Consider the following 144,179-nt stretch of genomic DNA (forward strand, 5'->3'; position numbering starts at 1 on the left):
GTTGGCATGACAGTGAACAAGTTACGTAAGCTGAATTTCGTGAGACTTGATGGGGCTATGCACATGTATGCCTATGGAAATCCAGCTAAAAGCTGCTTCCCCCACCATCACCTATGTGCTTCAGCAATTGCCACTAGATGGATTTGCTTGTATTTTGCTGTGGTTCATTTGGCAGTACTAGTTTGTTAATGTATGTTTATTTATGGATGTGAAAAGTTAGCATGATGCCAAAATTTTGAGTTTAATCTTCAATGAAGTAAAAATATACTTTGTAAAGTGGAAAAATGTTCTTAAACCGTGTGACAAGGCCTCATTCTAACATTCAGCAATTATTTATTGTTATGTATCACTTTTTTGCAATAAAATACATTAACATACCATTGCTTGAAGTGATCAAAAGGGCTCTAAATGTGTTACGATTGAAAATGTGAGTATTCTGAGGTTCATAATACCTCACTGCAGAGAAGAGAATATTGTAAAAGTATTTTTCATTTCAGTATAATGACAATAATTTTTTGCTTTAATCACTGAGTGTAAATATTACTGTGAAACGGAAATTATTTGTAGCTTTAGATATTTACTGCTACACTTGACCCTCATTAAAATTGTATATCAACACAACAGTGATTGCATTGGCGCTACTGTTGAATAATGACTGTTCTGCACAGTAGTAATAAACTTGATTAAAACATTAAGTAGTCTTATATTTACTACACCAGCAATCTGTCCAACTTTCCTAATTATAACAAAAAACAAATTTCTTACTATCCAATTTATATTCAATGTACTGTAGATATCATGTAGTATTCCCCCCCCCCCCCCCCCCAAAAAAAAAATTTAGAAATAGTTTCTTTTGAATGCAGGGTCCCCAGTGGCCAGATATTATGATGTTACCTGTGATTTAATGTGAGCAGGCATGACATCTCTTATATGGGTATTAAACACTCGTATACAGCCAGAAAAGTGACTCAAAAATATTACAAAGTTGCTATTACTCATATGGGAATGATATTCAAACGAAAATCAGTCCTCAGCAGGTAGCTCCCTTTTCAGTGTATTGAATGTCTCCAAAAGATTTCTGTGACCATCATTTGTGGGTCCATTTTTTTCGTTGTCGTTATCACTATAAGCTCTTCGTTAAAAGATGCACAATTTCCATGCAAATAATTTCACTTGGCACCATCTTGAAAGTCGTGTAAGTAGGGTTTCTAGCTTCGGTGACTGGAAAAGCTAACTTGCATGAAAGGATAAGGGGGGGGGGGGGTTACGAAAGAAATTGATGCCAATGGGAAGTCAGCTTAGACTGTCATGACCCCACCAGCACTCACATAAGTCAGCTTACGTGTGGAATGACTCTGCGTCTAAGCTGATATGCCAACTTGTATGTAAGTTGCAAAAAAATTAAAAGGTTTTCTTACACAATGCTGCCTCCAACACCATCACCCATGAGCTTCAGCAACTACTGCCAGGTAGATCTATTCTCACTATGCTGTCTCATAGATCTTGAATAGTTTGTTTGTATGTGAATCTACATCTCTACTATACAAACCACTGTCAGGTGCATGGCAGAGAGTACGTGCCATTGTAACAGTTATAAAGGTTTTTACTGTTCCATTCATGTATGCACTGCAGGGAAGAATGATTGTTTAAATGACTATGTGTGCTGTGATTAATGTAGTCTTGTCCCCACAATTCCTATGGAAGTAATATTTGGGGGGGGGGGGGTCTTCATAAATTCCTAGCATCCTCATTTAAAGCTGGTTCTTGATACTTCAAGGGTACGCCAGATCCTTGCTTTCAACATCTCTGTGACACTCTTCCACAGATCAGACAAACCTATAATCCTTCATGCTGTCTTTATCTGTATACCTTCCCTATCCTCTAATAGTTCTATTTGGTAGGGGTCCGAAACGCTAGTACAGTACTCTAGGATAGGTCACATGAGTGATTTGTAAGTAATCTACTTTGCAGACTAATTACATTTTCCTAGTATAATACCAATAAACTTAAGTCTGGTACTTGCATTACTCATGAGTGAGCCTATGTCATCGTTTCGTTTCATGTCCCTACAAAGTGTTACATCCAGGTATTTTTAAGAGTTTTCTTGATCCAACTGTGACTCGTTGATACCGTAGTCACAGGATACCACGTTTCTTCTTTTTTGAAGTGCATCATTTTACATTTCTGAACATTTAAAGCAACTTGTAATTCTTTACACTACTTTGATATCCTATCAAGATCTGACTGAATATCTGTGAAGCTTCTTTCAGACTGTACTTCACTGTAGATGAACTGCATCATCCACAAAATGTCTGAGATTATTATTAAAACTGTCCACAAAGTTATCAATTCACAGCATGAACAACAGTGCACCCAACACACTTCCTTTGCGTACACCCGACGTTGCATCTACATTTTTCGATGATTCTCCGTCCCAGATATGTGCTGCATCGCCCTGCCCACCAAAAAATGCTCAAACCAGTCACAAACTTCCCTTGATACCCCATAAAATCGGAATTTTGATAATAAGCTTAGGCTTGGAACTGAGTCAACTGGGTTCGGAAATGGAGAAATACTGCATGTAACCGACTGCCTTGATCCATGATTTTCAGTGCATCATGTGAGAAAAATTCGAGTTGTGTTTCACATGATCGATGTTTTCGAAATCCGTGCAGGTTGGCACGCATGAGTTCATTCTGTTCAATACACCTCCTAATGTTTGAGTTCAGAATATGTTCTAAGATTCTGCAACAAATGGACGTCAAGTATAATGCACTGTAGTTTGTGGGTCACTTCTACTGCCCTTCTTGCAGATGGGCGTCTATCGAAGATGTCAGGCTATTTTAGAATTATGGAACTTGTTTTATTCTCACCTGTTATGAAATGTTTGGAGGAATAATCACAGAAAGGTTTATTACTGAAATTCCAACAGAGTACCTGCCTGTGGAAGAGTAGTACAACATATTACTTCCTCCCATGTACGTCTCATGAAATGACCACAATGAGAAAATTCGAGAATTTAGAGCTAATACCGAGGTGTACTGGCAATCACTCTTCCCACTTGTCACTCGCAAATGGAAGAGGAAAGGGGGGGATCAGTTAGTGGTACCAGAAGTACTGCCTGCCACACAATGTCAGATAGATTGCTGAGTACTGAAGTGGATATCGATGTAATTAACAGAGGGCTAACTCAGCCACAAATTGACTATTGAATCGCACAGGGATTCCATCATGCCCTGGGGATTTGTTCAGTATCAACTATTTCAGCTATTTTTCAACGCCACTGACACTAATATCTATTTCACTCATCCTTAGTGTAGTATGAGAACTCAATTGGGGCAATTCTGTTGGGTTTTCCTTTGTAAACGAACATTTGAAAACGAAGTTAAGCATTTCGTCTTTTGATTTGCTACCCTCAATTTCAGTGCTGTCTTAGTCCATAGGTACACTATGTGATCAAAAGTTTCTGACACCTGGGTGAAAATGACTTACAAGTTCGTAGCGCCCTTCATCGGTAATTCAATATGGTGTGGCCCGCCCTTAGTCTTGATGACAGCTTCCACTCTCGCAGGCATACGTTCAATCAGGTGCTGGAAGGTTTCTTGGGGAATGGCAGCCCATTCTTCATGAAGTGCTGCACTGAAGAGCGGTATCGATGTCTCTCGGTGAGGCCTGGCACGAACTTGGCGTTCCAAAACATCCTGGAGGTGTTCTAGAGTATTCAGGTCAGGACTCTGTGCAGGCCAGTCCATTACAGGGGTGTTATTGTCGGGCAACCACTCCGCCACAGACCGCACTTTATGAACAGATGCTCGATCATGTTGAAAGATGCAGTCACTATCCCTAAATTGCTCTTCAACAATGGGAAGCAAGAAGGTGCTTAAAATGTGGGCCTGTGCTGTGATAGTGCCACGCCAAACAACAATGGGTGCAAGTCCCCTCTGTCAAAAACACATCCACACGATATCACCACAGCCTCTGATGATGCTGGCTGGGCTGGTGCAAGCCCATTTTGTTAGTGCGGGTTGTCTACATCATGGGCAGGTATGCACTCAGGGGCAAACCTATTGTTCTCCTTTGATTGACAGGTACCTAATCTATTGTTCTTCTTTGATTGACAGGTCCTTAACCTATTGTTCTGTTACATGGTTTTCCATGTCACCCCCATTTCCTTTTGATTGACAGGCACTTACTCTTAGGGGATTCAAGGCAATGTGTGGAATATATGGAAATTGGTGAAGAGGAAGGATCTCATGACAGGAAATTCAAGGGTACATTGTTTATTTATTTAAAAAAAATATATTTGGGGATGGATTTCTCTTGTTCATCATTCTCTGCTATTTGGAAACATGGAGTTCTTGCAAGAAGCAATTACATTGGGCAAACATGCTGCATAGCCTAATGTTCGGCACTGTACTCTGGGTTGTTGTTGTTGTTGTTGTGGTCTTCAGTCCTAAGACTGGTTTGATGCAGCTCTCCATGCTACTCTATCCTGTGCAAGCTTCTTCATCTCCCAGTACCTACTGCATCCTACATCCTTCTGAATCTGCTTAGTGTATTCATCTCTTGGTCTCCCCCTACGATTTTTACCCCCCACGCTGCCCTCCAATACTAAATTGGTGATCCCTTGATGCCTCAGAACATGTCCTACCAACCGATCCCTTCTTCTGGTCAAGTTGTGCCACAAACTTCTCTTCTCCCCAATCCTATTCAATACTTCCTCATTAGTTACGTGATCTACCCATCTAATCTTCAGCATTCTTCTGTAGCACCACATTTCGAAAGCTTCTATTTTCTTCTTGTCCAAACTATTTATCGTCCATGTTTCGCTTCCATACATGGCTACACTCCATACAAATACTTTCAGAAATGACTTCCTGACACTTAAATCTATACTCGATGTTAACAAAATTCTCTTCTTCAGAAACGCTTTCCTTGCCATTGCCAGTCTACGTTTTATATCCTCTCTACTTCGACCATCATCAGTTATTTTGCTCCCCAAATAGCAAAACTCCTTTACTACTTTAAATGTCTCATTTCCTAATCTAATACCCTCAACATCACCCGACTTAATTCGACTACATTCCATTATCCTCGTTTTGCTTTTGTTGATGTTCATCTTATATCCTCCTTTCAAGACACCGTCCATTCCGTTCAACTGCTCTTCCAAGTCCTTTGCTGTCTCTGACAGAATTACAATGTCATCGGCGAACCTCAACGTTTTTATTTCTTCTCCATGGATTTTAATACCTACTCCGAATTTTTCTTTTGTTTCCTTTACTGCTTGCTCAATATACAGATTGAATAACACCGGGGAGAGGCTACAACCCTGTCTTACTCCCTTCCCAACCACTACTTCCCTTTCATGTCCCTCGACTCTTATAACTGCCATCTGGTTTCTGTACAAATTGCAAATAGCCTTTAGCTCCCTGTATTTTACCCCTGCCACCTTTAGAATTTGAAAGAGAGTATTCCAGTCAACATTGTCAAAAGCTTTCTCTAAGTCTACAAATGCTAGAAACGTAGGTTTGCCTTTCCTTAATCTTTCTTCTAAGATAAGTCGTAAGGTCAGTATTGCCTCACGTGTTCCAGTATTTCTACGGAATCCAAACTGATCTTCCCCGAGGTCGGCTTCTACTAGTTTTTCCATTCGTCTGTAAAGAATTCGTGTTAGTATTTTGCAGCTGTGGCTTATTAAACTGATTGTTCGGTAATTTTCACATCTGTCAACACCGGCTTTCTTTGGGATTGGAATTATTATATTCTTCTTGAAGTCTGAGGGTATTTCGCCTGTCTCATACATCTTGCTCACCAGATGGTAGAGTTTTGTCAGGACTGGCTCTCCCAAGGCCGTCAGTAGTTCCAATGGAATGTTGTCTTCTCCGGGGGCCTTGTTTCGACTCAGGTCTTTCAGTGCTCTGTCAAACTCTTCACGCAGTATCGTATCTCCCATTTCATCTTCATCTACATTCTCTTCCATTTCCATAATATTGTCCTCAAGTACATCGCCCTTGTATAGACCCTCTATATACTCCTTCCACCTTTCTGCCTTCCCTTCTTTGCTTAGAACTGGGTTTCCATCTGAGCTCTTGATGTTCATACAAGTGGTTGTCTTATCTCCAAAGGTCTCTTTAATTTTCCTGTAGGCAGTATCTATCTTACCCCTATTGAGATAAGCCTCTACATCCTTGCATTTGTCCTCTAGCCATCCCTGCTTAGCCATTTTGCACTTCCTGTCGATCTCATTTTTGAGACGTTTGTAATCCTTTTTGCCTGCTTCATTTACTGCATTTTTATATTTTCTCCTTTCATCAATTAAATTCAATATTTCTTCTGTTACCCAAGGATTTCTACTAGCCCTCGTGTTTTTACCTACTTGATCCTCTGCTGCCTTCACTACTTCATCCCTCAAAGCTACCCATTCTTCTTCTACTGTATTTCTTTCCCCCATTCCTGTCAATTGTTCCCTTATGCTCTTCCTGAAACTCTGTACAACCTCTGGTTCTTTCAGTTTATCCAGGTCCCATCTCCTTAAATTCCCACCTTTTTGCCGTTTCTTCAGTTTTAATCTACAGGTCATAACCAATAGATTGTGGTCAGAGTCCACATCTGCCCCTGGAAATGTCTTACAATTTAAAACCTGGTTCCTAAATCTCTGTCTTACCATTATATAATCTATCTGAAACCTTCTAGTATCTCCAGGGTTCTTCCATGTATACAACCTTCTATCATGATTCTTAAACCAAGTGTTAGCTATGATTAAGTTGTGCTCTGTGCAAAATTCTACCAGGCGGCTTCCTCTTTCATTTCTTAGCCCCAATCCATATTCACCTACTACGTTTCCTTCTCTCCCGTTCCTACACTCGAATTCCAGTCACACATGACTATTAAATTTTCGTCTCCCTTCACTATCTTAATAATTTCTTTTATTTCATCATACATTTCTTCTATTTCTTTGTCATCTGCAGAGCTAGTTGGCATATAAACTTGTACTACTGTAGTCGGTGTGGGCTTCGTATCTATCTTGGCCACAATAATGCGTTCACTATGCTGTTTGTAGTAACTTACCCGCGTTCCTATTTTCCTATTCATTATTAAACCTACTCCTGCATTACCCCTATTTGACTTTGTGTTTATAACCCTGTAGTCACCTGACCAGAAGTCTTGTTCCTCCTGCCACCGAACTTCACTAATTCCCACTATATCTAACTTTAACCTATCCATTTCCCTTTTTAAATTTTCTAACCTACCTGCCCGATTAAGGGATCTGACATTCGACGCTCCGATCCGTAGAACGCCTGTTTTCTTTCTCCTGGTAACGACGTCCTCTTGAGTAGTCCCCGCCCGGAGATCCGAATGGGGGACTATTTTACCTCCGGAATATTTTACCCAAGAGGACGCCATCATCATTTAATCATACAGTAAAGCTGCATGCCCTCGGGAAAAATTACGGCCGTAGTTTCCCCTTGCTTTCAGCCGTTCGCAGTACCAGCACAGCAAGGCCGTTTTGGTTATTGTTACAAGGCCAGATCAGTCAATCATCCAGACTGTTGCCCTTGCAACTACTGAAAAGGCTGCTGCCCCTCTGGGTATCTTAACCTAATGTTTGGGCCTTTGTTGGCACTTAACCTATTGGTCTATTAACTGGTTTTCCATGTCACCCCCATTCCCTTAAACTACTGTAAGCCTTTGATACCAAATTAAGTAATCAGTTGTGTCCTCCCACCATTTTCTGGTACACTTTTCGAATTTCACATGCTTTTCAACGCCATTTCTGGGGCATTCTTCTTTGTCACCCACCCCCTTAAACTATTGTACTACGTTTTACATAAAAATTATGAAAATTAACTTAGTTTTCAGCACATAAACTGCTGTTCTGCACCATTTCACCCACTCACGCACACCCTCCCATTAACTACTGTACCGCTAACACCACATTGATATAAAAAATTTATACAAATTAATTAAATCGGTATTCTTCACATGTATGGAGTAGTTTTTCTTAATTCGCAGCATCCTACTGGTCAGTGAAATCGATGGAATATAGTTTAAACAAAAGATTGCTGATAAAAAGCACATCTGGCCACTCGATGCCCGATGCCGACGCCAGAGTTGGATGCACTGGCGAGCCCCACGAAGTGGCGACGCGGCCGTCAGCTGCCCAGCGATGCACAGGTGCCCTCAAGCCTGAGGTGCGGCATCCCTTTCATACTTGACACCTGAGAAATTCCTCTCAAAATACGTGATCACCTAGGTACCATTGCTGACGCGATAGGACAGAAGCGAAGACCTATTTGCAGAGTGCAGACGCTCCAAGAGTGCTCACACCTCAAGCCACCGCCGGATACAAGCCAGCATGAGGCAGTGTGAGCCATCGTTCCTACGCCGCTGCTACCTACAGCGAACAGGTGAAAGTTGGGGTCTATTTCCGTGTATACAGTTAGAATTCTTTGAGTGTTATACTGACGTCACAGACCTCCAAGGTGCGTTCACGCTGGTCCCATACACGATTATGCGTAGATGTGGTATGGTCCAGTGCCGAGAGAGATGGTCCAGAATAGCACAGAGTGTATTGTTCCTAGCGATCCTTTCGCCACTGTTTTCTGCAGGCGAGACTTTCAGCGGTAAAATTATTTTGCACAGATTGCTGAATTACACTGACAGTTAAACCCAGCGAAAGTTGTCTATAGGTCACCAAATACACACAACACTCACAAGAGTACTGGAAGCCAGGAACATATTTACCAGTGTAACTACAATTAAATATTACGATTTCTGCTACAGTCAGATACCGATCGATGTACAGGTAATCTCTTCTCTTGAAAGCTGTGGTTCTGGAACGAATCTCAGTATCTACATCGAACTTTCGGAAACCTGCGTAGTGTCCCAGAAATACTTAACGTGCGCTTTTGTAGGAGTTTTCGTGATGTCTCAACTTGTATGCATGGAAGTTCTTGCTCTAACACAACCTGTTTACGAAAATAGCGCAGAATAACGTCGAATGCATTCTTCCACGCGGTCCTGACTTGGCCGCCCGTCCATCACGTGTTACCCTTCCTGCTTTCAACATACACAAACGTTCTCACCACTACGTAGAGACTCCTATATCCCAGCACAAAGGAACTCTTGTGAATGAATTGGGCATTATGATTGGCTCTTTTCGAATTTACCCGCCGAATTACTTATGCCGCCAGTGTGGAAGCACCATCCACCTTTTTTTTCTTTCTGCAGAAGAGGCTTTCAGCGGCAAAAAATTATTGTACACAGATGGCCATATTACACCATCATTTAAACTTTGCAAAGTGCCCCTACATATCGTCAAATACCGAAAAACTCTTACTCAATTACATTCCTCACTGCCACGTTAAGTGGCCACACGGTTTGAGATGCCATGTCACGGGCTGCATGGCACCTCCCATGGGAGGTTTAAGTCTTCCCTCTGGCACGGGTGTATATGTGTGTTGTTCTTAGCACATGTTAGTTTAAGTAGTGTGTAAGTCTAGGGACCGATGACCTCAGCAGTTTGGTCCCTTAGGAATTCGTACACATTTGAACATTTGAACACTGTTCTCTCACTGAGGACAGGGGACTAAATATTAGAGCGTGAAACTGATCTCCAACACATTAATATATCACCGCATACCATGTCGATGTAGTAAACATACAAGTAGTATCCTACACCATACAAAAATCGCCCCTTTTACATCATTCGCACATATACCGTGAAGACAGACAGCACTGTAGATATACTCGCGGCACTAGATATTTCCCTGTGAGGTCGGTGGGCATCCACTTCTGATGGGTGACCAGAGCGCCCTCAGTGGGCCAAAGTCACTCTCAGAACTGTTCTACAATTTCAGGCTCATTTCCCCTTGACACAAACGCGTTTCTGGTCTGGACCTGCTTGCCTGCTCGCTTTCCTACACCCATCTCTAGACTCTGGATTTACAAGAACATACGTATTTTCGCATGGTTTGCCATAATAATATACGATTGTCGCGGTACTTCTCGATATCAAGCACCCAGCAGTATCCTACCGATCGCTCCCGCAACATAATTCCAAAGATATAGACTGGAAATTATTTCTCTACAAACCTGAAACTTTAGCTAGGTGGGGCATGCTGTAAACCATTGACTAACTAGAAACTTGTCACGTCTGCGAAGACATTCACGTGGAAACTGGAGAAAAATAGAGAGAACTGATATTTCCACTCGCGAATACTGATGCCGGTGAGGTAGCAGATTCCAAGTCATCAGTATAATTTACAAGGTCAACTAAGGTGTTTCTCATGTCTAGAGAACTGGTAAACGCGTCTTCCACATGCTAGATGCACACACCACAATCGATTTTCCCTCAACTAAATAAAGGTGCGGAATGTGCAGAGGTTGACAACCTGACAATTTACGTGGGAGGGTATAACGGTCCAGTGCAAAGACATGTCCATATTGAGTCTTCTCAAGTTTACATGCAGTCACTATAGCTATCTAACACATACTAAGTATTAGTTCGCTATTTGGCTGTCTAGAGGACAACAGTTAAGTGAGCTACATTCCTACACTCCAACAGGCCTCTGCATTTGGACGGCTCCTACAGTTAACAGGAAACGTGAATCGTTCCTGCCACAAGTCACTAGAGCTGCACGCCAAGCAAGCATAGACAGAATCGTCTTAGGAAAAAAACCGGCCTCATATATATTCTATCCCTGTACTTACAACTAAATGTAACGATGGCGGTCTCAGTTAAATGACATTCGGCAATGAGCTAAGTATTGGACATACACCCTGCTGACGGCTGTGGCTCTGTAAATAGAAATATCAATACCATTCTTATGACTTGACATGCTCTTCCCTTTGCTATCACAGTACTCCACATCAAATCCATACCTTCCTTACGACTGGACATAGTCATTTCCTTTGCGCATGTCGTAACACAAACACATACTTTATAAGCCTGATGCTCAAGGTGAACCGCCTCACGCCGCCGCCACTAGATATTTCCCCAGTATTTGTACACTTTCTGCCTCGATGCCATATCATATTTTTGGCATTTTCATATCCCAAAACGAGTCACCTTTCTCGAACCTGTCTGCATAAATGTTCGTACTGCACAGTCATCAATCTACATTCGTATTGAAATTCGCAAAGCAGAGAGGGGGGTCGGTTTAACTATGATACTGAAATTGGGAAACATGCTGTCACAGCATTGTTCGGTGTTGAAATTACTGTAAAATTGCTAAAATTGTTCACACTATCAGTTGTGATGCTTATTATTAGAGTAAATTGATGGTGTCTTTTCCTCTCCATCTATCCACTGGTACGCTGTTGGTTACCACATAATGATTGACTGACATCGCTTGTTTGAGTTGGAGAAAGAGCTTTGCTTGAGGAACAACACTTCCTGGGAATGGATAGCGCCGAAACAGCGATCACGTAAATGACTGAAATATGAGGAATCAATCGAAATGGATCGCACAGCCATCAGCTATTCTGGCACTGTGACATATGAGTTTAAATTTAGAGGTCGTCAATCACTTTTGGACAGCAGTTTGGAAACGCCGCACAAACTCTTCCAGTTTTCTTATGTTGTAACTGTCTTTTATTTAAAATCATCCTGTGTGTGGGGCGTGTTATGGTAGCCAGAGTAACAAGATGATTTACACAATGCGACACCTAGTTTTCTGCGAGAATGTGTTAATGTCAGTTTAGAACCTGACATAGACCGCTAAGTCGTGGTGGAAAAATAAAATGTATGGCAGTGTAGAAAGTGTGTTACACCAGAAAAAAACAATATTTCAAACAATGTCACAGGGTCCAAGGGAGTGTCTCTTGCGACTTACAGTATGGTCTGTGGGATATGGTCATCCTCCTACAGTACAGGTGATGAAACTTTAAACTGGTCAGTGCAGTGGATGGACACCTGTATATTTAATAGGATTGTCGGATCTGCTCAATGCTGGAATGCATGTGGCATTTGTTTTCGATGTATGGGAAGAGAGAGATGCGGTAAAAATCTTATCGAGTTCTCTATCAGATGAAGTTAGTGGAGCCTTTATAGTTCGTAATTTTTCCCTGTTGGATGGTACAGAATAACAATGATAGCATGTAGGGTTGATAGACGTGAATGGGGCCTGAGGGATGCAGATCTGCTTCGGATTGTAGTACCTGTATGTAGTTTGGGGACGCACCACAATGCGCCCAATTCCACCGAAAAGTCAAAACACGGTCCTGTCGCACTAACTCAGGTCGCTCTGTTTCTACACAGGTTGTAGAAGGTGGTGGATATTGCATTCTCTGACTTCTGCTCAGTTCCGACTTAAATTGGGACGATCACATGCGCAAAGCTGCAGAAATGGCAGAATTCGCAAGATGCATAGGTACTGACTAAAACCACATTGGACGTTTACTGTAGCAGACAGATTCGAGAAAGGTGACCCGTTTCGAGATATGAGTGAGACAGAATTATGACATGGCATCAAGGCAGAATGTGTTGCAAATACTGGGGAAATATCTAGTGGCGGCGGTGTGAGGGGGTTGCAAATACTTGTTTCATACCATGCATCTTAGCTGAATCACTTTCAAGATTCAGCAATTTTATTACAATGGTGCACCATCTATATTCAGTGTCATGGTATTTATCTGGAAAACTAATTCATTCATAGGTAATGCCATACTTCGATTTATAAAGCCAGTACAGCTTTTAACATGGATACTTGTGTGCACATGTAGAACCAAGACCGCATACATTGCCTTTAATCCTCTAAATCATTTAAATGAACTACATTCCACTCAATGTCTAAACTGTTTAAACAATATTCCATACACTACAACCGAATCCCCTCCAAATGATCGACCAACTGAGTCTTTTCCCACCAGTTCCTAGGAAGCGGTGGCAGTCAGATGACTTATGTTAGTGGAGGTAGCCAAAGTGTCCTTTTTTCCCACCATTTTCGTAGGTTAGTGGAGGTGTGTTGCATTGTCCTGATGGAACTTGAACTTCCCACCATTTTCTGAGGGAGGAGGGGGTTTACCAGTGGGTATGAGGTTAATTAATTGATCAATTTAATTAAGTAGTCAATCAAATTGATAAGAGTGAGAGGAGCTATTCAAATAACTCAGACGTGAAAGTGTACCTGTAGCAGCGAGCAGGGGTGGGGCATTGTGGGGGAGGGGGAGGGGGCGGGGTGGGCCAAAGGATAAGTGCCTCTCAATCAAAAGGAAATGGGGGTGACATAGAAAACCACTTAACAGAACAATAGGTTAAGGACCTGTCAATCAAAGGAGAACAATAGGTTACATACCTGTCAATCAAAGGAGAACAGTAGGTTTGCCCCTGAGTGCATACCTGCCCCTGATGTAGGCAACCCGCACTAACAAAATGGCCTCTCACCGGCCTAGCCCCACTACTGACGTTCACCAGGCATTCGCCATAACAACACCCTGCCATCAGATCGGCACAGTGTGTACCGTGATTTGTCACACCACACAATTTTTTTCCACTGTTCAATCGTCCAATGTTTAAGCTTCTTACACCAAATGAGGCATCGTTTGGCATTTACCGGCGTGATGTTTGGCTTATAAGCTGCCACTCGACAGGGAAATCCAATTTTTCTCACGTCCTGCTTAACTGTCATAGTACTTGCAGTGGATCCCGATGCATTTGGAATTCCTGTGTGATGGTCTGGATAGATGTCTGCTTATTACACATTACGACCCTCTTCAACTGTCGGTGGTCTCTGTTAGTCAACAGACGAGGTCGGCCTGTACGCTTTTGTGCTGTACACGTCCTTTCACGTTTCCACTTCACTATCATATTGGGAAGAGAGGACCTAGGGATGTTTAGGAGAGCGCAAATCTCATATACAGACGTATGACACAAGTGATACCCAATCACCAGACCACATTCGAAGTCCGTGAGAGCTACAGAGTGTCCCTTTCCGCTCTCTCGCAATGTCTAATGAATACTGAGGTCGCTGATATGGAGTATCTGGCAGTAGGTGGCAGCAGAATGCACCTAATATGAAAATGGCATGTTTTTGGGGGTCTACAGATATTTTAAATCACATAGTGTATGATCAGAATTTCTTTAGTTTTTGTGAAAGATCTTTTGAGAATATCCTCCTACGATAGTCACTGAAGGCTTCAAGCATTGTTCTGTTGACAGCCAGATGCATTTCATTCAACATCTCCCTATCTATAGCCCTACGTTTTGTTTTATATCTACGCTACTCGCCATTAAAATTGCTACACCAAGAAGAAATGCAGGTGATAAATGGGTATTCACTGGACAAATATATTATGCTAGAACTGACATGTGATTGCATTTTCACGCAATTTGGGTGCATACATACTGAGAAATCAGTCCCCAGAACAACCACCTCTGACGGTAATAACGGCCTTGATACGCCTGGGCATTGAGTCAAACAGAGCTCGGATGTCGTGTACAGGTACAGCTCCCATGCAGCTTCAACACGATACCACAGTTCATCAAGAGTAGTGACTGGCGTATTGTGACGAGCCAGTTGCTCGGCCACCATTGACCAGACGTTTTCAATTGGTGAGAGATCTGAAGAATGTGCAGGCCAGGGCAGCAGTCGAACATTTTCTGTATCCAGAAAGGCCCATACAGGACTTGCAACATGCGGTCGTGCAATATCCTGCTGAAATGTAGGGTTTTGCAGGGACCGAATGAAGGGTGAGCCACGGGTCATAACACATCTGAAATCTTCTAATATTTCGGCCGTGTAACGTTCTTAGTGAGCCGCAAGACTGCCGCTCCAGTAAAAATTAAGGATGGGGTCCCTCCACGCCCGCACCAACGTGGTGACCAAACCAAAAGTTCTACTGTCACCTCCGTAAACATGTTAGTTTGTGAATCAGGCGTCACAGGATGCAGGCTGTGATGTTATCCATGCGTCTGGGTAAGATTACTCATTAACATGGTCCATCAGGAGATAGAAGTGGTCGAAAACGATTGAAGGGTAGCGGTTGTAAGGGCAGAGGAAAAAAAGTGCCAAGGCCAGCGCCAAGGGAAAAAAACCTCTGCGACAGTAGGACGGGTAATAAGGGTAGTAGCGGCTTGCTAGCTGCGACAGAGTATGCAAGGTGAGGGAAGGTTAGCGTGAGGCATCGTGCAACGTTACCTATGTACTGCGTGGTCGTTAGCTGGGAAAGTCCGGTTGCTGCGGCTGGGCTCGCTTGTAGTCTCCTGGGCCGGCCGCAGTGGCTTCCTCCCTGTAACATAAAAGTTCGGCGCTGCAACGCATGCGCTGCTGTTAGGCCCTCTGCTGCGCCTTGTCGTCAGTGACTTGGTGCAGCTTCATCAGGCTGGTGCAGAACGGCGGCGATCGGCTACCGTTCGGCGTCCTCCTCTACTGCACGCCGCAGCCCTTCCGTAATGTAGCTTCCATGAGCTCCGCTTGTTCGGAGAGCTGCGCCAGTTCAGCGTCGGAGGAAGTGTTACCATTCGCTCGCGCTTGTGCGATAAAGGCTGCCCTTTTGGCTTCTCGATCCCTTGCGGGGCCCGCTCCCGCAGCAGTCGGCGTCTCCACCGGTTCCGCTGGGGCGGCGGTTTTCTTCTTTGCACCTTTCACCTGCGGTGCTGCTGGGGCAACCGCTGGGACAGGCGCGCGAACGTCCTTCTGCGAGGTCGCAGGAGTGTTCGCAGGTACGACTGCGCTGGGGCCTTAGGCGAAGACTGCTCGCAGTTGCCTCAGGGCCTCCTCCTTCTCTGCAGCCACGGCGGCTGCGAAGGCAGCCCTCTCCGCCGCCATGACGGCTTTGAGGGCTGCTGTGGCCTCCTTCACGGCGGCGCCGAGTTCGAGGTCACACTTCTTCACGGGAGAGCGAGCTGCGTCCTGGCTGCCCGTTTCCGAGCGGTCGTCCCTGCCCCTGGCAGGTGGATCTGCTGCTGCGCCGTCCCTCAGCTGCGCCGGGCTGTTCTGCGCACTACGCCGTTTCCGACGTCGTCTTCGCTTCTGCCGCTGCGTCGGTACGGCCGCGGCCGCCTCGCCGCCCTCGGCACGGTTGCAGCTTGAGAAGGCTGCACAACCGCGCCAACTGGCGACGTGCGGGCCGCCACACCGGACACAAGTCGGTAGAACGTTGCTGCCGCGGTCGCAGGCGCGGCTGTCGTGCTCGCCTGAGCACTTGACGCACCGCGCCGCGTTGCGGCAATACTTCGCAACATGGCCCTCGCCCTGGCACCTGAAGCACTGGGGCAGAGGGTCCATGGCGGTCGGGAGAGCCTCTGTCGTCACCGGGAAGCCCAGCAACTTCCGCAAGTCGAAGATGTCGCTCCCGCCGTCGACCGTTTGCACGGTCACGGCATAGAGCGGCGCCCTCTTCCTGTTGGTCCGGTTGTGCAACCTTGCGGTTGCACAGCCAAACCCGGCTCGCAGCAGCCCTTCCCGGACCGCTGCCTCGTCACAGCACCAAGGTAACCCCCTGAGGAGTGTCTTGGTCGTCTTCATCCTTCCGACGGAAGGTGCCTTATCACGCGCCAGCGGTGCGTCGACGACGTGGTCAGCCACTGCGACCTTGATCACCCTGTGGTCGGCCACGTTTGCAGCTCGAACGCAGATCAGCGAGTCTGTATCGACAGACTCGTAGACCACCTCGTTCCGAGCGCAATTCGTGATGGTGTCGAACAGCGCTGTCCACCCGCCTTTGCACTTGACGTACAAAGGGGGAACAGGCCGCGACTCGTCTTCACGGGAGTTCCTCGCATGGTCGGCAGACTCAGTGAGTTGCACAACCGAAGGACCCTTCGTAGCGGCAGGTTTCCTCTGCGCACCCTTCTTTCCCATGCTGCGAGGCGCGGAACACGACAATCTGCACGCATTGTGAAAACAACGCACGACAATTTGCTCCCCGTGGCGCCCACAGCACAGGAACCTCTTCACGAGCTCTCAACGGCCGAGTAAGCGAAGCGCGCAACGGCAACGATGCGCTCGCATCGCCAGCTCAGGCCTAGCCTGCCGCTCCAGTGCTCGCTTCGTCCCTTTACACTCGTGTACCGCGCGACTGCGCATGCGGCCACAGATGCAAATGCGCCAGAGACGTTGGTCGGCGGCCGAAGCGAGCACTGGAGTGGCATCACCATTCAACAACACAACTCCTCCGCGTCGTTGAATACATAACGCACGGATACAACACAAACAAAGCGACTGGGGCGGTGTTCCTGGACATCGAAAGGGCTTTCGATAGTCTATGGCACAACGGCCTAATACGCAAACTTAGCGACGCAGGGTTCCCCGACGGGCTCGTACGTCTCATACACTCATATCTCACGGACGGGAGTTTCAACACCGACGTGCAGGGCAAACAATCGACACGACATGGTATCCAGGCAGGAGTACCCCAAGGAAGCATCCTAGGGCCCTTACTGTTTAACCTCTACATTAACGACCTCCCAGCTACACATAACACGACGGTAGCAATCTACGCGGATGACACCGCCATCCTTGCGCAAGACTGGAAGCCGTCTAACATTAATCCACGACTACAGACTGCACTCAGAACGGCGGAGCCTTGGCTGGTGAAATGGCGTGTTAGAGTAAACGTCGACAAGTGCGAGGCCGTTCTGTTCACTAGAAGACCGAAGCAACTGCGCAAACATCAGCATTGCAACCCAATAACACTACACACACGCCCAATACGTTTCCGCGAGAAGGTCAAATACCTCGGTGTCTGGCTGGACAGGAAACTACTCTGGGGGGACCACATTCAACATGTGACCAACAAAGCTAACGCGAGGCTCAAACAACTCTACCCTACGCTTAACAGGCGTAGCACACTGAACAGGAGGGTGTCTAGGTCCATGTACATGACACTTATTCGACCCCTGATGACGTACGCAGCCCCTGTCTGGGGATATACTGCGCCAACTCGCCTGCGCCGTCTGCAGCTCATACAGAACAAAATACTCAAAATCATAAGCAACGCTCCGCGCTACACACGAATCGCGGACCTTCACCGGGAATACCGGCTAGATACTATCTTGCAGGTATTCCAAAAACTCTCCACACGACTGTACAATAACACGAGACACTCGCGCAACCCGTTTATCCTTTCTCTGGTTAACTACGACCACAACTATAGATGGAAGCATAACAGACCAAAGACACTACTGGCTAGGAACTAAACATCTATGGTCCATAGAACGCTAACACGACAGTACTGGCGAGCCCCTGCAACACAGCTATTACTGGCAACCCCAGATGTTCGACCAGCCGAAAAACAGGCAACCGCAGGGAAACCGTACTGTACACAGCACGCAAATCAACCACACACACACACACACCCTACACCGTCTGTGAGCCGATCTATGACCGATCGCCCACTAATGTACAACGACCTTGAACTGTTGCAGGGACGCAGCAACTGCAGCAAGTACCGCAACGAGCTCCAACAACGACAAAGGTAACGATGCACGATACCTCACACTAACATAACCACACCTTGCATGCACTGTCGCAGATAGCAAGCCGCTACTGCTCTTACTACCCGTCCTCCTGTCGAAGAGATTTTTTTCCCTTGGAGCTTGCCTTGGCACTTTTTTTCCTCTGCCCTTACAACCGCTACCCTTCGATCGCTTTCGTCCACTTTCTATCTCCTGATGGATCATGTTAATGAGTAATCTTACCCAGACGCATGGATAACATCACAGCACGCATCCTGTGACTCCTGATTCAAAAACTAACATGTTATACGGAGGTGACAGTAGAACTTTTGGTTTGGTCACCACGTTGGTGTGGGCGTGGAGGGGGCCCCATCCTATATTCTCGAGCGGCAGTCTTGCGGCTCACTCTGAAGATGGCTGAACGTTATACGGCCGAATTATTAGAAGAAGAAGGAGATTTCTTATCTGCAGACTGCCCACAGTAAGACACTGCAAAGTGAGAAACAATTAATTTCTGATTTGATGGTGATGCATTTAAAAATGAACTCGCATCGTGGAAGGGACAAAATCTGACAAAAAACACCGTACATTTACCTACGCTCACTGCCGATAGCGAAAATGTGAGGTCTGAAGAATTCATCTTGTCCTTGAAAGAACTGCAAGGATAGTTTTCTACAAGTTTTGAGGACACTACCAATATTACACCTATTTTTTAACTATTTTCGAGATTGTTTTTCGTTTCAGTTGAGAGCGGCCTTATACCTTTGCAGATGTAAACTATTGATCCGCAACATAATTCCCATTTAAAAGACAAATCATGTTACGGTAAAATAGTCTAGGAGGCCTACGTTGTTATCCTCGTAAAGAGTTTCCGCGTCTCCACAGTGAGGTAGCAAATGTAGTAATATATTTCGATTAACAAACGTATGTGAAAGGTAAATTGATTATGAAACTAAATAAGTCACGATTGAGTGGCCACCTGAGCGCGAAAATTTGTGAAATTGACCGGTTCTGTTCGTATGTCGACAGTCTGTACCAGATAAAAATTATATTACGTCTTGAAAGTGTCGAAAATAAGTAATTCAGGAAACTTGTTTTGTACGTGATCTATGTTGTTAAGAAATGTGAAACATAAAACCAAATGGTATGCAGTATGGCTGCATTGCCCTTTAAATGCGTACAGTCGCATTACTAAGTTTCCTGCCGATTCATACTCTTGTGTGTTAGTTGTTGGGCTGCCTCCCTGCACGGTTATTTCAACATCGACCAATAGAACTAACACAATTGGCGACCGACTTTCCAGGACAAAGTCATAGCTAAACATAAACAGACATTTTCTAGCGTATGTAAATGAACAGAAGCAAAAATTTTGTCATTATTGTGTAAAATAAAAACTATTTTTGTCTGTTTTCTTATTGCTTGAATACGAGAGGAACAAAAGCCATTTTATACGAAAACGAGGAGCATAATATTAAAAAAAAACGAAGAGCAGAGAATTAAAAAGACCAATTTATTCACTAGCGGAAGGCGTAAGTGAGCTACTTAACTACACAGAGAAGGTAGGAAATTTGCGCAATAACTTGCATGATTATGCTTAGTAGAGCCTCTCTTGTCGTACTTAGCTTCCTTTCTCTTTTACCCACCGTTTCCCTAGTTCAAAATTTATCAATCGAAAGGACTCAAAAACCATACCAAACTTTGACTCATCAGTAGAGTGTAAATTATTACGAAAATTTCAATCATTTGTGTCGTAATAGTTTTCCCAAATTGGCAGGAATGTTTTGAAACGCGATTTCACAGGAAATTGCACGTTTCAGGTGCAAGATTTACTTACATAAATATTTTTTCTACTGATTTTTATTAATTTTTTGGTAATTGCCAGCACGATCAAAATGGCTGACCAAAAATTACCCATTGTTGATCGTAATACAGAAGGTACAATCGGCCAAGATGGCGGCGATGTGCACAAACAGAACATGAAAACGAAGCGCCAGTCTCGCATCTAGCTGAAAGTCGACATAAATCAGAGATAGATGTAACAAACGACAGCACGGATACACAGATAAACTATGACAATACCATGATGTCTATCGATGAGACTGTTTCACGCATCTTCCGAAACGATATGTCTCTGCTGAACGATACAGAGGAACGTGAAACAACAATGTATTTTGACATCATAGAACGGACAGCGATTATCGGTAATCCGAATATTGGCATGCTTATAACAACGATAATAGTACCACCAATGTGCTGTTTCAGGAATTACTGACAACTTTGAACACGAAATTAAATACAGTTACACAACAGCTTAGTAACTTGAACACAAAATGTAGCGATTTGTCACAAGGTTTCTCAGATTTCAAAACAGAACAAAAACAAGTGTTGGAAGATTTCCGAAACAGTGTCACACAAAAATTCAGCGACCTGACGAAAAGTCTACACACAGAGATATCTGAAAATTCAAAAGAAATGAAAAAACAACTAAAACAGGATGGTTCAAATTGCTCTGAGCACTATGGGACTCAACTGCTGTGGTCATCAGTCCCCTAGAACTTAGAACTACTTAAACCTAACTAACCTAAGGACATTACACACATCCATGCCCGAGGCAGGATTCGAACCTGCGACCGTAGCGGTCATGCGGTTCCAGACTGAAGCGCCTTTAACCGCACGGCCACACTGGCCGGCAAACTAAAACAGGAGGTTATTTCTGACGTTAAAGAAAGTCTTGATGTTTTGAACGGAAAGGTAGGCAGTTAGTGACAATCAAGAACACGTAGAAAGTGAATTAAAGAAAATCACGGACACGAATAATAGTATAAGAGCAAATCAAAACCAAACGGGTAATACCGTAAAGAAAGTGGCCACTACTGTCAACAACCTACACAAAGCCTAAGGAGGTTTACCTTTCTCAGTAGAGTAGCTAACATTAATAGTAGAAAGCTTGGAATGTGCCAAAAGAGAAAGAACTCAGATAAGTAAAAATTTAGACGACATAACCAAAAGAGCAGAAGCAGGTACCTTAGATCAAAGTAGTACATTGGGGCAGAAGGTAGTATCTGAATGCAAAGTGTATGTAGACGAGGTAGAAGAGGCCATGAAGAAAAGGGAAAACGAATCACCAAATGAAGTAAGTGAGGCTGCTAATATTCAACTACCTGTGCCCAGGATGGATGGATGTAATAGTTATCCACATCTTGTCACAAGCCCTATAGCGAGCACAAGTGAAGATGGTTGTTGTTGTGGTCTTCAGTCCTGAGACTGGTTTGATGCAGCTCTCCATGCTACTCTATCCTGTGCCAGCTTCTTCATCTCCCAGTATCTACTGCAACCTACATCCTTCTGAATCTGCTTAGTGTATTCATCTCTTGGTCTCCCCCTACGATTTTTACCCTCCACGCTGCCCTCCAATGCTAAATTTGTGATCCCTTGATGCCTCAAAACATGTCCTACCAACCGATCCCTTCTTCTAGTCAAGTTGTGCCACAAACTTCTCTTCTCCCCAATCCTATTCAATACCTCCTCATTAGTTACGTGATCTACCCACCTTATCTTCAGCATTCTTCTGTAGCACCACATTTCGAAAGCTTCTATTCTCTTCTTGTCCAAACTAGTTATCGTCCATGTTTGACTTCCATACATGGCTACACTCCATACAAATACTTTCAGAAACGACTTCCTGACACTTAAATCTATACTCGATGTTAACAAATTCCTCTTCTTGAGAAACGCTTTCCTTGCCATTGCCAGTCTACATTTTATATCCTCTCTACTTCGACCATCATCAATTATTTTGCTCCCCAAATAGCAAAACTCCTTTACTACTTTAAGTGTCTCATTTCCTAATCTAATACCCTCAACATCACCCGACTTAATTCGACTACATTCCATTATTCTCGTTTTGCTTTTGTTGATGTTCATCTTATATCCTCCTTTCGAGACACCGTCCATTCCGTTCAACTGCTCTTCCAAGTCCTTTGCTGTCTCTGACAGAATTACAATGTCATCGGCGAACCTCAAAGTTTTTACTTCTTCTCCATGAATTTTAATACCTACTCCGAATTTTTCTTTTGTTTCCTTTACTGCTTGCTCAATATACAGATTGAATAACATCGGGGAGAGGCTACAACCCTGTCTTACTCCTTTCCCAACCACTGCTTCCCTTTCATGCCCCTCGACTCTTGAAGATGGTAAGTCTCGTAATTTACCTACAGTAGTACCTACAGCACATGCGTAGTTGCCACACAGTGCCAAACTTACTTGTAACAACACACCCATGTCAGATAATGCCGCATGTTTGACATCCATCTTCGCTGATGATGGGTTGCTTCGACATAGGCAGTTTCCCACGTACTCCACAGATGGAAAGCGAATGAACCAGGCTGTTTTTATCAATGCCTTCCGCAACGTACACTACTGGCCACTAAAATTGCCACACCACGAATATGACGTGCTACAGACGCGAAATTTAACCGACAGGAAGAACATGTTGTGATATGCAAATGATTAGCTTTTCAGAGCATTCACACAATGTTGGCGCCGGTGGCGACACCTACAACGTGCTGACATGAGGAAAGTTTCCAACCGATTTCTCATACACAAACAGCAGTTGACCGGCGTTGCCTGGCGAAACGTTGTTGTGATGCCTCGTGTAAGGAGGAGAAATCTGTACCATCACTGTTCCGACTTTGATAAAGGTCGGATAGTAGCCTATCGCGATTGCGGTTTTTCGTATCGCGACATTGCTGCTCGCGTTGGTCGAGATCCAATGACTGTTAGCAGAATATGGAATCGGTGGGTTCAGGAGGGTAATACGGAACGCCCTGCTGGATCCCAACGGCCTCGTATCACTAGCAGTCGAGATGACAGGCATCTTATCCGCATGGCTGTAACGGATCGTGCAGGTACGTCTCGATCCCTGAGTCAACAGATGGGGACGTTTGCAAGACGACAACCACCTGCACGGACAGTTCGACGACGTTTGCAGCAGCATGGACTATCAACTCGAAGACCATGGCTGCGGTTACCCTTGACACTGCATCACAGACAGGAGCGTCTGTGATGGTGTACTCAACGACGAACCTGGGTGCACGAATGGCAAAACGTCATTTTTTCGTATGAATCCAGATTCTGTTAACAGCATCATGATGGTCGCATCCGTGTTTGGCGACATCGCGGTGAACGCACATTGGAAGCGTGTATTCGTCATCGCCATTCTGGCATATCACCCGGCGTGATGGTATGGGCTATCTTTGGTTACACGTCTCGGTCACCTATTGTTCGCATCGACGGCACTTTGAACAGTGGACGTTACATTTCAGATGTGTTACGACCCGTGGCTCACCCTTCATTCGGCCCCTGCAAAACCCTACATTTCAGCAGGATATTGCACGACTGCATGTTCCAGGTCCTGTACGGGCCTTTCTGGATACAGAAAATGTTCGACTGCTTCCCTGGCCAGCATATTCTCCAGATCTCTCACCAACTGAAAACGTCTGGCCAATGGTGGCCGAGCAACTGGCTCGTCACAATACGCCGTCACTTCTCTTGATGAACTGTGGTATCGTGTTGATGCTGCATGGGCAGCTGTACCTGTACACGCCATCCAAGCTCTGTTTGACTCAATGCCCATTCGTATCAAGGCCGTTATTACGGTCAGAGGCGGTTGTTCTGGGTACTGATTTCTCAATATCTATGCATCCAAATAGCGTGAAAATGTAATCACATGTCAGTTCTAGTATAATATATTTGTCCAATGAATACCCGTTTATCATCTGCATTTCTTCTTGGTGTAGCAATTTTAATGGCCAGTAGTGTATTTCCGCGTAACTGCACAAAGGCTCAAAAGATAAGATTTGTTATTGGTTACAGCCATGGTGACGTTCTTTTGCGGACCACTGAAATGGCGGAACTTTGTCAAAGTTACGAGCAATCTGAACGGGTTTTATTAGACGACTACTGATCAGAAACCATTCAAGAGAGATTAAGACGTGAAATCTTTAACTCTGCTGCATTTAACAGCATGCATGGAAGCTTCAGGGGTTATTTCGAAAAGTATTTAAATAAGACCAGATACTGGACCAATCTCATATCACAGGTGGATGTATTGAAGATATTAAAGAGCCCACTCCAGCCACACATAAGGGAAAGATTAGTAACCAGACCAGAATACGACACTGAGCAATTTTTGTCAGTTTTGGATTCCATTGACCTAATTTATGAAGAGGCACCATGGCAACATAAAGCAGCAGATAAACAAACACCTCAACCCCGTAAATAATAATGTTACTACACAACAAGTATGGCAACCATATCCGACACAGAGCATACAAAAGGGAAATGGATTTGGTAATGGAAATGGAACAAACAAAAGATTTAAGCGAGGTTATCAGAACAACGGGAACAATTACAACGGACAAGCGAACTATAGTCCGCCAGCAGAAGGCTATCCGCCGCCCGTAAGTGGTAACAGCCAGCCGATGCAGTGGCAAGCGGTCAGCAAGAATCAAATGCCGCGCGCTGTGCTGCAGCCAACCTTTGGACAACATAATAGCGCCAAATATAATTTCACAGCTAACAACACGAATTCACGCGGAGATGCGACACGCGCAGCCAATGTCACGGATTGGCGTAACACAGCGCACATTGTACAGCTCACTAAAATTACTCCTGTCACCGAAGTCAGTGCTCCTGCACAGGTGGAAAACTCCAACTGGTCGCAGAGGCCCCACACTGCTGACCAGATAGAGAGTGGGGCAATACACTTATAAAATAAGGTGACATGAAAGATGATTTATACCGGCATGAGGAGGAAGTTCAGGAAAACTTGTACAAAGAGCAGGTACAACGATATTTGACAAGGAAGTACACTTAGTTCTAGACAAAGGTGCCACCACTAACTTAATGTCAACTGAATTTACCCAAGAGTTAAAGAAAAGTGATAAAATTCCCAAGTTCCCAGTGCAGAATTGTAGAATACAGGCAGCCACTGGAAACAAATCAAAAGTAGTGAAGCTACAAGCACTTACTCCACTTACAATAGGACACTTTACTGTCAAATGTAATTTCCTTCTCATTGACAAATTAATAGTAAACTGTTTGAGCGGAATGGACATGTTTAGAACTTATAAGATGCAAATTGACATAAGAAGTGGTAAATGCTACTTCAATGTAAACAAACAGGTATTTTCTGTCGGTTTAATAAGAATGTCAGACAAGAAGGTCAAGCAGAAGGAGGAGTCTGATGTGACAGATCGATTTGTATTTCCTATTGTATTATTTGTAAACACTCATTAGAATGAACAAGTACCAGAATCAAATGTAAACTATGAAATGGTAGAGCAAAAGGTAAGTGAGTCCAGCACCTTATTTGTACAGGAGCAACAGGAAATTACAGATCTGTTATTTAAGTATGCACATGTACTTGGGAAACAACCTGGAGTTATCCAGGATTATCAGTACCAAATGGATGTTTAGCTACATGAAACTTTTTGTGTATCATCATATCCTATTCCTTGGACGAAAAGAGCTGCAGTACAAGAAGAAATCAACTGAATGATTCAATGGGGGACCATTCAACATTCCTTTTCAAATTATTGTAGTCCCATATTGCCTGTAAGCAATCAAGACGGATCAGTAAGATTAGTTCTGGATGGTCGAGGTATTAATAAGATGCTAGTACCAGTTCAAGTCACGCCTGACAACCTGGATGAACAACTGTTGAAGTTCCGTAATAGCCAGTATTTTACCATATTGGACCTCCGAGTGTCCTACAGGTAAATCAAACTCCATCCAGAAGGTAGACAGTACACAGCTTTTTATTTGGTGTTAAGGGCTTTGAATTCTGCGTCCTGCCATTTGGCCGGAATACAAGTGCAGGTGTATTTATCGCAACGTTAGATGAAGTATTAGGACCAGAGCTACTTAGCAAGGTTACGGTCTATGTTGACGACTTGTTAATCACTAGCCCCACCCGGTCAGAACACATTCAGCTGATTGAGAAAGTTTTACAACGATTTTCAGAACAATGGGAGATAGCAAATTTTAAAAAGTCTGACTTTGGCAGAGAGAAGATAAAATTTCTTGATCACATTATCTCCGAACAAGGTATTCTCCCTGATCCTAAGAAACTCGATGCCATACGCAGTTGTCCTGCATCTAGGAATAAGAAACAACATAAAGCTTATTTAGGATTAGCATCATTCTTCCGTAAGTTCATACCCAAACAAATGATGAACAGTGACGCCCCGCTTAATTTATTAAGGAAAAACAAACCATAGCTGTGGGATGACAAGTGCCAAGAGGATTTCAATGATATTAAAGAGGTATTAGTGAATAGAAATATACTTAGTCACCCCGATATGGGGAGGGTTCAAAATGGTTCAGAAGGCTCTGAGCACTATGGGACTTAACTTCTGAGGTCATCAGTCCCATAGAACTTAGAACTACTTAAACCTAACTAACCTAAGGACATCCCACACATCCATGCCTGAGGCAGGATTCGAACCTGAGACCGTAGCGGTCGCGCGGTTCCAGACTGAAGCGCCTAGAACCTCTCGGTCACTCCGGCCGGCTATAGAGAAGGACTCATGTCTGTGCACAGACGTCTCCTCACAGGGTCTGGAAGGCATGTCTGTACCAGATGAGAGAGGAAGAAGGTAAGATATTGCCAGAGGTAATTAGTTTCGCTAGCTGCATGTTAACTGAGGCGGGAAGATCATACTCTGTATCAGAATTAGAAAGTTTGGCAGTAGTCTGGGCATTCAAAAAATTTGAGTACCTTTTATGGCGTAAGAGTACAAAAGTATATTGTGATCACCAATCCCTTTCACTTTTGTTGGCATGTAGATTACTGCACAGGGCATTGGCAAGTTGGTGTCTATATTTAACTTCGAAATTATTTATATCAAGGGCAGTCAGAACATCATTTCTGATGCTCTATCAAGGTTACCTCAAGGTCTAGATGAATTTAGTGAATTTCTGGAACAGGATTCTGAGATAAGAACTTATGCAAAGTAAAATACTGCAATTTGACTACAGTAAGTTTTGTATACAATTGAAAACCATGCAACAACAGGACCTAAGGTGGAGCAAGGTCAAACAAAAACCAACATAGGAAGGCAACGAACAGCTAAAAATGTTGTACAAGGAATATAAGGTGTTTTATTCCATCGCAAACATCCTGTCTCAGAACAATGGTGCGTTTGTCTTCCTGAGATGTACTTTGAGATATTCATAGTGTACACTCATGAAGTGTAGGTACGCTGTGAGATAAGTAAAGATACCATAAGATAGGTGAACATTGTTACTTTCCAAATCTGAGACGACGAGTACTTCGAGTACTACGAAAATGTATAATGTGTCAGAAGGCAAAACATTCTAACTCCTCTAAACATATCGAGTTTCACCCGATTTTAAATAAAAAACCTCTAGATTTAGTCTCTCTGGATGTGGCTGGTCCCTAGCCAAGAGGCAAGGATGGAGTAAGGTATGTAGTAGTACTATAGGATGTTTTTACGGAGCATATTAAGATGTACTCTGTACGTAGTGCAAAAGCGACTTCCATAAGGAAAAGGATCAAAGAAGATTACTTGAGGAGGATAGGAAAAAATGGTTCAAATGGCTCTGAGCACTGTGGGACTTAACTTCTGAGGTCATCAGTCCCCTAGAACTTAGAACTACTTAAACCTAACTAACCCAAGGACATCACACACATCCATGCCCGAGGCAGGATTCGAACCTGCGACAGTAGTGGTCGCGCGGTTCCAGACTGTAGCGCCTAGAACCGCCACATCGGCCGCGAGGATCGGAAACCCATGAGTAATACTTACTGATAATGCCTCATTTTCATAGGACAGAAATGGAAGCAATTTATGACATCACAGGGTATAAAACACATCTTAGTATTAAGAGTCCACTCCGAGGCATCGCCCATAGAAAGAGTATAAAAGGAATTTAATCGGTCTGTAAGAACATAACACACCCCCCACACACAAAATGTGGGTAGAATATGTCACACCTTTCATGCAGGCTATTAACAGTCTTACAACGTCTCCGACTGCTTTCACACCAAATGAATTAATGTTTTACACCAGACAAAAGGACGAATGAGAGTCACCCCTACCAAAATTTAGCAGTGGGAATGACATTGGCGGAGCAAATTAAAGAAGCAGCAATCACGCTGGAAAACAGGACTGAATACAGGAAGAAAATCTATGATCAGAAAGTGAAGAGTTTTACACAGTTTAGTGAAGGCTAACGAGTTCTGTTACGAAACCATCCCAAGTCAACAAAAATAGGAAAGTTAAACAAGATGTGGCAATTACTTTAAAAAGGACCGTATATAATTTCCAAAACCCATATCCTGGAGCTGATTTACGAGAGGACTGGTCGAGACAAATATCTCTACCCCACAGGGACTTAAAGGAATTTGTGAAATTAACATTTTTAACACAAGTATTTTTACTGAAAATGACTGTACGTAGTGTACAAAACAGTAATTAAATTTGTTTTCTCTTGGATACTAGTGTTAAGGAAATATGTTTAGATATAAGAGATTTAATTTGTATTTTGGTATATAAAATAGCAGGTAAGTGATATTGAGAGGGCTATTAAACGAGACAGCGCTTCGCTTGACGCGAAGAGCGGCGAATCACAACAGAACTCTCACAAGGGAACATCCCCATCGCACCCCCCTCAGATTTAGTTATAAGTTGGCACAGTGGATAGGCCTTGAAAAACTCAACACAGATCGATCGAGAAAACAGGAAGAAGTTGTGTGGAACTATGAAAAAATAAGCAAAATATACAAACTGGGTCGTCCGTGCATAAGATAGGCAATATTAAGGGCAATGTGAGGTGAGGAGCTCCGTGCTCCTGTGGTTAGCGTGAACAGCTGCAGACCGAGAGGTCCTTGGTTCAAATCTTCCCTCAACCGAAAATTTTAACTTTTTATTTTCAGTTTATGTGAAAAACTCTTAGGTTTTCATCACTTTTTTGGCCCCCATGAACCATGGACCTTGCCGTTGGTGGGGAGGCTTGCGTGCCTCAGCGATACAGATAGCCGTACCGTAGGTACAACCACAACGGAGGGGTATCTGTTGAGAGGCCAGACAAACGTGTGGTTCCTGAAGAGGGGCAGCAGCCTTTTCAGTAGTTGCAAGGGCAACAGTCTGGATGATTGACTGATCTGGCCTTGTAACAATAACCAAAACGGCCTTGCTGTGCTGGTACTGCGAACGGCTGAAAGCAAGGGGAAACTACGGCCGTAATTTTTCCCGAGGGCATGCAGCTTTACTGTATGATTAAATGATGATGGCGTCCTCTTGGGTAAAATATTCCGGAGGTAAAATAGTCCCCCATTCGGATCTCAGGGGCGGGGACTACTCAAGAGGATGTCGTTATCAGGAGAAAGAAAACTGGCGTTCTACGGATCGGAGCGTGGAATGTCAGATCCCTTAATCGGGCAGGTAGGTTAGAAAATTTAAAAAGGGAAATGGATAGGTTAAAGTTAGATATAGTGGGAATTAGTGAAGTTCGGTGGCAGGAGGAACAAGACTTCTGGTCAGGTGACTACAGGGTTATAAACACAAAGTCAAATAGGGGTAATGTAGGAGTAGGTTTAATAATGAATAGGAAAATAGGAGTGCGGGTAAGCTACTACAAACAGCATAGTGAATGCATTATTGTGGCCAAGATACAGTAGATACGAAGCCCACACCTACTACAGTAGTACAAGTTTATATGCCAACTAGCTCTGCAGATGACGAAGAAATTGAAGAAATGTATGATGAAATAAAAGAAATTATTCAGATAGTCAAGGGAGACGAAAATTTAATAGTCATGGGTGACTGGAATTCGAGTGTAGGAAAAGGGAGAGAAGGAAACATAGTAGGTGAATATGGATTGGGGCTAAGAAATGTAAGAGGGAGCCGCCTGGTAGAATTTTGCACAGAGCACAACTTAATCATAGCTAACACTTGGTTCAAGAATCATAAAAGAAGGTTGTATACATGGAAGAACCCTGGAGATACTAAAAGGTATCAGATAGATTACATAACGGTAAGACAGAGATTTAGGAACCAGGTTTTAAATTGTAAGCCATTTCCAGGGGCAGATGTGGACTCTGACCACAATCTATTGGTTATGACCTGTAGATTAAAACTAAAGAAACTGCAAAAAGGTGGGAATTTAAGGAGATGGGACCTGGATAAACTGAAAGAACCAGAGGTTGTACAGAGTTTCAGGGAGAGCATAAGGGAACAATTGACAGGAATGGGGGAAAGAAATACAGTAGAAGAAGAATGGGTAGCTTTGAGGGATGAAGTAGTGAAGGCAGCAGAGGATCAAGTAGGTAAAAAGACGAGGGCTAGTAGAAATCCTTGGGTAACAGAAGAAATATTGAATTTAATTGATGAAAGGAGAATATATAAAAATGCAGTAAATGAAGCAGGCAAAAAGGAATACAAACGTCTCAAAAATGAGATCGACAGGAAGTGCAAAATGGCTAAGCAGGGATGGCTAGAGGACAAATGTAAGGATGGAGAGGCTTATCTCACTAGGGGTAAGATAGATACTGCCTACAGGAAAATTAAAGAGACCTTTGGAGATAAGAGAACCACTTGTATGAACATCAAGAGCTCAAATGGACACCCAGTTCTAAGCAAAGAAGGGAAAGCAGAAAGGTGGAAGGAGTATATAGAGGGTCTATACAAGGGCGATGCACTTGAGGACAATATTATGGAAATGGAAGAGGATGTAGATGAAGATGAAATGGGAGATACGATACTGCGTGAAGAGTTTGACAGAGCACTGAAAGACCTGAGTCGAAACAAGGCCCCCGGAGTAGACAACATTCCATTAAAACTATTGAAGGCCTTGGGAGAGCCAGTCCTGACAAAACTCTACCATCTGGTGAGCAAGATGTATGATAATTCCAATCCCAAAGAAAGCAGGTGTTGACAGATGTGAAAATTACCGAACAATCAGTTTAATAAGCCACAGCTGCAAAATACTAACGCGAATTATTTACAGACGAATGGAAAAACTAGTAGAAGCCGACCTCGGGGAAGATCAGTTTGGATTCCGTAGAAATACTGGAACACGTGAGGCAATACTGACCTTACGACTTATCTTAGAAGAAAGATTAAGGAAAGGCAAACCTACGTTTCTAGCATTTGTAGACTTAGAGAAAGCTTTTGACAATGTTGACTGGAATACTCTCTTTCAAATTCTAAAGGTGGCAGGGGTAAAATACAGGGAGCGAAAGGCTATTTACAATTTGTACAGAAACCAGATGGCAGTTATAAGAGTCGAGGGACATGAAAGGGAAGCAGTGGTTGGGAAGGGAGTGAGACAGGGTTGTAGCCTCTCCCCGATGTTATTCAATCTGTATATTGAGCAAGCAGTAAAGGAAACAAAAGAAAAATTCGGAGTAGGTATTAAAATCCATGGAGAAGAAATAAAAACGTTGAGGTTCGCCGATGACATTGTAATTTTGTCAGAGACAGCAAAGGACTTGGAAGAGCAGTTGAACGGAATGGATGGTGTCTTGAAGGCAGGATATAAGATGAACATCAACAAAAACAAAATGAGGATAATGGAATGTAGTCGAATTAAGTCGGGTGATGTTGAGGGTATTAGATTAGGAAATGAGACACTTAAAGTAGTAAAGGAGTTTTGCTATTTGGGGAGCAAAATAACTGATGATGGTCGAAGTAGAGAGGATATAAAATGTAGACTGGCAATGGCAAGGAAAGCGTTTCTGAAGAAGAGAAATTTGTTAACATCGAGTATAGATTTAAGTGTCAGGAAGTCGTTTCTGAAAGTATTTGTATGGAGTGTAGTCATGTATGGAAGTGAAACATGGATGGTAAACAGTTTGGATAAGAAGAGAATAGAAGCTTTCGAAATGTGGTACTACAGAAGAATGCTGAAGATAAGGTGGGTAGATCACGTAACTAATGAGGAGGTATTGAATAGGATTGGGGAGAAGAGAAGTTCGTGGCACCACTTGACCAGAAGAAGGGATCGGTTGATAGGACATGTTCTGAGGCATCAAGTGATCACCAATTTAGTATTGGAGGGCAGCGTGGAGAGTAAAAATCGTAGGGGGAGACCAAGAAAAAAAATGGTTCAAATGGCTCTGAGCACTATGGGACTTAACATCTATGGTCATCAGTCCCCTAGAACTTAGAACTACTTAAACCTAACTAACCTAAGGACATCACACAACACCCAGCCATCACGAGGCAGAGAAAATCCCTGACCCCGCCGGGAATCGAACCCGGAAACCCGGGCGTGGGAAGCGAGAACGCTACCGCACGACCACGAGATGCGGGCGGGGAGACCAAGAGATGAATACACTAAGCAGATTCAGAAGGATGTAGGTTGCAGTAAGTACTGGGAGATGAAGAAGCTTGCACAGGATAGAGTAGCATGGAGAGCTGCATCAAACCAGTCTCAGGACTGAAGACCATAACAACAACAACATATTACATCCACAAGAAAACCTAAATCGGGCAAGGTAGAAGAAACTTTTCACCCATTCGCCAAGTGTACTAGTTAGGTGGGTCGACAACATATTCCTGTCATGTGACGCACATGCTGTCACCAGTGTCGTATACAAAATATCAGACGTCTTTTCCTGTGGAGGAATCGGTTGACCTATGACCTTGCGATCAAATGTTTTCGGTTCCCATTGGAGAGGCACGTCCTTTCGTCAACTAATCACACGGTTTTGCGGTGCGGTCGCAAAACACAGACACTAAACTTATTACAGTGAACAGAGACGTCAATGAACGAACGGACATATCATAACTTTGCGAAAATAAAGAAAGCAAAATTTTCAGTGGAGGGCAGATTTGAACCAAGAACCTCTCGTCCGCAGCTGTTCACGCTAACCACGGGACCATGGCGCTCCTCGCCTCACATTGCCCTTAATATTGCCTATCTTACGCATGGACGACCCAGTTTGTGTATTTTGCTTATTTTTTCATAGTTCCACACAACTTCTTCCTGTTTTCTCGATTGATCTGTGTTCAGTTTTTCAAGGCCTATCCATTGTGCCAACTTATAACTAAATCTGAGGGGGGTGCGATGGGGATGTTCCCTTGTCAGCACACACTACGGTGTGGTCGCAATGGTGAGCTACGTCAGCAGACGTGGTGAAAGCAAAACTCGCGCGCATGTGCATGTAAACACGACCACAGGAAATTTAATTATTAGACTGCTGACATGATAAACGACAGCCAGCTAACGCAGTTTAACGCAAGTTCCCCACATTCTTATTTATAAGAATTATATACATTAAGGAAGAAAGAAGGAAGAGCTATAGTATAACTGCAAACCTTAGGTGGACTACATCAAACATATATTCAATGTTCAACTAAGGAAATCTACAAGATACTACGAGTAATATCTACATAAAATGATAATGCTAACATACTATATATAGATATGTACAGGCGTTTACAGAAAGTGAACTATGGCATGTGTAACATACATTTAAGGATATGGACGATGACATCTAAGAGAAAGCAGGATACAGAGTTGAGGAGCACAAGTATTTCAGACTTGATAGAATTTTGTAGATACTTTTCTTTGCAGGGTAAAGGTAACTGAAGCTGGTGATGTACTGGGCAGAAAAGGCGAATAAATCGGCTGCATACTGACGTAAACGAATGACTAAGTCAGTGGCCACTGAGCTACTACACATTTAGGTTTAAGTTTTTTCCTTCTCAGCAGCCAGTGCATCGACACGGCGTGAAAGAAGATATGATAAGCTTCGGGAGTGGCATGGTACCATACAAGTTTAATGGGCCGCACCTCAAACGAATAAAATTTTGCTGTAAGTCAAATATATATATATACGAGTATATATATATATATGTGTGTGTGTGTGTGTGTGTGTGTGATATGAATGAACAGTTCAAAGTATACGCAGTGGCAAGAGTCCGGTAACTGATATAATGATATAGGTTTGACGCTACCGAACAAGTAAGGGGCTGACCTACACACAGGGTACAATCACTGCTTCAGAAAATCCACACACCCATCTTTCTCTTTACAATATGTATATATAAGTGATCATTATAGACAGGATTAACAGGATTATTATTTCTACCATTGAATGACAACATTTATGGCAATTAAAAACATGTCATCATACTTAAGTTACACATCGTCTGAAGTAAACAATGTCTATTTCACGTAGTAGGAACATAACAAGAATCTACCATGAACAATGCTGACTGAGAGTCTTCTTTTAATACGATACTATACGTCTTTTCCTTAGTAATCCGATGGGCCTGTAGTCAAATAGATTCCTTCTTTCATTCACAAAGGTGATGCTAAGCGTAGTTAGACAAGCAGCACATAGTGTATTTGAAGTAAATGCCGATGCTGTCCCAGCTGCTCCATAAATAAATAACAAGGAATTATGTATAATGTTTCTTACGTAAAGATTTGTGATACCCTAACATACAGATGTATATATGTATACAATGATGATCGATGTAACTGAAGTTATGCATATTTATTCTATAATATGAATGTAAATGAATCTGTTATTTACAAACTAAACTTGTGTGGCTGCCTATGAAGTAAATGTGAGTGGAATGTCAGCAATAAAATGTAATATATGAATGTCTTAAAATTGTAACTATGTAAATAACAATTTGTTTAAAGAGTAACAGCACACAAAAGGAGACACTTTAGGCAAAATAAGTGATAAATAGAGATGGACGGCAATTCGGCAAGGAACCTGTGGAAAAGTGATTTTTTTTTCAAAAGTGAAGTGCGTTGACGCTTAGTACGCTTGTGCAAACCTACAAAAATTTTTATTAAACTACACTCAACTCTGAATAAATGGAGAAGTGTTTTTATAAAGAACTTACCTTATCGTCGGGTGCTGATCGACGGATTTGTTGCTCGCTGAATAAGCGCGTTACGACAGGTAAACTATGGGTCCCGGACCGTAAAATTGGATGTCTTCTGCCACAGCATCGAAACTACCACGAGCACGCACACCGCTTCCAAGAAATGAACAAATATTTGTGGAGGAATCCACGGTGTAACACACGACGACTTCAATGTTTTACTCCGCGTGAAATGGACACGCACTAGTTAAAAGTATTCAGCGAGTACGCAACCGTTAAAGTCCCAGCGCCAGGCCGCCAACTACTTGCCACGAACGTGGGCGCAATAATGAAATAGACTTAATTTATGGAACTATAGTGGCTACACATACTATTGTTATCCTTTCAAGTGTATTTTTCCATGTGTGTCAACTACTTCTCTGTACCTGACGCAGTTAGTATCATGGCTGGCTGGGTGAAGCACCCTCGCCACAAAGACTTTGTTGTCGGTGACTGGTCCCGTGAAGATGCAAATGAAGACCTGAAGAAGAACAAGAAGAATGGAATTCTCCTTCTTGATAATATACGAGCAATTATTGTAGAGCCAGCCGGAATGGCCGAGCGGTTCTAGGCGCTTCAGTCTGGAACCGCGCGACCGCTACGGTCGCAGGTTCGAATCCTGCCTCGGGCATGGACGTGTGTGATGTCCTTAGGTTAGGTAGGTTTAAGTGGTTCTAAGTTCTAGAGGACTGATGACCTCAGAAGTTATGTCCCATAGTGCTCGGAGCCATTTTTGAATTATTGTACGTCTATCCAACTGTGGGAAGACTAATGTCCTCATGACTCTGCTAACACATGTAGATGGGTCCGATTTGAACATGTTTGCGTATTCTCAAAAACGCTTTTTCAACCAAAGTATCAGCTATTGCAGGAGATATTGCGCAGTGTAGATGGTGTTACATACACGACATTCAGTGAAAGTGGTAATATCCCTCCACCTGAAAAAGCAAAGCCAAACACAATCTTCATATTTGATGATGTTGCTGTGGAAAACCAAGACCAAATTCGAAAATATTTCTGTTTCGGCCGTCATATGGGTGCTGATGTATTTTATCTAAGTCAACCATATTCCAGAATCCCAAAACAGTTGGTTAGGGATAACGCAAACCTCATTATAGCCTTCAAACAAGACAATCTGAATTTAAAACACATTTACCAGGCACATGTCGGAACGGACATGTCGCTCAATGATTTTGTAAAGATATGTGCAGATTGCTGGAATCATTCACACTATGGATTTTTCGTTATTGATAAAACAAGAAAACTAAGTCATAGTAGGTAAAGGCGAAACTTTCAAGAGTTTTTGCATATATAGCACGGAAAGTGAATTTAGTACATCAGTCTACGCTACACCATGGACAAATTCGCGCGTATGTCTACCTCTCAACCCGAGAGGATGGGTGTACACAGACAGAACGTTTGCCTGTACATGGGTGCGAAAATTCAGGCTATGGCGCATAAAGTTGCAAGTATGCGCAGGGAACTAGAGACGTATTACCAGACTCTTCTGAAAATGGTGAATGCGTTAAATGAGCTAGTGAATCAAATCAGTAAGAAAGTAACCGACTTAACTGTAAAGGTCGATGCTCTTCAGGGAAAAATAGATGTTGACTTCCTTGTTGTTGAGAAGGGCGATGAGGATGATAGGAGGAAGAAAATGACCATATATATAGAGCCTCACGTTGCGGAGATATCTGATTAGTATACACCGAGATGTCAACGAAGCAGAAAGTGATTCAGGCGCGTAAAGCAGTTCGTGAGAAATGGCGGCTGCTGAGGTCAGGGCATATGGATCGACAGCAAACACTAAGAGAGACCTTTAAGCCGGTTACTGAATCTCTCCAACAGCTCTCAGCAGAAACAAAAGCACACGATAACGAGGGTGTGCCATTGATGAATTCATTAGTCGTCACACCTCCGGTCAGACTGATAGAACATTCGGCGTTAGCAGGGGAAGACCGTACATGTTAGGAACGCATCCTATAACTGTAACTGAAGACACGATACAAACTGGTGATAGACGGTTTGAGATAACACCCAACTTAATGAATCTTATTTTCCTAAGACCTACCAAAAAATCTATACATTATTCCCTTAATGATAGGGAAACGTACCGTGAAATACTGCACATGACTGGTGTACACATGATCACGAAAAGCCTGAGCAACAAGAAATATAAAACCATTATAAAACCAATACTTGAAGGCGAAAACAATAACAGCAGCAGCGGTGATGGTATTGACATTGAGCATACAGCAGTGAACAATCGAATCCCTCAGTATATGACAACCCCAACGAGCTAATATTTCGACTACGGCTGCTCATGGCATCAGCTGCTACAGGTAATACAGCTCATTCGAATGAGGTTGTTTCAATAACCTCTGAACTTAGAGAGAGAGGTATCATCGAATAAGTATGGAGGCAGTAGTTCGAGAAATGCACAAACCAGCACGTAAAACATACCCTCGCAGGCGTGTTATGATTAAAGGGTTGGATATCTTGTGGCAAGCTGATCTTGTAGATATGAGGGAATATTCACATGAGAATAACGGATTCAAATATATTTTAATGGTTATTGATACATACTCCAAATTTGCCTGGGCATTACCTGTCAAAACAAAAACGGGTCGAAATGTCGCCCATGTTTTTGAGCGTTTGCTACAGACAGGGACGAATCGATGCCCAGACAACCTCCCAGAAATAATTGCTCAGTAAAATCGAACCAAACATAGCACAATAAAAATGAGACCAATCGATGTTTGTGATAATCGACTCATGGATACGGTGTACTATCGCATTAAGATGCTGGATCCACGCAAACAGAAATTTAATGTAGTTGATTTGGTGCGTATCTCAAAACACAAGACGGCATTTTAGAAATCATACCTAGCGAAATGGTCAACTGAGATATTTACAGTTTCAGAAGTCCAACGAACGAATCCTAGAACTTATATATTGAAGGATAGTATAGGTGAAGAAATTACAGGCTGCTTCTACACTGAGGAGATGCAGAAAAGCTCAGAACCGGATGTTTTTCTCGTGGGGAAAGTCATAAGACGTCGGGGAAATAAAGCACTGGTCAAATGGCTTGGTTTTCCTGCTACATAAAACAGTTGGATTGATGCCGGCGATTTGCTATATAATGGGCGTGCATTGTCAACAACTGCCGCAGTAGCAAACATGCATGCTAGGAAACACATTATAGGAGGTGGTGATATTATAGACAAACTGACAGTGGAATTACACATCCCTGGGTAGAACTACCGTGGACATGGGACAAATCTTCAGAAATGCTTGGCGCTAGATGATAAGGGAATTTATCTGCTCGATGTAGCGTGTATGGAACACGACATTGCATATGCTGCAAATAAAGATCTATCAAGTCGTCACATTGCAGACAGGATTTTAGCTGATAAGGCTAAGGCGATACAGAGAAGAAAGGATATTGGTGTAGGTCAACGCATCGCAGCATTTGCGGTTGATAAAACCATGCGTGGAAAAATCAAGTTGGGTTTAGGAGTGATGAATTTCAAGCGAGTTATGAATGTTGCACGTTGTGCACTAAACAAGAAGAAGATGAACAAGAAGGGCTGTTTTAAGACCTGTATCCTGACAGCGATGTACGCAGCTAAAAACGCACTCAAGCAGAAATATGCGGGAAGAAGAAGAAGAGGATCTGTTAAGGCACCTCGAATTCTACCAATACCCAAGACATCTGGTGGTTTTCTTTCTTTTCCCATTCCGGCCCTCTCCGCGCTTTCGGTGGTAGTTTCCCTCGCTGGTGGTGCTGCAGCTATTGCTTGAACGGTCAAGAACGCGCAAAAATCCCCAGCACATTTAGAAGAGGCGAGAAGACATAACCGCATTATGGAAGCTGCAGCCATCGGAAAAGGACTATACTTGAAACCGTACAGGAAAGGGCTTGGACTATTTATAAATAAAAAAAGCCCATTAGCGATCTTACCAGATTGACCCCTCACAAATACAAAAAAATCGCTCTGAGCACTATGGGACTTAACTGCTGTGGTCATCAGTCCCCTAGAACTTAGAACTACTTAAACCTAACTAACCTAAGGACATCACACACATCCATGCCCGAGGCAGGATTCGAACCTGTGACCGTAGTGGTCGCGCGGTTCCAGACTGCAGCGCCTAGAACCACTCGGCCACTACGGCCGGTTCACAAATACAGATCATCTTAAGTTTGTTAGAGACAAATTCAAGATACCAAGATTCCGTTTTGTGTTTATGCGGGATACATTATCTAAGACTATGTGGAAAACTGGTGAATGCTGTATTGTGAATTTAGATGTTGCTGGAGGTCCCGGCACTCACTGGGTGTCATATGTTATGAAAAATGCCGATACCGTCTACTATTTCGACTCATTTAGAGACCTTCAACCACCAGAAGAATTACAATAATACTTTACTCACAGAAGACATGTGATCTAAAATTATCGACACTATCAGGACTTTAATACACACCTCTGTGGATATCTGTGCATCATGTTTCTCTTGGCATCTACAATACCCAAGACACCTGGTGGTTTTCTTCCTTTTCCCATCCCGGGAGGGATGCGTTCAAATTACTTCCCACCAGTTGATTTGAGCATTGGTGAAAAGTATTGCATTGACTGGACTGAAGACGTACAACAGCATCCCAAATATTACTGAGACTAACAATAAACTGCATCTGGATATTAATGGTGAAAAAGATATTGTGGAAACAGAACCGGGTGCATACGATATCGACGATTTAAACGAAGTCTTAAAACAGTATGGAAAAGGTATTGAACTCCGTGCAAACATCGATGCACTTAAATCTGAAATAAGGACTGTAAATGCAACGATTGACTTTAACCAGAAAGGTTCACTAGGGCGCCTGCTGCGGTTCACAAAATGACAGATTTTGAAGAAGGAGCCAAGTAAATTGTACAAGTCAGATCAGACAGTGGACATACTCCCCGTCAGCACAATCCGTTTCGAGTGCAACATTGCAACGATAGTCTGACTCACACTGTTTACACGGATTCTTCCACTCAGATGCAACGGGGTATAAGATTGTTGAGACCCTTGACAATGCAATATACCTTCCAGTGACAGCTCAATCATTGGACTATTTGGAGCTGAATATTGTTGACCAGAATAATCAACTTGTTGACTTTCGTGGTGAGGAAATCATTGTACGATTACATCTAAGGCAGGATGGGCGTACGGTATAAAATAAGTGCACGCAATCCACGGCATGCCACTTCTCTACCGAACAGCAAAGTGAACACGTGTGAACTACGAGTTTCTTAAATCAGTTGGCCTGAAACCGCGCAATGACGTCCTCACTCTATATAACCAGTCCGGTAGAGTGTGATGAGAGAATTATACGTCAGGAATACTTCTCTCATAAGCCTTACACTTCAATCACGTTTAACAAGAACGATGATATCAGGATTGTCATCCAGATTCAAGACGCACTCACGCTTCCATGCAAGTGTTTCATATAGAGGGGTCATTCAAGAAAACTGACGGCAGTGATACAGTGGGATCCAAGCTGACACGTAATGCTTTAGCATTCCTGTTCCAAGAGATATGCTGTGAACTCAGTGGATCTGAGATTGACCGTACACGCAATGTCGGCATAACATCAACCCTTAAATATACATCTCGGCATCACCAGCAGATTTGCATAGTTTACAAAATGCAGGATGGATGATAGACGATCCAGAGGATAGAACAGTTGCAGAATATAAGCGAATTACTGCATGCATACCTCTAAAAATGCTTATCGGATACTTTGAGGACATGAGGCAGATTATTATGAACGCTAAACAAGAACTCATTCTGTTGCAGAGTGTGATGGACAATAACTCATACATTCAAGGAGCTCAAGAGGAGAATATGATCACAATCAGTAAGATAATATGGAAAATGCCTCACATCAGTGTATCCAACATTTCGCTCTTGGGAGATTTTCGAGTACCCACTGTTGCAGATGGCGAGCAGACAAACATGGGCTATTAAAACCTCGAGCCATCTAGAAACACCTAGATTCATCAATCTTGCGTTTCAGACTGATAGAAGAGGCAATATAGCAAATGATACCACCGTATTCGATAACTGCAAGTTAACTAATGCCAAAGTCTAACTCAGTTCAGAATTCTACCCATATGACAATCTACATCTGCAGTGGAATCAAAATTCATACAGTCTATCATATGTTATGTATGCAAGATTTCGCCCTTCTTACTATGAAATTGCTGAAGTAGAGGGGGGGGGGGTCTACTCGGTTCACCTAAGTTCAAAGAGCTTTCACCGATCTTCATAATAGTCTACTCGAAATAGAGTGAGATAATTAAGTCTGGACCTATAGATGGGAGAATTGAATTTGAATCATCGACAAATTTCCCAGAACACACTGCCACATATGCTTTAGTTCTACATAACAGTGTGATCAACTACTGTCCGCTCACAGGTATCGTGCAGCGAGCTGTATAAATGAATAGGTACTGCTCCGTACCTAGAGCATTTCATGATGACGTGTCACAGTGTGAACATCATTGCGGATGCTCAAGGTTTCTATGATGGTGAGCATAGACACATTTGTAGTGTACACAGAGGATTCTGCAATAATAGAGACATTCTCTGCAAACATTGCATGACCAAGATCTTTCAAGCAAGTGATGTGTTCTAAGACAAGGGCGAGCACAAAGTGGTTAACACATTTCTACCATGGAATTCAATGAGATGATCCTGGCGTACCCTACAAAGATATGGTGACTGTGCTTAAATTATTCGATCACATGGACGCCATCATCTATGTGAAGGGAAAGGAGAAAATCTCATGGATGCGTCGAATATTTAAATTTGCTTCTATTCAAGACCTGAAATTCAATGACTGTCCACCTATCTATCGACTCAAGAACATGTATCAAAAAAGTGCTGTTGTATCTGCGTATGAAAATGTAAAATTACTTTTAAGTTGGATGAGAAATAAATAATTTTTTCTTCCCTAACAATCATTGTATAATTTTTTTTCTTTTTGACACCTACGTCCTTAGCAAGTAAGTTTATCGGTGATACTATACCTGCCTCCATCTATACACGCATTCCACTGGAATTGTCTGACCCACTTACCACAGCCTTTGCGCGCTATCACCTGGGGAGCAGCGCTACCTGTGCTTCTGGTGCCTTTCACATTCCTCGCCCCCTCGCCTGCAGCGAAGTCTCTGAAAATGTGCGTGTGTTCAAGGCGGTACATCATGTAGCGGTGTTCGCAATGCAGGTGTAACTGCAGTCAATTCTCTAAATTTGCATGTGAGTGCGTACATGCTCCAAGTCTTGTAGACCTGTGCAGTGCAATGCGGATGTAACCACCCATTGTACAGAAATACATTTATGATAAACTCACAACTGTCTTTGAAACAGTGTTTAAAGCAACAGGCCTTATAGACCTGTGCAGTGCAATGCGAATGTAACCGCCCATTGTACATAAAATACATTTATGATAAATTCACAACTCTCACTGAAGTAGTGTTTAAAGCAACAGACTTTACAGACTGGTGCAGTGCAATGTGGATGCAACCGCCCATTGTACAGAAATACATTTTTCATTTTAATCAAACGAATGATGATTGAGGTTTGAAATAATAACATTCTGCATTTTTACAAAAAAATAAGTGAATTTATTATTAAACTCAGATTTACTTGTGAATACATGATTTAGATTTACAAATGTTTTGAGTAATATCAGTTTAGAGACACATCATTGAGGTTTACATTTTTTTTTTGAGAAATATCAAAATTCTGCTGCTTACAGATTTGTGATTCAGATTTACATTATATCAGTTTGCAGATACATGATTCATATTTACATTATATCAGTTTACAACTAATGCAGAGGTACTACTACAAACTAATTACACTATCTTACAGGCTAAATACTGCCACTAGTGAAGTTCCACCCGAAACAGAAAAGACTTTTAGGTAAAGGTGAATTTTTTTTTTCAATACAACTAGCAGGTGAACATATTTCTTTGAAGTGGGTGGCCCTAAATATTTTCCACTAGCACAAGCAGTTGAACATATATTTCGGAAGTGTGTGGCTCTAAACATTTTCCACTACCACTAGTAAGTGAACATATATTTCTGAAGTGGGTGGCTCAAAACATTTTCCACTACCATGAGCAAGTGAACATATATATAAACAATTTAACTGGGTGGAACTCACATACTTACAACTAGTTCTAACAGGATGGCTAGCAGCAGTTGAAACTTACAAACTAAAATCTAATCTATAACCACTCACACACATGCACATATGTAGTGTGAAAACTTGGTTATTCCTTTTTCTTGACATATTAATTAATAATAAAGATCAAATATGTTTACATATAGACTTTTTTTTGTTTTTATGATTTTTCCTTGGAATATTAATTTCTACTAATGAGGATATATTTACACAGACATACACTTATTTCCTACACACAGGCTCCCACACTCATTCGCACACTCAAAAATACATGGAAGCACGCAGACTGATACACACCACATAACACAGTCATCCATTATTTACACCCCCATCACCCCAATCACACGCTCATTCTCTATCAACCAGAGTCCTCCACCCCCACTTTCACTTCAAGTAAATAGCGTATGGGAGGGTTTCCACCCCATCCACACAAATGAATCTTTTATCATCATGAGGAGACAATTGGACTTTAGATTGCAGCACAGTGTACACCTCGTGACCTCGCTATTGAATGCTAGTTTGCTGAATGATGTGTGAAGGAGCGCCTTGAATGCTGCGACCATACAGGCACTGCAAATAGTCTTCAATTGTAAGAGCTTGAGATGCCGCACGTCTAACATCCTTTGCCCGCCTCTGGGTGCCCCTGTCTATTGTACAGATGCATACATTTTGGACCTCAATCCCACAAACTCTACAATCGGTAAACCATTCGCCTTGTCTTTCATGAGACCAATAACTTTCTTGTTCTTAGGAACAATACCATAAGGATTATCAGCCAAATAAGAAGACGTGACGAATTCTTTGCAATTGCACCTAATTACATCATATGGATCACAGTTCTTGATCCAGTAGATAAAGCTGTCTGTATCCATATAAAGCAATTTTGGTTCTACAAAATGAGGTTTGGCAAACTCGTAGTGGAAGCGGTACATGTAGGATTTGTAGATATCCAGTATGCACATCCACAAATAAATAGGCTTCATAAACTCTACTACAGTCTTCGACATCTCCACAGCAACAAAGGTTTCATTGAAGAAGGTGGAACACTTAAAATTTGGCCTGGCGATACACTTTCACACGCCATTACGCCCTTTCCATTCGGTTCTAATCAAAATATCACGCTCATCTCTTACATTCTGCATAGTTTTCCCGAAAATATATTTGTTCATTAATTTATAAAAATCTATTTCAAAATCATTACTCTCCACTGCCCTCTTTATGGTATTTAGTTCAATATACTCCTTCAACCAGGGGGATTGCTTGAAGAAGATAGCCCGGGTGGTTCTAACAAGCTACAGCCGTAATCTGAGGCACTGCTGGAGGTTACGATAATGAATAATATACCTCTGCTTATCACCAGCAGTTTAGGGATGGTGCTTCCCCGCGGAATTTGTTGCTCTGGACATAATGGCAAGTCGCTTGTCTCTCCATACAAATTATTAGGATATGTAATGTCTGCCTCAAGCACATACCCTACATCAGAATCGGCCGCAGGACCCATTATTTTTCCACCTAATCCCCTCAATTGGTTTTCGGGCACCCATCGAAACCCACCAACCGGCAGTGGCTGCATCATGGTGTGCCCATATAAGTTGTTCACATCTAATGACATAATGTAACTCGAATCAAGGGATGCATTAAACCCAACACCCATATGCGGGTTATTTGCCTTGGCATGCCTGTGAATGCATTGACAAAGTCCCCCATGGATCCCTTGCTCAAAAAATAGAAGCATTGCAGCATCAGTCAAAAGTTCGATGCTGGGCCCCGTTTTTTTGAGCATAGTGTCCCAGGACAGTCCAGATGCCGTGTAATAATAGGTGGGGTCCAGAGAGTACGTGGCAATATATACACTCCAGAACTTTTCGAAAACATCTGCAAGCAAAATGCATGTCTGTGTCCATGTATAGTCTTGCATATTCTCCCCAACTGGATATGTTGAATTCCCGCCAGACATTCATGGAATGCTCATAATCTGCTCTGGTTACGGCATCGCCTGTGAGAGTACTGGTAAATGCAGTTATGTTGGGAGGCCTGGTTTCATTGAGTTTTGCCATACCATCAACGTACTTGTATGGAAAAACTCCTTTCCTAGTCGCAAGTTGGTTTTTCCTCATCAGGAAATGCAGATCGAGTGATATGCATATCATTCTGAGGTAAAGATTCAACGAGTTTCTGGAGTGAAGTCTGCATCAAGCGTAAAGAGTCAAGGAAGCGGAGCGTAATTTTTGGCGTCATTCGAAATGTACTTCTCAACACTTTCAGGAAGAACACTGGCCTGATCTTCCTGCATACCGAAATTAACTAAGCGCTCAACGAGAAAATGAGTGTCATACACACTCAAATTATGAAGAAATAAAGGTATATGCCATGGTAGCTTATACTTCAAATTGCATGCTTTGTGAGCTACATCGCAGAGCTTACTCGTAAGGTGGCAATGATCTCTAAGGGGAGTTTCCGCTTTTCTATCTAAGGCTAGCCCACCAACATTACAATTAACCGCCTTTTCATACAATTCATCATCTTCCTTTGATTTGGTCGTGGGAATTTTGGCGCTGTAGAGCTTATCAACTTCCCATGAAAGTTTTTCAAGCTCAGTGTGGAGCCAAACTGCAGGATTGTCCCTGACATAAGATTCGTAGAGGTTAAGTTTCGAACCATATCCACATACAACTTGGAATGCTGCCGCATAAGGTACGTGTTTTTGTGTGAAGGTTGCATGTGAGGCTAAGGGGTTGCCTTTACAACGAATAATAGGACTCAGCAGGCATTCAAAATCGGCATACACAACAAAAGGACATCGCTGCTGGTGGCGAGCATTTTGAAATTTAATGAAGTTATTTTTCTCAGTGGGCATAATGACACATACTGGTTCCTTCGAAGCACAATCTAACAGATGTATCGCTAATAACTCTTCTGATGAAAAATAATTCAGACACCTGAAACAAATATGCTTTTTATAGTGATCTTTTTATAGTTGGGAGGAAAGGAATCGCGACATGTCTTTGATCCAGACATAGTGATAATTTCACCTTCAGAGAAGAGCAGCATGTTTACATGCAGCTGTCGCTCACCTGCAAATTTTGAGAAATGGAGGGGGCCGACTATGGTGTGCTTGTCTTGCTCATCTGACTTGTTGTTATTCTCCTTCTCCAGGCCATAAACGTGAACCGATATTCCGGTATTCTGCGCCTCAAACTTAGGTATGTCCTGGATCTTTATGGGGAACTCCATACCATCAAAGTTATAATATATCTTAATGTCAGTGATTTTGTAAATGCTCTGACGCAGCGGATCTTTCTTGTACTTTCTCTCACAAGCCAGAATTGACCATGCAAAACAAGCTTGATCTTTTCTGTTTTCGACGTTAATGCATGCCTGCTTGTTAGCTATATCCTCAGGGAGCTTAATATAACTGGACCCTCCATTTACCGGATCACAGACATGTATATGGATGTCGAGGTGTGGTATACGGCTGAGCACTTTAGCGGACCCACATACTTCCATCTCAGACAATTGGGCCATAATAGCACTCAAGGTGGATTCACGATACCACTCAGCAATGGATGTACTCCGAGAAATAACGTCATTATCAACCCACATATAGTGCAGAGTTGTAGTCACTGCATCACCTGGATGTTTAGGTGGGTGATTCAACCCATAGCATAATACTGCACTGCACTTAATGGCGTTAAATCTCGTATCGTCTAGAACTTTGAGGAGCTCGGTCTCCAAGATGGGAAGGCACGCCTCTAAAAACCCAATCGGCCCGTGGTACCTTCCTCCCGGGTTCTCAATCCTTGTGAAGGAGATGCGCCCCTAAAAAGCCCTAGCAACTGCTGAGTATTCTAGGGGGGTCATTATATCATTATTGATGTACTTCACTATCAATAGGACGGGGGAGAGCACTACCGCTAGCCACAGGATAATCAACATTACTATTACTGCTAGAACTAGGTGCCCAGCCCATCTATGATTGGGGTGGTGATGGTATGTCAGCTTCAGGGAGGGGTATACCCAATGGTACACGCACCTTTCATTGTCGGTAGGGATGAGCTGTCTGAGTAGGTGGCAGAGGCAGTGATGGTCAGCTGGAACAACCGGGCTGCAGTGATGGCCCCTGGGGCCTAATGTTCCCATTACCGACTGGTGGGGTGGGAGAAAAATGCACCTGTTGCTCTTCTTCCGCCAGCTAAATTGCCCATGGCTGGCAGAGGGCTTGTGGTGGTGCAGGGGGAGCTGCTGCTGCTGCCTCTCGCGCAAATGTGATTGACGCAGCGTGTCTCTGTGGTGGTGTGCTGCCAATTCCCGCCCCCACAACCATCATTCTAGGTTTACGGTGTACTTCGTGTGGTATACCTGTAACATAAATAAGAAAAAAATAAGTTTAATGGTCTAGATTTAAAGAACAATAAATAATAAGACTAAATAGTAGTAACTATTTGCTGTAATCAGAAAGTTCAAAAATATAAACTTTCTCCACTCTTGCTCCATAGCTTGAGCAACTCATTGGCACATTCACTGAGGTCTCCCACCCACTCAGGAATATTCACCTCCTCATCTAAAAGGGCCATAATCTCGCGCCTTTCGGATTGTTCATTTTGATCCGCAGCGGCCGCCATCTCGTGAATCCAGTCAGGGATTTCACCCCTGCCTTGCTCGATATCCTCGGCATCCCACTCCCAATGCATGGAATCATCTAGCAAGAAAATAAAAGAATATGTCTAAGAAAGCTCAATCTAGACCCATGGAAAACCAATATATATTACACGAAATTATTTTATCTGAGAACTATGTTTTTTTTACAAATGTACTTACATTTGCGCTGTGCTTCAGCCCTCTTGACCTCTAACTGATGGTCTAGTTCGTCCAACATGTGCAGGATGAATTCTAGAAAGTTGGGAAAGACTGAGTATGGAAAAAAATCTCTGTAGCACACACATACATACACACACACAATCACTTAAAGGGTGCGGCAGTCTGCGATCCAAATACATATATAGCACACACACACAAACCGTTTAAGGGCTCAGCATTCTGTGTAGAGTGCGGTCCAAAACAGATATTTTACAAACAAACACATAACACAGACATAGGTGACTGGGTTCAGTCTGTGGACTGTGGCCCAAACAGATATTTTACAAACAAACACATAACACAGACATACAATCTGTTAAAGGGCGCAGAATTCTGTGTTGAGTGCGGTCCATGACAGATATAACATAGAGACATTGAATACAGAGACATTGAAGATATAAAATCCGTTAAAAGCACGCAGCAGTCTGTGTACAGAGCGGTCCAAAACAGATATTAGACATACCCACAAAATCAGTTAAAGGACGCAACAGTCTATGGACTGTGGCTCATACTAATATTTGAACACTGAAAAAGTACTTACCAGGTAACTGATCTTCATCTACTCGGCGACGCTTGCTGCTGCTGCTGCTGTGGCTGCTGTTGGTGTTGCCTGTAAGCTTCATTAAGCAATCGAAAGTACAGCTATTGAACACTGAACCAAGTACAGATGCAGACTGAGGAGGCGTTCGGTTGTGGTTTGGTTTATATAGTTTCTGTGACATCGAATCATGTCACTTATGCAGTAGCCAATAGGAGTGCAGCATTCTATGGGTGGGGGGTGCCTCGTCATGAATGAATGATCACTGCGCTCCTAGTGAGAAAACCTCGAACTTCTCATTTGATCATTGAATATCCAAGTGGTACATTCAGTTATGGAATATGATTAAAATTGGATTGGAACTAAGCACTTAGGTAATTCATACGTTAGATGTATGATCTGGGTGCCACATGTTCAGACTGGTTCAAATGGCTCTGAGCACTATGGGACTTAACTTCTGAGGTCATCAGTCCCCTAGAACTTAGAACTACTTAAACCTAACTAACCTATGGACACCACACACATCCATGCCCGAGGCAGGATTCAAACCTGCAACCGTAGCGATCGCTCGGTTCCAGACTGTAGCGCCACCTGGGTTCAGTTATAAATGTTTAGCATATTTGCAGAAGATGATCTATGGCGCCAGTACGAATGTGCAGGCTACAGGCTATGACGTTAGCATTCGCACACTTGCGGGCTATACACGCGGCGCATGTCCCGTTATAAACGCATGAGAGAGAAAGCATTGCACCATTTCTCTCGCTCAGCACCTGACTAGAGGGGTGACGCGTGTTAAACGTACTGTGAACGATGATCGTGGATTACATAATGGGATCGTGCTCTGGCTATGTCGAATACCACATGGCGACCAAAATGTTTCCTGCCATCTTGGATAACAGTACTCGCATCATCAGCTGACGTCATGGTAGCGCCCTTTGGTGGCGGTACTGGGTATTAGGCCACGTAGCAAACACACTGTTTGCCGCCATCTTGGATAACGGTACTTGCGTCATCACCTGATGTCATGACTGCTGTCTTGGAAGACAGCGACCTCTGGTGTTGGCGCTGTGTGCTAAGTCAGTTGGAGTCCTGACCACATGGTGAACTCACTGGTTGCCGCCATATTGGATTACATCACAGATGAGAGCACCCTCTGTTGGTGACAATGTTTACTAAATCAGTTGGAGTCCGGACCGCGTGGTGAACACACCGGATGGCCATATTGCATAAAATTGTTTAAATGAAGATTTATGTCCAAGTCCTTTTCACACGAATCCTTAGGAGTAGGTGCCGGTCGGTGACTGAGGTGAGTACGAGTGTTCTTTCTTTCGCGCCTTTTTCTTAGCTTAGTGCAGATACGTGAATTGATCTTTGTTTACCGCCAAAATTCAAACTTGGCGGTTGGGTGACTTAGGTTAGCCCAAGTGCCCTATCTTCAAGCGAAAATTCAAACTACTCGCCAAAAGCCACCATCTTAACTGATGTCATGGCAGCCATCTTGGATGATGTCATGCCAAGTCAACATGTCGTAGTCTTGGATGACGTCTTCGCCGCCATCTTGGATATATCTGGCAACAATGCAGAGTGCGCCAGAATGTAGGTTGTCCCAATACTAATATATATGTATGTGTAATAATCGAACAATTGACTGTTTGTCAAGCTCCAAGTCTGCCACAAAATAATGTTTGTGTGACTTCAGTATTGGTACTTAGCATTGCATTTTTCTTATGCTGTGGGGAAGACTGTTCATGGCACCAATTTCGTTACAACAAGAATTCATGCATTAATTCCAGTAGTGCAAGTGGTAATTATCTCTCATTAGGTAAATTTCATGCTGATTCATGCTCTTTGTGTTATCTGTTGGGCTGCCTCCCAGCACAGTTATTCCATCCTGACCAACAGACCTAACACACTTTCCCTACCTGGAAACTGGCGGCTCTGCGCTGGAGAGGAAGGCCCTCATGACAGGGAATTCAAGGGTATATTGTCTATATGTAAAAAAATCAGTTTGCAGAGGTTGGATTCCTCTTGCTCATCATTGTCTGCTGTTTGGGAAGATGCAAGTCTTGTAAGAAGTAATTACTTCAATCTCTTTTTATATTCTTAAAGCGCAAGGAGTACTGTCATGAAACTCTTATCACATGTGAAAATACACTCCTGGAAATGGAAATAAGAACACCGTGAATTCATTGTCCCAGGAAGGGGAAACTTTATTGACACATTCCTGGGGTCAGATACATCACATGATCACACTGACAGAACCACAGGCACATAGACACAGGCAACAGACCATGCACAATGTCGGCACTAGTACAGTGTATATCCACCTTTCGCAGCAATACAGGCTGCTATTCTCCCATGGAGACGATCGTAGAGATGCTGGATGTAGTCCTGTGGAACGGCTTGCCATGCCATTTCCACCTGGCGCCTCAGTTGGACCAGCGTTCGTGCTGGACGTGCAGACCGCGTGAGACGACGCTTCATACAGTCCCAAACATGCTCAATGGGGGACAGATCCGGAGATCTTGCTGGCCAGGGTAGTTGACTTACACCTTCTAGAGCACGTTGGGTGGCACGGAATACATGCGGACGTGCATTGTCCTGTTGGAACAGCAAGTTCCCTTGCCGGTCTAGGAATGGTAGAACGATGGGTTCGATGACGGTTTGGATGTACCGTGCACTATTCAGTGTCCCCTCGACGATCACCAGTGGTGTACGGCCAGTGTAGGAGATCGCTCCCCACACCATGATGCCGGGTGTTGGCCCTGTGTGCCTCGGTCGTATGCAGTCCTGATTGTGGCGCTCACCTGCACGGCGCCAAACACGCATACGACCATCATTGGCACCAAGGCAGAAGCGACTCTCATCGCTGAAGACGACACGTTTCCATTCGTCCCTCTATTCACGCCTGTCGCGACACCACTGGAGGCGGGCTGCACGATGTTGGAGCGTGAGCGGAAGACGGCCTAACGGTGTGCGGGACCGTAGCCCAGCTTCATGGAGACGGTTGCGAATGGTCCTCGCCGATACCCTAGGAGCAACAGTGTCCCTAATTTGCTGGGAAGTGGCGGTGCGGTCCCCTACGGCACTGCGTAGGATCCTACGGTCTTGGCGTGCATCCGTGCGTCGCTGCGGTCCGGTCCCAGGTCGACGGGCACGTGCACCTTCCGCCGACCACTGGCGACAACATCGATGTACTGTGGAGACCTCACGTCCCACGTGTTGAGCAATTCGGCGGTACGTCCACCCGGCCTCCCGCATGCCCACTATACGCCCTCGCTCAAAGTCCATCAACTGCACATACGGTTCACGTCCACGCTGTCGCGGCATGCTACCAGTGTTAAAGACTGCGATGGAGCTCCGTATGCCACGGCAAACTGGCTGACACTGACGGCGGCGGTGCACAAATGCTGCGCAGCTAGCGCCATTCGATGGCCAACACCGCGGTTCCTGGTGTGTCCGCTGTGCCGTGCGTGTGATCATTGCTTGTACAGCCCTCTCGCAGTGTCCGGAGCAAGTATGGTGGGTCTGACACACCGGTGTCAATGTGTTCTTTTTTCCATTTCCAGGAGTGTACAACATGAGCATATGGCATTGCTGGCCAGGAGGCCCCACACAGGGAAGTTCGGCCACCGAGTGTGAGTCTTGTTTTAGTTGACGCCACATTGGGCGACTCGTCTGCCGGTGATGAGTATGAAACGATGATGAGAACAACACAACACAACGTGCCCAGGAATCGAACCCAGGCCCACAGCAAGGGAGGTAAGCGCGTTACCACTCAGCTAAGCAGGTGAACAACACATCACATGTAATTATATGTAATTATGCTGTTAAAAATCGTTCAGTCGTGAAACGTGCGCTGTCGACTGGAACGCACAGAACACCATCCACTCTTGCGGGCCGAGGGACTCGGCCAGGCAACGTGCCAAACTACCTTCCCCATGCCTCCGCACTGGCTTACGGCACACGGCACGGTCACGCGGTAGCCAGTAAGCACTTCGTGTCGCATTGGAAATACCCCACCCCCGGCGCACGGATACTCTTTGTCGTTGAATACGAACTGCTTCAGGAGTTATTACATCTGGTGTTGGGGAATATTGTCATAAACATAACTTGGGGATATACAGGAACTAAATGTACCACTGCACAGAGAGAGAGAGCGCTTTGCGGATGACACAAGAACATTTAAACAATTTCACGTTTTATTCCGAGGAATACCTCCAACGCCACACTTGAACACACGCTTGTGAAACTGGTCCTGAGGCACTTCACGCGCTTTTGCAGGAAACACACTTGTCTTTGAGCACGAACTGCTTCAGGAGCTTCTAAATCCAATTGAATGTCGCTCTGAACACACTTTCAAAAAGATTGCTGCACAGTAACTTGCATCAATTTTGTAATATATACCGCCACTGACTCTAAAAAAAAGACTGCGGTATGCTTGTGAAACCTCTCAGTCTTCCTCCACTACTCCAAAACATTTCCATCCATAACAAATGATGTAAAGTATTTAAAGCGTCAATAAATTTGCAAACGTTGCTTTAAACAATTTACTTCAAATACACCCCCACACAAAACATTAAACTATCTTCCGTTACCGCACTATGAGATGGCGCTGTACTAGAGACGGACCGCCGATCCGCGTATTAATATGTAACGCAGCTAATGAGATTGCTGCTAACGTAGAACCTTTTCTCCTCGCGAATCACACTCGCGCAGTAATACCTGAACGCGCGAGGTATTATAACGAGTGTACAGACCTCCGATTAGTCAGTCTGCATTAGTCTGCAGTCAAGTTTCAGTCTGCGCCTAATAAGATTATCATATTCCTGTACATAGCCATGAAGAGAAATGTATAGACACTTTGTCAAGTATCAGAGATATGTGAGAATAAGATTAACGTAGCAATACCAAAGGAACTTCAGATTGTCAATTGTAAATAGCATCCAGAACCAAGTTAAGTTATTTATACGCTTATTATTATTTTAATAAATGTGTGTGAAAATTAATCAAGTTCTGTTTAAAGTTGGTCACCGTCAATCTGCTACTCTAAGCGTGCAAGTGGCATTTCTATCGTCTGACCTAACGGCAGAAGATAAAAACGCCACGATAAGACCACGAGACATATTGCTGACACTCGCCTACTTCATTACAGCGACAAGTCAAATAATCTGATGGTGTGTGTACCGAAGGTCTTACAGTAAGCACACCACACTTACACACTACTTAACCTAAATTATCCTAAGGACAAACACATACACCCATGCCCGAGGGAGGACTCGAACCTCCGCTGGGATAAGCCTCACAGTCCATGACTGCAGCGCCTCAGACCGCTCGGCTAATCCGACGCGGCGTCAAAATTATTAAAATAATAATTCGGAACCAGATTAGACTAAACATTACACCTGCAGATAATTAACAAAATAAACAAACAGCAGCCAAATAATAAAACTTGAAATGTCATTTAAATTTTAAGAGGGATAACCTAATACGCAGTTATACTCCGTTAATTTCATCAGTGGAACTGCCATCTTCAATATTGACGAGTAGCCGGTCAACAATACAATCTACGAAACCATCAAAGTGCCATAGTTTGTCTTCTACTTTTACTACATGTTGTTCTGCATCTCACCTGCATTCAGCAGTGTCGTGTGACTGAACTTCGTGCATTAATTTTAGCACGTCTAGTACTTTAAACGTCGTATTATTTCTTGCGACGTATCCGTTAACTTGGCTTCCAATTAAGTTCTATGGGGTTCAAATTGCAGTGGTACGGCGGTAACCTAACGACACTGTGACCCGCAGACTGCGCCGTTTCATCAAATGTGCTGATCTACAGCGTCAAGGTTCAACCTATACCAGTAATTGAAGCTTAACTGCAGTAGGACCGACGTGTGCTCTCTTTTCCGTTAGCCTATTTACAATGTCTTCCTTCCTCAAAGAAAAAAAAAATGGTTCAAATGGCTCTGAGAACTATGGGACTTAACATCTGTGGTCATCAGTCCCCTAGAACTTAGAACTACTTAAACCTAACTAACCTAAGGACATCACACACATCCATGCCCGAGGCAGGACTCGAACCAGCGACCGTAGCAGTCGCGCGGTTCCGGACTGAGCGCCTAGAACCGCTAGACCACCGCGGCCGGCTTCCTCCAAGATTACTGTCACTTACGTTCAACCTCAACACTCTGATGTGTAGCATTGTCCACAATTGTAGCACTGTTGGGATCTAATTTGGATGAATATCTCTGAATCATTTTAGGAACACTCCATCATTCATGTCTTCATGATAATCTCCAGTCTTTTTTTACTCGAAAATCAATTCAACGCCTTCCACAAAACCACATTTGCTTCGTATATGCGCTATATTTAGCCTCTTTCCTATTCCTTTCTGATTTTGTGAACCCCAGGGCAGAACTGCAAGAAATGCTTGTCTCTTATCAGTCACTGTTTCACTGTTTTGTCAGTCCACATTTTTTGTGTAACATGTCCAGCTACGTCAAGGTAATGAATCGCCCGTTTCTTGCATCTGAACATTTAATCTGCCGGAGGTAAGGCCTCCTCTACAAAGCAGTATCCTCCCTATCTGTAATAACACTATTTCGTTTTCTACTTTAGAATTCAAAACCAATATCCTTTATCATTTTATAATTGTTGTTCATTTAAAAGTAGGCAAGTCACCGTCATTATTTACCGCTTGAGGTACCTTGTTTATTGCAGGCGCTTCGCTCCTGAAGAAAAATGCATGCACTTTTGAGCGCACAGCATTTTAAACAAAAACGTAAAAATTTTCCTAAAACACGATTGAAATTTTCTTATCTTTCATGGAATTGACAGCTTACCAGTAGTGTGTCTTTCTTTACACGTACACAGTACACTTGTCACAGAAACACCGTTAAACTCGGGTGTCATTGCTGGAAGTTCTTTTAACGGTAGCGATGGACGTTTTACAATAACTTCTCAAAAACATTGATAACCATCAATTTTTCAGCGGTTTTGAACGATGAACACAATGCAGTTTCAGCCATTTTCACCGTACACATGGGAACCACGAACGAGTGAAAAGCATCTCAACGACTGCCCACGTAATTGTTTCTTAGGTATGCACAATGGGAGAGGATCTTTGCACGCTCCTGCCCTCAGGGTGTTTCTTCAGAATGACATATATACCACTTACAAACTGACGAATGGTGACACACACTCCATTTAATCTCAAGTGTACAACACACGATGTCATTTCGATAAACATTAAAAAAAATTAACATAAAGTGCAATCTAAACCACAACCTTGCGTATACTTTCGTCTGTTACTATATCCACTACGCTACCACAACTATATGCTTCTAATTATATTTTTCTAACATAACTGTACCGTACTTCTCAAATGTATTAAAAAGAAGGTGAAAACTTAAGGGTTACGGCATTTCATGTTGCAAGAACGAATTGAGAGAGTATTTACAAACCAAGCCAGCATGTACCGATCGTAACTAACCATAATTTGTGCACAAAATTGTCTAAGGAAAGTGATTGTACACTGTGATTTGAAATAAGAAATACGTGGCGTAAGCATTTAGCTTACTGATCGGTAAAACCATTGCTGTCTCTTAAAGGTTCAGTAGTGGTAGTATAACACGAAATGTGGGTCTATTTCCAATGCTGTAACAACACACGTGAACGTATGCTAGACCGCTGACAAAATGCCGCGCATGTATTTGTTTACATCAGGATCACTCTTATAATTAACAGAGTACATTTTTGATCTTCGTGGATCATCTTCAAATCTCTGTAGTCGTTTGAGCAGCCTGTCATGTTTGTATCGGAACTACACATCAGAATACAAACATGACGGGCTGCTCACGCAATTTCATAGACCTGAAGATGATCGATGGAGACAGAAACTTGGCATACTGCATAAAAGAAACGTGTAACTGGGACTGAAAAAATGGTGTATTAAAACTGTTTTAAACTTCATTACAGTTTCTGATTTTCTCGTGACGAATTTGTGAGACGTAGTAAGTGCACGTTAAAAATTTGTAAAAGTAACAAAGGCGTTGTGAGGCTTTAATGTAGTAGGTACTTGAAAAGGTTGGAATACTGTTTGGACTTAGAAGTACTGATGAATAAAGTGACCGTGATACTGACTGTACCATTCAGATGATCGGAAGGTAGTTCTTCCGGCAAGGCAACAGAATCTACTCGCACTACAGATGAAACCATAATTCAAAGACTACAGATTTATACAGAGTACAGTTCGGTCTACGGCACTCAAAAAATCATAGTTGCTAAGTGATATGTATAGGACTTCCAAGCATAAGACACTACGCTAATATTTCTTCAGTCTCAATTTTTTTTTTTTTTTGGTCAATTGAATGTACCTTTCTCAGTGGTGACGTTATTACGTTGTCGATAGACACTAGCGCCCTCGCTGCACAGTAAATAATGATAGTTTCTTTCCTGTGTTGTGTGAGTCTTACCATTCCCAAGTGTCACATTCGTAACTAGAGACTGTCACGTCGTAGGATCGAGCTGGCGTGAGCCAAACGAGTGAACAAACATTAGTGGCAAGCAAAATGCTTAATCTGTACTGCTACAAGAACGTAAGCATCAATATGCTCACTGGCGCGAGAAGCTATCAATCACGATCGTGACGTCGGCTAATGTTTCAGCTAATGGTATGATCGGTGAGCTTGGTATGAACAGTAGCAGTAAAGGCAACACAACATGGAACAACGCTAACATAACGCAGAACGGCAACTGTGTAATTAAACTGCGGGCAGAATAACGAAATGATTGACAATAGCGCATAGTCGAGCATGGAATGGGGAGACTTTGTCGATTCGTCGTTACCGGCACACGCAGCATGACTGTGATAGTAACAGTAATGTGTTTACTTACTGAATACATTCACACGCTCCTCTGTTATGTCACAGAAGTAAAGCTGCTATTTACGCATCAGAAATTCGATTAAAAAGCTATATAAAATGGGCACATTTGGGACTATACTCGCTATGAATTCTTGTGATGATTTCATACATGTTCGGTTAATTTTCATATTTACAAGTTGGGGTCCACTTTGAACGTTCTTGAAATGATAAATACATGCGTTTTGCTTCGTCGTGGCCAAGTAGCAGAGTTTGTTAAGTGGCAGTCTATTAGCTCAACACCTTGCTTCCAGCTGCAGACATTGTATACACGAAAAATACTGCATTGCAAGGTGCTTTGTGTTCGACCTCAAGCTACACACTTCCACTTTCACCCCACTTTTCTCTCCGCTTTAATACTGCCTGAATTGAGCTAGTTCTCAAGTCAGAAGGCATCAAAGACTTACCACGCCTGCAGGATGATTAGCTGTAATGAGTTTCGGGGCTAAAGACGACTACTTTACTGCAAGTTGTCAGAAGAAAATAGTATCGCATTGTGCATATACGTAAAGTGAATAAGAATAGCGACTTATAATTAACGTTCATGGCAACATCAATGTAAACAGACAAATAATTCTGACTCAGTGAAAAGCCAAACGCAAGCAATTTTCCAAAATATACAAGCACGTACGTCTTGGAATAGAGCACAAATGTAGGCACAGATGCATCGCGCAACTAATCTGATTAATAATATGTCGGCACAGTTGAGAACATGATGTATCAACTTTCCGCACATTCTTTTAGAAGATGCCAGCCAATTACGATCTGTTGTGGTCTTAGAGTAACAAAAGAGAAAGCATAAAGCCGATTTAAGGGATGGTGTGAACGGATATGTACTTTGGGGGCCGAGAAATTAGCTATTTTAGATGCTATCAAACGAGTCATAGCAAGTTTTGGTAAAAATTGTTATCAAAACATCCAGACCACGTACATCCAACAGTGCCAGAGTATACTTCATAACGAGACAAAAAGCAACGGGTGTCATCTCGGAAGCCGTTATGGAGTTCAGCCAATAAAATCACAAAGGGTTTGTCTATTAGGACGAAGTTGACAGTTTCTGTTCGCATAAAATGATCTTTGGGTGTCAAGTACGTTAGTTGAGAGTAGATGACTGGTGAATGCTTGTTTGTCTTTGTGGTATAGAAGCAACTGTGGGAAGGGATAGCGTGAAATCCGGAACTAGAATGTATCCTGATGTTGTCGAACAAAACCAAGGATATCGCCAAGGTTAAGTTCCTCGTTTGAGCTACGATCATCATCATCAACCTGTCGCAAGATCTCATTCCACAAGTAACAGCAGAGAGATTTGCAATTTAAACTAGCATATCATTGTCCAGACTGAAGTTCAAATGGTTCAAATGGCTCTGAGCACTATGGGACTCAACTGCTGAAGTCATTAGTCCCCTAGAACTTAGAACTAGTTAAACCTAATTAACCTAAGGACATCACAAACATCCATGCCCGAGGCAGGATTCGAACCTGCGACCGTAGCGGTCTTGCGGTTCCAGGCTGCAGCGCCTTTAACCGCACGGCCCCAGACTGAAGTCCAGGAACAGTATTCCACCTCGTATCCTCTACTCGTCATCACAATTCTGGTGCTGAAAATTTCTGCCATCACCAGAAGTGAAACTAATTGCCAGAGAATCGAGAACTGCCATTTTAGTTTGCGTTTAAGACCTCGGCTACAAAGTTAGGTAGCGTTGCCAAGTAAAATCGAGTAGTTAACATGCGAATGTTGAGCCGTGTCACCTTTCTCGTGTGGATATGCTCCCAAACTACTGGGACGCCACGTTCAGCACGGAAGAGAACTCTGGAAGTACCTGACGAAGCTTTCGGTGTGGTGAAAGACGTCGAACTCATACTGGACAAAGCAGTCAGAGAAGGCGATCGTGTACTCGTGTTGACAGCAAATGAGACTACTGGAGCTCTGAAGTCTATATGCCTGAAAACACTGTCGCTTCTGCCAGTGACTGTGATGTTGGCAAGTGATTTAAAAAATTCCTTTGAATTATCGGACGATTTCAATGTAGTGAGAAGGTACAAAAGAGTGTGCGAAAGAGTTAGCATTAATTATCTTGTGTTCTTCATAGATATTGTGTCAGAGTCGTCTTTGCGTGGAAGCTTGCAAACACTAATTGGCCACTATTGCTGGAATAATAGAGGACGGATAGTTCTGTTACGCACTGACAGATCGACAAACTTCGGCGCTGCAAGGAGAGATCTACGTTTGCTCTGGAGCAACTACGTTGTAAATGCTGCATCAGTTATACTGTCTGACAGGTACAGTCCTAGGGTCCTGACATATAACGGATTCTTGGAGGAGCAAACTGGCACGGGGTGGCTCGAAGGAGGTGAACTGTTTCCGGACAAACTGCAGGACCTGCACGGGCACGGGGTCAGAACGAGCATATTTCCATTCTACGACAAGGTTGTTAGGAGTGGTGCGGATACGTTCGCGGGGCCGGACGCGTGGGAAGTAGAGGCGGTGGTGAGCGCTATGGGGGGCAGGACCGTGTTCCTACTGCCGAGGAGGTGGGAGGAGGAATTCGTGGGGATGACGGAGGAGCTGACCACAGGGCGAGCGGACGTGGGCGCCAACGGGGCGCAGCTGGGGACGGCGCCGTCCACGGACGCCGACGTGGAGGCGGGCGCGCCGCGGCGCTTCAGCTCGGTGTGCGCCGCCGTGCCGGCGGCCGGTGACGCCCCCGCCGCCCTCCACCTGCTGCGGCCCTTCTCCCCGCCAGTGTGGGCCGCCGTCGCCGCCGCCGCTGCCGCCGCCGCTGCCTGCAGGCTCCTCGTGCTCGCCACAGCCTCTCCACCGCCAGACGTGCAGGTGCGCTTTGTCATGTTCAACATGTGATATCATTCTTCGCTCTTTTCGTAAATCAAAGATCGATTGCGAGTACTACGTCTCGCCGGCCGTCGTGGCCGAGCGGTTCTAGGCGCTTCAGTTTGGAACCGCGCGACCGCTGCGGTCGCTGGTTCGAATCCTGCCTCGGGCATGGATGTGTGTGTTGTCCTTAGGTTAGTTAGGTTTAAGTAGTTCTAAGTTCTAGGGAAAGCGTTTCTGAAGAAGAGAAATTTGTTAACATCGAGTATAGATTTAAGTGTCAGGAAATCGTTTCTGAAAGTATTTGTATGGAGTGTAGCCATGTATGGAAGTGAAACATGGACGATAAATAGTTTGGACAAGAAGAGAGTAGAAGCTTTCGAAATGTGGTGCTACAGAAGAATGCTGAAGATTAGATGGGTAGATCACATAACTAATGAGGAGGTATTGAATATAATTGGGGAGAAGAGGGGTTTGTGGCACAACTTGACTAGAAGAAGGGACCGGTTGGTAGGACATGTCCTGAGGCATCGAGGGATCACAAATTTAACATTGGAGGGCAGCGTGGAGGGTAAAAATCGTAGAGGGAGACCAGGAGATGAATACACTAAGCAGATTCGGAAGGATGTAGGTTGCAGTAAGTACTGGGAGATGAAGAAGCTTGCACAGGATAGAGCAGCATGGAGAGCTGCATCAAACCAGTCTCAGGACTGAAGACAACAACAACAAGTTCAAGGGGACTGATGACCTCAGATGTTAAGCCCCATTGTGCTCAGAGCCATTTGAGTACTACGTCTATTCCTTTGTTCGTCAGACGAATGGCTAAAACTAGGAAGTGCCACAGAGTGCGGCTGGTGTTCGTCTGAAATTTGAAATCGGTGGCTGGCGTTCGACTGAAAAATGGAAATCGGTCACGTGATGTTCCTCGCTCGCTGCTCTTGAAACGCCAATTGATTGATGGTATTTGGGTTGTTCCTGTATTATACGAGGGTGGTTTGAAAAGTTCTCGGAACGGAATAGAGAAAAAGTACTTACATCAGTTGCCTTGTAGATTAGTGCACTTGGTCCAACGATATTCCAGTGCCTTCATACCATCTCGAAAACGAGTTTCCTTCAGGCCTGCAAAATAGTTGTCAACTCCGGCTATCAATGCTTCGTTTGAAGTGAATCTTTGTCCACCAAGAGAAATTTTCAGTTTTTGGACGAGATGAAGGCCTGACGGAGCCATGTCAGGTGAATAAGGCGGGTGTGGCAACAATTCATACCTTAGTTCGTGCAATTTTGCCATGGTGAAGGAACATGTTTTTGATCCAACGTCAAGAGTCGCGGCCCCCATCTTGCAGATAATTTTTCATTTGTAATTCTTCAGTTAAAATGTGATATACCCTTTCAGATGACATCTGGCGAGCGTGAGCAATTTCACGCACTTTCAATCGGCGATCCTCCATGACCATTTTGTGCACTTTTGCAATGATTTCTGGAGTAGTGACACATCTTGGCCGACCACTGCGCGGATCATGATCTAAGCTCTCCCAAAAAAATAAAACTCCTCCCGAACAGGGCATGGAGGCCCAACGGTACCGACCGGCTGCCGTGTCATCCTCAGGCCACAGGCGTCACTGGATGCGGATATGAAGGGGCATGTGGTCAGCACACCGCTCTCGCGGCCGTATATCATCAGTTTTCGAGACCGGATCTAAGCTCTCCCAACCAAATTTAAATTCACTTGTCCACTTGGCAACAGTTGAATATGAAGGAGCAGAATCCCCCAGTGTACACTCCTGGAAATTGAAATAAGAACACCGTGAATTCATTGTCCCAGGAAGGGGAAACTTTATTGACACATTCCTGGGGTCAGATACATCACATGATCACACTGACAGAACCACAGGCACATAGACACAGGCAACAGACCATGCACAATGTCGGCACTAGTACAGTGTATATCCACCTTTCGCAGCAATGCAGGCTGCTATTCTCCCATGGAGACGATCGTAGAGATGCTGGATGTAGTCCTGTGGAACGGCTTGCCATGCCATTTCCACCTGGCGCCTCAGTTGGACCAGCGTTCGTGCTGGACGTGCAGATCGTGTGAGACGACGCTTCATCCAGTCCCAAACATGCTCAATGGGGGACAGATCCGGAGATCTTGCTGGCCAGGGTAGTTGACTTACACCTTCTAGAGCACGTTGGGTGGCACGGGATACATGCGGACGTGCATTGTCCTGTTGGAACAGCAAGTTCCCTTGCCGGTCTAGGAATGGTAGAACGATGGGTTCGATGACGGTTTGGATGTACCGTGCACTATTCAGTGTCCCCTCGACGATCACCAGTGGTGTACGGCCAATGTAGGAGATCGCTCCCCACACCATGATGCCGGGTGTTGGCCCTGTGTGCCTCGGTCGTGTGCAGTCCTGATTGTGGCGCTCACCTGCACGGCGCCAAACACGCATACGACCATCATTGGCACCAAGGCAGAAGCGACTCTCATCGCTGAAGACGACACGTCTCCATTCGTCCCTCCATTCACGCCTGTCGCGACACCACTGGAGGCGGGCTGCACGATGTTGGGGCGTGAGCGGAAGAAGGCCTAACGGTGTGCGGGACCGTAGCCCAGCTTCATGGAGACGGTTGCGAATGGTCCTCGCCGATACCCCAGGAGCAACAGTGTCCCTAATTTGCTGGGAAGTGGCGGTGCGGTCCCCTACGGCACTGCGTAGGATCCTACGGTCTTGGCGTGCATCCGCGCGTCGCTGCGGTCCGGTCCCAGGTTGACGGGCACGTGCACCTTCCGCCGACCACTGGAGACAACATCGATGTACTGTGGAGACCTCACGCCCCACGTGTTGAACAATTCGGCGGTACGTCCACCCGGCCTCCCGCATGTCCACTATACGCCCTCGCTCAAAGTCCGTCAACTGCACATACGGTTCACGTCCACGCTGTCGCGGCATGCTACCAGTGTTAAAGACTGCGATGGAGCTCCGTATGCCACGGCAAACTGGCTGACACTGACGGCGGCGGTGCACAAATGCTGCGCAGCTAGCGCCATTCGACGGCCAACACCGCGGTTCCTGGTGTGTCCGCTGTGCCGTGCGTGTGATCATTGCTTGTACAGCCCTCTCGCAGTGTCCGGAGCAAGTATGGTGGGTCTGACACACCGGTGTCAATGTGTTCTTTTTTCCATTTCCAGGAGTGTATTCTGGAAATCGGCATGAATGTCGTTTTTTTTCATATCTTTCTTTACGAAGTATTTAATCGCTGCTCGAATCTAGATTTTTTCCGTCTTCGCAAATCACTACGCGGGAACAACAACAAAGCCACGTCACCGCCACAGCTGTCTTCCAAGAGCACTGACTTGGCACCTGTTTACAGGCAACAGTCCAATGAATATCAAGTGAGCAACTCGTTGTGCTAGCGCTGGTCTCTCGCCGTGATTCCGAGAAATTTTCAAACCACCCTCGTAACTTGTGTGGTATGACAGTATTCCGTTTCAGAGCAACGCCGCATCGAAGATTTTTCAAAATCACATCACACTACATACAGTCTGTTATAATTAAATGACAGTTAATGGCACATCGACTGTAAAAGTCCTATGAAGATTTTAAGATGGGCGGTAATAATGCACAAAATTGTATACGATGTTTATGTTCAGTGACGTGCAGTTAATAGGTTATATGGACGGCAGGTTCGCGTCTTCGTATACGCTAATTGTTACAGTGAGGAAGCGCTGTAACAAATGAGTCTGAAAAGGCCACGCGCAGATTCGCGGTTTGAGGGGGGGGGGGGTCTTGATGCTCAGTTCCTATTTGAGCTAGGTATATGGAGTAAAATGCTTTTCTTTTAGCCAGTACCAGTGGGCACTTGTATAGAAATTCGAACATCTGTCTGACTGTAGCTATGTTTCAGTGCATTAAGCAATGTTTTAAAGACAAACCAGAGCTGGTGCCGGACTGTGTGGATCAATTAATTCCTTTTGCGTACGACTTTTTTTGTCCTGAAAATAATGCTGAGCTAATGGCACCATTTGAATGTGTACCATTCCCATTTTAAGTGCAAAAATAGTTGCCCTTGCTCGGATTTTGTATGCAAAAACAGTCACTCTTAAATATCTCCGAACTGGAGCGTGCCACTTCCGTACCTTAAACTTACACGAATTGGTTCAAACTTTGCAAGAAGGTAGATAAATGCATAAAGTCGAAACGAAATTTTTTATCCAATAATCTTTGCCGGCCAGTGTGGCCGAGCGGTTCTAGGCGCTACAGTCTGCAACCGCGCGACCGCTACGGTCGCAGGTTCGAATCCTGCCTCGGGCATGGACGTGTGTGATGTCCTTAGGTTAGTTAGGTTTAAGTAGTTCTAAGTTCTAGGGGACTGATGACCTCAGATGTTGAGTCCCATAGTGCTCAGAACCGCCGGCCGCGGTGGTCTAGCGGTTCTGGCGCTGCAGTCCGGAACCGCGGGACTGCTACGGTCGCAGGTTCGAATCCTGCCTCGGGCATGGGTGTGTGTGATGTCCTTAGGTTAGTTAGGTTTAAGTAGTTCTAAGTTCTAGGGGACTTATGACCTAAGATGTTGAGTCCCATAGTGCTCAGAGCCATTTGAACCATTTTTTTGCTCAGAACCAATAATCTTTATCCGTTGTCGAGATACTATGGTTTAAAGTCAAGTTAAATATAGCACGTAAAATTCGTTCTTACGTGAATTGAGGGCACGGAAAAGGATTAAAGTGAATCAAATAAATAAAAAAAATGCTTTCTTACGGTAAAATTGAATACTCGCTTTCAAAATGTATCTTCAGTTGGATTTTACGTACAAAAAACTCGTTTTTTGTCAGGTTTTGTTTTAACGCATGCCACTTCTGTGTTTCAGACTTGTGCGAATCACTTCAAATTTTTGTAAAAAGGTAACCAAATACATATCATTTGTGGTCGTCCTGTTGTTTTTTGAGAACTTTATCCATTGCTACGATATAAGCAAAATACAATAAAAAAGCCCAGGCTGTATCAGTCGTTGCCAAATCAACAAAATTAACTTAATTAGTGTCTATAATGGCACTAGCTTATCTCAACCAGAGTTGTACTTTACTAGCAGTGAATATTGTACTTTACATCAGTCTGCAATAGGATTATTACTGATGAGATTTTACCCGCAACACATGTACTCTATCCAAAATAAGTGAAATTTCCAGTTCATGTAAGTAAAGAACCGTATTAATCGACTTGTGCATTTGTGCTGTAGAAAGAGGACACCGGCTACCCGTAACAACATCCTCTCCCTTGCTTCCTTGCGGTACAAGACTCTACACACGAGTGTCCTTATTTGTATATATTGTACGAGTGACTCTGCTCCTTTGAAAGGTTAACTCTGACTTTCTCGAAGACTCGGACAGATATCACTGTATTCATGGTAGCTTTATCATACACTTAAAATTGTGATCCTAAAGTGTGGTAGCCATTCTGGCAGACGAGTTACAGGGTGGCCAAGATAGAAGAGGACCCATGTTATCGTCGTATTTGAAGCTATCTGAGTGGTGTTATTTCTTAATGCTAGGACGGCGCTCAAGCGGTGTCACGTGATGCCAAGCGGCGATTTAGTGATCAGTGCTGTGTTGCCAGTAGTCATTTTTAAGCTTGTTGTTAAGTACAACTCTGCAGAATGCCTGTTTCAATCGAACAAAGAGTGTTTGCTGCTGAAACTCTCTTAGAGTTTAAATTGTTTAAAACGTTAAATGAAAGGTTCACGATAAAATATCCAGAGACAGCTGCTTCTGCAAAAAGTGTTGTACAAAAATTGATCATTAAATCTAGAGCAACAATTTCAGTCGCTAACGCCAAACGTGACCATGTAAAGAAAGTTTATTCGCCGAAAATGTTGAACGTGTTCACGGACTATGGTAAGAAGTCCACCGAAATGAACTAGACATCTATCCTCTCAACCAAACATCAAAACGAATGTCATACCAGGACACGCTAAAGCTGTTACAGAATCGAGAATACAAAGTAAGAGTGATGCAAGCATTAAAACTTAAGGATTACGCACAATGACAACACTAGTTCGAATGGTTACTCACACATGTCGCTGATGGTTATCTGTATCCAAAACTTTACTTCAGCTCAGACGAAGCACGGTTTCACCTTAGCCCATGCCCGAACTCTCAAAACACACGCTATTAGCCAGGAAACAATTCCAGAGAACTCTTTGAGATGCCTCAGCATGCTTTGAAAGTACGCTTTTGGTGTGCAGTGTCAGGCCAATGAATTGTAGGCACCATTTTCCTTAACAACACCGTGAACTCTCAACTGTATGTAACGGAACTGTTGGAAACCATTCACGGCGTAGCTAACGGAGGAAGAACGAGAGTATGCGTTTTCCCAGCAAGATGGTGCTACGGCGCATAATTCACGTTTTCAATGTCATACGTCCATGAAGCCTTCAGAGAGCAACGTACAGTTTCCGCAGGCTTATGGCCTACCAGACCCTCGACATGTCTACCTGTTATTTTTATTTGTGGGGTAGGTTAAAGCATAAAATCTACAGTAAAGGCTCTCATACATTTGAAGAATTGAAAGCAAACATTCGCAATGCGACTGTGGAAATCACAACATATGAATTGGCAAAAGTTTCCAGAAACGTGTTGAGACGTGCTAAGTTGCTTACCAATGTTTATTGTGAACATTTTCAGCATCTCTTATGAACTATGGCGTTATTGAATGTTTAGTACGTAGCTTTTCATGTTAATAATTTATTACTCTGTATTACGTATTTCGAATAAACAAGTGAATTGTCTGTATGTAGTTTATAGGACATGGGGCTTCTTTTATTTTGGCCAGCCTGTAAATCAGAAGCTCATTATATCTTCATTCACTCACATACACAGCACAGGAGGAATGACTGCTTAAACGTCTTCTTGTATGGGGTAATCAGTCTAATATTGACTTTAAAATCTCTGTGGCGGTCATACACTGAGGGCCGAAGAATATCTTTATGTCCTTCACTTAATACTGGTTCTCGAAACTTTTTGTTATAATTAGGATTTTGTTGGGTAATTGGCATCTCTCATCAAATATCTGCCAATTCAGGGTTTTCAGCAATTTGGTGATGCTCTTCCACAAGTCAAACAAATCTGTGACCATTCGTGATGTCGTTATTTGGATACATTTAATATCCCCCATTAGTAATTTTTGATATGGATCCCACTTATTTCAGCAATATCGTAAACTAGGACACATTAATGTTTTGTAAGCAGCCTTCTTTAATAGTTCTTGGAGCACACTGATACACAGTATAGAGCTGTATCTTTTTCAGTTTGAGTAGAAGTTATCTAGGACGGATACGAGCACAGGTAAAAATCTCATGACACATTACTTACAGTGATATGATAACGACATAACGATAAGTAGAAGTTATCAAGGCCCACTTCAAGGCAGAATAGATGTAAGACAAGGTCATGGGTTAGGACTTTCGGTCTCAGGTTACTCACTTCGGTGACATAATCAAAGCCACCCCAATTCTCCTCCATCAGGGCTACTACCAGAAACTGATAAAGATCAACCCATACACATTAGGCAAGTGTCCTATTTATATTCAAGGTTATGACGTAACATGATACTGACCATGTTATATGAAATTGGTTTTAATCCTCTGGGCGTATAGGACCACATTAAAATGCCGAGAAACACCTGGACCAATAAGATTCGAGCTCCTCGTCACCCTTATCATTCTTCATAATTAGTTCAGTTGCGTAGCCTTCTTCTTTCGAAGTTTGTGTATCATGAGAAGAGGTTCAAGTTTGTAATTAGCAATAATTCGATAGTGAAAGGACAACTGTCCACTACCCAGAAGTCTGTCCGTTTGCATCTCACAGCATCATGAAGGTGATGCAGACACTGTCGGTAGTACTCGTTATTAACATTGGTACCTTCTGTGGTATGTTCGTGACGAACCACGCCACTGGAATCAAAAAAGACAGTCATCATGACTTTAACATTGCTGCAGACCTGCCTTGCTTTTTGGGTCTTGGGGATGATGGATGCTTCCGCTGTGATGACTGGAACACTGTTTCGAGACTATACCCATAAACCCAGGACTCATCATCAGTGATCACTGAGTTAAGAAAGTTGGGATTACTGTTCACAGTGTCCAGCATGTCTTGCGGGATCTCCCAACAAAATTGTGTCTGCTCAGTTGTTAGAAACTTGGCACAAAATTTGCTGCGATCCTCGTGAGGCCCAAATGTTCCCTTAAAATGGAATGAATGAACCCAATATTAATTTTAACGTCGTATATAAGTTCTCTGATCGTGATTCGTCCATCCTGCGTTACGAGGTCCCTTACATGATCAATAACAACATCATTTGCAGAGATTGAGGGCCTATCTGAACGTGCTTCACTCTTCACTGATGAGCGCCCATTTATGAAGCGCTTCTACCACTCCTTTGTCTAAGTAGAACCTATTGCTTCGTCCCCAAACACTTGTTGAATCGTAAGGATTGTTTCAACTTAAGAATCGCCAAGCATAAAACAAAATTTGATGAAATGACTTTGTTCCAGTTTTTCTGTCATTTTTTCCACAACACGAAATCCGACAACTACCAATAACGCATGTTCACTTGTCAGTGACTAGCCAGCGACTAGTTGTTTCCACAGTCAGGAAAAAAATTAGGCATATGTACTACGAATGCCTACAGATGTGCCGCGCGGGGTAGCCGCCCGGTCCAGGGCGCCTTGTCACGGTCCGTGCGGCTCCCCACGTCGGAGGTTCGAGTCATCCCTCGGGCATGGGTGTGTGTGTTGTCCATAGTGTAAGTTAGTTTAAGTTAGATTAAGTAGTATGTAGGCTTAGGGAGCGATGACCTCAGAGTTTGGTCCCATAAGACCTTACCTCAAATTTCCAGTTTTCCTACAAATGTAGAGAGCACGCATGACTTGATACCATTACTGGTTTCAAGAGTAAACAGTAAGGTCTGATACTCAATCAGGCTTACATACTTAGATACACACAACTATAACAAATGGTTCATCCAACTAATCTGCATAGGCTCTCGAAAGATTGCCTGTGGCACCACATCTAGAGCTGAACCAATGCCCTCGAGGAGGCACCGCTTGTAACCTTCGATCGTGAGAGCCTCTGAGGCTGTGTGATGCACACCTTTAACCATGTCCAGGTGACCCCAGCATCTATGTGGTATGCATGCATTTTGGATATGGGGCCTACAAATTCCCAATCGGTGAACCATTCGCCTCGTCTTTCATCAGCTGATAATCCCCTTGTTTTGAGGCTTTATTCCAAAAGAATTGTCGGCTGCATATCCAAACGTGTCGAATTTTTAATGATTTTACCTAATTGCTTCATACGGATTGCAGCCTTTCGTTCAGTAGCTGCGACTGTGTGCATCCAAAGAAAGTATCCTGGGATCGACGAAGTTTGGCTTCACAGAGATGTAGCAGAATCTATACATGTGAATTTTGGACGGGTCCAGAACACACATGTCAACATAGACACGCTTTATGAACTGCACTAAAACCTTGACCATCTCCTCAGCAATTAATCCTTCGTTTGAAGATTATGACCTGCGTACAATTTGATCTGATCTGGCGGTGTAATTTCTCGCTCCATAATGTCTATCCCACAGGTAAAATAAATTAATATCGCATATTCTCTAATATTTTCCATGTTTTTTTCGAAAAGTGAATTATTTCGTAGAAACGTTTTCCAAAGTCACACATTACGAGAGCCCTGTTTGGTGTTTCCATCAGTGTACACCTTCAACCAGCAATGCTGGCTGAAGGAGATGCAAGTGATACTAACAATTTCCATACGCATCCTGAGAAATCCCTGGAGGTTTCTGTAGTGCAGAATATATCGCTGCTTATTCCAAGCATTATCAACAACTTCAGGATGTAAACATTTCACGAGAAAAGGCACTCCATACACAGTTCAAGGCGCAGTGCTTGTCATGCAAAAATCTGAAATATGCCAGTTATTCTTCCAGAACACATCACTCATCAGCATCTGCAGCTACATCTGGGATGTTTTCCCTCAGTAGGACATCCATTGGGACCCTCCAAATGGTAGACTTACATCTACATCTACATCCATACTCCGCAAGCCACCTGATGGTGTGTGGCGGAGGGTACCTTGAGTACCTCTATCGGTTCTCCCTTCTATTCCAGTCTTGTATTGTTCGTGGAAAGAAGGACTGTCGGTATGCCTCTGTGTGGGCTCTAATCTCTCTGATTTTATCCTCATGGTCTCTTCGCGAGATATACGTTGGAGGGAGCAATATACTGCTTGACTCCTCGGTGAAGGTATGTTCTCGAAACTTCAATAAAAGCCTGTAACGAGCTACTGAGCGTCTCTCCTGCAGAGTCTTCCACTGGAGTTTATCTGTCATCTCCGTAACGCTTTCACGATTACTTATTTGCGTGGAGTAGCTATAGAGGTTGTTTACATCCAACTACAAGATGTAGCTTATATTTCAGATGGCCTGTACTCGTCACTCATTCACTGGTTACTTGCCTTCGTGAACCTGTGTACACACTGGCGAAGTTCGACATGAATTCCGCTTTCAAAGTAGAGCAGCATCTCAGTATTGGCCAACAATTAGATGTCAGCACATGTTCTACGGTTTGTAATTTCTCGAAAATACCCAGAAGCAAGTGTACGTTGGTATTCATGTACAATCTTCCATCTTCTCCTATATCACAGATGTCAGACGCCTGCCAAACATTCACCATGTACTCATATACTGAATCCATAATTGTAGTGCCTGTTAGTTTACTGGAGAATGTCGTTATGTGAGGCAATGTAGTTTCGTGGAGTCTCTCTATAAAATTCAAGTATTCGTATGGGAAGACTATTCATGTGGAACGACCTCCTTCTTTGTTACAAGCTGAAACTTGCAGCTCTGGTGATATGCTTATCCTCTTGACACATTGTCTCAGTAAGTTTCTGAAGAGAAGCATACATGATGCGAAGCAAACTCAGGAAGTGGGCATTTAATTTTTTTGCTTGATTCTATTGAAAAAAGAAATGTACCTTTCAACAGTATTGGGTTGTGATACTGACCTTATCATCCTTCAAACCGATATCACCCAAGTGCTGAACGAGAAAGTGGGCATCATACCCACTCAAATTGTGTAAGGTGACAGGTATGTGCCATGACAGCGGTACTTCAAGTTGCATGCATTGTGAGCTGTGCTGTGGAACTTAGTCTCTACGTCGAGTTTCCGCTTCTCTATCCAATGGTAGCCCACAAATATGACAGTCAGTTGCCTACGCTTAGAAGCTCATTCTCCTGCGACTCAGTCATGGGAACGTTGTTGTGATAAATCCCATAAACCTCCCATGCATGTTTTTCAAGCTCAGTAAGCAACCATCTTGTACGATTATCCCCGACATATGATTTGAATTTGTGGCAAGTGGAGTTATACCAGCGTACAACTTGGTACAATGCAGTATACTGTATGTACCATTCTGTGAAGGCAGTATGGGAGGCAGTGGGGTCACTGTCACAATGTGCCTTAGGAATTAGGAGGCATTCAATGTCTGCATATTTGATAACGGGACATTGCTCATGGTGGTGGGCATTCTTGAACTTTAAGAAATTTTGTCCTTGGTAAGCTTATCCACGAGTACTGGCTCCAGCTCTTAATGGTGTGCCCTTCTAGATCCTCACTCTTGATGAAAGTGCTGAGATATCTACTTCAAAACTACTTTGCATATTATCTTGTTTTCAGTTGGGTAGAAAGTAGGTGGAATGTGCTTTTTATCCACACATAATATTGGTTCTCCCTTGTAGTATAGAGACAAAACTTCTGCTCAGTGTGCTCATGGTCATCTTCATCTGGATTGCTGTCTTTACCATCTAGTGAGTATATATGAACTGAATAATCATATTTCTGCTTCTCGAATCTTGTTAGGTTCTAGAGTTTTATGGGGAATGAGATGCCTTCGAAACTGTAATGCATGAGGACATCAGATGTTTCATATTTAATTGTACACTGGGTATATCTTGGCTAATTTCTATCGCTACTCAGAAGCGACTGTGTGAAGCAATATGCATCCTGCTCACCAAGATTATGGACATTAATGCATGCTTGTTCAGCAGCAGTAACTTTCGAAAGAGAGATGAAACTGGACCCCTCATTAAGTGGCTTAAAGATATGCAAGTACGCATCAATATGGAGAACACATCTGACAGCCTTACCCGACCCCCTTTCCTGCATTTCGGAGAAACGGCCAAGTATGACACTCTTGACAACATTTCGGAACTACTCTGCGATTCAGTCGTTCCATGATAGCACGCCAGATCTTCCCCAAATTTGGACAATGCTCTTCTACCGGCCAGCATCACTGACCTCTTCAGCAGGATGCATGAGTTCACAGTATAGAGCTGCGTTACACTTAATGACGGAATGGCACTGGTCTTTGACGATTTCAGAGAGCATCCTTTCCAAACTGCATTACCAGGAATGGAGAAAAGTGGCAGGCTCTCAGTAGCCCACATTCAAGTTACCAATAAAGGCTTTTGAGATTCTGTCAGCAGCCACAGAGTAGTCCAGTGCGACTGCAGAACATATTGCTGATCAGTAACAGAGCGAGCAGGGATACTGCTGCTGCTAGGCCCAGAGTTGTGTTGAAACGATATCTGATGCTGAGCAGGTCCATGACGATTGTGAACTCTTCCAGGACATGGCCACATCGGCAAACGAGATGGTGATATCAACCTGTACCACAATGACGATGATGGGCGCAGCTGCTGTGGTATTCATGGGCACAGTGAATACGTTGTCAACAAAACAGACTGGGGCACGAACACTTAATTGTGTCAGGTGGTGGACCAGTTGAAGGTTCAGGCAGAGATCCGGGTATGGCCTTCATCTCACTTGCAAAGGAAGAAAAAATTTGGTGGGTATCATGGATAATTTAAAAATGGTATGTGCAAGCATCTACAGCAGTTCTACTCATGTTTTAAACTAGCGGCGTCCGAATAGTTCAGAAACCCCATGTCACATTGTTATTTGCAGCGATGGCTTGTAATATCATATCCACTTAACACATTGCAATATTATCATCGAGTGCATCTAGAAATGATTGTCCATGATGATTGCAAGATGGTCCATGGCATGGCTGCATTCACAAACGAGCTGTTCTCATCAGCCGATAGCATGGCAATGATGATAGCCTGGGCGGTGGTGATGTTAGCAGGCACAATGAATACAGTACAGATGAATTGAGCTGGGACAATGAATGCGTCATCATTTTCTAAGGTCGTGGAGTACTTGTTGCAGGCCCAATCCTGAGCGTGTACACGTCCATCACACCTGCAACAGAAGAACAAGAAGAAGAAATTAATAATCAGAATACAGCTATAACGAGAACACACACAAAAACGAAAAAAAATCATCTTAAGTGCTTTCCTGTAGGATCACTGGGGCAAATTGGGGTCGCTTATTGGGTCCTGAAGAACTATCATTTCCATTGTGGCTTTTCATCTCTGTTGATTCTGTTTGCGATGTTGATGTTGCTGCTAGCAAGTCTCAGACTGGGATGATTCCTGCACCGAATCGAGTTGTATTTATAGCCAAAAACAACATTCCCTCGTTTATTTCAACCCATATCTTCTTATCTCTTGTCACCTGCCTTCCCTTCTGGAAGAAGTGCCATTGATGATTCGAAGGATTCTGTGGCTGCTACATGATAGTGCTCCAGCCCACTTCGCCGTTAACATCAGGATGCGTCTCAGTCGCGTCTTTCCTGGTCGATGGATCGGAGAAGGGGGTCCAGTTGTATGGCCTGCCTGCTCGTTCACTGGATCTCAACCCGCGTGATTTCTGATTTCTGGTTATGGGGCCATCTCAGAAGTATCGTGTATGCAGAACCATTCCAGATGTGGAGACATTGGAGCAGTGTATTCGTGCTACCTTTGACACTGTTCGGACGCAGCCTGGCCGATGTGAATATGTGAGACAGAAAATCCTACGGCGCATACAGTCATACGCTGTGGCACACGTAAATCATTTTCAACACATACTGTAACTGTGGGTGCATGGTACAGCATGTATTAGATCGCAGTCTCTGTAACAAAGTATGATTGAATAAATGGTTCTAGCATGGAGAACATGCATTTACAGACATAAGTTCATTAGACCTTTTTTGTTTTGCATCCTCTCATCGATCAATCTCTAGATTTTGTACTCGTTGGAAATATTATATTTATATAGTAGCCGCCATTTGGGGTCTCCCTTATCAGTCTCTATCGTCAGGGCACCTCCTTTGATTTCGTGGCCCCCAAACAAAGCATCAAGTGGCGGCATTCCAGTGATCGGGAAAGTCCAGACCCACATTCTGTCTCTGTCGTTCTCAAGAGGCCACTCCCTGATTGTCTGTGTGAAGCAACGTCCCAAAACAGCGAGATGGAGGTTTTAATCTCTCCTCAGAAAACAGTGTTCCTATTGGCTAATGCTGGAGACACACACACACACACACACACACATATATATATATATATATATATATATATATATATATATATATATATATATATATATATATATATATATCCTTCCGCTCACTCAAACTAGCGATCGCGAGGTGCGGGCCGTTCGCTGTATACAGCGTAGAACCCATCCGCACCGGCCAGGAGAGAGACCCACACCAGGACGCATGCGTGCACACAATACAAATGTTGGAAACAATAAATTGATCAATCGGGAATTTGACGTCGCGATTGGTTTTTAACATTTTTAATTGGTTCTCTCCGCTACATTCGGAAGGTAAGAGGCAGGTCCATGATACAATAGAGACAGCAGCAAATACAACTGCAAGACAGAGCCAACTGCTATGTATTGAGAAGCACTGAACACGACACACTTAAACCAGGATCCAGTCCGTGGCAATAAGTTGTCATGGCTGGATGTCAGAAATCGCCATCAATCGGGAATGTAATGTCGCGATTGGGTTTTTTCAAGCCCATTAGAATTCCTAAACTGGTTCTCTCCGCTACATGCGGAAGAAGGACGATGCGGAAGCTTCTGGGGCGTAATAGGATAGAGATAACAGCAAATACCAACGCAAGAGAGAGCCCACTAATGAGAAGCACTAAGCACGACACACTTAAGCCACGATTCATTCCGTAGCAGTAGTTGTCACGTCTACATGTCAGAGGTAGTTGAAAGCATTGACACAGACCGTGCATTCGTGTCCCGTGTCCCGAGGTTGACACGCTGCACATCCGCCTCCACGTACACCGCCAGCGCCGAGTAAAGAGTGAAAACTAGAGCCGCGGCTGCAGCCGCAGTCATGGACGCACTTGTGTGCCAGATTGCACCACCCCCGGCCACGAAGGGAATCCGGGGATGACTGGAGTGGTAGGAATTCGGACATTATCAATACATCCAGCCCTAAGTCCACCATTAGAATATTCTCTCACGTAACATGCACCAGTCCGCTTCTGTCGCGCTCACCCAGTACACTGGTCACTTTGGCAGCCCTCGCTGTCGCAGGCAAGATCAGACAGGTAGGTGCATTCTTTGTACACGCCAAAGACTGAGCTAATCCGTTAATTAGATTAGATTAAATTTACTTTCATTCCTATTGATCCGCAGTGAGGAGGGCCTCCAGGATGTAGAACATGTCAGAAATACAACAATACATGACAAATATTCACAACTAAAACAAATAAGCTAATGTACCATTCCACAGGTCCCAAGTGGAATGATCCTCATTTTTTAATGAACTCTACATGAAAGTCATTTTACAAATACTAATGCACTGAATTTAAAATAAAAAGCTTTTTATTTATTTATAAGGTAATAAACATGTAATACAACTACTATAATACTTATTTACAATGAACACAGTACTGCATTGAAATTTTGCAGAAGTTATATTGTATATATACACAAATCAGCTGGTATTACTGAGAAATTCATCAATGGAGTAGAAGGAATTGGCCACCAATAAATCCTTTTGGCTCCTCTTAAACTGAATTTCATTGCTTGTTAAGCTTTTTATGGCTGCTGGCAAGTTATTGAAAATGTGTGTTCCTGAATAATGCACACCTTTTTTGTACATGAGTTGGTGACTTTAAATCTTTGTAAAGATTATTCTTATTTCTAGTACTGATTCCATGAATTGAGCTGTTAGTTTGAAAAAGTGATATTTTTAATGACAAATTTCATTAAGGAATAAATATATTGAGAAGCAGTAGTTAGTATCCCTAGTTCCCTAAACAGGCTTCTGCAGGATGCTCTTGAGTTCACACTACATATAACTCTTACTGCACGTTTTTGTGCCTGGAAAACTTTAGCTTGGCTTGATGAAATACCCCAAAAAATAATCCCATATGACATTATGGAATGAAAGTAAGCATAGTATACCAGCTTTTTCATTTTTATATGTCTATGTCTGACACAATTTGCATTGCAAATAGAGATTTGTTAAGACGCTTCAGCAGTTCTGTGGTGTGCTCCTCCCAGTTGAATTTATTATCAAGCTGTAATCCCAAGAATTTAACACTGTCCACTTCTTCTATCTTCTTGTCATCGTATGTAAGAAATATACTCGTGGGACACCCCTTACAAGTTATGAACTGCATGTAGTGTCTTTTTTCAAAGTTTAGTGACAGAGAATTGGCTAGGAACCAGTGATTAATGTCCACAAATATTTTATTGGCTGATCTTTCTAAGACTACACTTGATTTGCTATTTATTGCAATGTTTGTATCATTGGCAAACAAAGCGAACTTGGCATGAAAGGTCATTGATATACACAAGAAAAAGCAAGGGCCCCAGAATGGAACCTTGTGGGATCCCACATGTAATTAGTTCCCAGTTGGATGATGCCTCATAGCTTGATACATGTCTCTTTCCTAATAAGACCCTTTGTTTCCTGCCACAGATATAAGATTTGAACCATTTTGCAGCATTTCCTGTTACACTATAATATTCTAATTTACTTTTAAAAAGATATTGTGATTTACACAGTCAAATGCTTTTGACAGATCACAAAATATACCAGTTGCCCGCAATTTTTTGTCTAATGAATTCAGCACATTTTCACTGTAAGTGTACATAGCCTTCTCAATATCAGAACCCTTTAGAAATCCAAACTGTGACTTTAACAGTATGTTATTTGAGATAAGATGGTTATAACGCCGACTGTAAATTACTTTTTCTAAAATTTTTGAGAATGCTGGCAACAGTGAAATTGGACGGAAATTTCATGCTATTTCTTTATCTCCCTTCTTAAACAGTGGCTTAACTTAAGCATATTTCAACCATTCAGGAAATATTCCACTGATTAATGACTGGTTACACAGATAGCTTAAAATGTTACTTAGCTCAGAATTACATTCTTTAATTAACTTAGTTGATATTTTATCATACCCACTAGATGTTTTTTATTTTAAAGATTTTATGATGGACATTATTTCTACTGGGGTAGTGAGGGTCAAATTCATATTATGTAAGCTACTCGAAATGTCTGGTCTGAGGTATTCCATAGCAGCATCTACCGAACCTGACAACACCATCTTTTCAGTAACAGTTATAAAATATTTGTTAAAAAGTTCTGCAACACTATACACATCTGTCACCAATGTATCATTTACTCTTAATGCTGTTTGTTCCTCTTCATGTCTGGTTCTACCGGTCTCCTCCTTCACTATATCCCATATTGTGCTTATTTTGTTATCTGATATGACTATCTTTTCCTTGTAATATATTTGCTGTGATGTCCATATTACAGTCTTTAATATTTTGCAGTAATTCTTGTAATGTGCTATAGCATCAATATCGGAACTGTTTCGGATTGAAAGATAAAGTTTTCTTTGTGTTTTACAAGACAGTGTTCAAATAAGGTAAGCACTTTATTAGCAAAAGTGTTATATTTTTCATTCATGCCATGAATGCTGTAAACATCAGTCCAGTGAATGTCTCTGAGGAGTGTCCTGAATAATCAATTTTTGGCTTATTGATTACCCTCTTGAGCTCAGATTTAGCAGATTTTATATCCCTTTCAGTATTAACGTTTAACAGAAGGAACTGCATGTCATGGTCTGAGAGGCCATTGACTATTGGTTTTGTAATATACTTTTGCTCATTGGACTTTTCTATAAAGATATTATCAATGGCTGTTTGTGAGCAATTGGCTACCCTAGTGGGGAACCTTACAGTGGGAATGAAGTTGAATGATAGTGTTACTAACTCAAATAAGTTCTTATTGGCAGAGTCTTTAAGGAAATCTACATTGAAATCACCAGCAAGACTATTTCTTTGTTTTTGGTTGTGAAATGGGCCAGTACAGCTTCAAAGTGGTTTACAAACAGATTAAAGCTACCTGCAGGTGCTCGATATACACTTAATATTATGAAGGATTTTTTTGAAATTCTACTTATGTTGTACATGCTTCCATATGCTGTTCTAGGAAAAAACTTATGAATGTCTATGTTCTTAAATTTATGACAATTCCTGATGAATGTGGCAACTCCTCCTTTCTCCATTTCTGATCTACAAAAGTGAGATGCTAACCTAAACCCTGTAGCACAAATTTATGACAGTTCCTGATGAATATGGCAACTCCTTCTTTCTCCATTTCTGATCTACAGAAGTGAGATGCTAACCTAAACCCTGTAACACTTAAAAGTTCTATACCAATGGTCACATGATGTTCAGAGAGGCAGATTATGTCAGCTGGGTTCGAAGACTCTAATTCATCTATGCAGATAGTTAATTCATTAATTTTATTTTTCAGTCCTCGAATATTTTGATACGGTTGCCGACTCCTCAAAATGTTGAAATGTGTGTGAATTCCTAAGGGACCAAGCTGCTCAGGTCATCGGTCCCTAGACTTACGTGCTACTTAAACTAACTTATGCTAAGAACAACACACAGACCGAGCCCATGGGAGGACTCGAACCGCCGACAGGAGACACCGCGCATTCTGTGACGTGGCGCCTTAAACCACGCGATCACTCCGTGCGGCTAAAACAGAGAATTCCAAACAATATGAGCATTGTGCAAAGGCAGGTTTGCCATAGCGCGGCGGTGACTCCTGACTGCCCTTGCAGGCAGCCGCTGTATACTGTGAAACAAGCAGCTGCACCCTGAACGTAACAGTAGTTCTAAACAATTCCACCCAGACACACAATAATCAGTGTAAAAAATCTACTTTACCCAGTCTGAGGCAACGATGTTATTGACCACACACCTCGAATTTCTCAAGCTAAATGTAGATTCCTCCCGTTTCTACGAGTTATTTTCGAATATAGAAGTAATAAGATAATACACGCGTTTTCACGTCGCTAAAGTATCGTTACTTGTTGTGAAAATCCTGCACAGCGCTATGGAATAGGTTATATTCCCTCTAAGTATTCTATCGTCAAGTAGAAAACTATCTTTCCTGTCACGTCCTGCATCACAGGACTAGAATATTAAACTCATTTTTGGCTTATAATGGAGTGCTAAGATCTACCACTGTCACAGGACACCTCCTCACTATCGGGCTCTCTCTTAACGTAACCAAATGTCTCGCCACATACAAAATGCCTTAAGGTAACAGCGCAGAGAGGTTGTAAATGTAAGTTTTATACTACGTATCACTTTATAAATTCGGTAACACATCTGATTTTATGATGACGGTTGTCTCTCCTTACCTAGGTGGACGATCGAAATATCATTAAACAACATCGCCGGAACGAAGAAAATACCAGGTGAATAATCATATCCGTGGTGCCCTAGCAATCGCTTACACCCGCAAGGCGGCATGCCACTGGCATCAAATTGATACGCTAATCAATTAAATTGATCACGAGAGTCAATTTGCACGACGAGTAAGTTTTCTTTTTCAGTAGTCGCATTACACTCACTAGGTAGTTCAAATTGGAATCCCTGGAGGGAAGACGATGTTCTTTTCGAGGAATACTATTGAGAACCGATATTTGAAGCTGACCACGTAAGTATTCTATCGCCGGCAACATACATTACGTGTAAGGACCATCCTATTAAAAACATGAACACAAAGACTATGTCACCGCCATCTGCGACACATGCACAGACACAGGCATACAGAAAATAAAGCATATACAGTGCAACTGTAGAATATGCGGTTGTAGGTGACTGGATGTATTCGAGTACAGTGCTCTCCTGCTCCGCCCGATCAGGAACGTAGTGCATTTACGCTAGGTGTTGGTAGCTGTATTACATTTACAAGCAATTTTAGAATGCGGAACGAGAAGTGATGTCATGATCGCATGGGTAGAAGTGGCATAAAATCGATAAAATTACGAAAAATGACGGAAAATACGTATAAATTTAGGGAAACTACGCCTAAATGCGGGGAAATTAGGGAGTAGTTGTATGTATGTCTTCTGCTTGGTGCAGAACGATTCTTGTACCTGTAGATGGGAACGAGTATGCGACAGCAAGAGGAATGCGCGAAAACGTTGACATGGAAGCGCCGGGAACCAGGGAAACAGTCTTTTTTTCGTCGAGGCAACATTCTACTGTATGTCTTTGAGGTAATAATGACACACTCGAGTTGACTGCTGTCTTTGATGCTTTCCCGAAAAAAAAGAACCATCTGCATCTAACCTTACTTGCAGCTACGTTAAAGGATGACAGAGAGTGTATGGACTGATCGGTTGAGATGGTGTTGCAACGAGGCATGGTTTAACGGTAGACTGATGACGCATTATAGAAAGAGAGAAGGAGATAGCGCTGCAGATCATTTGACCATTTTTTTCTGTTGTTCTTTCGTGATGCATCAGTCGTGTGACATAAATCGCGTTCGACTCGTATACAACTGCGTGTTCTGTGTGTGACTTAGAGCACTGTCTAACTGCGATCGCTAACAGCAAATCTCTCAGTCATCAGACAACTTCCTTCTCATGGTGAGGAAACATGTCCATCCTGTTTCAACACATTACTCTAGCCAAACGAAGAATTATGCGACGTACTTCGTTACCCTGCCTCATCTTGGGCGTAAAATCGAGTCTTCAGTTACATAACTACGGTGATTCTAAGTTAGCGACAGATGTTTGTGAGGTACTGCAATCTCTGTGTATCCATCTGCTTGAGAGAAGTGCTGTTTACGGGATGAATGGTGGCGTGACTGTAATTCCACATGTCGAAAACCATTGCTACGCATTTGTCTCTTTTTTTTGTAAAAGGCACTCTCCGTTGCTAACGATAATTTTATATAGGACTGGTGCGGGCATAGTATAATTTATGAACCGTGATCGGATGTGAAAAGCGGGCGTTATACACCTCTGGAAAGCTATATCGTGCAGGTACCACGAAGAATCGGTGTTTCAAGGAATTAGTTTCTTCACTGTACAGTTTGTCACCATAGTTTATCGTAGAGAAACCTGCAAGAAGAGTGTATGTCATGCTGTGGTGTTTCTTACAGTAGAATAGTGACAGCGGTACATTCCAGACGACTAATAGGTCGGAAGCCGCAACGATCTAACATAATAGCGTGTTTTAAGTGCAGATACATGTAGCCTCAGGAGTGCACGCGTTGATGTTCTCTCTTATCAATAACTTCTTGGTAATGACACCAGACACTAGAACAATACTGTAGAATTGATAGCGCAGTTGGTTTACGTAAAACGCTTCAAACTCCGTCCGTCTGGAGTTATCACGCATAAAAACACCCGTTTCTTGTTCTTAACTGTCTAATATATCACCACAGCACTTTCATATCTACTATAAACGATAAGGGGTGCTAAACTCCTCAACATTCGCGTTGTGCTCTTGGATGGATGCAGGACAGCAGTTACAGACTCGTTTCGATCTGTTCCTTCACGAAACGTGGAATGTAATGGTCTACTTCTGGACAGCTGAAGATTAAATCGATGACAGTGTTGTAGGGACCGTTGGTCAAAGACAATGTGAGATCTTTCAATCTCTAACTCTATCTTAAGAATGCGAGAATGCTCTGTGACTCCCATCCGTATACGAAAATTGTAACTGTCAATTACATACTATGATCGAAGTGCTAGAAATATGTAGTTCGCTGTCTGGCATAGTTTGGTGTATGTGTTCGAGAATTAACAATGAATGAACGTACTGCATAGTCATCTATATACATTCGCAATGGTACTCGGTTTAGCGACGATACAGAAATTGGGGATCATGCTGCCGTGTTACTGGTCGGAGTTGTAAAAAACTGCTAAAACTGATCGCATTATCAACTGCGATGCTTCTTACAGTACATCGGTGGTGTCTTTTCCACCAATTCTCTCCACTGGTACACTGTTGATTACCACATAATGAATGACTGACATCGCTTGTTTGTGATGAAGGTAGAGTCTTGGTGGGGGGGCAATACCTTCCGGGGACAACAAGCACCGAAACAGTGATCGCATACATGACTGCAATATGAGAAATCAATCTAATCAGAACACAGCCATCAGCTACCCTGTCACTGTGAAAGATGAATCTAAATGTAGAGATCGTCAATCACCTTCGGACAGCAGTCTGGAAATGCCCCACAGTGCCTTGAAACTCTTCAGCTTTCCTTATGTTCTGACTGTCTTTTATTTCAATCATCCAGTGTGTGTTGTGGGAGCAGCAGCAACATGATTTACACTGTGCGATGTCCAGTTTTTTGCGAGAGCCAATGGATCTAAACTTGTTAATGTCAGTTTAGAAGCTGGCACAGACTTCGAAGTCATGGCGGTAAAAACAAAATCTATGGCGGTATAAACAGCATGTTACAGCAGAAAAAAAATGTATCAAACAACAAAACATGGACCCTCGCTTGCGACAGTGCGACAGATAGTCTCTGGGATATGGTCCTCCTACATTACAGGCAATGATACTTTACACCGGTCTGTGCAAGCGACTTCGATCACTGGCCATCCACTTCAATGGAGAAGTACCTGCGTATTTAATAGGATCACCACATATGCTCGATGTTGGCACACAGACTGTATTTGTTTTCGATGTTTCAGAAGAGAGAGTTGCGGCAAAAATGTTATCGAGTTCTCTGTCACATGAAGTTAGAGGAGCTTTTATAGTTCGCAGTTTTTCTCTGTTTGGCGGCACAAAATAACGATGATAGTATGTTTGGGTGACAGATGTGAATGCACGCTGAGGGACGCAGATCTCCTTCAGACTGTAGTACCTGTATGTAGTTTGGAAACGCATTGCAGTGGAGTAGCAAACCTTGGCCTTCTTCCAGTTCCTGTATGATGTGCAGTCTTCCTAGTCTTCCAGATGAGAAACACCACTGTAACTGTCGTACCGACTTTTATAGTACCTCATTTTGCAGGAGAAAGCTTCGTTTTGGCGCTGACCTTACACATCGTACACCATTGGCGGAGCTACGACAACATGTTCCCATTTCCACCAAGTGGTGAAAAGACGGCCCTGTCGCATTAACTCAGCTTAACCTGTTTCTTCATGGCATGCACAGGGTGGTAGATATAGCGCTCTCCGACATCTGCTCAGTTCCGACTTAAGGATGGCGGGAAGAGACTGAGGAGCAGTTACAAGTTGCATCGGGACTATCTAAAACAACGTTGGAGTTTTACTGTAACATATAAGTTTGAAAAAGGTAACTTGTTTCGAGATATGAGACTGGCACGAATATGGTTCACTAGTGGCTGTAATCATTAAAAGATATCTCCATAGGATCCAACCCAGGTATGTGGCTGAATGAAAGACTTGATTCCAAATCGCATACAGCATTTCTACCAGAAAGTGGAACACTATCAGCGACTCTTGTGTGTACCTGTAGAACCAAGACCGTTTTTTTATGCAGGGTGACGTAACATAGTCGTTGTGATCGTGTTTCTAATAGCGCTGTTCTTCTGCGTAAGGTATGTTGCCAGCCGTAGGATCCTTCCGTGGTCAGCTTTGTTGGCGGAGCTACAACAACATGATCCTGTTACCTCCGATTGGTCAAAAGACGGTCTTGTAGCATTCAATCAGCTCAACCTGTTTCTACACGGCATGCAGAAGGCGCTGGATATAGCGCTCTCCAACTTCCGTTCACTTCCGACTTAAATTGGGGCGATCACATAGACGAGGCTGCTGGGAGGCCAGGACAGAGACTGGGGAACAGTTACAAGACGCAGAGGAATTGTCTAAAATCATGTTGGAGTTTTGCTGTAGCAGATACGTTCGAAAAATGTGACTCGTTTCGAGATATGAGAGTGTAACGGATATTATTCACCAGTGGCTGTAATCATTAAATGATCTCTTAATAGTAACCAACGCAAGTTTGTGGTTGAATGGAGAGACTTGATTCCAAATGACTGACAGCAGTTCTGACAGAAAGCGTCACACTATCAACGACTCTTGAATGTACTTGTAGAACCACGGCCGTTTTTTATGGAGAGTGACGGTTTAATAGTCGTTGTGATCGTGTTATTACAAGCACAGTCCTTACGCGTAATGTATGTTGCCGGCAGTAGAACCCTTCCGTAGTCAGCTTCAAATGTCGGTTCTCGATAGTGTTCCTCGTAAAGAACATCGTCTTCCCTCCAGGGATTCCCATTTGAACTACCTGGTGAGTGTAATCCGACTACTGAAAAAGAAAAATTACTCGCCATGCGAAGTGACTCTCCTGATCTATTTAATTCGTTAGCCTATCAATCTAATATCAATGACATGCCGCCTGGCTAGGGCGCCACGGATATGATTATTCTCCTGGCGCTTTTTTCGTTGCGGCGATATTATTTAACGATATTTCAATCGTCCACCTATGTAGGGACATACAACCATCGTAATAAAATCAGATGTGTTACCGAAATTATAAAATGATACGTAGTATAAAACTTATACTTACATCTTCTCTGTGCTGTTACCTTAAGAGACTTCGTATGTGGCGAGACATTTGGATACCTTAAGGGAGAGTCTGAAAATGAGGAGGCGTCCTGTGACAGTGGTAGAGCTTAGCACTCCATTATGATCCAATAATGAGTTTAATATTCTAGTCCTGTGATGCAGGACGTGACAGATAAGGAAAGATAGTTTTCTACTTGACGATAGAATACTTAGAGGGAATATAACCTATTACATAGTGTTGGGCAGGATTTTCACAACAAGTAACGATACTTCAGCGACGTGAAAACGCGTATGTTGTCTGATTACTTCTATCTTCGAAAATAACTCGTATAAATGGGAGGAATCTACATTTTGCGTGAGAAATCCGAGGTGTGTGGTCAATAACATCGTTGCCTCGGATTGGGTAAAGTAGACATTTTACACTGATGGGTCTATGTGTGAGTGGAATTGTTTAGGATTACTGTATACGTCCAGGCTGCAGCTGCTTGTCTCGCAGTACACAGCGGCTGCCTGCAAGGGCAGTCACGAGGAGTCGGCAACCGGAAGTAAGGGATTCACTCAGCATTTGGCGTGTTCAAAGAATGCGCCTACCTGTCTAATCTTGTCCGCGACAGCGAGGACTGCCGAAGTGACCAGTGTACACGTGCCCTTAACAGGAATCGTTAGCGCTAGGATTTCACCCGGAACAAGTCCCGCCCACTCACCCCCGGTTTTCCCGGTCTTTGTTAGGCGCCTGGGCATCGTTTCAGTTGACCCACGTGGTTTACCGCTTTCGGCTGCACTTGGAGTGAATATTAAATTAATATCTTGCTAGGTCTTAAATTTTCCCACATAGTTAAAAGAAACGTTACAAAAAACGTGCACAATTGGCCTCAGCTGTGCCAGGTACTTCCACAGCAAACGTAAGAGAAAACGATTTACCACTGAATTCTTTAAATACGAGAACTGCGTATTCAGATGAATAGCCTGTGAAGAAACATACTTCTATGTGAGAAAAAGCACCCAAAGGAGTCCCGCCCATTCACCCCCCTCCACGCCTATCCATAGTGTAAGGCCCTGGTACTGGATGAGCGCGACAGAAGCGGACTGGTGTTTGTTACGTGAGAGACGATTCAAATGATGGACTTTGCGCTGGAGGTATTGATAACGTCCGAATTCCTACCACTCTAATGATCCCTGGATGCCCTTCATGGCCAGGGTGGTGCACTTCGGCACACACGCCCGTCCATGACTGCGGCTGCAGCTGCGGCGGTAGTTTTCACCGACGTGTTTACTCGGCGCTGGCGGTGTACATAGAGGCGCGTGTGCAGCGTGTCGACCTCGGGTCACGAATGACCGGGCTGTGCCAGTGCTTTCAACTATCTCTGACATGTAGACGTGACAACTACTGCTACGGACTGGATCACGGTTCTGAATGTGTCGTGTTTACTGCTTCTCAATACATTGCCGTGGGCTCTGTCTTGCAGTGGTATTTGCTGTTGTCTCTATTGTATCATGCACCTTCCTCCTTCCTTCCGAATGTAGTGGAGAGAACCAATTTACGAATTCTACACTACTTTTAAAAACCAATCTCGATGTCAAATTCCCGATTGATCAATTTATTGTTTCCAGTAGTTGTATTGTGTGCACGCATGCGTCCAGGTTTGGTTCTGTCTCCTGGTCAGTGCTGCGCTGTATGCAGCGAACGGCGCGCTCTTCGCGGTCGCTAGTTTGTGTTATCGGTAGGATTTCTTTTTTTTCATCAGGTATGTTTAGTGGAATATTGTGGTGAAGTAGTGTGTTTGTGCTCTCAAATGTTGGTGCGTACAAGACCTCGGATATATTTAGCGTTACGATCCAGTTGTGGTGCAAATTTCATAACTTGATTTGCGTAATGTTTGTGTGTGATACTCAAACGATATTACGAAGAAGGATCATCGTAAGGTGGAGGTGAGTCTTTTTAGAAATCTCTTTGACTGCTGCCAATTATTAAACAATTAATTCGAAAGGGTAGTGCAAATGGCTTATTTCACTGTATTTTTGATATCGAAATTACAACTGCTCTCTCTTTGTCTGCAGCGTTAGCCAATAGGAACACCGTATTCTGAGGAGAGATGCAAACCTTCGCAAGCATGTTTTCGGGCGTTGGTTCACACAGACAATCAGGGAGTGGCCTCATGAGAAAGACAGAGACAGGAAGTATGTCCGGACTTTCCCTATCACCGGAATGCCGCCACTTGATGGTTTGTTTGGGGGCCGCGACATCAAAGGAGGCCGATATGTGGTCTGTGGTCGGTGGTATTTAGTAATATGATCTGTAATTAGGACATTGCGCAGTTTTGACCTTCGTTGCTGTGCCCTGACGGTAGACACACGCATGGGAGAGCGCAAACGATGGTTACTATACCGCACAAAACTAAGCCTACTCAGCGTTTCCAAGCGCGATCGGAATAAAAAAGCGCCGCAATTATTTAAATAGTCCATACTGCGATCGTTTTCCTGACAAATTCTTTAAATAAACTATATTCCATACGTCATCTTGTATACTGTAAATTGTTTAAATAAACTGTATTCCGTACAGTGCAGTAAATTTCCTGACAAATTCTTTCACTACCTAAATAAAATATATTCCAAACTGCGCCTTGTATCCCATAAATTGTTTAAATAAACAAATATTACGCATACTGTATAAATTGTTTAAACAATATTCCATGCCGGCGGGTGTGGCCGTGCGGTTCTAAGCGCGTCAGTTTGGAACCGCGTGACCGCTACGGTCGCAGGTTCGAATCCTGCCTCGGGCATGGATGTGTGTGATGTCCTTAGCTTAGTTAGGTTTAAGTAGTTCTAAGTTCTAGGGGACTGATGACCTCAGTAGTTAAGTCCCATAGTGCTCAGAGCCATTTGAACCATTTGAGCCAATATTCCATATACTGCAATCGATTTGCCACCAAATTATTTAAAAATAAATAAAAAGCTATACTGTCTACATCCTTTAAACAATGTCTTATACACAGCAGTCGATTTCGCTCCAAATAGCCGCCGCGCGGGATAGCCTCGCGGTCTAGGGCGTCTTGTCACGGTCCATGTAGCTTCCTCCATCGGAGGTTCGAGTCCTGCCTCGTGCATGGGTGTGTGTGTGTCGTCCTTAGCTTAAGTTCCTTTAAGTTAGATTAAGTAGTGTGTAAGCTTAGAGAACGATGACCTCAGCTGTTTGGTCCCGTAAGACCTTACCACAAATTTCCAATATTTTTTTCGAAATGGCCAATGAACTGAGTCTTTTTTCCCGCCAATTCCCGGAAGGTGGAGGGGAGGAGGACGGCTGGAGGTTCCCCAGAGGGTGGATTTAATTAATTGATCAATTTAATTAATTAGTCAATCTAATTGATATCAAAATTGTGCTTGTATCGGCAAGGGGAATTCCCAGATGGTTGGGGAAGATGGAGGGGGAGGAGGAGGAGGGGGAGATGTGAGGGGGGGGGGGGGCAATAAGTTAATGACTTGTCAATCAAAGGGAAGGATTATACCTGGAGGGTCTTAATACTCTTGGCAGAACAATAGTTTAAGGGCCTGTCAATCAAAAGAGAACTGTAGGTTTGCCCCTGAATTTCTACTTGCCACTGATGTAGGCAACCTGCAATGTGTGCTGATGCTGCCCTTGTCCCCATACTGAGGGCTAGATAGCCTTCTAACTACTGGAACAGTGCTGTTGCTACATGATGGGATTTCGAGATAATTAACTGGGATCACAATATTAGACAAGTGTACCAGTTTCTTTGGCTCTTCAGTGTATTTTTTGTAAGATAAAAACAAGTCGCACAATGGCGGAGTTATCCGCATGGGACGGAAATCGGTAGAAGTGCTGCACATGTACAGACAAACTAATGATTACAGTTTCAGAAAAATTGGATGATTTGTCCAAGAGAAAGAGCTCCACAAATTGAGCAAGTCAATATAGCATTGGGCCACCTCTGGCTCTTAAGTAAGCAGTAATTCAACTTGTCGTTGACTGACAGAGTAGTTGGATCTCCTCCTGAGATATATCGTGACAAATTTTGTCCAACTGTAGCGTCAGATCGTGAAAATCCCGAGATGTCTGGAGAGGCCTGCCAATAATCCTCCAAAAGTTTTCATTTGGGAAGAGATCCGGCGATCTTGCTGGCCAAGGTAGGGTTTGGCAAACGCAAAGACAAGTATTACAAACTCTCGTCGTGTGCAGGCGGACATTATCTTGCTGAAGCGTAAGCTCAGTATCGTTTGCCATGAAGGCAACAAATCGGGGTGTACAGTATCGCCAACGTAGCGCTGTGCTATATGTGTGCAGTAGATGACAAGCCAAAGGGTCCTGCTATGAAAAGAAATGACACCCCAGACCATCACTCTGGTTGTCACGCTGTATAAGGGAGGACAGTGAGGTTGGTAAACCATCGATACAATGGGCATCTACAGACACATCTTCGCTGGTCATCAGGACTCATTTCGAAGCGGGACTCATCACTGACGACAATTCCACTCAAGTTAACGAGGTTCCAGGCCATCGCTGCCGTTGCTCAGCATTTTTGGGGATGCAATCTGCTGGGATAGTAGGCAAATAACTGCAACGGGTATATCTGAACAAATACCATACAGTTTAGTGGCCTCCAAACTCACCACAGAGTACTGCCGTGATGTGTTCTTAACAGCTTCTGCTGCATGTCCGAACAGACCACCTCTGTGCCTCAGACAACGCTCACTTTTGTAATAAGAGAGAGCTAAGAAAACCACCACTCCAACGCTGGACGCAAGCGTATGTCAGCACCTGTGACGAAGGTCCTCTGTATGAAAGTGGCCGCCGGCTGCCCATCACCCAACCCTCCCCTCCCCTTTCCATCTCGCCAGCCCAGTGCCCAGGGAGAAAAGAGAAGCGAGGTGTCTACCGCATGAGCCAGCCTCTATGAGCGATGAGCGTATCTCGATTAAAAAAGCAGTAATGCATCTCCTTTCCATTAGCCCTATATATTTGTGCTCCCTGCCGCCGTTGGATAAGCAGCTGCAGCAGCAAGTCGTATACTCCTAGCTCACTCATTTGTTACATAGTTTAATTCTTAATTTCTTTGCGTGTTTTTGGTACTTGCATTGTTTAATTCATAAATTTCGGGCGTATTATAGTATTTGAGAGTTGTAGCATCGCGTTTTAGTACCTGAATAGTGTAAATTCGCGTAGTCGTCTGTCATCTGTTTTTGTTTTGAACGGCCAGTGTCGGTTGGTCACAGTCAGTGTGCTCCCTGCCGCCGTTGGATAAGCAGCTGCAGCAGCAAGTCGTATACTCCTAGCTCACTCATTTGTTACATAGTTTAATTCTTAATTTCTTTGCGTGTTTTTGGTACTTGCATTGTTTAATTCATAAATTTCGGGCGTATTATAGTATTTGAGAGTTGTAGCATCACGTTTTAGTACTCGAATAGTGTTAAATCGCGTAGTCTCCTTCCGCCGCCGAGCAGTGTGTCAGCAGTGCACAAGTGGCAGCATTACTGCATTTACTAGGCAATCTTGTATTTTAATAACCGCTTCAATTTTGTGTCGTTTTGTTTGCGCTCTCTGTAGATTAGTTCAGACGTTCTTTGCACAAGTTTTTAGCATGGATAGGGACTGCAACTGCTGTGTTCGGATGCAGGCTGAGTTGGCATCCCTTCGCTCCCAGCTTCAGGCAGTGTTGGCTTCGGTCACACAGCTTGAGGCTGTTGCCATTGGGCATCACTGTGGGGGTCCGGATGGGGGTTTGTCGGGGACGGCCAGCTCGTCCCACGCATCCCCCGATCGGACTACGACTGTGGTTGCCCGGGATACTGCCCGCATTGAGGCTGATCCCTCACCTGTGGTAGAGTGGGAGGTCGTCTCAAGGTGTGGCAGGGGGCGAAAGACATTCCGGAGGGCTGAACGGAAGGCCTCTCCAGTTTGTCTGACGAACCGGTTTCAGGCTCTGTCTCAGGCTGATACTGATCTTCAGCCTGACATGGCTGCTTGTCCTGTTCCAGAGGTTGCCCCTCAGTCTGCAAGATCCGGGCAGTCGCAGAGGGTGGGCTTACTGGTAGTTGGGAGCTCCAACGTCAGGCGCGTAATGGGGCCCCTTAGGGATATGGCAGCAAGGGAGGGGAAGAAAACCAAAGTGCACTCCGTGTGCATACCGGGGGGAGTCATTCCAGATGTGGAAAGGGTCCTTCCGGATGCCATGAAGGGTACAGGGTGCACCCATCTGCAGGTGGTCGCTCATGTCGGCACCAATGATGTGTGTCGCTATGGATCGGAGGAAATCCTCTCTGGCTTCCGGCGGCTATCTGATTTGGTGAAGACTGCCAGTCTCGCTAGCGGGATGAAAGCAGAGCTCACCATCTGCAGCATCGTCGACAGGACTGACTGCGGACCTTTGGTACAGAGCCGAGTGGAGGGTCTGAATCAGAGGCTGATACGGTTCTGCGACCATGTGGGCTGCAGATTCCTCGACTTGCGCCATAGGGTGGTGGGGTTTCGGGTTCCGCTGGATAGGTCAGGAGTCCACTACACGCAACAAGCGGCTACACGGGTAGCAGGGGTTGTGTGGCGTGGGCTGGGCGGTTTTTTAGGTTAGATGGCCTCGGGCAAGTGCAGAAAGGGCAACAGCCTCAACGGGTGCGGGGCAAAGTCAGGACATGCGGGGACCAAGCAGCAATCAGTATTGTAATTGTAAACTGTCGAAGCTGCGTTGGTAAAGTACCGGAACTTCAAGCGCTGATAGAAAGCACCGAAGCTGAAATCGTTATAGGTACAGAAAGCTGGCTGAAGCCAGAGATAAATTCTGCCGAAATTTTTACAAAGGCACAGACGGTGTTTAGAAAGGATAGATTGCATGCAACCGGTGGTGGAGTGTTCGTCGCTGTTAGTAGTAGTTTATCCTGTAGTGAAGTAGAAGTGGATAGTTCCTGTGAATTATTATGGGTGGAGGTTACACTCAACAACCGAGCTAGGTTAATAATTGGCTCCTTTTACCGACCCCCCGACTCAGCAGCATTAGTGGCAGAACAACTGAGAGAAAATTTGGAATACATTTCACATAAATTTTCTCAGCATGTTATGGTCTTAGGTGGAGATTTCAATTTACCAGATATAGACTGGGACACTCAGATGTTTAGGACGGGTGGTAGGGACAGAGCATCGAGTGACATTATACTGAGTGCACTATCCGAAAATTACCTCGAGCAATTAAACAGAGAACCGACTCGTGGAGATAACATCTTGGACCTACTGATAACAAACAGACCCGAACTTTTCGACTCTGTAAGTGCAGAACAGGGAATCAGTGATCATAAGGCCGTTGCAGCATCCCTGAATATGGAAGTTAATAGGAATATAAAAAAAGGGAGGAAGGTTTATCTGTTTAGCAAGAGTAATAGAAGGCAGATTTCAGACTACCTAACAGATCAAAACGAAAATTCCTGTTCCGACACTGACAATGTTGAGTGTTTATGGAAAAAGTTCAAGGCAATTGTAAAATGCGTTTTAGACAGGTACGTGCCGAGCAAAACTGTGAGGGACGGGAAAAACCCACCGTGGTACAACAACAAAGTTAGGAAACTACTGCGAAAGCAAAGAGAGCTTCACTCCAAGTTTAAACGCAGCCAAAACCTCTCAGACAAACAGAAGCTAAACGATGTCAAAGTTAGCGTAAGGAGGGCTATGCGTGAAGCGTTCAGTGAATTCGAAAGTAAAATACTAGGTACCGACTTGACAGAAAATCCTAGGAAGTTCTGGTCTTACGTTAAATCAGTAAGTGGCTCGAAACATCATGTCCAGACACTCCGGGATGATGATGGCATTGAAACAGAGGATGACAAGCGTAAAGCTGAAATACTAAACACCTTTTTCCAAAGCTGTTTCACAGAGGAAGACCGCACTGCAGTTCCTTCTCTAAATCCTCGCACCAACGAAAAAATTGGCTGACATTGAAATAAGTGTCCAAGGAATAGAAAAGCAACTGGAATCACTCAACAGAGGAAAGTCCACTGGACCTGACGGGATACCAATTCGATTCTACACAGAGTACGCGAAAGAACTTGCCCCCCTTCTAACAGCCGTGTACCGCAAGTCTCTAGAGGAACAGAAGGTTCCAAATGATTGGAAAACAGCACAGGTAGTCCCAGTCTTCAAGAAGGGTCGTCGAGCAGATGCGCAAAACTATAGACCTATCTCTATGACGTCGATCTGTTGTAGAATTTTAGAACATGTCTTTTGCTCGAATATCATGTCGTTTTTGGAAACTCAGAATCTACTATGTAGGAATCAACATGGATTCCGGAAACAGCGATCGTGTGAAACCCAACTCGCTTTATTTGTTCATTAGACCCAGAAAATATTAGATACAGGCTCCCAGGTAGATGCCATTTTCCTTGACTTCCGGAAGGCGTTCGATACAGTTCCGCACTGTCGCCTGATAAACAAAGTAAGAGCCTACGGAATATCAGACCAGCTGTGTGGCTGGATTGAAGAGTTTTTAGCAAACAGAACACAGCATGTTGCTCTCAATGGAGAGACATCTACAGACGTTAAAGTAACCACTGGCGTGCCACAGGGGAGTGTTATGGGACCATTGCTTTTCACAATATATATAAATGACCTAGTAGATAGTGTCGGAAGTTCCATGCGGCTTTTCGCGGATGATGCTGTAGTATACAGAGAAGTTGCAGCATTAGAAAATTGTAGCGAAATGCAGGAAGATCTGCAGCGGATAGGCACTTGGTGCAGGGAATTGCAACTGACCCTTAACATAGACAAATGTAATGTATTGCGAATACATAGAAAGAAGGATCCTTTATTGTATGATTATATGATAGCGGAACAAACACTGGTAGCAGTTACTTCTGTAAAATATCTGGGAGTATGCGTGCGGAACGATTTGAAGTGGAATGATCATATAAAATTAATTGTTGGTAAGGCGGGTACCAGGTTGAGATTCATTGGGAGAGTCCTTAGAAAATGTAGTCCGTCAACAAAGGAGGTGGCTTACAAAACACTCGTTCGACCTATACTTGAGTATTGCTCATCAGTGTGGGATCCGTACCAGATCGGGTTGACGGAGGAGATAGAGAAGATCCAAAGAAGAGCGGCGCGTTTCGTCACAGGGTTATTTGGTAACCGTGATAGCGTTACTGAGATGTTTAACAAACTCAAGTGGCAGACTCTGCAAGAGAGGCGCTCTGCATCGCGGTGTAGCTTGCTCGCCAGGTTTCGAGAGGGTGCGTTTCTGGATGAGGTATCGAATATATTGCTTCCCCCTACTTATACCTCCCGAGGAGATCACGAATGTAAAATTAGAGAGATTAGAGCGCGCACAGAGGCTTTCAGACAGTCGTTCTTCCCGCGAACCATACGCGACTGGAATAGGAAAGGGAGATAATGACAGTGGCACGTAAAGTGCCCTCCGCCACACACCGTTGGGTGGCTTGCGGAGTATAAATGTAGATGTAGATGTAGATATTTAAGCAGACCATTTGCACGAATTTGCATCTATCCTGAAATATTATATAATTTTCCATACGTATGTGACTTCATTTATTTCACTAAAATTCACATTCAGTTACGACTAGGCAATTATAGTATTTTTTTCGTCATTCCGGAAGAATGATCGTTGATGAATGTACCACACACGAATTGACGAGAAAATGCGGGAGGTGGCTCTCCCCTAGTTTTGAGTATCACTACCGTAGCGATCAGATATACACGTGACTCCCAGGAGTAGTCAAGTGTACTTTTTTTTTCGTTAATATCATTCATGAATGGCGCGCGGAAAGAATGTCTGTCGGGCGGAATTTTTGTGCTGCAGTGTAATTCCATAACTTTATTCACTGGCTATAATCTACGAGACCACAATGTAAATTTAGTTTGCCTTTTAAGATGTCAGTCCATCCATTTATAGACGACAAAACTCGTGGAAGAATGTGCAGTAGTCACTCTGTCACATCAGTCACTCACGAAGTCTCTACGGAAACTTACCAGAGGACTGATAATAATTGTAGAAGTAAGGCAATTATATTCGATAATTAAGCAAATGAAAGAACACGCTAAATTATACATGTCAATTCCGTGTTGGCGATGTTTAACAATTTCTTTAAGTAATCGAAAAAGAACATTGGAAACCTTTGTCTATTTAGCTTGGTGCTGCAAAGTGCTTCAGACTATTTGTCCAGCGTCATTTATTACACAATCATCATTTAACAGATTTTAAATATAACAGAATTTAGAACCAGCTTTCGTTGCTGGTACATTCATTTGCTCGATTCTGGCGGATGGAAAGAATGTCTGCGTGTCAATCAAACTTTTTGAGTTGCAAAGCAAAACTATATTCACATTGTGGTCTAACTATTAAGATTTCATTCCATCCACGTCCACCCACTCGATACAATTTGAAAATGAGACTCGTCCTACCAGGCAATATGTTTCCAGTCATCAACAGTCCAATGTCGATGTTGATGGGCCCAGGCGAGGCGTAAAACTTTGTGTTGTGCAGTCATCAAGGTAACACGAGTGGGCTTTCGGCTCAGAAAGCCCATATCGATGATGTTTTGTTGACTGGTTCACACACTGTTACTTTTTGGTGGCCCAGCACTTGAAATCTGCAGCAATTTGCGGAAGGGTTGCAATTCTGTCACGTTGAACCATTCTCTTCAGTCGTTGTTGGTCCCGTTCTTGCAGGATCTTTTTCCAGCCGCAATGATGTCAGATATTTGATGTTTCACCAGATTCCTGATATTCACAGGACACTCGTGAAATGGTCGCATGGTGAAATCCGCACTTAATCTCTACATCGGAGATGCTGTGTCCCATCGTTCGTGCGCCGACTGTAACACCACGTTCAGATTCACTTAAATTAGCCGAGCGGCCAAGGCGCTGCAGTCATGGACTGTGTGGCTGGTCCCGGCGGAGGTTTGAGTCCTCCCTTGGGCATGGGTGTGTGTGTTTGTCCTTCAGATAATTTAGGTTAAGTGGTGTGTAAGGTTAGGGACTGATGACTTTAGCAGTTAAGTCCCATAAGATTACACACACATTTTTTTTCACTTAAATCTTTATAACCTGCCATTGTAGCAGCGGTAACCGATCTAACAACGGTGTCAGACACTTGTCTTATATAGGCGTTACCGACCGCAGCCCTGTATTCTACCTGTTTACGTATCTCTTTCTTTGAATACACATGCCTATACCAGTTTCTTTGGCGCTTCAGTGTATATGGATATTTAAGTGTTTGTGTACCCGAATATACTCTTTTTTCATATATTATTGCATGACATGATTCTGTAACCATTTCTCAAATACTTTTAGGTGAAACTGCACTTGTAAATTTCAAGCCTTGCCAGTAGCAAGGTATCATAGTTTACGATAAGCGCTGACTTGATGGGATTGGATCTGTAGTGGGAACATCTTTCAGCGAATGTTACAGCAATACAAAATGTAACGGGAAGAGGTTGAAGGCAACGTATTAAGACTTGTCCGAGCTTTCCAAGTGATTTATTGTTTACAACTACAGTGCCCCCGTTCCTCTCAGTCTGCATCACTGGGTCCCACAATGCTGAGGACACCACTTAACTAACTGCTAAATGACTTGGCGCAGAATGGCTGCCTCAATGACCCGTGCCCGCACTGCTGTGTGTCGGCCTCGTATGGCCGCAATGTCAGGATGGGTCGACAGTCGACTCAGTGGTCTTCACTCCTGCCACCACAGCGCTGCTCACCAGGAGCCGCAGGCTGCACGCTTCTTCACCGTCGTGGTTCAGATCGCAGGTGACAGCAAGCAGCTGCGATCCGACGTCCAAATCTGTGGCCCTCACCTCGGGGTGCCTCCAGCGTGTGTTGGGAGCCAACACGTCTGCCTGTGGCGTGGACCACCGCTGGCTGGCTGCGGACCCTGCACTGGTCTCAGAGGATCGAACCAGTGACCCGTCGTGGACTGGAGCACTGGCATCCCATCTGCTGCTGCGTGTAGCCGGTGGTGCGACATGCCCTGCTGTCTAGGAGAGCTGCCACACTTGAATGCTTTGTCAGTGAACTGTCACCTATTTATATGTGGTTGTGCACCTCTGTTTTGCTAAACGCACCACTCCGTGTCACGTACTCATAACAGGTTGGTCAGGGTGCCCCTTCTGCCTGTAACTTGCGCCATGCAAATCATTGCATTTACTCTTTTTAGTGGTTCGCTGGCCCTGTGGCCTCCATTCTACTTCGCAACCACTGGTCAGCGTGATTTACTGTCAACAGGCCCACGCCTGGCTGTAACTTGTGCGCTCCGAAATATTGCACCGAAACTGACTTTTCCTATCCCAAACGGTTGTGCCACTACAGATCTCTCATTATAGTATTTTGCATTTTCATCATGTAGATGAACGTAAATTATTCCAGTGGGGAGGGATGAGACTCTAAAACTGCGATTTTTATAGAAATGAATTGGTCTATTTTGTGATGTATCATGAAGGAGAAAATAAATTTTACAGAAAATAAAGAAAAAGAAACGAAAAATCACCTCTACTATAGGTGTATAAGAACTTTGTAATGAGTGAAAAGAGGGGCGGGGGTGTGTCTACATTCTAAGATAATTATTTCTGGTAATGTATTATATGTCAGACCAACAACATGTAAAAAGTTAGGATTTTTTTTTAATTGTTCAACTTGAATTCTCTCATCAACTTTTCATGAATGATCTTCGATGCAACTTAGCGTGTTTATCGTTCAGCATTCTGAATCACATCATTGCACAATTTTATTGATAAGTCTAGCGAAACAACAGTATTTCAGCATATGGCTGTGCAATATTATTGGCTGTCTAGGGAGCACGTAAAGGCTATGACTGTGTCAGCCGTAAAAGTTTGACGTTGGCGGTCAGGGCTGGGCGCTGCTGGTGGCGGGGTGTGCGCTGGACGCGGTGTGCGGCCTGCTGTGTGGCGTCCTGCCTGCCCGCCGCGGCGCAGCCGGCCTGGCGCAGCGAGTGCTGCAGCTGGCGCTGTCGGCGCTCTGCCTGCTGGTGTGCAGCGCTTTCCAGGGCTCGCTGACTGGCTACCTGGCACTGCCCGCCCAGCTGCCGGACATAGACACGCTGCGCCAGCTGCGACTGTCCGGCCTGCGAGTCTTATCTTTCCCGGGCACTGCAGACGCTTACCGCCACCTCGACCCGGACGACCCTCTGTTCGGGCTCGCTGACCGCCTGGTGGAGCTGGAGCACTACGGGCCCGTTATGGAGCGCGTCATTCAAGACAAGGTGGCGGCCATGAGCACCGCGGCCATCGGGCATTACTTGGCAGCGCTGCCCGAGTACACACAATCTGACGGTCGGCCGCTCGTGCACATAATGCGCGAGTGTGTTCTCAGTGCTGTGCCTGTCGTACACAGAGTGAGTAACTGCACCGGTAGCAGCAACAGCAGCAGCAGTAACAATCGTGGAGGTAGAATAAGGGGAGATGGCGCTACAGACCTGTACATTGTTTTGAAGCAAGTGGGAGGGGCCAGCCGCCATCTTGGATCCCCCATAACATTAGCAGACGAGTGTTTACAATTGTTTCTTGTTCGTTATTTCTGTCTTGTGCACGCGATATTTATTTTGTATAGTAAACATTACTCTGTTCTAGTGAACAACATAGCATAAGGAACGCAATTTCAAACGTTTTAAATGCATATTCGATACAGAAATCCGACACGAAAATATGACGCTTCTGGCCTCAGTACTGTACTTCCTTTTTCTTTATGCACTTCGAATAACCGAGAAGAGAAGTACACTCCTGGAAATGAAAAAAAGAACACATTGACACCAGTGTGTCAGACCCACCATACTTGCTCCGGACACTGCGAGAGGGCTGTACAAGCAATGATCACACGCACGGCACAGCGGACACACCAGGAACCGTGGTGTTGGCCGTCGAATGGCGCTAGCTGCGCAGCATTTGTGCACCACCGCCGTCAGTGTCAGCCAGTTTGCCGTGGCATACGGAGCTCCATCGCAGTCTTTAACACTGGTAGCATGCCGCGACAGTGTGGACGTGAACCGTATGTGCAGTTGACGGACTTTGAGCGAGGGCGTATAGTGGGCATGCGGGAGGCCGGGTGGACGTACCGCCGAATTGCTCAACACGTGGGGCGTGAGGTCTCCACAGTACATCGATGTTGTCGCCAGTGGTCGGCGGAAGGTGCACGTGCCCGTCGACCTGGGACCGGACCGCAGCGACACACGGATGCACGCCAAGACCGTAGGATCCTACACAGTGCCGTAGGGGACCGCACCGCCACTTCCCAGCAAATTAGGGACACTGTTGCTCCTGGGGTATCGGCAAGGACCATTCGCAACCATCTCCATGAAGCTGGGCTACGGTCCCGCACACCGTTAGGCCGTCTTCCGCTCACGCCCCAACATCGTGCAGCCCGCTTCCAGTGGTGTCGCAACAGGCGTGAATGGAGGGACGAATGGAGACGTGTCGTCTTCAGCGATGAGAGTCGCTTCTGCCTTGGTGCCAATGATGGTCGTATGCGTGTTTGGCGCCGTGCAGGTGAGCGCCACAATCAGGACTGCGTACGACCGAGGCACACAGGGCCAACACCCGGCATCATGGTGTGGGGAGCGATCTCCTACACTGGCCGTACACCACTGGTGATCGTCGAGGGGACACTGAATAGTGCATGGTACATCCAAACCGTCATCGAACCCATCGTTCTACCATTCCTAGACCGGCAAGGGAACTTGCTGTTCCAACAGGACAATGCACGTCCGCATGTATCCCGTGCCACCCAACGTGCTCTAGAAGGTATAAGTCAACTACCCTGGCCAGCAAGATCTCCGGATCTGTCCCCCATTGAGCATGTTTGGGACTGGATGAAGCGTCGTCTCACGCGGTCTGCACGTCCAGCACGAACGCTGGTCCAACTGAGGCGCCAGGTGGAAATGGCATGGCAAGCCGTTCCACAGGACTACATCCAGCATCTCTACGATCGTCTCCATGGGAGAATAGCAGCCTGCATTGCTGCGAAAGGTGGATATACACTGTACTAGTGCCGACATTGTGCATGCTCTGTTGCCTGTGTCTATGTGCCTGTGGTTCTGCCAGTGTGATCATGTGATGTATCTGACCCTAGGAATGTGTCAATAAAGTTTCCCCTTCCTGGGACAATGAATTCACGGTGTTCTTATTTCAGTTTCCAGGAGTGTATGTGCTATGAAGAGCATGCTTTCGTAATCCATTTCTATTCACTTTCATTGTGTTTGTGTCTATAATTGATAAACCTAGAACTCCAAAAGCAATGATTGATAGTTTAGAGGCGCCGATTTGTATTCGTTGCATTTTCAAGTCAAATGCAAATTTTAAATGCAACAAACTTAACTTATTTCCTGTGGTGTCCCATAGATGTATGCAGGGATGATATAAACAAGCCAGCTGTCACGTCAACAAAGTGAAAGATTCGTTAAATTACGAAGGAGAAGAACGATATTTAAGATTGCCAGGCCCATTTTAGTTTACACATCTGCTTTGTTCTTAAACTGTACCTACCAAGTTACATTCAGTGTGGCAAATAACAGCAATTTACGGGCTAACACGACCACACAGTGATTAATGTAATGATCTAAATAGCCTGGACTTAGATAGGGAACGTTGCTTTAACAAATATTTAACTCTTTGAGAGCTTACAGTTTAATTACTGTAACAGGTGTTCTACAAATTTTACTGATGATTTAATTAACTACATGTAGTTACATTACTTTTATATTAAATTATCGCATTTTAAAACATTAGTCCCCATTTCCACGCTATTTCTAGCCAGAACTTTACAGTTGCTTGGGAATAACCAAACACTGAAAACCAAGTGTATTTCTCACCTGCAGAGAGCTCTTCACGTTGGATTGATAGGAAATCTAAAATCAAATCACAGAAATAAAACCATACTGTAAAACTTTACAGTGCATCAGAATTTCAAGTATACGTAAGAAAATAGCGCTTAAATAAGTCCACTTACAAATGAAATGTGATTTGTTTAAACTTTAGACTACAAATGAATGATCAGTACACCCGTAAGCGACGCAAGCCGGCATTTTCTTTTTTATCAAAACACTTCACAGCTACATGGAATCAAACCACCAGAATCGAATATTTTGGGGTAGCTAACATGGCGGATCTCCACTTGGGTTGGCTTCAAGTTTGTGGCGTCATGACAACTCCTCTTACTTTTACCTCCATGGTAACAATAGTGTTTATCAATGACTCACTAATACAAGGATATTGGACATATCATGCTATTACAGATTAGGAACGAAAAACATTATTTACACTCTAACACAGACAAAAACTATGCATCATGGGGGAATTACCCAAATGGGACAGAATTCTGTAGATGGGATGTACATGTTTAGAGAAACAATGATTTCAGTTTCAGACAAAATTGGATGATTTACTCAAGAGAAAGAGCTCCACAAACTGAGCAAATCAATAATGCATTGGTCCATCTCTGGCCCTTAGACAAGCAATTGTTCACACTGAATGACAGAGTTGTTGGACGCCCTTCTGAGGGATATCGTACCAAATTCGGTTCGATTGGCGCGTTAGATAGTTAAAATCCCGAGCTATTGGAAAGGCCCTGCCCATAGTACTCTGAATGTTCTAATAAGGGGTCAGATCTGGCGATCTTGCTGGCCAAGGTAGGGTTTGCCAAGTTTGACAAGAACAAAGATAAGAAATACAGACTCTCGCTGCACACAGGCAGGCATTACCTTGCTGAAATGGTCTTTGAAGTTAGTTTGAAGTGGGACTTGTCACTGAAGACAATTCTACTCGAGTAAAGGACATTCCAGGCCGAAGACGTGTCTGGAGACACTCCATACAGTGGTGGGAAACCAACCTGAATGTTGCCTGCCTTATGGTGATGACCTGGGGTGCTATTTCTTTTCGTAACAGGACCCTTCGGTTGTCATCCTCGGCACACTTACAGCGCAGCGGTACTTCGACGATATTCTGTGCCCTATTTTGTTAACCTACATGGCAGACCACTCTGGGCTTACATTTCCCCAAGATAATTCCGGCCTACACACGGAAAGAGTTTCTGCTCTTGTCTGCCTACATATCAAACTCTACCTTTCCCAGCAAAGTCGCCGGATCTCACCCCAATTGAGAATGTTTGGAGCATTATCGGAAGGGCTCTCGAACCAGCCGGGGATTTTTGCGATTTACCTGGCTAACTGGACCGAATTTGGCACAGTATCCTTCAGAAGAACGTCCAACAACTCTATCAATCAATGTTAAGCCGAATAACTGCTTGCATAACGGCCAGAGGTGGACCAGTGCGTTATTGGCTTGCTCAATTCGCGCGGCTCTTTCTCTTCAATAAATTATCCACGTTTTCTGAAATTGCAATCATTTGTTTGTATGTACACGAACATCACCTCTACCAATTTCCGTCCCACTTAGATAATTCCTTTGTGGTGTGTCTTTTACTGTCTTAGAGTATATATACAGCATGAACACAGCTCTTCCGAGAAGATGTTAACAGTATATGCTGCGTGTCCCATTTGAAGATAAATTTGCTCCATTCACACCCAGTACTTACTGTTGAGAACAGTAATGCTCGCTTCACCTTTGTCTTCAAGATTGTATTCAGTGCTGATTATTTATTTTTCAGATTTGTTTTTCTAACAGTGTTAGTTATATGTTAACACTTAGGTTTACTGATGAAGAGCTGCCCGAAAAGAACTTTGTGTGTGGTTTCACTAAATGCATTGGAAGAATGGTACAACAGTACTACACTGAGCTGTTCCCACAGTGACCACAACGATATCACATTATTTTTACATCTGCACATAGTCTCCTACGAGAAACTAGATGCTCCTGAGTTTGAAAGATACTACCCATGCAAAATATAGCAGGACACCCTATGTGGAAGACCATGTGTTACACGTGAGTGATGTGCCTTCAGTAGCTAGTGCATTGCACAAGCCCTGAGCATAAACCAAACAAGTGTTCTGAGAAGCGTACATGAACAACAGTATTACTTGTATCATTCACAGAAAGTGCAACACTGCAGCTACCAGTCTTCCCACACCCAATGGAATTTGAAAATTTGGTTTCTACAGACACGTGCAGAAAACCAAAATGTTCCTGTTTTCATGTTCCTTACAGACGAACCCATGTTTAGGAAGTGTAGGAATGCCCGTTTATGGGCTGACAAAAACGCAAATGCGCCGATCAGTCGATCCTATCGACTCAGTTTCTCTTTGAACGTATGGTATGGTGTTGTCAATGAATCTGTGATTGGATCTTACACACTTCCTGACAGAATGAACAGAGACGTGCACAGATCGTTTTGTCAGATTTTGTGCCATCAGCCTGATAGAGTACCATCACACTTTGCATGCAATGTTAGGAACCACTTTGACATACAGTGTGGACAACAATGTGTTGCTCGCAGTGGTCCTGTTCTTTAGCCAGCTGAGTTATCAGATAGACTTCTTCTTCTGAGCGCTTATGAAGAGAATAGTTTAAGAAATTCCAGCCAATGGGTGCTTGGACATGGTGTTTACAATTGTCACAGCCTAGGAAGTAGTATGCCCAACTCCTGGGATTCTTGGGAGTGTAAGACAGTCGATGGAGCCTCATTGTGCACTCTCTCGTTATCATGATGGTCGACACTCTGAACGATACTTGTAAGGAAACTATTCTGCATTTGCTATGTTCTGTACTGTATACTGACAGAACAGATTGAATACATTGTGATAAAAGTGTACTTGGCTTCATCTTTGCATTACTGCATTGCCCTGTGTTGTGTGTTGTAGGTTTGGTGATTACGTATGACAGCCTTTTTCTCTGTTCTGAAAGTATTTTCACAAAAACAAAGGTAGCTGTGATAACAAACCAAATAAAACATAATTGCATTATTACTATGTAACAAATCACTGGAGACCACGAGTCCATTGTACCGAAATATGCAAAAAATATTCCGAAACACATCCAAAATTATGTTTGTGGAGTATTGGGATCACCCTGAATACAGAAATTTATGTATTTCCAGTTCTAGATTGACAAGGATGGGACAAGTAGCTGCCCACATCCTTAACCCTTTCGTGCTTTTTATTCATTTTTAGAATTTATTAAGGTACCTCAGCTGTTACAGAGTCTTATTTGGGTCAGAATTACAAATATGCCTTTGAATAATTTTTAACTTGAACCATTTTCTAAAAAAAAAAGTGGGATGCATACGTCCCACTGATCATTTCTGGAACCAATTTTCCTCACAATGAAGTTACTGCAAATTAGTGTAAAATTTATGAACAAGGCTTATTTGCACCAGTATTTAACGTTAATGTATTGGAAATTAAATGTAACTCATTTTTGCCAATATGCAAACCTGTGGTATATGCGTGAAATTTTGGAAAGCAAGGTGAAATACAAAGTGTCACATTACAGGATGAACAAACATGTTTTGTTCGTTTTTCAGTGTCTTTTGTGCTGCAGAACCTACACTGCCTCCTGGTCTTTTGCTCCTTGGGAACATGAGACCTGACATTCATAAGTCTTACTTCCTGCAGTGACACCTCTTTTGCTATAACAGAAAGCAGGTGATGGACCCTTCTTCATTCTTGATGAAAATCCATTTATCAACTGCCTAGCTAGTATCATTCGAAATGACAGCTGGTTTGCGTTTCGTATTGACAGTCAAAGTGCTGGCAATGGCTAAGTCAACAAAAAAATAAAATAATCGGTGCCACCATTTTACTGATCGCCTGCCAACCATATACCTTTCTTGTAACTGGTCAAAACGATTTACTCCACCCATAGTACTATTATAAACATGTACTACTTCAGGATATGAAATGCTGATTGTGGATCCATCTTTCAATTTTCTTTTGATCAATACAACATCTTTAGGATTATGTGCAGTGGAAAGGAGACAGACTGCTTTTCTATCTTGCCACTTAACAGCAGCAACACCACATTTGACAACAAATGTAAACTCTCCACGGTTTAGACTTGATAATTTACTCACCAAAAATGGAGGTAGGCCTTTTCTGTTTCCTCTGACGGAACCATAGCTATAAAGCCCCCGTTTTCTCAGTTCCATCATTAGTCTAAATGTTGAAAAGAAATTATCAAAAACCACAGTTCTATTGGAATTAAAAAATGGTTTACAGAGTTCCAGCACTACTCTTTCACACATTTGGCAATCTTTGAATTCCCCTCTACTGGCAGCAGATTTACCTGTGTAGACATCAAAATTTGAAATAAAACCTGTGTTTGCATCAGCAAGGCATCAGATTTTGTAACCTCTTTTTACAGGTTTCATGGGCATGTACTGTTTCAGTCTTGTTCTTCCTTTGAATGCAACCATTGACTCATCAACTGCAAGTGAAGTAGAAGGGTGATATACTCTCAAACAGTTTTTGTTTAGGGCTGAGATAAGTGGTCTGATTTTGTACAAATTGTCATAACCAGGATCGTTTGTTGCTGGCTGAAACAAATTATCATTGCAGTGAAGGTTCTCTAGTATTTTCTTATAGCGATCAAGTGTCATAACATTCAACACTGCATTTACATTTAGGTATGGGTCTGAGTTTCAGTAACTGGCTGCTTCTGGTAATTGATGAATACCCATTACTATGATCATATCCAGAAAAGCTTTTAGTTCCTGAACTGTGAGTTCCCTCCACTCTGCACTATTCTTATCTTTGGCATACAAATTTGTTTGGAAGCAGATCTGTTGCATCATCGAATCGTCAAATAATTTTTCAAAATACACAACTTCATTGTCTGCCAAAGCAACATTTACTGTTGGTTTTGGGTCGAACACTAAGGGTAAATTTAGTTCTTCAAAGTGAGTTACATCATCATCCCAGTGAGAATCTGTAAATTCACCAGTTTCATCATCTTGCTCAAAATTCACTCCACTTTCACTCGCAAAACTGATGTTTTCATCTATCAACGAATCTAGTTGCACATCGTTGTTGACAATCCGTTCCATATAATTGTGTGTCCATGTTTCTAATGGTGTGGAGTAGACAAATGATCATGAGATGAAAAAACTTCCTCTAGGTCATCATCGTCAGCTTCAATGCCCAATTCTTCTGGATTATCTGGCAGTGAAAATAAAAAATCCAGGACCTCGCTGTCTCACAGCTTCTGCATAAAGAACCATTAATATGTCTTAGTTCTAAACCACATACCATACTTTTACTAGCACAAAATGTTACATAAAAAAGATTTTTCTCTGAAATATAAGTCCTACAACATCCTAACATAAAGGAACTATAGGGTCATACAATGGTTACTGGGACACATGTGTCTCACTAATTGTAACTACGCTAAAAAAATATTTTAGAAGTAAAATACGTTTTAGAAAGTGTAGTTGTCATTTTTAAATATCTCAGAAATTGAAAATAGCAAAAATTCTTACTTCGGACATTTTTAGTAGTCAGAATGTGCCGAAAACTGTCTCGAGACACAAGAAATTGAAGTTTTGGTGCGGAAACTCACTCGACAACGCACTGCAACAGTCACAGCCTTCTATAGACCGAGAATTTCAGTGCCTCGATTTTTTTCCGAGTTCAGAAGAGCTGACAACAGATGGCAGGACTGAGCAGAAATATGCAATTCGCTTCCCCGTGTTTTAAATAAGGCACAAAATTAGTGGGACATATGTGTCCCAGCAACCACGGAAGGGTTAAGATAAGATCCAATCCAGGATTTGCCTGAAATAATTTAAAGAAACTATAGCAAACGTTAATCAGGATGGTGGACTTGGACTGGAGGCTCCATCCTCCTGAATATAAGGACAAAAAATGGCTCTGAGCACTATGGGACTTAACATCTGAGGTCATTAGTCCCCTAGAACTTAGAACTACTTAAACCTAGCTAACCTAAGGACATCACACACGTCCATGCCCGAGGCAGGATTCGAACCTGCGACCGTAGCGGTCACGCGGTTCTCGACTGAAGCGCCTAGAACCGCTCGGCCACAACGGCCAGTCTATTACAACAGTCTATTTACAACAGCTCAACTTCATTTGGTATCTACCTGGAATACAATGTTTCTTTTTTTATTATACATTAAAGAAGGTATTCCATAAAGTAAAAAGCTAGGGATTAAACTGACTATTCATTTCTCAACAGCAGTCACTGCACACATTATCAGGTGAAATTTAGACCAGAATGATGATGTTTGGTTTCTGTTTTGTGTACTGTAATATCCTATTTGCTTTTTTGGAAAACGTAGCATCCCTGTATAATGAATGAGATATTCAGCTAAGAAACAGGATAAGAATTTAGTGTTACCCATTGCAGACATTGTTGTAAAGTTCAGAAGTATCTAAATAAATAAAAATATGACTGATTTACTCAGTTTTGAATAATAAGAGCTGTGCAGAGGTAATAATGAATCATAATAGAAAATTTTACTGTCATAATTTGACTTGAACTGTCCTAATTTGAAAGCAAAGCTGCAATGTAATAATAATTAATTGCTGTAATGTAAAGGGAAGTCTTTCATACTCTTAAAGTTAACAATCTAACTGCAAGAATTTGGAACAGTATAAACTGCCTGAATAATGAATTTTGACATAAAACCTATGGTAATTAGTTTTGCAAAACTGATCACAGATCCCAGAACTAAAAGTGATACGCAACACAGAAAATCTAACTGTCTCTGAATGTCATCAGTTGGCCCTGATTGAATAAAAAAACCATCAATTTAGTTAGTCGTTACCTCTATTCTACACAAATCTGGATAACGTGTTGCAGTACTGCTCTGTCTTGCCATGAGTTCTCTGTTAGTTGCAAATCGGAGTATACTTGTGGAAAAAAACATGACTGATTAAAAATTGTAAGAGAAACGTAAGTGAAAAACGAAATGTGGACGTCAGTGTTAACACAAAGTTTTTTTGTATACTGTGAAAAACTGCTCAAGGCTGATTTTAAATTTAATAAACGTCTTAACGTCCAAACAATACACTTTCCTGTCCTTCAAAATAGCACCTTTCAATACAATAACCAAGTTAGTCCACTGCAGCAGCAATAGTAAAAAAAAGTAACATCAATATAATATTTACCTCTGACATTCCACTTCTGATATACACTTAGTTCCATTAAACTTCCTCCTTCACAAATCAGTTTCTGTTACAATCTTGATGTAATCATGTTTGTTAAATATATTGATAAATTGAGGTTTCACATATGAAACATGACATTGCCATTGCTTACTCACTGTAACACAGCTTAATATTATCTGCCTGCTGTGACTGCACACACACCGAAGTTAATAACCTAACTTCTGCGATTGAGCTTTACAATATCACTGCTCGCTTACAATCGATTTAGATACCAAAATCATACATGACACCTATCATTACCCAACGGTCCAGTGGACCATAATTTCATAGGCGAGGTGAGGTCAGTGACATCGCTGAAACTGGGAAATTATACTTTACAGAAACAATTCTGAGAGAAATATGTAGAAAGGTGAGTACAAAAGTTTAAAGATACAATACGAATACACAGGTAATAATAATATATGTGCAAATTATTGCTGGACATAAACAGCTTCACAACTGAAAATAAATACAAATCATTGCTGGATATGAACATATCACTACACATATCGTATTTGCAAAATTTTAGGATACACTCACAGTAGTGCACACTGCATTACGTGTGTAGACGTTTAGTGTAGAGAGAAAAATAGAAGTGGTAGAATACATATATGTACTGCACATAGTAGTGTCCTAAACACAAAGAACACGTTTATCACCATCATAGGTTGCAACACTCATGTGTACTAAATAGCACAAAAACCGTTCTCAGTGCAGTAAAACTTGCAATTAGCTGCCAATCATAAGTGCATAGGCAAAGTATATGACACATTGAGGGAAAATGTTGCAGTCCCACAGACAATGACAGTATAAATATTATTAGAAAAGCACAGTAGACAATCTTGCAGTCCCACTGGCACAGACATCAGAAATATTGGTATAACAGACCAGTGCAGGACAACCTTGCAGTACCACTGGCACTGACATCAAAAAAATTTGGTATAGGTAGTAATGAGGAGGTAGCAATCTAAGAATGTGCTAAAAAATAGTCTATCCACACTGTAGCAAGAACCTAACTACTCACTGCAAACATGCCTCCACGAGAACATCCACAGTGTGTATAACCTTAAGTGCAGTACAGGCTAATCACAAGCCAGGGTATATGAGTCTACAGTCTCTGATCAAATAAAATGCTCCCAATGAAAATATTCAAATATCTGTGCAGAGTGGTGCAAATAAAGTAAAATACTTCACACAAAACAAGAGGGTATGTCCAGGCAATGAAATACAATGGTGAACAAGTATACACATTACATCGAGAAACAAAATAAGAAATATATTACCTTAAAGAGCAAAAAAAAACCAGAATACAGCACATTTCAACACCAACGAAATGGCTTAAAATCAAGCAAAGAATTGAGGTATCGATATCAGCAAGAAAAGAGGATACATAAAGTCTAATATGTCATAGTATATACTAATTGCATGGGAATACAGTTCTATAAAATCGTTGTTGTATACATTCAGAAAAGTGTGCAAACATAGGTGCTGTAATGACAAGACACTTTCCATATGATTGCAATAACATCTCTATGTTAACGTAAAAATATTTAAACTAATATCTAGGCTTTCACTGCAAAGTGAACATACACAAGGGGAAACAGGAGCTCCATTAACTATGGGAACAAATAGGACATGAGGAGAAAAAGGGAAGTTTGTAGAGTCACAAGACCTATGTACATGTAATTCTGCAATACAGGTTTACAACATCACTGAACGCTTAAAATCTGTTCAGGTTCTAAAATTATACGTGACATCTATCAAGTTTTCCAGAAAAAAACGTTATAGTGCGATTTCGTGAAATACATTTATCTTTCATATATTTCAGGTCCAGGCTCTTCCACAGGCACAAGTTTCTAGTTGCTCTTCAAATTTTGAAGTTGGTCCTTTGTCATGAAGGCTATGAGAAAGTTAACAGTACTAACATCTGCCTATGCAGGGGAGCTTAAAATGGCGGAGATAGCACGTTCAATCCCTGGTGATGAATATTTGGTCAGCAAAAAGATGAATAAGATACATTACAAAAATCACACACAAAGGTACACTAATAATAGTTATTTAATTATTAACAAACTGGATAATATGGGATTGTACACGCTTCATAAACACACACACACACACACACACACACACACACACACACACACATATATATATATATATATATATATATATATATATATATATATATATATATATATATATATACATACACTATTTAAGGACAAATACATAGTGTATTGGATGAAGGTATATTTAACTTTTAGTAATTTGATTTACCTTTTGAACTGTTTATAAACTCTTTGAGCGTCTTTTCTTTGAAGCATTCTGTTATTTTATTTTTAAAGACATTCTGTGATCATAATGTGATTTTTAAGATAAAATTTTAAGAAAAAACTCATAACACCAATGTTTTTTCTTACGTCTGTTTACAGGTATATCTGTCTTTATTACTTTTTAATGTACAAACTACCTTAGTATGAGGAAGTGACATAATTGACAAATCGATACATGACAAGTGCAGAGTGTCTGTAAGTTCTCATTTCTTGGTTGCTTCCTGTCCTGCTTTGTTTGCTAATGTTTATGCCTGTGTCTTTTTCATCTATGCACAATAAAGTGGAGTTCATTACACCATTACTGCTTTATATGTAGGGGATAGAGTCCCCACATAACTGATGACCCCAAAGAAGAAACTGTGCTTTCGTAAATAGATTCATTTGCCACGATTCACATAGATACATATTGTCACGATTACTGCACATAAGCTCCTGTATGCCACTGACAGCACCATCCACGACATTAAAAATGATTTCTCAAGTTTTCCAGCTGGTACAAAGATTTTCAGTGTGTTAGATTGCAAAAAGGCTTACAATCAGATTCCAGTGCCATAGAAAGATGTACCTAAATTTGCAACAACAACACTGTGAGAACTTTTTGAGTGTTTGGTTCTGACTTTTGAGCTTAACAATACAGCCCAAAGGTAGCAACGTTTCTTAGATTGTGTTTTAAGGGGCCTAACAATTTGTTACACTTGCCTTGATGACATTCTCGTATTTTCTGAAAACATGCAATTGCACGAACAGCATCCACAGGCAGTGCGACAAGGACTGACTAACCATATAGCTACACTCAATGAGGACAAGTGCATCATTGATGAACCTGTCGTTACCTTCCTGGGCTACAAAGAGTCAGCACACGGCATCGCACCATTACTTGGCAAACTGGATACCTCACAAGCACTCTCTCAGCCACAAAATTTTCAGGAACTTCACAATTTTCTAGGAAATGCAACCATAAAAACGCCTCTTGCTAACAGGCCACAAAAGATGAGGCAAGTACCCCCCCCCCCCCACTACAAAATATGACCAGAACAGTTATAGTGATGACATCCCAACCCTTATCATAATATGAGGCAGACTAATTTCCAACGTCTCGCACATAACAGGGATCTTTCCTTAGTCCGAAAAACCTCATTCCTCCTGCGTGAATTCCAATGTATTGCATTTTCATTACAAAATAACATCCTTGAGCGAGATATTAATTTGGAAAAGTACAAACTAAGTGTGGCAGGCTGAAAGTCGTTGGTCTTTGGCCCACAAACATCAGTCTAAATCCTTGTCAAATCTTTTCTAATGTGGTGTATTGTTGATGGCGATACTTGAAGTTCAGCTGTTCTTTTGCGAATGGACTTCGTTGCAGGATGCTCAACTGATTGATAGCAACATGAATTTCCTCTCGCGTTTTCTTACGTCCACTGCGATTGTTTGTACTTTCTGCGAACGTGGGTGCAACTGCACACACACACGTCGATAATCACTTTGCAGCAGTGTAATCACAATGAGAGTATAGTGTAACTGCATCAACACACATTAGCTGTGGCTTCACAACTGAAGCAATCCAATTCTGTAACAAAACAATACAGTACTGAGAACAATGCTTCTCATCAGCTTAAAAGCAAGGATATCAATAAATAATTGTGTAGTTCCCATATGGCACAAAGTCAGGAGGGGTACAAGGGCTTCTCAGGACCCAGTACAAGGTGTGTCATGTACTGAAATTCAAGACATGTGCCTGAAGGTTTTCTTCTGCTGGATAAAAAGAATTCTGGCACCAGGAGAATTACCTCAAGAAAGAATATAAGTTACACTGCAATGAAATAAAGCGTAATATGAACTAAGCTACAGTTTTTTTTTTTTTAAATACTTGTGCTTAGTGTATAAGCTATGTACTTCTCTGTGCACATATGTTGGTGGTTGGTGTGCACCACATATACAGGAAGTTACAAAAAGGTACGGCCAAACTTTCAGGAAACATACCTCACACACAAAGAAAGAAAATATGTTATGTGGACATGTGTCCGGAAATGCTTACTTTCCATGTTAGAGCTCATTTTATTACTTCTCTTTAAATCGCATTAATCATGGAATGGAAACACACAGCAACAGAACGTACCAGCGTGACTTCAAACACTTTGTTACAGGAAATGTTCAAAATGTCCTCCGTTAGCGAGGATACATGCATCCACCCTCTGTCGCATGGAATCCCTGATGCACTGATGCAGCCCTGGAGAATGGCGTATTGTATCACAGCCGTCCACAATACGAGCACGAAGAGTCTCTACATTTGGTACCGGGGTTGCGTAGACAAGAGCTTTCAAATGCCCCCATAAATGAAAGTCAAGAGGGTTGAGGTCAGGAGAGCGTGGAGGCCATGGAATTGGTCCGCCTCTACCAAATCGGTCACCAAATCTGTTGTTGAGAAGCGTACGAACACTTCGATTGAAATGTGCAGGAGCTCCATCGTGTATGAACCACATGTTGTGTCGTACTTGTAAAGGCACATGTTCTAGCACCACAGGTAGAGTATCCCGTATGAAATCATGGCAGTGAATCGAGGAAGTGCAGTACATACTGACGAAACTAAAATGAGCTCTAACATGGAAATTAAGCGTTTGCGGACACATGTCCTCATAATATCTTTTCTTTATTTGTATGTGGGGAATGTTTCCTGAAAGTTTGGCCATACCTTTTTGTAACACCCTGTAGATTGAGTGACTCATAGATGTCTACAGAAATCTACTCAACAGGTATCAAAATTCTAAAATTGCAGTTTTAGATGTGTTTGGACTAATTGGAAAACGTGTCGTGCCCCAAGTACTATTTTGATGGGAAGTGTAGAAAACCAGTTATACTTCAAACAATTCATAATCATCGACTTGGTACTTTAAAGGTAAATAAGTTTGATACCTAAATAGTATGCATATTTCAATAGCGTGTTCAGTTTTTTGTATTACTAATATGCACATTGAAACTAGTGTTTTTGTGTAAGCAGTCTGAAATAGTATCATCATATGATTACTCATAAGGTAAAGAATAAGCTATAAAATATAAGTAGAAAATGTTCACTAAAACTTGTAGAAATGCTGTTGAATACCAACAGTAATAAACGACAAAAAATTCCACTTTAAAATTCCTTGAAGCGAAGAAAGAGCGAATAAATTAAAAAAAAACACTCAAGTTTAATTACTTCTATAACACATCGTTTACTTATGAAACTTCACATCTGATAATGGTAATGGCTTTATTTCGTTATTTCCTTGCTTCCTATTTGTGACTGAATTTTCTCATGCCGAGAAATCAGAAGAAGCGATCTGTTGTATGTGGTAAACAACTTTTTAAAGCAAAATCTATCGAAACGATTTGTTTGTAAATAAACAAATACTTATGCGAGCTTGGCTTTAGGAAGTTTTTACTTTCAGTTTTCAATGTAGACTGACATAACTAAAGCTGAGTAAAATGTATTTTTAAAGTTACATTATTTGACTTGATTGGAACCCGAAATCCAGGGCCGGCGTTCGGCTAGTTAAATGTGGGAAATAGCCAAAAACCACCTTCAAGTAAGGCGGTAGAGCCGATTTTCAACAGCCTAGAAGTGAGCCAACACAGTGCTCGTCTCTTCAGTTTGCCACGCTATTGTGGAGTCATCTGTTCTCTCTTGATGTGAAAGAGGAACTTTGACAAACACCTATGCTTCCAATTATTGCTTACAGCGATGTTATCCTGCAATGCCATTCTTAGGAAAGTTCACAGCGCCTAGAACTGATTATGAATGACTGTGTTCGTTGTATCTCTGATGCTCGACCCTTTGATCACATTTCGCCATCATATGCACAGATATTCTGGCTGGGTGCAGACAAGCATAGAGATTTCCATACCCCCTGTCGTCTCTACTGTCTTATCAACGAACACTGCACCTCTTATCTCTCCTCGACCTTAACGCTCCTATCAGAGTAAAATCCTTTCTGTCTCACTCCACCGTTCAGCCACTTTCTCGAAGTTTTTCCCAGTAGCAGGAACCTGACTTAGGACTAACCTCCCAAACCATATTAGAGAACTGAGTAACATCTACAGCTTCAGAAGACAGTTAATGACGCAGGTACTAAAGCAACAAAAACGATTACCATTGTCCCTGTATGCACTCGTTACCATTGTACATCTGTCTTTCCAACCAGATCTTCCTCATTTCCCAGTATTCTTTGCCAATGCAGCCTCCTTATATTTCCTTTCCCCAGAACACGCTATATCAGAAAACATATATTTTGTACGTCTACAAATTGTTTTTGTGTTTGCCACTATCATTATAGTTATTATTGTCATTATTATTACTATTATTATTATTATAACTATCAGTGGCAGCAGCTGCAGTAGTACAAGTACTGCCACCGTTAACTGTGTTAGTCGATAGTCAATATTATTTACTCACACTGCCATTTGACACTCGGATCATTTTAACACTATTTGACGTATTAAAATCATTGTTTCTTGGGTAAGTATGGTGTAAAAAAAGGCACAGTATATGTGAAACCCTGGTCCAATGTAAGAGAGGGACTGATGGACATCAAATTAAATAAAAAATAAAAATAAATGGAATGCAAAATTCATAGCTCTATAACTGCATTTTAAGTTGTGTTGTATCCCATAGAGATCAGAAGGCTCCGATCCCTGGAGAGGAGATCTTTACATCCTCGAAATTTCATATTTTCCCCTCTTTCTACCGCAGAAAATGGTATCATCTTTTTTTGGTTAGTGTATTCAGCTCTCAAGATCTAGTACAAGATATATGCTCACCAGCAGTATAGCATGGTCGTATTCCTCAGAGCACTGCAGTAGTTCTGCCATGTGACACCGAATGTGTATTCAGCAAGCCATCATGGGTCTTTCTCGTTCCCAGACAAACAGTAAACTACTTTTGTGATTCCATTGTGCAGAAAAACTAGAGAGCGTCCTCGTGGGGGTCTGGTATGGATGGAAGGCACGTGTACTCCTGCCACGATTAAGTTTTCCTGGGAATTGACCTCGAAATCCTGACGCCAGTGAATCTGCAGTTCGGTAAGGGCTGTGTGAGGAAGTGACAGAGGAAAGATTGAGGACACTGTTTCACTTCAGTTATGTAAAATTTCTCATTCATCTCGACTGAAGAACAGCACCGAAACCACCACCGCATCTAGGGATCTGCATAATATTCCATGAACAGAATGCCAACAAAAAAAAAATTCAAGTTAAGTAGCGACCGCTAAAAGTCACAGTATACCCCGTCGGGCTCGACATTTTTAAACCCTCAGATCAGTAGAGTCGCAGATAATCATTGCTAGAAATGCAGGAGAGTTCTGTAACGAATAAGAAAGCTGTACAGATCCCCAGGTAACTTCTGTGTGTGTTGCAGATGACGCCGGGTTGTCCGTTCCTGGAGCGCTGGAACACGCTGCTGGGCCGCGTTGCGCAGTCAGGCCTCCGCTCCAGATGGCAAAACGCTGTGTCCCTGAGAAGGCGTCCAACACACAGTGCGGCGCCCAACGGCGCCACTGTGCTGCGGTTGCACCACCTCACAGGCGCCTTTCTCACTCTCGCCATTGGTTCTACAATTGCTGTTCTTGTCTTCTCCATCGAGGTCATAGTCCATCGCCTCCAATATGCATCTGCCCGTTAGCTGCGAAACTACCCACGTTTCCAGTTATTCTTCATATATGTCATGAAAATAAAGCCGGTCCTTTTAAAATTATTTACGTTGTCTCTCTTACTAAGCAAGATGTGAAGTCAATTCGAATTACAGAAAAGTGCTGCACTGCAAATTTTCAAAAGAATAAACATTTATTTCCTTACGCTTTTCAAACAACGTGTACGGATTGAATTGCTTGAGGTATAACACTCCTTTACAGAATTGTTGAACAAAAAATTAAGTCACTATTGTTTTGTTCTTAGAATGATTAAAAATTCTCTTATTAATGACACAGTGTTACCTTCCTACGTTTCTCTCATGCATAGTGCATTACGACATGGATTCATACTTTGAGAAAATACTAGTCTGGCTAAACACTCGTTTCTGCTGCAAAAGACAGCAATAAAATAATCAAAGAGGTGACATACAGAGAAACATGTAAGAATTTTTTCAGGGAACTGAAAATCATGACCCTACCACGTATTTATATCTTTGAAATTATATGTATTCTGAAGGCATGTCAGGAACTTTCTGTGTACAACAGTCTAGTACATAGTTACAAAACAATAAATAGATAAAATTTTCATATAGAAATAAACACAAAAGCTATGTATAAAAAAGCGCCCGTTATTAGCCAAAAATCATTTTTAGTTTACTATCAAAGGAAATAAAAAGAATATAGGTGTCCACGTCTTTAAAAAAGAAATGAAAAATCGAATTAGCAAGAAATTTCTTAGTTTCAATGAGCAGGTGAATCATCATTATTCATAACAGAACAGCTTATTTTCTTCATTGCAGTGAACTGCTCATTTGGAAAAAAAAATGGATTTGCACATATATAATAAAAATGCTTTTATTATTCTGTTTTAGCATATTCTGACTATTGTTATGTGCCTGGTTTCATGTTATAAGAATATTTTATTTGCCAATAAACATGGTATTTTTTTTTAAATTGAGACAAATATCTCACATCATACTCAAAAAATGTTCAAGTTGAAAAGTCAATATTAGTAAATGGGACATTTGTCTGTGCTACAAATGATCATCTCCCAATAATCTCCTGCGTAGGCAGGTTCAACTTTGTATTTTCGAATAGGAATCTCCAATTTTTATTACATATTCGGATTCCACGCCAATAAATATGTATAGTTTACTCAGACCATTGTTTTCCATTCGTGGTAGATGGCGCTGTAATTGACAAATATCAAGTGTGCCTGTTTTTGCAATTAAGAACCAATACATTTGGTTCTACATTTGAATTATGATGTAATGTAAACCTTTGTGTTGTAACTGTTGATATCCAGATTGTAGTTCCTGGTCCACTCTAAACTTAGCCTTTAATTAGAAATTGACACAGTTAACTGTATAGTATTGTAAATCAATTTTGCAGCACTAATGGAAATTTCAAATATAAAGATCAACCGTTAGAACAGGAAGGTTTACATTTACACCGTAAATGAAATGTTGAATCAAATGTGTCGATCCCTGATTGAGAAAAACAGGCACACGTCATATTATTTGTCGACTACAGTGCCATCCATCTACCACAAATAGAAAACAGTGGTTTGAGTAAATTGCACGTACTTTTTGACGTAGAATCCGAATATGCAATCAGAATTTGGGGGGGGGGGGTCCCATTTGAAAATACAAGTTTGACCACGTCGATACAGACGGGATGGCAAGGATGTGGCCAGTTGCAACACAGATAGATGGCACCTTTATTAATATCCCAGATCACGTAAGCCAATTTTGTGTTCTGGGCTAATATTAACGTTTCACCTAGAGCACCCTGTCGGTTCGATGCGTCGTTTACGAGATATTTAGTCGTTTCAAGTTAACACAAACGCCCTGTATAATATTAAGCCTTTTTTAATGCACTACTTTCTACACTGATGCTAAAAGATTATAACCACGTGCTTAATAGCTTGTTTGTCCGTCTTTGGAACGAAATATATCACTGATTCTGCGTATCAGGGATCCGACAGTTTGTTAGTATCTTTGTGGAGGTATGTGTCATTAGACGTCTACGCACAGGTCATGTAATTCGCGTAGATAACGGGTCACTGATTTGCGAACGCGGTGATGGCGCCAGATAGCGACCCAGACGGGTTTCATAGGATTTACATCAGGCGGATTTGGTCGCGAAGACTGCAACTTGAGTTCACTATAATGCTCCTCAAACCACTGTAGCACGGTTCTGCCTTCAAGACACGGACAGTTATACTACTGAAAGATGAGATCGCCGTCGGGGAGGACATCAAGCATGAAAGGGGTGCCGGTGGTTCGCATCTGTCAGTGTGTTTTCGATTACTATCAGACGTCCAGTGCAAGCGCAGGAGAATGTTTCCCACAGCATACTATTACTCTGACCAGCCTGCGTCCGTGGCGCGCTGCACGTATCTAGCAGCCGTTCACTTCGATGACGACATTTGTGGAGACGACCATCGACCTAATGTAGCAAAGCTGTGATTCACCCGACACGTTTCTATTGATCTATTGTCCCGTGTCCACTGCAATCGTAAACGACGATGTCGTTGGATCAACATGTGAACACGTAAGGGTGGTCTGCTACGCAACTCCGTGTTCGACAATGTATGATGAACGGTGTGCTCCGAAACACTTGTGCGTGCACCAGCATTTTATTCTTTCGGAAGAGAAGCCACAGGTCACCGTATGTCCTACTTTAGAGAGCAGACAAGCCTCCGACCTCACGTTTAGTGAAGAGCCGCGGACGTGCAATTATTTAGCGCCTAGAGGCTTCACTGTCCTACCTCTTTCCGTGGATGCTCACGAGACTAGCAAGTGAACATTCAACCAGCTTCTCCGTTTTCGAGATACTCGTTCACAGACTCTGCGTAATAATAATTTGCCCTTTGTCAAAGTCACTTATCTCAATGGATTTCCCCATCTGAAGTCCATATCTTGGCTCGTGTGATCCCCCGGCCGTGTCTCCTCCGCTTACATACATGTGTTACCGCGTCACGTGCTCGCAACGCCACTAAGCTGCATCCAGCATCGCGATAGGCAGTGGTCATAATGTTTTGGGTCATCTGTGTGTGTGTGTGTGTGTGTGTGTGTGTGTGTGTGCGCGCGTGTAACATCATGTATTACTTTATATGATGAGCTCCAAGGATGCTAAATAAATCGACTTTAATTTTATTTTATTTTGTGAATAGTTCAAGATATTGAAACAGTTAATACTGGTAAGCACACTGGACTCGCATTCGCGAGGACGACGGTTCAAAACCGGCGTGCGGCCATCCTGATTTAAGTTTTCCGTGGTTTCCCTAAATCGCTTCAGGCAAATGCCGGGATGGTTCCTTTGAAAGGGAACCAAATTGCTTGCCCATCTTTCCGTAATCCAATGGGATCGATGACCTCGCTGTTGGGTCCCCTCCCCGAAACCAGCCAACGAATACTTGTAAACTTTTATTCAGTCGATATACTAAAGGAAATATGGTTTAAATGGAATGATACACACTTTTTACTGGCATTAGAAAGCTCTTGAAAATGATTCCCCAGATTATGAGTATATATATTAGGCGTACCGCCACAGGGGAAGAAAGTGGCCGCATGTAACAAAATTCTTTTCTTGCATTTTTGAAGCTTGTGTAAAACGAATAGAATCAAGATCATATTCAACTTCGCAATAAGACATCTCTAGATGTTTTGAATCCGTTACACAGTAACTCTTCAACTGACTAGACCATGAGAGCTGCTCACCATGGAATTGAGAGCACCTCTCTTAGCCTGTTCAGTCTACGAGTTATTGTGCAATGGATTAAAAACGTCCGGTGATGCCTTACTAAGAAGTGTAAGCTGTTCGTGAAATGATTTGTGTGTCCTGAAGCTGAGAAATACAATAAAATAACTGTCATTTTGTCTACTCCTGTACGACCTTTACTGCTTAATATGCAGAAAGTGTCGCTTAACTTAATTTGGAACACACCCCTACTCTTATTTCCGACCTGAAGAAATCGTTTCAAAACTTGGTCTCTGTTATTACCGTGCATCCTACCAGTTCATGATCTCTTACAATACAGAAATCCTTTCGAACCACGATATCTTGCACTGTTCCTTTATCTTTTGATTTTCATTCCAATAACTCTTTACCGAATTCGTTCTCTTATAGTTTTCTTCTGAAGAAAATTGGTTCCAACTGTGAGTGTGTTTATTTCGATGAAAAGATATGGTACAACAGAAGAGTTTAGATTAAGTGGAAATGTACAGTGGAGATTTATACAGGGTGGGACACTAACTATTGCCACCTAGAATAACTCCGAAATATGATAGTACCTGAAAAGTTTGTGGGACAAACGTTGCATGGGACAACGAGGGCCATAATTTGACGTTCGTTTTTTGTTGCTAGGTGGGGTCGCTTCAGATATATGAAGGTCAACTTTGTTTTTTTAAACGGCATGCTGTAGTTTTATACTTATTTTTTGATAGTGGCTATCGAGACGGATCCAGTGATGTGTAACAGTTAGGTCTTTGAAGGTCACCAAAGGTCAAAAAGGTAGCATGAACGTCCATTTACAGAAGATGTTCGAAGTGGTGACCATTGGTATCAATGCAGTGCTGCAATCTTCTTATCATGGATTGAGTGGTTCTCCTAATCACTTCGGCACCTACCGAAGCACATGCTCTGACACTTCTCTCTCGTATATTGTGCAAGTAGTAAATATTAGCCGAATATGGCGTATCCATCTAACATGCCAGTGACATGTAAACACCATTCGACAGATTCGCAATACAACACTAATAGGAATGGTAAAACTAGTACTGTCGAATCAAGCTAATGTGAATTATGTATTTCTTCGAAGAACAAGTCGATATGCTTCTCATTTATGGAGAATGCCAACGAAATTCAGTGAGAGCTAGAGACTTATACGCTGATAGATATCCTCAACGTACTCGCCCTACACGTCGTACATTTAAATATATGTATGATAAATTGAGAACAACTAGATCTTTAACGCATCGGAAACATATCCGGCAAAGGAAAGTTACTAACGCGGAAATGGAAGTTGGTACTCTTACCACTGTGGTTCGAGATCCTTGAGTTAGTTCACGTCAAATAGCAAGGGAATCTGGCAAGAGCCAGAGTAGTGTTGTTCCTGTTCTGCATAGCCATAAATATTATCCTTACCATATCAGTCTCCAACAAGAATTAACTGGTACGGATTGTATGCGCCGCATTGAATTCTGCCGATGAGCTCAACTTCAAGTCAGAGGGATGACATATTTATTAATTTGATTTTATTTACTGATGAGGCTACATTCACTAACCGTGGAAATGTTAATTTGCATAACATGCATTATTGGGCAACTGAAAATCCGTGTTGGCTGCGGCAAGTTGCACACCATAAGCCATGGTCGGTGAATGTATGGTATGGGATTCTGGAGGACAGAATTATAGGCCTCTATTTCATTGAAGGAAATCTTAATGGTAGGGAGTACACCACATTCATGCAAGAAACATTAGGTCTGTTATTGGAAGAAATACCTTTAGGAACAAGGAACAGTACCCTCCGCCACACACCGTCAGGTGGCTTGTGGAGTATGAATGTAGATGTAGATGTAGAATGTGGTATAAACACGATGGGTGTCTGGCACATTTTTCGCTGATGGTTTGAAATGAGCTGCAGAGACAAATCCCAAATCGTTGGATTGGAAGCGGAGGAGATGTGTTGTGGCCGACTCGTTCGCCAGACTTGACGCCTCGGGATTTTTTCTTGTGGGGATTCGTAAAAGACATTGTTTATAAAGACGTTTCAACTACACCTGAAGATATGCGAGATAGAATTGTCAGAACATGTGCTTCCATAAGTGTCGATGTGATAAGGAATACCATTCAGTCCATGATAAGAAGATTGCAGCACTGCATTGATACCAATTGTCATTACTTCGAACATCTTCTGTAAATGAACGTTCATGCCACTTTTTTGACCTTCGTTGATCTTCAAAGACCTCACTCTTACACATCATTGGATTTGTGCCGAAAGCCGCTATCAGAAAATAAGTACCAAACTATAGCATGCCATTTAAAAAAAGAAAGTTGACCCTCACATTTCCTAAGCGACTCCACCTAGCGACAAACAACCGTCATATTATGGCCCCTGTTGTCCCATGCAACTTTTGTCCCACATACGTTTCAGCTCCTATCACACTTTTGGAGTTATTTTTGGTGAAAATAGTTAGTGACACCCTGTAGTTTACAAGCTTATCAGGAATGTTGATTTAACGACTGGCTCTTTGAGAATAAACAATAAAGCTGTGAAGGGAACTGCCCAAACCCCTCTCCACTCTAATCCTTGTGTTTTTGTTTCTTGCAGAATGTCACTCAGTATTGATGGCAATGGAACTTTTTCTCATGGTAACGGCTGGATTACTGTGGCTGTGGTGAGGTGTATTTCTGCTGCCTTAGCTGGACATTAGAGTTTAATGAGAGAGGTGCAGCTGCATTTACACATCACTGGTATAACATGATTTACCAAAGTCCTTATTAGCAATCTCCGACTTATGAAATGTTTTATACATTGTAACATGTCTGTCATTAAAAGTCTCAAGTTCACCTAAGGTAGCAGAAATATATCTGTTACATAGCAATCCATAGCAATGATTTTGATTTCTAAGCTGTTAAAAGACCTCAAGATTTTTTAAATTGCATCACAAAACAAGATGGTTATATGAAGACAAACGTTAAATGGTTGGTGTTTGAATTTCTTTTATTAGTTCCCTCCACTTGCTGAGAGGTCATTTGTGATTGGCTATACTTCATTACAGACTATACCGGATGATTCACAAAGATGTGCAAATATTTTAATATGTTATTCTCCAAGTAAAAAAGTTCATATAAACATATGTCTACAAATGTTTAGTTATGGAGTTATGGCTAATAAAGGATTTTTCCTGAAATTTAGCAACTTCGCTAATATGAAGAAATTGCAAAACTGTACAAGGTTAAAGTAAAGCACGATTTGCATCTAATTTGTTGTTATTGATCTGGTGAATCTAATAAAACAAGTCCCGAACATATAACTGCAGTAATTTTTCAGAGCATCCAGACTAGCAAAGACGTAATTTCGATAAATTTTTAATTGATTAACTACTTGGCTCAATTTGTTTTTTAAATCTCAGACAATTGCACAAAGTTCTCATCAGAAGTTGTAGAGAATTTAATTTTGTTAAAATGATGTTAATAACGTTAACTGAAACTCTATGAATGTATCAGATAATCTGCTTCTATTAATACCATAGCACACATGAATTAGTATTAAACCGGAAAAATCAAAGCTCAGTGTTAATGAAGTTGTACATTGTACATACGATTTTACAATACATTCACAATAAATGTACAAAAATGTCTCCACCAAGTTCAATGCATTTAGCTGCACGTGTAGAAACAGATTTTGTTTCTCGTTTCAGTTTCACAGGATTTTTTTAAATTTCATCTACTGCATTCATAATGCGAGCAAGTAATTCCTCACATGTATTGACTTTGCTCTCATAAACTACGTCTGGGACATGTTTTATTAGATTCACCAGACCAATAACAAAAAAATAAGTGGAAATCGTGCTTTACTTTAATGTCGTACAATTTTGCGATGTTTTCATATTAGCGAAGTTGCTAAATTTGAGGCAAAATGTTTTATTAGCCGTAACTCTGTAACTAAACATTTGCGGACCTATGTTTATATGAACTTTTTTCTTTAGTTTTACTTGTAGAATAACATGAAATATTTGCATATCTTCATGAATCACCCTGTGTAGATTACTGTGGCTGTGATGAGACGTATTTTGGCTGCCTAGGCTAGACTTGAGAGTTTTAAAGAGATAGGTGCTGTAGTGTCTGAAACTTTTCATATGTTGGGGTTTTCAATAAGGACTTCAGTAAATCATATTGTACCAGTGATACATCTTTAACTTCGTGTACTTGCAGTAGGAGACAGGTCTGTTCAGCAGATGATGACTTTACTTGGATGAAAGAGCAAAAGAATTCATGCTAAGTGGAGATGAAACATTACATTATCATTATTAATGAACTAATCCACCTATCTACACCCGTAATTTAATTAAAACATATTGATCAGTACACTCAGTTGCTGCAGTTACATAGTAGCGCAAAGCTGTACAAGAGTGGCACAGCTCCCAATAAGTCTGTGTGGTGCACAACTTAAACCGACTAGAGGAACGGAGTGGCAGCATGCCCCAGGCCCCTAGTCCTGATTTTTAATCAAGCCCCAAACAAGGCCAAAATATGTTTAGTAAATCAGAGACAGTTTGCTGTTTGGGGCCTCATAAGCATGCAAAGTATAAACTTAGGTATCTACTTACCAAGTCAGTTGTCAGTGAATGTGTTTATTTTTTAGAATTTTTAAAAACTGTAGAATGATCAGCAATTCTCTGCTAGACACAATTATTCTACATAAAATGCTCTGTCTGAGACAGTAGAGGATCTGGTAGAAATATATGATGAGTTTGATAAGCATCAGGCGCTGCAAGAAATAGAAACTTATCATAGGCATCTAAATGTAAATGATACAAGTGTGGACATTGCTCCCAGAATGTCAGCCCAAGAAATGCTCCAATTTATAGTTAAATGGGATATCAGTGAAACATTACACTGTACACCATTTACAATCCAATATTCCTGACCATTTGGTTCCAGTCGCATCATTGAAGAGTTTTTCTAAACTGAAACCAATATAAATTTATCTTAAGTCTCTGATGAATTTTTTTATCAATTTTTTCAACTTAAAGAAAAGTTTCAAGTGAAATAGATTCCACGATGCTATTGTGAGTTTCAGTGATATAAAGGCACAAAAGCATGTATTAATATAATATCAATGATCACTACTATCTCATGCTAACATTACAAAAGGAATTGGTATTGTAATTGTGCAAGCTTTGTTTCCAGACATGTAAAATAAAAGGTAACTTACTTATTCTGTTTCTCTCTTATTTCTTTGTGCTCTTCTTGATGGTTGTTGTGCTAAATGATGGATCATATCCTCACTTATATCTTTAATGTGAATATTACAGTTACTACTCTGTAGATTACTCACATTATAAATAGCTGGTTCTTTTATCAGCCATTACACCTATATTAATAATTTTTTACAAAATATACTCTACAGACAGGTCATTTTCTAACCAGACAAGGTGCCTCACTTAGTTTCGCCATCACAGGCCTCTGCAGGTTTAGTTCACCACTGCCCTGATGCACTACTGTAGGCTTAAAGCTACATTGTGACGTAGCTAATCACTCTGTTCCCTTAAACCTGTCTCACATGGAGTAAGGTTCGCCATAAGTTTGTTATATGGCTTGCATAACATCTGACCAAAGGGTGGGGGTGACAGCTACCTCACATGTGGAACCTCTCACACTCAATGTGGAAGCTAAGTAGCTGGCTTCACTCCATGAACGGCAAGACGTGAAAGCTGATCAAACTGCAGTCTTTCACAAAGAATTGTAAAGAAACTATTCGATAAAAATATTTGATTGTCATGCATCTCATAGCTTAATTTATCAGCTTCATGACGAACTGTCTTTTGTTAATGGTCATAGTTATCGTGATATTTTAGGATTTATTAAACTACTGCAAGAATTTTGGAAAGTCTCCATTGAAAAATGGATGTCGTTATAAATTTGCGTTTGGTGCATGGTAGATCATATGTCACTGCATATGAAATGTAGCTAATGTTTTGAATTATTCTTTAAACTTGAAAGGATATTGCTCTCATTCACTAATCTCGAGAAAATGGATTTATGTAAAGTGCTTTAGCCTGAACTCGCGTGCCAACGAAAAGCTGTAATGAAGTGTTCACAGAATTCCTCGTATCTCTTTAACGGTTTCAGGTACTGAAGCAAAATTTTATCAGATGATAGTAAGGCAAGAGAAGAGCATTTCTCCATATGATTAATCTGCGAAACTTCATATCTAAAGCGATACTAAAGCGACTACAAATTTCTTCGGTGGACTAATATAATATATAAGTGCCATCGATAGCTGCTGAAGAGAGAACTGTGTGGATTTTGAACAATATAGGTAAGAAACTGCAGTTCATTTTTATACTAAGAATGAACATTTTCATAAACTATAGACTTTTCTTTCGATCAGTTTATGTTTCATGCTTCCGTCGCAGTTTCAACTGCATTATAATGTTAATGAGATATATATTTACAAACTTTGCTGTGTTTTGATGAAAAAAAAACAGATTCGAACATGTCAGCAAGGGAACTTACGTATTACTCAAAACTCGTCTCTGATAACATCTCTCTGAAGAAAAATAATGGGAGTAATGAGACTGGCGAAAATGAATCGCTACTTCTGTTGAAATTTCAGTTGAATCTTATAACCGAGTGTGTTTTTAGTAATGCATAATGTACACTGAAAAAACAGGTAAATTAGTAAAATCCTGTCAACTGCCCATCAAGGCGTAAACGGATTACCAAAATCTTTGATGAACTAGAAGATATTTGTGGTGAAAACGTATAAGCCTTCATGCTGCATAGGGATGGGAAAGAAAAGTGGCATACTACATACTGATAATTGTTTTCATATATCTTATGTTATTGAGATACAGAAACAAAATGCATTGGCCAGTTTCAATCCACATCATTAGTTTTTAAAAAATACACTGTGGTTTAGAAGTCTGCTGAAATTTCAACAAAAGTACCAACTTATTTTCCCTACACTTATCATAACCTGTATTTTTTTCAGAGAAATCTTACCAGTGACTTCCCTTGTCACCATATTAACATCTGTTTCTTTCACCAACATACAGTAGGGGCTGTAAATATTCATCTCACTAACACTTAATGCAACTGAAATTTCGACAGAAGCAGGAAAAGCATATTATTAATCTAGCAACTGAGGGAAAAATAAGTCAACAGTTTATGAAAATGCCCATTCTCAGTATAAAAGTAAACTGTAATTTCTTCACACACATTGTTCCAAACTCGTAGCAGTTCTCGTTTCACCAGTTATCAACGATGCTTAAATATTAGAGCAGCAGGTGTAATAGAAAGGCAACCAGTTACAATAAATGGGGGGTTTCAATTAACCTTTACCATGGTTTCAACGGATTTAAGCCCATCTTCCTCAGAAGGAGAAACAAAATTCACATTAGTAATCAGTCAGTAAAGCTACCTCCACTTTTACGTACTAATGTATCGACCGTTGACGACACATTTCATGTGAAGATAGCTTGACTGACTGGTGGCTAATGTGAAGTTTGTCTTTCTGAGCAAAAAAGGTCTAAACCTGTTGAAACCATGATAAAGATTAATTGAAAAACCCTGTTACCGCAACTGGTTGGTTATCTACCATGCCTGCTTTTCTGTAACTGTTGCTGTAGTCCAGCCAAGTTCAAAAACTGAAATATTACATTATTTCATTGAAAAATCTGTAGTCACTTGAATATCGCGCGAAATATGAAAGTTTAGCATATGAATCATATAGCGAAATACTCTCCTCTTTGCGTAGTATCTTTTATCAAAATCTTGTTTTGGTATCTGAAACCATTTTCGAGATACGAGGAATTTTGTGCACATTTCATTATGTTTTCTTTAGCTGGCGTGCGAGTTCGGGACAAAGCTCTTTACATACAATCCATTTTCTCAAGATTGGTGATAAATAGCAACATCCTTCCAAGTTTAAAGAATCATTCAATATGTTAACTACATTTCGTATGCAGTGACATAAGTCCTAACATACACCAAACACAAATTCATACAAACCTCTGTATTTCACTGCAAACTTTAAGAATTTCTTGCAGTAATTTACTTGACATCGAAACATCACAATAACTATGACCATTCACGAAATGATAGGAATTCCTTTACGAAGCTGACGAATGAAGCTATAAGATGTACGGCAGTCAAAGTTTCTTTACACTCGTTTGAGAATGAATGCAGATCAACTGGCGGGCGCATGATATTCTGTTTCGTCGTGAGGCTTAAATAGCATTGTCTGACAGTTCCTGCTCTGCAGCCTGTGGCGTCAGATTGCAAACAGGAGTCCTGATTGCCCAGCACAGGTGTTATTCAGGGAATCTTGCTAGGGCTCACAAGGAAAATAGCACGAGAGCCATCATGAAAAAACACGCACAACTCCCACTAGGGCAGCCTGTCAGCAGATGACAGAGCCCGCAAGGGAGCCGAAGTAAGCTTGCAGCGAATCTTACTCTGTATCAGAGAGGCGAGCTACTTGGTATTGGCCACGTACCTGTTTGATTGGTCTCGGCAAGTGTTTGCCTGTTAAAAGCAAGTAGCACCATATCGTGTGATTAGCCAATGCTGGGGGTCAAGTACCACTCACACGGGTTTTCCACATGGATGCTGTGCTGTAGAGCGAGGTTTGCCAGACTGCGTTCTTCGGAATAATGGTGTACCATGGTAAGTAAATAATTGCTCTGGGAAGAACTATTAATAAAATGATGGGTTTTCTTTTTGAAAATTCTGATGACACTAGATATATATTTTTCAATTTTATTGTGGTTTCTATGTTATTAAGTTTGATTTAAAATTGAATTAACCACTGAATAAAACATTTATTCATTTTTTAAAGTTTAATCAACCTTAAAAGTAAACAAGATGCTCCAGAAAAATTCCATGATTCTCAGAAAGTCTCATCTCAGGAAAAGTTTGGGATTCTCTGCTCTAGAATGCCCTCTCAAAAACTGAATTGCTCATATGGGATAAGACATACCCCTTAAGATGCCGACGTTACTCATTACATAAATGTTCTATAATACACTGGTGAGACCAGGCAGTAGTTGCATGCACCAACATTTTTGTGCCAATTGGAGATCTTTGTCTGACGTGGGTATCACATCCACCTTTTCACATTTCCACACAGAAGGAAATTTACAGGTCATCAGGATCTTGTTAAAAATTATTGTTAAGTACCTTACTTACTGCATCAGGCAGCAACGCTTCAGGAGTACTTTATCTAGGTTGCCAACTCCCCTTCATTACGAGGGTGTAGACGAAAGAGTTGCAGCCGCATGTCTTCTTCAGTGATTTTCCCTAAAGCATCATCTTCAGCTCTGGCTGCGAGGAACCCAAGCAGGCGCTCCACCACTATCGGATGTGACTGTCATCAATTGTGACGTTTATAGGAGTTAAATTGTCCGCGAACGTGTAAACCAAGACACTTACTCTCGCTTTTGGTTCGTAGACAGTTTTCTCGTACAGCTTGTACTGGCGGGACACGTTAGCTCCTCCGCAGATACATTTAGTTGCTCTCAACGCGCGTTACCATGACCCTGGACGTAATAATCTTGCCAGCCTAGTCGCTATTACAATATTTATCGACTGTCACCTGGAACACGATACGGAGTCACTTTCTCGTGATGCTTCGTTGGGAGGTTATGCAAAAGCTGCCATTCTCGAAATAAACGATTCTTTTCTGCAGTAGCCTGATGGGCAGAAGTTGCCAGGAGAAATATCTGCGTTTCTGCGGTGTTCATGGAATGGCTGCATCAAAAGATTGCAGACTGAGATGTACAAAAACTGAAAGAGTTTCGTCCTCACCTTCTACGTCTGGATTAGGCGTGGCGATGAGTGTGTCGGCTAGGTACTCTCTTAAGTATTCCCACTCTACATCTCGCAGCTAGCCATGGCAGTTAGGAGGCACAGCATCATCCAGGTCAAGATGATAGACTACTGGCACGTGGTCTGAGGAAAGTATACAATTAGTCGACGCAAGGCCTGGTGGTCAGCTCCATTAAGAACAGCGATGTCTAGGACATAAGAGCGACCATGAGCAGGGTACGTTGTTGGGTCAAAGGGCACAACAACTGTGGCATCATGCCTTTGCATTGCTTATAGCAAACCACATCCACTGACCTTAGTTAGGTGCAAGTCCCATGTAAAAGTTTTGTTGTTAAAACCACCTCCAATCGAAAATTTCTCACAGAAAGATAGCGCCTTATTGGTGTCACCTGAAAGCAGATTTCCACAATGTTGTCGATAGGTTAGTATCAAGGTTATTTGGTCCATAGAAGAACAGCAACACTAGTTACTTCCGTGTTGTACAAGTCAGGTAGCTGCATGGGTTGGTGTCACAGTAATGTTTATATGTAGACAGTAGTGCTACCTCTCACCGTTTGTCCGTCAGTGTGGTAACAGCGAAAGTTTGCTGCCCACACGTTCGCCACAGGTTTCAGATGAGTTTCGTTGATGAGACAAATGTCAACTGCGTCGTCACGAAGAAACTAGTTAATTCACTGTCCTGAGTTTTAATGCCATTTGCGTTCCAAATACAAACGTTCATTCCTAAACTGGTGTATCATACATGATGTTTGTAGGTTGATAGTGGCGCACTGGCCTGGATGCCGACCTTCAACATGGACACTATGATCAGCGGAAGTTCAGTTATGAACTGCTTGACTGATTGAAACAGTGACTGTAGCTCATCTGAGGTGCTGTTCCCAACGTTTTCGTTGGAACAGCTACTGAGAGAAGCACTGTGGTTTTCAGTAGATTTGTCTTGGTCAGGAGTTAGTTAAGCCAGCTTTTGCTTGTGCGTCAGTGATGGGTAGTTTTTCAAACGCCGTTCGTGCCTGCGAAAATCTACAGTGACAGGCACTGGACGTTCCCTTGCACATTCACGGTAGGCATAGGGCCTTCAGTTTTGCCTAACCTCTGAATTTGTGCCTCTTACAATTGAACATTTCCAGTTATCAATAAACTATCTTGATGAAATTTGATGGATATGTAGAAGGCGCAAAATAATGCAATACATTTAGTTTTGTTTGTGCCCAACTTCATTTTTAAGGGTTAAAATGCACCCCAAAGGTAATCTGCATATTTTTGTCAAGAGGGAACATCTTTGAAACCATGATACATAAAAAATGTTTTCATATAAATGTTGATAACTAATTAACATTCTTGAATACTGTAGAATCAACTTTTGAAATAATTCGAAATTCTGCAAAACACCCCACAATCATTAATTAATTTTGGAAAATGAAAACTTTTGTTACAACGTAAATTAAAGAAACTATCAAGCTACATACATTCATGGGTAACAAAGCTGTTTTCTGAAATAGCATTTTTGGAAAATAATCTGTACACAACGTTTCCAACATATCTCATTAAAAATCTAAGCATACATTATTATTGTAATTATTAATTCAATTACATTTCGTTTGCGTTTTAAATTGTTTCACATTCATGTTTTTTGTTTTTAGTTTACCATTTCATATGTGGGTATTCAGTTAACTGGAAAAACAAGTAACTCATTACTATTACATAAAATCGTTACAATAATTATAATATGTAGAGAAGTTCTTGAACATAAGATTTTTATTTAAACCTTGTACATAAAATAAAGGAAATTACTTCACATAATATACTGCAAAGGGGAAAGAAGATACACTGGGTTAATGTCCACTCGACATCAAGGTCATTAGATGGAGCACAAGCTCAGATTGAGTCAAGAATGGGGAAGGAAATCAGCTGTGCCTTTCAAAAAAACCTTCCAGGCATTTACCTGGAGTGATTAAGGGAAATTATGGAAATCCCAAATGTGGATCACTGGATGAGGGTTTGATCCTTGGTCCTCCTGACTGTGAGTCCAGTGTGCTAACCACAGCACCACTTTGCTCGATATAATACACATATCAGAGAACATAATCTCAAACTAGATTCAGCAGGATTTCAAATTGTCATCGGTGATCCTCTAAATATCCTATTTTGTATCAGTCATATTTGAATACATTGGTAAGCCATGACGAAGAGAACTGGCTATGTACCAGTAACTGCTTTTTGATTATATTGCTTCTAGAGTGGAGATTGATATCATAATCATTCAAAAGAGCTAGATCTGAAAACCTTCAGACGAAGTTCTTCCAACATCAAAAGTAGTATACATCCCATGGTTGTAGCTATACCATTGAGCCCTTTGGGATCACCAGATGAACAAGTTCCTTGTCCTGAGGTATGATTCTCTAAACTGTTTTTTCACATTGACCATCCCAAGAATCTAACAACAATACTGATTTTTCCCTTATTGGGAAATAAAACATCCTTCAATTATCGTTTCACCTGATGAGACGTTTCTTTACCAGTTTTCGATGCTGTCTTAAGGACAATTGAGTGTTGAAAAAGAGATTCTCGAATTCTTAGTCCAAACATACCATTAATTTCTTTTAAAATTATGAAAAGGCATAAGGTCACTGTGAAAAAACCGTTTTGAGTGTCGTTTCTGAGGAAAGAAAAATTGATTAACTGGTGATCCCTAATGGCCAGATGGCACACTTACAGCCATGGGATGTACACTGCTTTCGATGCTGAAAGAACATTTTCTGAAGATTTTCAGATCTAGTTCTGTTGAATGATTATGATGTCAGTCTCCATTAGAGAAACAATATAATGGAGCTCCAGTCACTGGTTCATAATCAGTTCTTTTTGGAAAGGCTTACTAATGTACTTAAATATGCCTGATTCAAATCAGGATATTTAGAAGATCAGCTGTGACAATTTGAAATCCTGCTGGATTTTGTTATATATTGTGTTGTCTGTCATGTATATTGTGTGAAGAAATTTCGTACATTCTGTGTGCACGGTGTAAAGAAACCTGTTTTAAGCATTTATCTACAAATTATCATTATCATAATATTTTGTATCACAATAATGAGTTACTTATTGTTTCCAGTTAACAAAATACACATATGTGAAATGCATAACTGTAAAACAAAAAAATTTAAAACATAAAGTAACAATCTGAAATATTAAACAAAACTAAATAAAATAAATATTTTGAATAACAATAAATGTCTAGATATTTTAATTAGGTATGTTGAAAAAAATCTCACAGCACATGCATACAGCATATTTTCCAGAAAACAGCTTTATTAAAACAGGCGCAAATGGCTTGAGAGCTTCTTTAATTTATATTATTACAAAAGTTTTCATTTTTGAAAACTAACTAGTGGTGGTGGAGAATTTTGCAAAATTTCAAATTATTATAAGAGTTGATTACACAGTTTTCAAAAATATTACTTGCTTATCAACTATCATATGAAAAACATTATATAGATATGTATATGTATGTATAACACTCTTTTGAAGACATTACCTCTAAAATTAATACATCAAATTACCTTTCAGGGTGTGTTTTACCTCTTAAAAGTGAAATTGGGCACTAACAAAAAATACATTTGCATTAGTTGTACTTTCTAAACAGCTGTGAAGTCTTATCAAGATCGTTTAATGACACTTGGGATTGTTCCATGTTTAGCAAGCCAACAATATGTGTCCAAATCAAGTGTCAAGGGAACTACAAATCTCTTGGGGCTGACAACATGTGCACCCGCTCCTAAAACAAATAACCCCTCCTGCTATAACATACCTAATAAGCATCTACAATCCTTGCTTAAAACTGAAGCAATTGTTTCCCCCCAGCATGTTAAACTGCATCATCCTTTCAAAAACCAACAAGGATCTACTTCTCCCTGAAAGTTACAGATCTGTCTCCCTTCTAATATGTGTCAACAAAAACCTTGAACTGATACCCCTCAAACTAACAATACTCAGTCTCCTCCACCACTTCCTCACAGAGAACAACATCCTTATGCCTGAGCAATTTGACTTCTGCGCTGGGCATTCCACTATACAACAATTCCTGCCCTTGGTAGGACATATCTGACTAGCGAGGGCAAAGAGAGAATCTATAAGAGTAATATTCCCAGACAAAGAAATGACAGTTGGCTGCATCTCATTTACAAACTTGCCCAAATTTGATGCCCAGAGCACATAATCTGAATTATCGACTTCTTTCTTGCAAAACTGCGTTTTTTCATAAGAACTGGTAATTGATCCACTCAGATATGATCTACTGAGGAAGAAGTACCACACAATTTCGTCTTATGCTCTGTCCTGAACACCATTTACACAAATAACAAACGTAAATAGTTTGGCTGTGAGATATTTCTATACATTGATGACACAGCAATATACAACAGTTGTTGTAACCTAATTATCATACATCGCAATTTACAGCAATGTACAAAATTTTACATTTGTGCAACCCTGGGAAGTTGAAAACTTACCCTACAAAATGGGTAGCTATCTATTTGACGACCAAGATCAAGCTCTCAGAATGTCAACTCTCCATTGGCGACAGGCATTTTCCTTGGTTTGTCTCGGCAATACATTTAGGCCTTCAAATTTACTGATGTCTTACCTGGAACAAACAAGTGACAAAAGGTGCAAACAAAGGTTGCACACTCTTGTTTCAGCTTTACCTTCGCCTGAAGGGTGCAGGATTACCAGTGAAATGCAAACTCCTTCTCTGGCGTCAGCCCATACTCTAAGTCATTCTGTATGGCTTGAAAATGTGGTCTATGGTGACAGACACCACTGTCAAACACCTCTAAACCCTTCAAAATGAAAGCTTTTAGATTTATCTCAGTTGCTGACAGATGCACCCTAAACACACATATTAGAGCTCCTTTAGGTCGTCCCAATTTACTCCCTCGTCCAAACATCTAAAAAAAAAATCAATAAAACTCTGTGAAGAAACACGAACAAAGCACCACATTCTCTTTCAAAATTTATATGACTAACCCCCTGAACCTTCACATAAACGCCCAAAACGTATCCTAACCCACCACTTTAAATATTACAAGCATACAGAAACATTAAACACAAACATTTAGACAAAAAAGCACTCCCCAAACCATTATTTTCTAGGCCACACAGCGCATTCTAAAGTCTGATGCTTCATAATTCAAACCCCATTTAGACCCTCACCATTCTCTCCGCAGTCCGTACCCTGGAACAATTATGTCGCTAACTGACTACCCAAATTACAACAACTCTTTTTTACAGATGATATGCCATTCTTAATAGCAGAAAGCAACATAGAAACTAGAAGTAACTGGGCACAAAAATAGAAGATAATACTCAAAGCAACAAAACTGCTGTAGTGCTTTCTACCAAAAAGATAAAACTCACATTGCAGATGCAACTTCAAATACTAGGTCAAAACATCTGATGGAATGAGGAAACAAATTAGGCATCCATTTAGAGAAATGGCTTAACTTCAAATGGAACACAGTTGAACGAAAGTAAACAGTATACAATAATTTGATGAATCCACTGACAACTTTCTTTGCAAATAGAGAACTGAACATAAGAACTACATTCAGACTCTACAAATCCACAATCGAACTTACCATTCTATATTTTCTGATTTTAGCTCTCAGTTTTGATCATTTAGTTATTATGGGTTGAATGTTCTCATGATTACCAGCACTATCAGTTATATTACAGATACATACAACAAATATACACATGAAATATTCTGTGTAGGCAGAAATGAACAAGTTTTAGGGAGGTTAAAAATTGAATTGTAAAATAGGCAGCTGTAATGCCTTTCTTGTTGAAGACAATCGATTTCAGTCCATCGTCAGACTATCTTCAGGACTCCTGCACCAAAAGCAGAGAACCAAACAACAAGTGATTACAATTCTAATATACATGCATCATGTATATCTATGTTACATGTAGACCATTATTAATTGTTACAAGAAGGTAGCAACTCAGCTATGCACTGACATAGTTGCAATGCCATACATAACTTATAGAACATTCCGTGACTATTATTAACTGCCTATGAGTAATAGTTATGCCCTGACAACATCAGAGACTGTTATGTTTACCCTGTTTTAATTTTGAACTGAATAGGCCAAAGAAATTACGACAGAAGCATTAAACATTCCAGACAAATAATGAATATCGATTTGATCACTATGTCAACATATCAGAGATGCCAATAATGCTCCATAACTCGACTAGTAATTGGATGCACCAAGCTTTATACTATTATTTATTCATTACTTAGCATTAATTATGTTTTAAGATTGTTGATTAACATCAATAAATGCAATTTATAATGTACATGCATAATTAATAGCAGTAAAGCAAAACTTACAAGTTTACAAAGCAACAAGTACATAAAAGTTTTATCCCTCCTGGACATGCGTATTCATAATTTTTTAACTATGTTTATACGAGTAGGCCTACTCATCGTGCAAGACTCCAGTCTCAAAAATGTATCAAAATCCTAAAACACATTCTATGTTGATGTCTGCTCTGTTCTTACCATCCTATTCGCAATATTTTCTTGCAATATCTGTCCGTTGCGATAATAATCTTGGTGTGCTGCTGTTTTTCGAAATCAGATAATATTCATCATGAATGTTTGTACACGGATGCAGAGCAGCACTGGTACATTAGTTTTAGTTTAGTTAATCTCGCTTGCACCACTAGTGTTAACTTTTCCAGCCTCAAGCTTGGAAGTTGCAGCACTTGTTTGCCGTTTTGCAGTTGCAGATTTGGAAACAGAGCAGCCTCTGTGTTTATCTATGTAATTCTCGCGGCAGTCGCAGCATTTTAGCGCTTCGGTCTTAGGTTTAGGACAATCTTTGCTGTGGTGTTTTTCAATACATCTGAGACAGCGGATGGCATCGTGCAAAATCGCACTGTATTGTTGATACCTTGACACGAATAACATTGCGCGGTCTCTTGCATTTTGCGCGCAGTTTCTCGAGCGCGAAGAATAAATTGGCTACTCTACTAACGCGGAAATTCTTCCTGTTTAGCCACTGTGGAGAAGTTCTGACAGACAGAGAGGCGTTTACCGGTGACTTTTGGGGGATCTCATTTCGGCCACGGGACGAATCCATATCCTCGATTTCCTCTCTGGGGTGATTCAAGTTCATGTTACGAGTATAAAGTAGTTTTCGGAATACGACCTGTATTGACTTCAGGGGCTCAGAAGAGTGGGGGAAGCTATGCATCTGCTCTATACTGAAGAGGTCCAATACCCTACAGAAGTCTTCAGTGATTCGGACAGTTGCGCAATACTGATCACGACCAGACACGCTTATCGAGAAGTTTGACGACACTATCACTTCGCTCTTATTCTGGAAGGATGGATATTCATCTGTTCACTGTTGACTACAGGTGCAAGAAATGTAATCCTTTTTCCTTGTTCTCCTGATGCCTTCCCATCCTCGTCGGTAAGAGTTCTCCTCACTGAGGTCGGTAAAGCGGGAGCAACAGTTGCCGATATCCACACCACTGGGCGAGGACGGAGCAACGGTCTTGGCAATATACTTCCAATTTGGCTTAACGAAGTTATCATCTTGGACAGTCACAGGGATACGTTGGGCTGTGGAGCCCTTCTGAGGCTCCTTAAGTCGTGTGTGCACTCCGGGAGAGGCACTAGTATAGTTCTCCGGTCTTTTGGAGACCTTCAAAGCTTCGATCAAGTCAGCTGGTGACTTTCACGAATTAAGTTACACTCAACAGTCTCTGCTGCTGGCCAGCTGCCCAGAGTGAGCCCCATCAGCTTGGGCCAGGTTTGCATCTGTCCACGAGTGTTAAAGTGGCAGGATTTGCTGTCGCTGTATTTGGCACAGGAATAGGTATGGTAACGTCTGAGTTGTCGCCAGCAACAGCCAGCAAAGCGAATTAGTTGCACGACTGCCGAACTACAGGTTGAGGAGAGTGTGAGACTGTGGTCGGTCTTTTCGTGACGCTATGTCCATTGCTGCAGGGCCTGGCTGGCAGGAAACAGCCAGGGCACATTGGTTGTCGAGACCTTACATCACATGTGCATGCTAGACATCCTCGTCTGCACATAGACCATATTACCATTTGCTGTGTCTCTCAGCAGAAAATTTTTCAGCAGCATCTGTTGCTGCTGACTGTGGGGAAGCAACTTTCAGAAAGTCAGCAGGCCCATCATAGTTGCTGCCATCACCCCTTGAAGTATGTGTGACCGAGGTGTAGTCTATGGAGTGAGTAGATGTGTGCGGTACATCATCTGATCAAAATTATCTGGAAACCTACTAGTGGACATTCATATAGGGTGTGTCCACTCTTTGCCTTTAAAACAGCTTGAACTCTGCTGGGAACGCTGTCAGTGAAGTGTCTGAATGTCTGTGGAGGAAAGATAGTGACTCCGGATGCTGGTGTCCAGAAAGAAGTTGACGTTCCAACTCATGTCAGAGATGTTGCATTGGGTTCAGGTAGGGACTCTGGGCAGACCAGTTCATTTCAGGAATGTTCTTGTCCACAATCCATTACCACACAGACCCTACTTTATAACAGGATGCATTGTGATGCTGATACAAAAAATCATCATCTCCGAGCTGTTCCTCTATTGCATGCAGTATCCAATACCGCGAAATGTGTTCACATCCTTCAGCAATTAACTTTTTCTTAAGTTCAATAAGGGGGACCACAAATTAACCACGAAAAACACCACCATACTATAACATGACCTCTTCTGTACTTCACTGTTGGCACTATGTATGATGGGCAAAACGTTCTACAGGTATTCATCAAATTCAAACCCTTCTATTAGATTACCAAAGAGTATAGCGTGATTCATCACTCCAAGTCAATCATATCCAATCATCCACTCTGCAGTGGCGTTGATCTTTACATCACATCAAGCATCATGTAGCGCTGACCACAGAAATTTGTGACATATAAGGAGCTGTTCGACCATTATAGCACATTCTACTGTATTTAACTCATAAGGTATAGCCATTGTGGTAGTTGGACTACTGGTTGCTCTTATGAGTGATTCCTTCTGCTAATTTCATACGATTTCTTACAACCACCTAACGCAATGCTCGATGATCCCTATCTGTATGTACATGATATCTCCATACTCATGGTTTCGCTGTGATTGTTCTTTCGTGTTCTCACTTCACAGTCCCATTATCAACAGTCGAACTGAGCAGCTTTAGACGGGTTGAAATGTTCCTGATGAATTTGTTACTCAGGGAACATCTAATGATCACTAGGCATTTGAAGTCACTGAGCTCTCCTGACCGACCTTTTTGCTAGTCTATTCGCTTGTCTGTTCACAAGACAATACTCCCTGCCTCCTTTTATACTGGCGCATCTGCCTCTCTTGACATATATTGGTTCATCCCACATTATGTAGAAGTGTCTGGATATTTTTCATTAGGTAAAATACATATTCATTATTATCAGAATACGGTGTTTTCGTAAATAAAAGATCATAAGGGCATTAATAAACAGTATTTCATGTAATGTAGCTTCCTGCATCATCACTTAGGATTACAGGTTATAGAATTCCACTTTCCAGAGAATATGATGGCGCTCTTACCGCTTCTGTGAGAGTCATCAGCTATGAGAGCTTTGCGGCAACACAGGTTGGAGGAAATGATAAGTGATGATTTACGAAGATAACCCAAGGACAGATTGTTTTAATATCTGTAAATCTTGGGTGGAAAGGCATGGCCAGTCATACTGTGTGTCTCTTTTGGCAACTGCTATGGACTCAATAGCTAAGTTGATACATTTCAGGAGATTTACTTAAGTGAGGTAATCTTACAAGCAGTCACTATAAAGTCCTGTTTCCACACAGCCCCATTGGAAATGTGATGGTTTGGACAATATTGGTGATTTGAGTTACTGTTTTCACATGCTTTAGTGAAAATCCTAATGTCACGTTATTTAATATGGGACCAATAGAGATAGCTCAAATGGTCGTAAATCTAGTGCTTTTCTAGTCCGATAACAAGACAATAAATTGCACAGAATTTTGTTAACTTCTTCATTGGGCATTTGGTAGCTTGGCTAAATTTGGTGGCAATGTTCATGGAAAGAAAACCATTGATCAAACTAATTTACTAATGAATGGTAAATGGAAAATGAGTATTTATATGAATTAATGAGATTTTTGATTGCATTTTTATTTTTCTAGATGTAAAAATTTGTGGAAAATCTGTTGTTGATAAAAGGAAGGAGAACGAGGCTATAAGCTCGGGTTGCCTAGAGTAGCCAGGTATGCTGAAACTCTGAAGCAAAAAGTATAGTCTAATTACATAGTGAACAGCTGCTCACTTTTCAGATTGCCAACGAATACAATGAAAGCACTGAGTAAGGCTACTAGTAGCACTATTGTTTGTCAAATTTTTAGTGTTTACTGATCCATAGTATCATACTTATGGGACTTCAGCATTGATCTTGGTATAGTTAAACTGTCAGTACAAGGTTGTGCAAGTCAGCTTGAGAACTTGGCTTTGGGTTGCTACTGAAAGGATGTCAGGTTAATTTAAAAGTATCTGCGTATAGTGAGTTCATGTGATTTACCAATAGGTAAATGAAAGGAATTCGAGTCACTTGGCAATTTAAGGGTACTGTATTATGCAGGACATTAGGTTGGTAAAATTTCAAGGCAGCAAACAGATCATTTATCGATAACAATCCAAACGCAGTGTAGAGTAGACTATTGTGATTGGTGTACATTTTGAATGTTTCAAGTCCAAAGTAGGTGTCGTGTACAGAACTACTTCCAGGAAGAGTGGCTGCAGTTTCATGCTGTGTGAAGGATTTGTGGATTTATCGTGAGTGCATGTAATATGCTTGAGAACAAATTTTGTTGATGTGGCAGGGTCTATGTTCACATAACCAGGAAATTCAAGTTGTTAGTGAGATACTTTGTCCTTGACATGACAAGGTTTAGCAAATCGAATTTGATTTTTGATTTTTAAGTTTCAAGGAACTGGTAAACGAGACAGCAAACAGTGTTAGCAGTCACTTGCGGTTTGGCTGAATCAAGTATCCAACAAATTCTGTTACAAATATTGCCAATTAACATTAGTTAGCCACCAACACCTGAAGTAGTCGAGATCTGCTTGATCTTTAATTTGTTAGGGATCAGTTGTTACTGGTACTAATCTGAGAGCTTTAAAAGAATAATCTTCTGACCCTGGGGTGCTAGCTCTCAGGGAAAGGACAAAAATATAGCATTGTCAGGTGTTTTTGCTTCAAGAAAATTGTTAAAAGGTCACAGGTTTTTAACAGGGTCAAATTGGAACTCTTGTATGACTACTTACAAGTCACCATTCGTCTTCCAAAATATTAAAAACACTGCATACCCCAAGGTCTAGCCCCTACACCCTGATACAAACTACACTACTGGTCATTAAAATTGCTACACCACTAAGATGACGTGCTACAGATGCAAAATTTAACTGGCAGGAAGAAGATGCTGTGATATGCAAATGATTAGCTTTTCAGACCATTCACACAAGGTTGGCACTGGTGGCGACACCTACAACGTGCTGACATGAGGAATGTTTCCAACCGATTTCTAATACACAAACAGCAGTTGGCCGGCGTTGCCTGATGAAACGTTGCTGTGATGCCTCGTGTAAGGAGGAGAAATGCGTACTATCACGTTTCCGTCTTTGATAAAGGTCGAATTGTAGCCTATCGCGATTGTGGTTTATCGTATCGTGACATTGCTGCTCGCGTTGGTCGAGATCCAATGACTGTTAGCAGAATATGGAAACTGTGAGTTCAGGAGGGTAATGCGGAACGCCGTGCTGGATCCCAATGGCCCGTATCACTAGCAGTCGAGATGACAGGCATCTTATCTGCAAGGCTGTAACGGATCGTGCAACCACGTCTCAATCCTTGAGTCAACAGATGGGGACGTTTGCAAGACAACAACCATCTGCACGAACAGTTCGACGACGTTTGCAGCAGCATGGACTATCAGCTCGGAGACCATGGCTGCAGTTACCCTCGATGCTGCATCACAGGAGCGCCGTACTCAACAACGAACCTGGGTGCACGAATGGCAAAACGTCATTTTTTCGGATGAATCCAGGTTCTGTTCACAGCATCATGATGGTCGCATCCGTGTTTGGCGACATAGCGGTGAACGCACATTTGAAGCGTTTATTCGTCATCGCCATACTGGCATATCACCCAGCGTGATGGTATGGGGTGCCATTGGTCACATGTCTCGGTCACATCTTGTTCATAGTGACGGCACTTTGAACATTGGACGTTACATTTGAGATGTGTTACCACCCTTAGCTCTACCCTTCATTCAATCCCTGCGAAACCCAACATTTCAGCAGGATAATGCACGACCGCATGTTGCAGGTCCTGTACGGGCCTTTCTGGACACAGAAAATGTTCGACTGCCGCCCTAGCCAGCGCATTCTCCAGATCTCTCACCAATTGAAAACGTCTGGTCAATGGTGGCCGAGCAACTGGCTCATCACAATACGCCAGTCACTACTCTTGATGAACTGTGGTATCGTGTTGAAGCTGCACGAGCAGCTGTACCTGTACATGTCATCCAAGCTCTGTTTGACTCAATGCCCAGGCGTATCAAGGCCGTTATTATGGCGAAAGGTGGTTGTTCTGGGTACTGATTTCTCAGGATCTATGCACCCAAATTGCTTGAAAATGTAATCACATGTCAGTTCTAGTATAATATATTTGTCCAATGAATACCCGTTTATCATCTGCATGTCTTCTTGGTGTAGCAATTTTAATGGGCAGTGGTGTATCATATGACAGTCTTTGTTCTGACCTAATTATTCAGTAGCCTTTAGTAAACCTGCTGAGTGTATTTTAAAGAAAGATAAAGCTTTAATTTGAAAGTAAAATAACATAATTTATTATTTTACCAAGATCAAAGAAAAAGTATTTCATTTACTTAGATATGAAAGACTCAAAATTAGGTTCCTTTGTTACAGAAGTTTTATCACAGGCAGATTCTAAGTAAACATTAGCCTACAAAGACAGAAAATATTTTAATGAAACAAAACATATATGATTATATAAATAATAAATAATAAAAATCAAAATAAATAGAAAAATAAAAATTTACAGTATATCAATGCTATTTCTGAAGTTGACCAATTTCTTGTTTACAGTATCTCTTACAAGCAGATCTTTGTTATCTTAATTCGTGAGTAACATAAGACAGGACAATTGACCATATTTTGCGAACTTTATACTCTGAGGAAAAGTTAATATTACAGTATCAACCGGCGCAGCACTTATTCGTAAAATGGTAAGATTAATTTACAACCGGAATGTCTACATTTTCTAATAACTAGTGTGTATACATTAGTTGTGCAACATGCATTTAAAATAGAATATCTGATCTTTACATGGTACCTATAAGTTACTTTTGCTTTAGGTAAACAAATAAGGGGTATAAGTACACCACAAGGAGACAACTCAATTCCAGTTCTTAGTCTTCTAAGCATTCTAATGTATTAGCATGAATCATTCACTTCATGGGATAATTTTGTTGATGTTAAGTCTAGATTTCTTTACTACTGTTGTTTACTATTGTTAAATGGAGAAAAGGATAACAATTGTGCCAGGGCTTACCACAGCACAGTACACATGCATATGGCGATTGGATGAACTGGGTTGCAACACAATCCAAAAAGTTCCAGTTAGACTCCATGAAAGGATGTACTTTGCTCCCTTTCAGGCATCTGTAAAATGTTACCTGTTTATGAATCATATTGTTGTTACAGTCAAATATGATGAGAAGCGCACTGGTAGGTGCAGAGATGAGAGTGTTATAGGAGCTGAGATTCTATGCATTGTGCCTCCAAGAGCCCTATGTTTGTGACGGATGATTGACATGAATTCCGTCTGCTGCTATCACAATAACTTGGCAATATAATGCCATAACGATAGTCTTGAGAGAGTATGGAAAATATACAGGGTGAGTCATGAATGAGGAAAAAAATGTCGAGGACC

At 42.2% G+C, this 144,179-nt stretch overlaps 1 protein-coding gene across 1 annotated transcript; it reads left to right on the top strand.

The window, feature by feature from the left end:
* The first annotated feature begins 59,603 nt into the window (after nucleotides 1–59,603).
* Nucleotides 59,604–116,575, top strand: LOC126095583 (uncharacterized). The gene is made up of 3 exons (XM_049910357.1): nucleotides 59,604–60,710; nucleotides 98,369–98,872; nucleotides 116,312–116,575. The coding sequence occupies exons 1-3, from the start codon at nucleotides 59,604–59,606 to the stop codon at nucleotides 116,573–116,575; spliced, it is 1,875 nt and encodes a 624-aa protein (XP_049766314.1).
* The last annotated feature ends 27,604 nt before the right edge of the window (nucleotides 116,576–144,179 follow it).

This window comes from Schistocerca cancellata, chromosome 8, assembly GCF_023864275.1.
Source record: "Schistocerca cancellata isolate TAMUIC-IGC-003103 chromosome 8, iqSchCanc2.1, whole genome shotgun sequence".
Classification (NCBI taxonomy): domain Eukaryota; kingdom Metazoa; phylum Arthropoda; class Insecta; order Orthoptera; family Acrididae; genus Schistocerca; species Schistocerca cancellata.

Coding starts and splice junctions, on each gene's coding strand:
- LOC126095583 (XM_049910357.1), top strand. CDS start 59,604: ATGCGAATGTTGAGCCGTGTCACCTTTCTCGTGTGGATATGCTCCCAA. Junction 60,711..98,368: donor CTCCACCGCCAGACGTGCAG/GTGCGCTTTGTC, acceptor GTTGGCGGTCAG/GGCTGGGCGCTGCTGGTGGC. Junction 98,873..116,311: donor CTGTGCCTGTCGTACACAGA/GTGAGTAACTGC, acceptor TGTGTGTTGCAG/ATGACGCCGGGTTGTCCGTT.